Source organism: Jaculus jaculus, chromosome 2, assembly GCF_020740685.1.
Source record: "Jaculus jaculus isolate mJacJac1 chromosome 2, mJacJac1.mat.Y.cur, whole genome shotgun sequence".
NCBI lineage: Eukaryota > Metazoa > Chordata > Mammalia > Rodentia > Dipodidae > Jaculus > Jaculus jaculus.
This window is the reverse complement of record NC_059103.1, coordinates 97,023,888-97,168,066: the sequence shown is the minus strand read 5'-3', so window position 1 is coordinate 97,168,066 and position 144,179 is coordinate 97,023,888. Positions and strand designations below refer to the sequence as shown.

General features: G+C 38.4%; 1 pseudogene; it reads left to right on the top strand.

Annotated features, from left to right (window-relative positions):
* Positions 1-36,874: 36,874 nt before the first annotated feature.
* Positions 36,875-37,237, top strand: LOC105944986 (annotated as a pseudogene).
* The last annotated feature ends 106,942 nt before the right edge of the window (positions 37,238-144,179 follow it).

The window sequence follows — 144,179 nt, the reverse complement described above, 5'->3', positions numbered from 1 at the left end:
TGGGCATCACAACAAGTTATTTGCTCCTAAGTAGGTTAGATGCTTGAACACATATTGGTCATTTTCCCCCAGTTGCCCATGCAGCACCTTCTGGACATGCTGACTGTCTGGGGACTGACTCTTTTCTAGCTTCCAGCCATGCCATTCCATTTTATGTTTCGACCACATTCAGTGTCTTCAGCAGTAGGGTCTTATCACTAACCTTTGGTGGGTCATCAAGTACTCAGACAGAAATCTGTCTTTCTTTTAGGAAATCTTGTAGGTCTCTCTGATAAAAAGCTCATTGTGGATGATAGCCACATGCTGGTACTGGGAGTTATAGGTCAGTGCCCACTAAGAAAAAGAAGGAAAAGATTACTAATATACAAGAATTAGAGAGAAGAGAGAGAGAGAGAGAGAAAGGGGGGGGCTGTAGAAGATTGAGGTTGGTCTTCATCATACCCTCTCCAGTGTCTTGTGGCTCAGGTGTTCCCCTTAAGGGCCTGGTGAAGGTTTAGCCATTTGGTCTGCCTTTTAGGGAGTATAATTTTATGGTACCATTGCCAATTGGGTATAGATTTGTGTTTCTTACCCCTCCACTGCCCTCCCTCCCTCCCCACCCATCCTGTTGTCTAGCCCACGAGATGCATCCTGGGTATGTAAGGCATCTTGGGTAGATTCAGGTTAGGGGCTGTAGATGAGTGAGACTATATGGCAATTTTTTTTTTTCTGTGATTGGGTAAGTTCACTGAGAATGATCTGGTGCACGTTCAAGCATTTCTCCTCAAATTTAATTGTATTATTTTTTCTTACTTCTGTATAGAATTCCATTGTGTAGATATACCACATCTTAGTTACCCATTCTTCTAGTGATGGACATCTGGGTTGACTCCAGCTCTTAGCTATTACAAATTGAGCCGCTAAAAACATGGGTGAGCAAATCTCTCTGGCCTGTGGTTTGAAGGTTTTAGGGTAGATGCCCAGTAAGGGAATAACTGGGCCTATTGGTATCTCTATAGTTAGCTTTTTAAGGAGTCGCCATATTGCTTTCCAAAGTGGTTGTACCATCTTACATTCCCACCAACAGTGGATGAGTGCTCCTACTTCTCCACATCCTTGCCAGCATTTATTCTCATTTGATTTTTTTTCTTTTTAATTTTTATTAACATTTTCCATGATTATAAAAAAAAATCCCATGGTTATTCCCTCCCTACTCCCCCACAATTTCCCCTTTAAAATTCCATTCTCCATCATATTCATTTGATTTTTTGATGTTTGCTATCCTTATTTTGGGGTAAGGTGGAATCTCATAGTTGTTTTAATTTGCATTTATCTGATGATTAGGGATGATGAACATTTTCTTAAATATGTGTTTGCTGTTTTTATTTCTTCCTCTGTAAACTGCCTGTTAAGCTTTTTGCCCCATTTTGTGAGTGGGGTGTTTGACTTCACCAGGCCCTTTTTTTTCTGTTTAGATTTTTGAGTCCTTTGTAGATTCTAGAGATTAGGCCTCTGTCAGTTGGTTAACGCACACATATTTTCTCCCATTCTGTGGGTAATCTATTGGCTTTGCTTATTGTATGCTTGTTGTAAAGAAACTCTTCAGCTTCATGAGATCCCATTGGTTGAGTGACTGTTTAAGATCATGAGTTACTGGGGTTTTGTTCAGGAAGTCTTTTTCTGTTCCTATATCATGGAAAGTACTTCCTAAATTTTCTTCCAGTACTAGTTGAGTTTCTGGTCTTATATTGAGGTCTTTGATCCATTTGAACTTGAGTGTAGTGCATGGCAAAATGTGTGGATCACGTTTCAGTTTCCTGCATATGGTTATCCAGATTGTCCAGCACCATTTGTTGAAGATACTGTCTTTTTTTCCAACCTATATTGTTAGGGCCTTTGTAGAATATCAAGTAGCTATAGTTGCTTGGCCCAAAGTCCGAGTCTTCAAGTCTATTCCATTGGTCTACTCTCCTGTTTTTATGCCAGTACCATGCTGTTTTTATTACTATGGCTTTGTAATATAGCTTTAGATCAGGTATGGTGATGCCTCCAGAGGTATTTCTTTTGCTGAGGATATGTTTAGATATGCGAGGCCTTCTGCCTTTCCATATGAAATTTGAGATTATTTTTTCTATCTCTGTGAAGAACACTGTAGGGATTTTATTTGGAATTGCATTAAATCTATATATTGTCTTTGGTAGGATTGTCATTTTTACAATGTTAATTCTGCCTATCCAGGAGCATGGGAGGTCTTTCCATTTCCTCAAGTCTTCCTCTATTACTTTTTTGAGTTTTTTTATGTTTTCGTTTTATAGATCTTTCATTTCCTTGGTTAACATTATTCCAAGGTATTTTATTTTACTTTTGTTGCTATTGAAAATGGGACTATGTCCCTTTTTTCTTTCTCTGTATCTTTGTCATTTGCATATAGAAAGGCTACTGATTTTTGTGCATTGATTTTGAATCCTGCTACTTTGCTATAGGAGTTAATCACCCTCAGGAGTTTTGGGATGGAGTCTCTCGGGTCTCTTACATATACAATCATGTCATTGGTGAATAGAGCTGACTTAACTTCTTCCTTTCCAAATTGTATCCCTTTTATTTCCTTCTCCTGTCTTATTGCTTGTGCTAGGACTTCCAGTACTATATTGAAAAGCAGAGGTCAGAGCGGACATTCCTGTCTTGTTCCTGATCTTAATGGGAATTCCTCTAATCTCTCTCCATTAAGTATTATTTGGGCCTTAGAAGCTTTGTATACTGCTCTTTTTATGTTAAGATATGAACCAACCGTGCCAATTCTCTCCAATGTTTTGACCATGAAGTGATGTTGTATCTTGTCAAAGGCCTTTTCTACATCTATCGAAATGATCATGTGTTTTTTTTTATGTTTAACTTTGTTTATGTGGTGTATTACATTGACATATTTCCATATGTTGAACCACCCCTGTGTTCCTGGGATGAATCCCACTTGGTCAAGGTAGATACTGCTTTTGATGTGTTGTTGGATTCAGTTTGTGAGGATTTTGTTCTGGATCTTTGCATTTAAGTTCATCAGGGAAATAGGCCGGTAGTTTTTTTTTCTTGTGGCATCTCTGCCTGGTTTTCGAATTAGGCTGATACTAGCTTCATAAAAGGAGTTGGGTAGCTTTCCCTGTTCTCCAATTGTGTGTCACAGTTTGAGGAAGATTGGTTTGAGTTCTTCCATGAAGGTTTGATAGAATTCAGCTGAGATGCCATCTGGTCCTGGACTCTTCTTTTTGGGGAGGTTTTTAATTAAATTTTCAATCTCCATGAGTGTGATGGGTTCATTAAGGTGATTAATCTGCTCTGAGTTTAGCTTAGATAGATGGTATGCATCCAGGAATTTATCCATCTCCTCCATATTATCCAGTTTTGTGGAGTAGAGGTTTTGAAATAAGTCCTGATGATTCTCCCCATTTCACTTATGTCTGTTGTGATCTCTCTTTTTTCATTTTGTTAATTTGAAGCTTCTCTCTTTTTTGCTTGACCAAATTGGCCAGGGGTTTGTCAATCTTGTTTATTTTTTCAAAGTACCAGTTCTTTGTTTTGTCAATTGTCTTAATTGTTTCCTTGGTTTCTAATTCATTAATTTCTGCTCTGATTTTAATTATTTCTTTCCTTCTGGAGCTCTTTGGGTTGGATTTTTCTTGCTTTTCCAGTGCCTTTAGGTGGATGGTTAGGTTAATGATTTGGGATCTCTCTGGTTTTTTTTTTTTTTTAATATACTCTTTTTTAAAAGATATTTTTTTGTCATTTTTATTTCTTTATTTGAGAGTGACAGAGAGAGAGGGAGAGAAAGAGAGAGGTAGAGAGGGAATGGGCGTGCCAGGTCTTCCAGCCACTGCAAACGAACTCCAGATGCATGCTCCCCCCCGCCTTGTGCCTCTGGCTAACGTGGGTCCTGGGGAATCAAGCCTCAAACCAGAGTCCTTTAGGTTTCACAGGTAAGCACTTAACCACTAAGCCATCTCTCCAGCCCATCTCTGTCTTTTTTATGAAGGCATTTAGTGCTATGAATTTTCCCCTGTGTACTGCCTGCATTGTGTCTCCATAAATTTTGGTATTATGTATTCTCATCGTAATTCATTTCTAGAAATTTTACAATTTTATTTTTTATTTTGTCCAGTACCCATTTATTGTTTAAAAATGTGTTGCTCAGTTTCTAGGAGCTAATGGGGTTCTTGATGGGTCTTTTGTTGTTAACTTCTAGCATATAGCATTGTGATGTGATATTATGCAGGGAATTATATCAGTCTTCCTAAATATAGACTTCAAAGTTCAATTTCATTCACATGTCTAAATCTGAACTTAGCTTCTCTTTATCTGTTGTAACCATCAGTATTGTGTATTGAAAATATACTAAGCATCATTTTTCATCATTTTCTTCATATTTCCTCTCATATGTCTTCCTTTTATTAATCCTCCAATTTTTCTGAGTAGCTACCAAATTCCAATCTTTCAGCTAGGCAATAGCTTCAAAAAACAAGTCTCCTACACCAATCTTAGGAAGTCTGTACTGTATACTATGAGTGTGTGCTTTTCAGTTTCCAGGTGCCGTTGTGATTCTTGATGGGTCTTTTGTTGTTGATTTCTAGCAATATAGCATTGTGATCTGATATCATGCAGGGAATTATGTCAATCTTCCTAAATATGTCGAGGCAGTCTTTGTGACCCAGTATATTCTCTATTTTAAAGAATGTTCCATGGGCTGCTGAAAAGAATGTGTGGTCTGTGGATTTGGGATGGAAAGTTCTGTAGATGTCCATTAGGTCTAAGTGATCTATGGTTTTGTTGAGCTCTCTTACTTCCCTGTTGAGTTCCTGTTTGGATGATCTGTCTATTACTGACAATAGTATATTGAAGTCCCCAGTTTTGATGGTGTTGTTGGTTATTTCTGTTTTATTGTCATGTAGGTTTTGTTTTATGAACTGTGGTGCCCCTGAGTTTGGTGCATACAGATTTATGATTGTAATATCCTCCTGATGGATCATTCCCTTGATAAGTACGAAGTGGCCTTCTTTGTCTTTTTTGATTATTTTTGGTTTGAAGTCTATTTTATCTGATATTAATATAGCTACACCTACTTGTTTCTTATTCACATTTCCTTGGAATATTGTTTTCCACCTTTTCACCCTGAGGAGGTGTCTGTCTTTAGTGGTGAGGTGGGTTTCTTGAAGACCACAGATTCAGGGGTCTAAGATTTTGATCTATCCTGTTATCCTGTGCTTCCTGATGGTTGAAATTAGGCCATTAATATTTAGGGCAATGACTGTGGGATTTGATTTGATCCCTGACATATTATGATGGTATATGTGGGTTGGTATTTTCATGGACTTTGAAGTTTTTTTTGCCTGCTCTGAATTTGGCTATTATCTGCTTCTTGTAGGCATTTGAGATTGATTATTTGTTTCTTCTCTGTGGAGAATTTCCTGAAATACTCTGTGTAGGTATGGTTTTGTGTTCATATAATTGTAAAGCTGAGTTTTGTCATGGAAAGTTTTTCTTTCACCATCTGAGGGGTACTTTTGCTGGGTAGAGTAGTTTGGGTTGGAAGATATGGGTTCTTAGACTTTGCAGTGTTTCATTCCAGGCTTTTATAGCTTTCAGGGTTTCCATTGAGAAGTCTGAAGTAATTCTGATGGGGTTGCCTTTGAAAGTGGTGTGTTGTTTCTCCCTAGCTGCTTTTAGGATTTTCTCTTTGGTGTCAATGTTTAGAGTCTTAATGCCAATATGTATTGGAGAGTTTCTCCTTTGGTCCAGTCTGGCATTCTGTTGGCTTCTTGTATCTTGATGGGCTTTTCTTTTAAGAGACTGGGGAAGTTTTCTTCAATTATTTTGTTAAATAAGTTCTCCATGCCTTTGGTCTGAATTTCTTCTTCTGGTATTCCAAAGATCCTGATATTAGGATGTTAAAGTGTATCCCACAATTCCCTAATGTTCTGTTCACAGAAATGTTTGAACTTACTGAAATTTTTGAACTCTCGAACTGTTTCTTCCATCTTGTCTTCCAGATTAGTTTCTATCCTCCACATGGCTGACTCTATTCTTGAGAGCTTCTAGAGAGTTTTAGACTTGTTCAATTAGGTTTGCATTTTCTATTACTTTTCTACGTATAATTTCCATCCCTCTGTCAAGCTCCCTTTTCACATAATTTTATTATTTTCTTGATGATTCCTAGAATTCATCCTTGCATTTCTTTATGTCTTCATTTAGCATGGCCAGCTGATTTTTGAGGTCTTCTTTTTTTTCAGTCTCCCACAAATCTCTTAACTCTCTTGGAACTCCATCCATTTTCTCATCTATAAATTCTAGTTTAGTGATGGCAGCATCCACATGATTATTGGTCCTTTGTTGCTTTTCTGCAAGTTCTACCAGTAGCTTGGTCAAGGTTGCTTTGCTCATAGCTTTATTTTGGTGTTCTGATCATAGTGACTCTTCTATGTTTTGATTAGAGATGTTCATTATAGGACTGGGTAATATAAGTGGATTTTCTTGCATTTGATTTTTCATGTTACTTCTTTTGCACTGTGTTCTGCCCATCACAGTGTATGGGCACTTAGGTGGGTGGATCAGCCTGGACTCAAGCACAATGGGTATCTGAGGCATCCTGAGGCAGTAGCCAAGCAGCCTGGGCTTTGGCTCTCACTTGCCAAAGCTGCCTGATCTACTGCCTTGCCGGGGCGCCAAAGTTGCTCATTCTCTCAAATGGTAAATCTGCCTTTGTTCAAGCTAGGAGGGACACTGAGGCACCAAGCACTAAAGCATCCCAATCTCTGGCATGGGAGCTCTGGGAACCGGAAGCAGTCTGTGCTCCCCCCCCCACACACACACACAAGACAATGGCAAATGGCTGGTGTGTCAGACAGGTAGGGGATGGCACCTGAGCTGGTGCAAGCAACAGACACAGTCTGAGCTTACATGGCAGTTGCTGTGGGTCTAGACCTGCTGAACCCCCACATGCAGGGATCTATCAGCACATGGCCATGCTGTGGATATGGCAGCTGCTTGGGGGGGAGGGGTGGGATACCTGCCCATCAGGGAATAAGTGATTCCCTGTTTATGCCTGGACCCACTGAACATGTGCAGTCCTGAGCAGAGCAGTAAGTGGGCAAGTTGGTGGAGCAGTCTAAGCTTCCACACACAGAGGTCAATTGATGTGCTGTGGTGCCATGGATATGGCAGCTACTTGGGGGGAAGGGTGGGCTACCCGCCAGCGAGGGAATCAGTGATTCTCTGATTTTCCCCCCTCTGTGCCCTCCCATTGGCAATCTATTGGAGATTGCTCTCCCCTAAAATACCCAGTGAACCCTTAATATCTTGCCTTTCTTTCCCTGGGATCTGCAGCACAGCTAGCTGGTCACCACCTTGGCCTCCATGTTGTTTTTGTCACTATGGCTTTGTAATATAGGTTTAGATTGGGTATGGTGATACTGCCAGATTTTGTATTTTTTGGAGAGGATGTGTTTGGATATCTGAGGCCTTCTGCCATTCCATATGAATTGTGAGATCATTTATTTTTTCAATCTCTGGGAAGAATGATGCTGGTATTTTTATTGGTATTGCATTAAATCTGTATATTGCTTTAGGTAGAATTGCCATTTTCACAATATTAATTCTACCTATTCATAAGCATGGAGGGCTTTCCATCAAGTCCTCCACTATTTATTTCTTGAGTGCTTTTATGTTTTCATTATATAGGTCTTTCACATCATTGGTGTTGCAGTCAGGTTCGCATTGTTGGTAGAAATAACCTGACCAAGAGCAGCTTGTGGGATAAAAGTGGTTTATTTTGGCTTACAGGCTTGAGGAGAAGCTCCATGATGGCAGAGAAAATAATGCCATGAGCAGAGAGAGGACATCACCCCCTGGCCAACATAAGGTGGACAATAGCAACAGGGGAATGTGCCAAACACTGGCATGGGGAAACTAGCTATAACACCCATAAGCTCACCCCAAACAATACACCACTTCTAGGAGGCTTTAATTCCCAAATATCTATCAGCTGGGAACCTAGCATTCAGAACATCTATGTTTATGTGGACACCTGAATCAAACCACCCCACTTGGTCAGTGCGATTACAAGGTATTTAATTTTTTTATATTTATTTGAGTGAGATAAAGAGGCAGAATGAGAGAGAAAGAGAGTGGGAGAGAAAGAAAGAATGGGAACACCAGGGCTTCTAGCCATGCAATCAATTCCAGATGCATGTGCCACCTTGTGCATCTGGCTTGTGTGGGTACTGGGGAATCGAACCAAGGTCCTTTGGCTTTGCAAGCAAGTGCTTAACCACTAAGCCATCTCTACAGCCCAAGGTACTTAATTTTTTTGTTGCTATTTAAAATGGGACAGCCTCACTAATTTCTTCCCCCACTTATTTGTCCTTTGCATATAGAAAAGCTACTGGTTTTTGTGCATTGATTTTTGTATTCTGCCACTTCGCTAAAGGAATTTATCACCATTAGAAATCTTGAGATGGAGACTTTTGGTCACTTACATATAGGACCATGTCATCTGCAGATGGGGCTAACTTGACTTCTTCCATTCTAATTTGAATCTCTTTTATTTCTCCTGTCTTCTTGCTTGGGTTAGGATTCTAGTACTATGTTGAAGAGCAGTGGTGAAAGTGGCACTTGTCTTGTTCCTAATCTCAGTGGGAACTCCTTGAGTCTTTCCTCATTAAGAATTATTTGGGCTTTAGGTGTTTTATATATAGTCTTTATTGTGTTGAGATATAATCCCTCCATGCCTATTCTTCCCAGTTTGATCATGAAGTGGTGGTGTATTTTGTCAAAGGCCTTGTCTGCAACCATTAGGATAATTATGCGGTTCTTATGGTTAGTTTAATTATATGTTGCTTTATGTTTATTGACTTCCATATCTTAAACCATTCCTGCATCCCTGGGATGAAGCCTACTTGATCAAGGTGGATAAATCTTTTGATTTGTTGTGGAATTTGGTTTGCAACGATTTGCTCAGGATCTTTGCATCGAAGTTCATTAGGGATATAGGCCTACAGTTTTCTTTCCTTGTTGCATCTCTGTCTGGTTTTGGTATTAGGGTAATTCTAGCATCATAAAAGGAATCAGTGAGGATTCCCTGGTCTCCAATTATGAAGAATAATTTGAGAAAAAATGGTTTCTGTTCCTCTATGAAGGTTTGATAAAATTCAGCCAAGAAGCCATCTGGTCCTGAACTTTTCTTTTGGGAGAGGTTTTTGATGACCTTTTCAATCTCAATGGATGTGATAGGTTAGTTTAGGAGATTAATCGGCTCTGAGTTTAGTTTTGGTAGGTAATATGTGTCTAACAATTCATCTATGGAAGACCAGATTATTTAATTTTGTGGGGTAGAGGTTTTAGAAGTATGACCTGATGATTCTTCCAATTTATTGATATTTGTTGTGTTCTCTCCTTTTTCATTTCTGCTTTTGTTAATGTGAGACTTCTCTTTTTATTGCTTGATCAATTGGCCAGGGGTTTGTCATTCTTGCTTATTTTTTCAAAGCTCTTTGTTTCATCAATTTTTAAAAATTGCTTTCTTAGTTTCCAATTCATTAATTTCTGCTCTAATCATGATTATTTCTTTCTTTCTTAGGCTCTTTGGGTTTGTTTCTTCTTGTGTTTCCAGTGCCGTTAGGTGGACAGTTAAGTTATTAATTTGGGCATGATCTGCCTTTGTAATGAACACATTTAGGGCTATGAATTTTCCCCTTATGACATTGTTGTACCCCATAAGTTTTTGTAGGTTGTGTTTTCATTATCATTCAATTCTAGGAATTTTTCAAGTTCATTTTTGATTTATTCTATATTCATTGTTTTAAAGTGTGTTGTTTAATCTGTAGGAGTTGGTAGAGTTCTTGAGGTGTCTCTTGTTAATTTATAGCTTTAAAGCATTGTGATTTGACATGATACAGGAAGTTACTTCAGTTTTCCTGACTTTATGGTGGCATACTTTTTGGTTTAAAATATGGCCAATTTTGGAGAAGATTCCATGGGCTGCTGAGAAAAATGTGTATTCTGTAGACTTGGGGTGGAAAGTTCTGTAGATGTCTATTAGTTCTAGTTTATCTAAGATATTGTTTAGTTCTATTATTTCCCTATTGATTTTCTTCTTGGATGCTCTGTCTATTGATGATAGTATTGAAGTCTCCGACTATGAGGGTGTTGGTGTTATTTCTTTTTTTTATTAATAATGTATCTAGTGTGCATATAGCCATGATGGTATCATCTTTAGCCATCTTCCTGTCAGCCCCCCTGAGGATTATGGGTTTTGCACTGTGGGGGTGGCCATCAGTTATGGGGGAGAGTCAATACTTATGTGCATAACAACTCAATTTATGGCTCTAACAGTCTTTCCACCCCCTCTTCTGAGAATTTCCCTGAGCCATGTTGGGTTCATTTTAGGTCTATTTCAGTGATGAGGTCTTGGGTATCTCTGTGTCTCTGGATATCTGATTTGGTTGGAGTTGAGTGTTCTCTGTGTCTGTCTTCTTCACCCTTGTGCTGATACCAGGTTCACTGAGAAAGCATCTCTTGCTCACTTACCCATTAACTCTATGGGTTCAGCTGGTGCCCTGGTGGGGTGAGATGGGCTGATTCTCTCCTCAGGTTCTGTGATCATCTGAAAAAGAGAAGCAAATTCCCCAACAGAGAGTGAGGTCAGTGCAAGATACATGGATACCCATTATTATTTTAGAGAAATGTTAATAGGTGTAGGCCCTCTTGTAGCCCACTGCTGGTAGGAGCTTGATATTGGAGAGCAGGCTCATCATTTAATATGGTTATGCCTTGTTCTGAGTGGATCTGTTAGCCAAATCAAGAGCAGCTGGTAACCCACCATGGCTGTGTGCCACTATTGCTCTTGTGTGAACATCATATCAGGTTGATCACTATTGAGTGGCTTAGTCCACAAGTTGCTTAGACAGATGTTGGTCATTTTTCCCAGTCAATCATATAGCACCTTCTGGCACTAGACATGCTAGCTATCTGGGGATTTACTGTCTTCCAGTTTCCAGCCAGGTTGTTCCAGGTTTCATCCCAACAGTATAGGGTGTTTTTAGCAGTAGGGTCTTACCATTAACCTTTGGTGGGTCATCAAGTACTCTGACAAAATTCTGTCTTCTTTTGGGAAACCTTGTAGGTCTCTCTGATCAACAGCTCATTGTGGATGTTACCTACATGCTGGTACTGGGAGTTACAGGTCAGTGCCAAAGGAGAAGGAAAATATATATAGGTAATATAAAAGAGAAGAGAGAGAGAGAGAGAGAGAGAGAGAGAGAGAGAGAAACAGGAGAAGATTTAGGATAGTCTTTATCCTATACTTTCCATACCCCTGTGATTCAGGTATTCTAAGCATCTGATGGAGGTTCAAATTTTTAGTTTGTTTTTCAGGATGTAGGATTGTACAGCACCATTTCCATTTGTGTCCAGATTTTTGTCACCCCCACCCTTAGACTCCCCTCCCACCCCACCATTCCTATTGTCCAGTCCTCAAGATGCTTATTAAGTATGTCAGCATTACAGGCATATTCAGGTTAGGAGCCACAGATGAGTGAGACCATGCAATAATTGTCTTTCTGTAATAGGGTGAGTTCACTGAAAATGATCTGTTCCAAGATGGAGCATTTTTCTTCAAGTTTCATTGTGTCATTTTTCCTTACTTCTGTGTAGAATTTCATTGTGTAGATATACCATATCTTAGTTATCTATTCATCTAATGATGGACATCTGGGTTGAACCCAGCTCTTAGCTATTATTAATTGAACAGCTATAAACATGGTTGAGCAAATTTCTCTGAGCTGAGGTTTGGAGCTTTTAGGGTAAATGCCAGTAAGGGAATAACTGGGTCTGTTGGTACCTCTATAGTCATCCTTTTAAGGAGCTTCCATATTTCTTTCCATAGTGGTTGTACCAGCTTGCATGCCCACCAACAGTGAATGAGAGTTCTTATTTCTTCATAACCTTGCTAGCACTTATCATTAGATTATTTAATTTTTAATGTTTGCTATCCTTACTGAAGTAAGGTGGAATCCCATAATTGGTTTAATTTGCATTTCCCTGGTGATCAGGGATGTTGAACATTTCTTAAGTGTGTGTTTGCCTTTTGTATTCCTTCCTTTGAGAACTCCATGTGAAGTTCTCTGCCCAATTCTGTGAGTGGGTTGTTTGACTTTTTATTGTTTAGGTTGTTGAGTTATTTGTAGATTCTAGAAATTAGGCCTCTGTCCAATGTGTATCCAGCAAAGCTTTTCTCCCATTCAGTGGGAAATCTATTCCCTCGGCTTATTGTTTGTTTGTCTGTGAAAAAGCTTCCTGATATCCCAGTGGTTGTGTGTTTAATTTCCTGAGCTACTGGGGTTTTGTTCAGGAAGTTTTTTCCCATTCCTATATCATGGAAAGTTCTTCCTATTTTTTCTTCCAGTTGTAGCAGAGTTTCTGGTCTTATGTAGAGGTCTTTGATCCATTTAGACTTGATTTTTGTGCATGGTGAAATGTGTGGATTGAGTTTCATTTTTCTACATATGGTTATCTAGTTTGTCCAGAACCATTTGTTGAAATGCTGAATTTTTTTTTTCCAGTCTACATTGTTAGGGCCTTTGTCAAATATCAAGTAGCTGTAGTTACTTGACCCAAAGTCTGGGTCCTCAATTCTCTTCCATCAGTCTATGTTCCTGTTTTTATGCCAGAACCATGTTGTTTTTTGTACTATGGCTTTGTAGTATAGCTTTATATCGGGTATGGTGGTGCCTTCAGAGGTGTTTCTTTTGCTGAGGATATGCTTGGATAACCAAAGGCTTCTGCCACTCTATATCAATTTTGAGAACAGTTTTTCTATCGCTGTGAAGAAAGATGTTGGGATTTTTGTTGGTATTACATAAAATCTATATATTACTTTTGGTAAGATTGTCATTTTCACTAATTGTCATTTCATTAATTCTGCCTATCCAGCATGGGAGGTCTTTCCATTTTCTCAAGTCCTTCTCAATTTATTTCTTGAGTGTTTTTATGTTTCCACTGTATAGGTCTTTTACCTCCTTGATTAATGATATTTCAAAGTGGGTGGGTTTTTTTTTTTTGATGCTATTGAAAATGGGACAATGTCACTTATTTCTTTATCTGTATCTCTGTATCTTTGTCTTCTGCAAATAGAAAGGCTACTGCTTTTTTGTGCACTGATTTAGTATCTAGCTACTTTTAAGAGTTTTGAGATGGAGGTTTTCAAGTCACTTATGTATAGAATCATGTCATCTGCAAATAGGGCTAACTTAATTTCTTCCTTTCCAATTTGTATCCCTTTTATTTCTTTCTCTTGTCTTATTATTTGAGCTAGTACATCCAGTACTATGTTGAAGAGCAGAGGTGAGAGTGGACACCCCTCTTATTCCTGATCTCAATAGAAATTCCTTCACTCTTTCTCCAAGTATTATTTGGGTTTTAGGATCTTTATATATACCCTTTATTATGTTGAGATATAAAGCATCCTTGACTATTCTCTCCAATGTTTTGATCATAAAATGATGTTGTATTTTTGTCAAAGGCCTTTTCTACATCTATTGAGATGGTCATGTGGTTTTTGTGTTGAACCATCTCTGTGTTCTGTGATGCAGCCTACTTGATCAAGGTGGATAATGCTTTTGATGTGCTATTGAATTTGGTTTGTGAGGATTTTGTTCAGGATCTTTGCATCTAAGTTCATCAGGGAATTAGGCCTTTAGTTTTCTTTTCTTGTGGTGTCTCTGCCTGGTTTTAGGTATTAGGATGGTAGTAGCTTCATAAAAGGAGTTAGGGAGCTTTCCCTATTCTCTGATTGTGTGGCACAATTTGAGAAAAATTGTTTTCAGTTCTTCCATAAAGGTTTGATAGAATTCAGCTAAGAAGCCATCTGGCCCTGGACTCTCTTTTTAGGGAAGTTTTGATTACATTTTCAATCTTGGTGTTTGTGATTGGTTTGTTTAGGAGATTAATCTGCTCTGAGTTTAGCTTTGGTAGGTGGTATGTCACCAGCAATTCATCCATTTCATCCATATTATCCTATTTTGTGGAGTAGAGGTTTTTGAAGTAAGTCCTGATGATTCTCTCAATTTTCCTTGTGTCTGTTGTGATCTCTCCTTTTTCATCTCTAATTTTGTTAATTTGAAGCATTTCTTTGTTTTTCTTTTTTTTTTCACTTGATCAAATTGGCCAGGGGTTAATCAATCTTGTTTATTTTTTCAAAGAACCAGCTCTTTGTTTCATCAATTTTCTTAATTGTGTTCTTGGTTTCCAATTCATTAATTTCTGCCCTGATCTTAATTATTTTGTTCCATCTGGAGATTTTTGGGTTGGATTTTTCTTGTTTTTCCAATGCCTTTAGGTAGATTACTAGGCTATTGATTTTGGATCTCTCTGTCTTTGTTATGAATGCATTTAGTATTAGGAATTTTCCCTAAAAACTACCTTCATTGTGTCCCATAAGATTTGGTACATTGTATTCTCATTGTCATTCATTTGTATAAATTTTGCAATTTAATTTTTTATTTTGTACATTACCCACTTAATTTTTAAGAGTGTGTTGTTCAGTTTCCAGGAGTTTGTTGGGTTCCTAGCACATCCTTTTTTTTTTTAACATTATTTATTTATTTATTTTTATTTGATGGAGAAAGAGGGAGAGGGAGAGAGAGAGAAAGAAAGAAAGAGATAATGGGTGAGCCAGGGCATCCAGCCGCCGCACACAAACTCCAGATTCTGGTGCCTCCTTGTGCATCTGGCTAACGTGGGTCCTGGGGAATTGAACCTGGGTCCTTTGGCTTTGCAGGCAAGTGCCTTAACTGATAAACCATCCCTCCATCCCTCTCCCTATGGAGCATCTTTTGTTGTTAATTTCTAATAATACAGCCTTGTGATCTGATATCAAGCAGGAAATTATGTCTATCTTCCTAAATATATGGAAGCAGGCTTTATGACCCAGTATATGATCTATTTTAGAGAAGGTTTCATGGGCTGCTGAGATGAATGTGTAATCTGTGGATTTTGCATAGAATGTTCTGTAGATGTATGTTAGGTCTAATTGTCTATGGTGTTGTTGAACTCTCTTACTTACCTGTTAATTTTCTGATTGGATGATCTATTGCCAATAGTGGAGGATTGACATACCCAACTTTGATGGTGTTGGTGGTCATTTCTCTTATATTGTCAAGTAGGTTTTGTTTTTGAATTGTGGTGCACCTGTATTTGGTGTATTAAGATTAATGATAGTGACATCCTCTTGTTGGCTCATTCCCTTGATAAGTAAGAAGCGGCCTTCTTTGTCTTTTGATTACTTTTGGTTTGAAGTCTATTTTATGTTATAGAAGGATAGCTACACCTGCTTGCTTTTTATTTCTGCTTGCTTGGAATCCATTTTCTGCCCTTTCACCCTGAAAAGGTGTCTGTCTTTATTAGTAAGGTGGGTTTCTTGAAGACAAAAGACTGATGGGTCTCATTTTCTGATCCACTATGTTAGCTTATGTCTCTTGATGGATGAATTAAAGCCATTAATATTTAGGGTAATAACTGTGAGGTTTGATTTAATACCTGTTATACTGTGGTAGTTTATGTGTTTTGGTGTTTTCTTGGCCTTCGTAGTTTTTGTGTCTTCTTAAAGTTTGGTTATTGTGATCTGCTTCTCATAGGCACTTGATTTGAATCTTCTGTGTGGAGCATCCCCTGAAGTGCTCTCTGTAGGTTTAGCTTTGTGTTCATATAGTTGTAAAGGTGTGGTTTATTGTGGAAAGTTTTTCTTTCACCATCTATTATGAGGGATACTTTTTCTGGGTAGACTAATTTGGGTTGAAAACCATAAGTTCTTAGAGTTTGCAGTGTTCCTTTCCAGGCCCTTCTAGCTTTCAGGGTTTCCATTGAGAAGTCTGAAGTAATTCTGATGGGGTTTTCTTTACATGTAATGTGTTGTCTTTCCCTTCCTGCTTTTAGGCCTTTCTCTTTTGTATCAATGTTTAGAGTCTTAATGATAATTAATATATATTGGAGATTTTCTCCTTTGGTCCAGTCTGTTTGGAGTTCTGCTGGCTTCTTGTAACTTGATGCGACTTTCTTTTGAAAGAGTGAGAAAATTTTCCTCGATAATTTTGTTGAATAATTTCCCATGCCTTTGGTGTGTATTTCTTCCCCTTCTGGTATTCCCATGATCTGAATTTTGGGACACTTAAGGTATCCGACAGTTTCATCATCTTCTGCCCATGGAAATGTTTTCAATTGTTGAAACTTTTGGACTCACAAACAAAACATTTCTTCTGTTTTGTCTTCCAGTCCTGAATTCTATCCTCCACATGGCTGACTCTTTTTGAGAGCTTCTACAGAGTTTTAGGGTTGTTCAATTTTGTTCATATTTTCTACTACTTTTTTAAGTATAGTTTCCAGCCCTCTGTCAATTTCCCTTTTCATGTCATTTTCTGATTTTCTTAATGCTTCTTGGCGTTTATCCTTGTATTTTTTTTAAATGTCTTCATTGAGCTTAGCCTTCTTGTTATTGAGGTCCTCTTTTTTTGTTGTTATTGTTCTTCTTCAGATCATTTAACTGTCTTAGGAACCCTTCCTGGTTCTTTTCTAGTAGGTATAATCTAGTGAGCATACTATTCATACGATTATTGTTCCTTTGTTGAGTTTCTGCAAGTTCTGCTATTTGCTTAGCCAGGCTTTCACATTTTGTTTCTTCATTTTGGGGTTCTGATCCTATTTCTTCTTTGTTTTGATTAGAGACATCTATTATGGGACTGTGCAATCTAGCTGGATTTACTTGCATCTGATTTTTCAGGCTATTCCTTTTTTGCTGTGATCTGCCCATCACAATGTTTCAGAAAGCCTAGGGTGTGGGATGCTAGTCTGCTACCTAGGAGTTGGAGAACAGCAGTGAGCAATCACCCACTGAGTTCAGAGAGGCTAGGGTGGAGACACTAGCCTGTGTCTCTGTTAGCGGGTGGGAGGGGGAGATGGCAAGTGGGATGGCAATTGGGTGTGTGGCTCAATGGGGCTGGGCGGGAACAGCAACTGGGAGGGCAATCGCACACAGGAGTCTGCAAGACTTGGTTGGACCCACTGTTGCATGCAGGGTCAGCAAGACCAGGTGGGAGTAGTGATCGTGCATGTGTGTGGGGGTCTGCATGTCTGGGCAGGAACAGCAATCATTCATGCCTGCAGGGGGTCCTCAAGGCTGGGTGGGAGCAGTGGTTGTGTGCAGGTGTCAGCAAGTCTAGGCTGGAATGGTGATCGCGTGCGTGTGCAGGGGTCAGCAAGGCAGGGTGGGAATAGCAATCTTGTGGTCAGCAAGGCTGGGTGAGAACAGCAACTGAGATACTGATTGCACTTGTAGAGCTCTGCCCAGTGGTGGAAAAGCCTAGGTGGCAGGACCTAGCCTGCTAGCTTGGGTGCACTTGGCCTACAATGAGTGCAGGAGGGACTGCCTAGTGAGACTGCAGTTACAATGGCTGCATGAGGTGACTTGGGATACTGGTGGGCTACCCAAGAGTGTGGGAATCTGCATATTCCCTATTTTGCTCGTCCACACCCTCCCACTGGAAGGCTACTAGAATCAACAAACCCCTAAACAAAATATACCAATATACCCCTCCTGAACCTTAATGGTTTTTCCTTTTCTTCCCCATGAAGTTAGGCAGACACTATCTTGACTGGAAGCTATTTTTGTTTTATTGTCAAGTAGATTTTGTTTTATAAACTGTGGTGCCCCTGTGTTTGGTGCATATACATTTATGATTGTGATGAGCTAATTTTGCATCATTCCATTAATGAGTAAGAAGTGGCTTTCTTTGTCCGTTTTGATTTCTTTTGGCTTGAAGTCTATTTTATCAAATATTAATATTAGCAACACCTGCTTGTTTTTTATTTCCATTTGCTTGGAATATCACTCTGAGGAGGTGTCTCTATTTAGTGGTGAGGTGGGTTTCTTGAAATCAGCAGGTAGAAGGGTCCAGTTTTTTTGATCCATCCTGATAACCTGTGTCTTCTGATGGATGAGTTAAGATCATTAAGTTAAGGTTATTACTGTGAGGTTTGAATTAGTCCCTGCCATGATGTGGTGTTTTATGGGGATTGGTGCTTTCTTGTATTATGCACTGTTTTGAGCCTGGTCTATTTTGGTTATTGTGACCTTCTTGTTGGCTCTTGAGATTGGTTGTTTGACTGTTCTGTGTGGAGTATTTTCTCAAGTATTCTTTGTAGGTTTGGCTTTGTATTCATAAAATCATAGAGTTGACATTTTTCATGGAAAGTTTTTCTTTTACCATCTATTATGAAGGATACTTTTGCTGGGTAGAGTAGCTTGGGATGGAAGCCATAGTTTTTCAGACATTGAAGTGTTCCATTCCAGGCCCTTGTGGCTTTAGGCTTTCCATTGAGAAATTTGATGTTATTCTAATGGGATAGGCTTTGTATGTTGTGAATTACTTTTCTCTTGCTGCTTTTAACACTCTCTGTTTTCACTGTTAATAATTTTATCTATGGGGCTGGAAGGATGGCTTAGCACTCAAGGCACTTGCCTACAAACCCAAAGGACCCAGGTTCAATTCCCCAGGACCCAAGTTAGGCAGATGCACAAGGGGTTGCACAGGTCTGTAGTTTATGGTGGAAGCCCTGGCACACCCATTCTCTCCCTCTCTCTCTGTATCCTTCTCTCTCTCTGACTCTGATAAATAAATAAAAATAAGTAAAAATTAAAAAAATGAATTTTAACTTTGATGTGCCTTGGAGAGTTTCTTATTTGGTCTTGTCTGTTTTGTGTTCTGTGGGCTTCTTTTGAGTTAGAATATTTTCTTCAATAATTTTGTTGCATAAGGTCTTTATGCCTCTGACCTGGATTTTCTCTTTTTCTGGTATATCCATGATCCAGATGTTTGGTCATTTCATGGTGCACTACAGTTCCCTCATATTATATTTTCTTGAGTTTTTGAACTTAACAAAGTTTTTTGCCTCCTGATCAATTTCTTCTGTCTTATCTTCTAGGTCAGAGGTTCTGTCTTCCACATGAGTAACTGTTGTGGATGGGTTCTAGAGAAGTTTTTTTACAATTTCTATTCAATTTTTGTTTTCTGATATGTTATTTTTCATCATGTCCATCTCATTTTTTGAGGTACAATTTCAATTCAAGTTCTTTTTTTGATGATTCCTGGAGTTCACTCTTGCATTTGATCAAGTTTTCATTAAGTTTAATCAACTGGTTGTTAAGATCTTCCACTTCTTGACTTTCCTTAAATTTATTCATATCTCCTTGGAGGATTCTAATGTTTTCTTCAATCAAGTTAAGACTACTGTCAAAAGCTGAACACTCTAGGAGATGATTCTGTTCAATTTCATTGATACAATTGTTGGTTCTTTTATGGTTTGCTTCTAGTTCAGCATTTTTCATCAGTGTCTCACGGGTTGTTGTGTTTTCATTTTGGGAATGAATTTCTGTTGATTTCTGTATGATTTTATTGGAGACTTCCATTGTAGGACTACATGTCCTTGGTGGACATCTCTCAGTTTTCTGACTTTTGTTGGACTTTTCCCATTGTTGTATACCCATTTTAGGAAGACTCTTTATTTTATTGAGGAGGAAGCAAAGTTTTGTCCTTTGGCTTGTGTACCCTCTGACTCAGGTGAGCCAGTCAGGATACCAGAGCAAAAGGCCTGATTCCACAGCTCACACAGTGGCCAGAACTCACCAAGCAATGCACATTGAGAACCACCAGGACCAGGGGACTGGGAGGAGCCAGGGAGTAGGGATCTGGCTTTCTTACTCTTTGCTGCCCCCTACAGCATACAGACTGGCTCAGGGAACCTGCACCAGGTAACTGGAGGTGCCAGGAAGGAGGAGTCTGGCCTAGTCACTCCACACAGCTTTGCCTGCCTGCACACTGTCAGTCCAGGGAACCTAGATGGGGATGTGGGAAGAGCCAGAAACAGGAGTCTGGCCTGTTCACTCCAAACTGCCACACCTGTCCTCACACTGTCTGTGCAGGGAACCCAGACCAGGGAGGTGGAAGGAGCCTGGAAACAGGGTTCTGTAGGGTTCTGGCCTACTCACTCCAGACCACTGCCCACACCTACACACTGTCAGCACAGGGAACCTAGACAGGGGAGGTGGCTTTTTTTTTTTTTTTTTGTGAGACAGGTTTTCACTGTGTTGCCCATGCTGACCTCAAATTCACAATGATATTCCTGCCTCAGCCTCTAGAGTGCTGGGATTATGGGTATGTGCCACCACGCCCAGCAGAAAATTCTTACATGTGTGTTTAAAACTTCCTGTCACCTGTTAGGTAGTTCAAGCATTCCAAAATAGAGTTAAGATGAAGGAGGAGAATGACAGCAGCCTGATTGAGGCAACTTTAAATGTTTACATCACCTAACCCTTACTCCCCTGACCTAACAATGCCCTTGGTCACAGTTTCCTGCTGATCTTATTTTAGAGACAATTTGGCTCCTTTTCTGTGGGCAATCCATTCTCTGATAGATTATATCCTTGGTTTGGTCCCTGTCCCCTCTCCCCTGACTAATTAGTTTCTCTGTTTGTTCACTGTTCTCCCTTGAAATTTTCAGTCCTTTTGTCTTCTGTATCCCCTCTCTCCCAAAAGAAAAACAGTACTCTATAAAATCCCAAACCATCCAGACTCACACTAGTTGCTCTTTCTCCCTCCTCCAGCCAGACAGCCTGGCAACATGGGCCCCAGTAAAAAGCTCTTTTCCCATTAGGGAAATGCAAGTTAAAACTCCCTTGAAATTTCATCTTACTCCTTTCAGAATGGCTGTCATCAAGAAAACAAATGACAATAAATATTGGTGAGGTTGTGTAAAATGGAGAACACTTCTACACTGTTGGTGGGAATGCAATCTGGTATAACCATTGTGTAACCCTGTGTGGAGGTTCCTGAGACAGCTAAAAATAGATCTACCATATGACCCAGCACTCCTAGGCATATATCCTAAGTAGTCTTCTCACTGCCTTAGAGATACTTACACAACAATGTTTATTGGTGCTCTATTCACAATAGCTAGGAAATGAAACCAGCCTAGATGTCCCTCAACAGATGAATGGATAATAAAGATGTGGTACACTTACACAATGGAGTTCTATTCATTGACAGAGAAAAATGAAATTACATAATTTGTAGGGAAATGATGGATCTGGAAAGGATTATACTAAGTGAGGTAACCCAGGCCCAGAAAGCTAAACATTGAGTTTTCTCTCATATGTGGCTCCTGGTCACAAATATTCAGATTTGTGTGTGAGTTGGAGTAAAACTTGATAGCAGAGGCTGGTAAGCTAGAAAAGGGCTATAAGGGAAGGAGGAGAGAGGTGGACTTAAGGGGATGGTACTGTATATATGTAAGTAGATGGACAGATTACTGTGGGCAGAATGGGCTAAGTGAGTTTAGGGGAAGAGATTGAGTAAAAGGAGTGTGGGGGAAGGGCAATTAATCAGAATATTGTAAATAAGCCATATGATAATGTACTGTTTTGGATAATGGCACATCCAGAATCAAAAAACTCTTACTAGAAAAATTTCAGTGCCAGAGATAGTATATCTTTGAGTGAGTTGTTGGCCAGGGAGATCCCTGATGCCTCCAAAACATTACAGGCTATTGCCAAGGCTCTTGGTTTCCCACCAGGAATAGATATTAACACTCTATTGCTGAATATTTCACATGCCTGGGCTGAAAGGTCACTGAGAATTCAAACTGGGGCTGAACCAAAAACCTTCTTCCTGTAAACCAGCTGACAGAAAGCTGGAAAATGCTGTACTGCATGTAGTCTTATGGAAAAGCCATCAGTGGTGAAAACAGCGGACATGAAGGCCCAAGTTTGGCCAGACAGGCCAAATGACTGAATGAATGCAATAGTGGAATGTCTGTTATGGGGGAAACCAACTGCCCTCTAATTGGACTGGAGGCCCATTCTATAGTAGGGAATACATGCCTGATACTGAAAACCCAACAAAAAGCCTATGGTGGGGTGGTCATGAGCATTAGGAGTGTAATGCCTGTTCTTGTCTGCCTAAACACATATATTATGGTTATCAAAATTTTCTGCAAGCACTTTACTTAAAGTTCATACCTACATATTAATGCTACTCTTACTTTTCATTAGAGAAGCTTCTCTTTTCAGATGGTGCCAATCACTGGTATGACCCAAAAGGCACCATAGTGTTGAGAAGATGTTATGGAGGAATTTTCACCACTAAAACATCCCTATTGCACCTTCCAAGGCTCAGGGTCCAATGTGGAAGAGGTGGCAGAAAGAATGTAATAGCTAAAGGAAGGGTAGGACTGGTTACAATGCAATTGACCAGACAGAAATAGGCCTTGATATCCATGACCTCGCAGTGCCTAGCACTATATTCATGAGACTCTCATAATATGAGGAAAAGATGATGACATCAAAATAAAAGAGAGACTAATGGAGAGAGGGAGAGGATATGATGGAGTGTACACTTGGGAAAGGGAAAGTGGGGTAGGTGAGGGAATTATGGTTTATTATGAAAGTTGTCAATACAAAGAAAAGAGAAAAGCTCTTTTCCTGCCTCAGAGTGATTTTGCCTGGTATAGTCATTCATGACCCTCACATTTGGTGCCTTAAATAGGTAGTTCCTGGTTGCCCTCTTGGGTGGCCAGATCTCCTTCCCACAATTACACTGCTGATCTGCCAATGACCCTCTGAATTCCTCAGACTGTTATGCCCAGTGACCACCAAGGAGAACCAAACACATATGCAAGGGCAAGGAGCTTTAATTCGGGCTTACGCTCGGTCTCTTGACTTCACCAATGCAGTGGATCCATGCAAGAGCCCCGAGTAGTGGGAGGGTAGGGATTTTATAGGGATTTGAACATAGAAGAAGGGGATGGGTACATAACTGGTTGATTTAAACAGTAACTGCACTTGTACTCTTATGATTGGCTTGGGATTTTGGTGGGCAAAGTTGGGGGCAGGAGCTAGGGGAACTCCAGGCAGATGAGGTATTCTCCATTGCTATTGGCTAAGCAAGTAGCGGTAACATTTGTATGCTTTCAATTGGCTGAAGCCTAAAGGAAGAAGATACAGTCCTCAGGCATGTCCTGGGCATGTCTAGGGGTGAATCAGGCCCTTGGGCAGATATCTTTCCTTACCATATGTCTGGGTGATTGCCTTCTGCTTAAGCAGGAACCTGAAATTTGGGCCTAGCCAGGGCAGCACCCTACTGAATCCCTTCATGGCCTCAGTTTAGTTTCTGGGTCTTTCAAGACCATCTACATGGTGCCAGCTCTCCCATCCCCCATGATTTGGCTTCACTCCTTTTCTTTTTCTTGTCCTCTTCTCCTTGGTAAGTATCCCTCATTGGTTGGCCTGCTCTCAGATACACTATCTCTCTCTTGAGAGGCACAGGTGGCACTGAGCCACTCTGATCTGCATGTCAGCTTGGTCTCCTGAGGTGCTCTGATCTTCATGTCCCTGGCCTGGACTTGGCCACTGCCAACACTGAGGCCATTAAGAGAACCAAACCAACCAACCAACCAACAAGCAAAAAATGACTGCCTTTCTTATCTCCCTCTTCACTCCTTGAGGAGTACAGACACCTGCCTTGCCCACTAAGGGGCTAAACAGCTGTCATCCTGACCTGAATGGCCTTTTCCTATGTGGAAGGCATAGGTTCTGTTGACCTTCATGAACCAGGGGTAATATTGGTGCTTTTCTGTGTAAACCCAGCTTGAGCTGTGGTTATTTCTTCTCATTCTCAGTTCCCTCCTTTCCTCCTTATAAGAGCCTCCTCCTATATCCTCTCCTTACCCTTCTCATCTGGAATGGGAAATTTGACAGAGAAAGAGGGAGGGAGAGAGAGAGAGAGAGAGAGAGAGAGAGAGAGAGAGAGAGAGAAAGAGAATGGGCACACCAGGGCCTCCAGCCACTGCAAATGAACTCCAGACATGTGCGCCCCCTTGTGCATCTGGCTAATGTGGGACCTGAAGAATCAAACCTGGGTTCTTTGGCTTTGCAGGCAAATGCTTTAACTCCTAAGCAATCCCTCTAGCCCAATTTCCAAATTCTTACTAATTTAGATAACTTCTGTCACTGCACAGGTACATGGTCTGAGACGCCCCATATTCAAACATTTTTTACTGTAGGCACCCATCCTTTTCTCTGTTCTGCTTGCCCTACTCACCAGATTTTTCTATCCAAGGCCTTAGGTACAAAATCAAATTCAACACACCCTTCATATCCCCCCCACTTTCAGCTCTCGATCCGACACCATCAATGACCTGTCCCCTACTACTCCTCCTGCTCCTTTTCAACTTTCCAACCCACCTCCATCTGATCCATCCTTCTCACCTCCACCATCTACTTCCCCTCCCCTCTCTCTTCCTGCTCAATGCACCTGCTCATGCACAGGTGGAGTTTTCCCTCTAGGAGAGGTGGTGTGGATGGAGGAAATTGTACATGTCCATGCTCGTTTTTCTATGTCTGACCTGCCTCAAATTGAATTATGCTTAGGATCCTTTTCTTCTGACCCTGCCCACTGTGCAAACAAATTCGGCTACCTTACTGAGACCTATTACTTTATCTGCCATGATCTCTATATTGCCCTGTCTACCATTCTCATACTGACCCTTGATTTGGCAGGAAAGGGGGTATAGTTAAACCTCAAAAGGTTTCTGAGGTGAGACTGGCCCCACTTAGATAACATAGAAAGTAATGGGAATAACTAGGGAGCAATAAACTCTGAATGACTGTGTGCGAATGTGAGATTGAACATTAACCTGAATTTCAGATACAAATGCCCAGTGCTAGTCTTTGGGAAATGCAGATTCTGGCTGGGCTGGTTTGTGTCTGCAGCAGTGCTGTGAGACACAGATTCAAACAGCATGCACAGTGGCACTGTCAAGACTCCATATGGAACTCTACACATGGGGATAAGGTATGTATGAGATGCACAAACACAGCAAGGCTGTGTCCCATGCTAGATGACAAACAGAAGCAGGATGGCAGCAGAGACCCCATGCTGCAGCCAGACATAGAGGCTCAAATAACAAGTTAGGTCCTAAAGTCTGTGAGGTAAAGGCTGAAAGCCAGGCTCTTCGGGACCACGTTTGTTCAATGTTTAGAGATACTTGTTAATGATTGCTTCTATTTCACCATAAGGTATATTATATTAATTGTGATATGGTATTTCATGGTAAGCTGGATTCTGAGAAATGGGTTGGCCTCTCTAACTCAGATCCCAAGAATTTTTAAAAACATGTGTCATCCACACCTTGTCTTAGGCAAATTGGCTTGTTACCTCTGGGTAAGAAAAGGGGAAATGAAATGTAGAATATAATTTTGGTTCTCTCTCAATTTCTCTCTTGTCTAAGATCACTAAAGCCTTTTAAAAATACAGTTCTCAGACTTAAACATAAACAAGCAACAACCAGATCTAACTAGGCTTTACAACAAGTTAGAATTTTGTGACTTAACAATATATGGACAGGTAATCATAGTTTATTTTATCATAATTATAGCTCAGATTTGTCATTACTAATGAAACTATTTCCAGCAGTGTTATATTATTTCCAGGGCAGTTATCAAGTTTTACCTGCATTTACAAATCTATGTCTTTAAAAAGTATTTTATAGGATTATAAAAATAAAAGTCCCTTGGGCTGGAGAGATGGCTTAGCGGTTAAGCGCTTGCCTGTGAAGCCTAAGGACCCCAGTTCGAGGCTCGGTTCCCCAGGTCCCACATTAGCCAGATGCACAAGGGGGCGCACGCGTCTGGAGTTCGTTTGCAGAGGCTGGAAGCCCTGGCGCGCCCATTCTCTCTCTCCCCCTCTATCTGTCTTTCTCTCTGTGTCTGTCTCTCTCAAATAAATAAAATAAAAATTAAAAATAAAAAAATAAAAAAAAAAGTCCCAAATCAACAGGTTATAGAGTTTACAGTTCAATTCACTGCTATCGTTTTGTCATAATGACAGTGATATAAACTGCCTTCAAATGTTTAATTAAGTTGGCAATGCTTCTATGTTAAACTTTTAACTACTAGAAAAACTGAGTCTTAATAAGATTGATTTATTTCTTAATTACTAATTTTTTATAGCACTCATTTTACTACATAGTCATTGTGTTTATAACTCAGGGTTTTTTTTTTTTTGTTGTTGTTGTTGTTTTTGGTTTTTTTGTGACCTGGAATTAACTATGTAGTCTCAGGGTGGCCTCAACTCTCAGTGATCCTCCTACCTCTGTCTCCCAAGTGCTGGGATTAAAGGCGTGTGCCACCATGTCCAGCTTTAACTCAGGTTTTATAAAAGATATAATGTAACTTCATTCATTGTAACTTTTGCACTTACAGAGATAAGGAAGTCTCCCCATTTTCTGATAACTATGTGAATTGTGTGTTTCTAAAGTTTTGAGGTACTCCAATCACAATTCTTGGGCCAAGATGAGTTAGAATGCTAGAATCAGTTATTAATAAACAATATAATTTAAGCATAAACTATCAGATATCTGGTCAAAGCTTCAGTTAATAGTCATTGATAACAGGAATAATGAGATATAAAATTGGTTTATGTTAATCAAAGTAATGCTGAACAAGGTGCATCAGATTGATTTTTATAGACTTCCCTATCAAGATTAAGTTTGTGTCTAGTACAGTTTAGACAAATAGATTAAAGTCAGTAAAATGTGCACAGGTACATAGATATATTTAAAGGTGATTCTAAGTTACTAAGGACAGATTTCTAAGTTTTCAACTTTAAGACCAAAAGTGCTTCTTTATATCTGCTACAGCAGTAGCCAGAGGTTTTTAAGTACAATAAAAGTCCAAAATTCAAATCTGATTTTAGATTGCCTTACAGACTCAATTAAAAGGTCATCCCATTTATCTGGTGCTGATTTACTCTCCGTTGGAGAATTTGCTTCTCTTTTTCAGATGGATGCAGAACCTGAGGAGAGAATCAGCCCATTACACCTGACTAGGGCTCCAGCTAAAACCAAGAGTAATTTGGGAAATGGACAGGAGTGCTGCTTTGTTGGTGAACTTGGTACCAGCAGAAGGGTGAAGGAAATAGAGAACACTCGACTCCTACCAAACCAGATATCCAGAGATGCAGAGGTTCCCAAGACCTCATCACTGAAGTAGAACTAACATGAACCCATCGCGGCTCAGGAAAATTTGTGGAAGAGGGGGCAGAAAGATTATTAGAGCCACATGTTGGGACATTATGCACAGAGACATTGCCTCTTCCCCATAACTGATGGCCACCCCCACAATGCACGACCCACATTCCCCAACTAGGAGGGTCCCTGGGGGGGAGGAGGACAGGAAGAAGGCTAATGATGGTACCAACATGGCTGTATACACACTGTGTACATAACTAATAAAAATAAAATAAAATAAAAGTAAAAATCATCCATCAAAACAAAAAATAAATAAAGGGTCAAAATTTATGTGGTTTATTGTTTATTGGTTTCTGATAGATTGCTTGATTTGAGTTTGTTGATAGAGCAATATAAAATCATTATAAAAATTAGTCTGAAGCTGGGCTTGGTGGCACATGCTTTTAATCCTAGCACTCAGGAGGCAGAGGTAGGTGGACTGCTGTGAGTTCAAGGCCACCCTGAGAACACATAGTGACTTCCAGGTCAGTCTGAGCTAGAGTGAGACTCTGCCTCGAACAACAAGACAAAACGAAAAATTACTCTGATAGAAGTTTGCAGTTAATGACAAAAGCCATTGTTATTTGTGTCATATTCAAGTCCAGATCCTCCAATGTAGTAACAAACTGGTGGCTCTCACCAGGGCACCAAAACTGAGTGAAAGTTTATATTTTTATTAATAAAAATCATTTCCAGGATGGTTAACACATTTTGTTTGTTACCTTTCTCGACAACCCAAACATTGCTTTAGACTTCTAGCCCCCACTTGACCCACCAACTCTTCGACCTCTACCTAAGCCACTTACACATTCCTGACTAGAGACTTTAGAAGAGCTTACCAGCCACAACCCCAGAATTTCACTGTCCCTCTTTCCTGCCCACACATTGTATATATAGATAGAAGCTCTTCTACCATCCCTCAGGATAAGCTGTTGTTTCAGATGACCAGATAATAAAGACTGTCCCATTGCCTAAGGAAGGCACAGCCCAGAAGGCTGAGCTTGTCACAGTTCATCTACCTCTATGAAGAAAAATGAGCGTTGACTCCTCTGTAAAGCTACAGGGCTGGCTGCAGGTGAGCTGGGCCACAGGCTAATGTCTTATCAACAGCTTCCCACAGAACTGAGCAGTCATTCAGGACTCTGTTCTGGCTCTTCACCTGCTATAGCAACAGCTCTCTTCACTGACATCGGCAATCCTTCAGAACCATCAAGCCCTCAACCTCATCATGCCAAAACCAGAGGAACCTGTCTCTTCCTAAGTGAGAAATGTTGTTATTAAATAAACCAATCTGGTAAAGTAAAATTAGAGATTAAAAAGCTCCAATATTTGCTGACAGACTATTCTGGTGCTCCACTGTCCTCAGGACCATGGGGCATCTTTGGAACTATTTGGCCTTGGGTACTACCATTACTTGGGCCATTTATGGGGATATTTCTTTTACTCTTGATCGCATCCAAAACCAGGTACCTAATTTTAAACATTACTTGCTCAACCAACTTCTACTAACATCCTTCTTCCACTCGTACTAATTCTTAGCCTCCTCAGACTCGACTCTCCATCACCTGCTCTGAGGGACTCACCAGTTGCTGGTACCAGCACCCCCTGAAGCCCCTGACTGGTTTTGTACCCTCACAACAAGAAGCAGCAATGAGAAATGAGCACCACCGTCTATCCTTAACATTCTGGAATGTTAGGTAAGACAAGAGTCCCAAAATGGAGTCAAAATGAAAGAAGAGATGAATAGAAAACTGACTGATGCAACTTTAGATATTCACATTGCCTAATCCTTACTCCCCTGACCTAACAATGCCCTTGGCCACAGTTTCCTGCTGCTCTTATTTTAGAGACAATGTCGTTGCTGTTCTGATGGCAATTCATTCGTTGATCGATTACCTCCTTGGTTTGGTCCCTGTCCCCCCTGATTACTTAGTTTCTCCATTTGGTCCCTATTCTCCCTTGAATTCTTCAGTCCTTTTGTCATTTGTACCCCCCTCCCAAACAACAACAACAACAAAACTATATAAACTCAAACCATCCAAACTCACATTGGCTGTCTCTCTGTCTCTCCCTGAGAGACAACCTGGCAGTTTAGGCCCTAAAAAAAGGCTTTTTTTCTGCCTCAGAATGATCTTGAGTCATTCACAAAGCTTACCTTACAATACCCTATTTCAGTATGATAATTTGATATAGATATCACAAATTGATATAAACTTTATTTTTATTCTTTGCTTAATAAATCTTGGGAGATGTGAGTAAGCAGTGGAATGGAATCCCTGAATAATCTTTACTCTGGGTGATCAGCTGTTTATACATTAAGTTGGGTTGGGGAGATGGCTCAGTGTTGAAGACAGTTGCTTTCTAACCCTGCTGTCCTGGGTTCTGTTCTCTGGTACACATGAAAAGCCAGTGACATATTCATCAGGAGTTCATTTAAAGTGGCAAGAGGCCCTGATGTTCCCATTTTCTCTGTGACCCTCTCTCTTGCTGGTATTTCCATAATGACTACTTGATATATAGAATGGAACTCTATAAAGGCTACAAGCATTTGCATTCCATTCTTTGGGGCCTTTATGCCTCAATCCCCAAAGCAATAGTCTAACCTCACAAAAATACAGATGGGACTTCCGGTTAAGATGGCAGCATAGGTACCACGCCAAAGCAGCCTGGGGGGAAAAAGACCAAAAAACCTCAGCAAAATACACACTTTTACTAAAAGGTGAGGTGTATAGGAAACTGAAGTGGCAGCAGAGAAGTAGGAGACATACAGAGCATCCAGAGCCCGCACAGGCCGGCAAAAGTGGCCCCGGCAGCTCCGCCAACCGCGGCGGCGGGGCTCAACAGAAAGCCGCAAGACTTGGCTCCAGCCGCAGGAAAAGCCAGGTGCGAGAGCTTCCCCTCACACTGCGCTCTCCACAACTCAGGACACGTGAAGGGAGAGCCGCAGTGAGCAACGGAGGAGCAGACTGCGAGGTAGAAGAACACATGGAGCAGGGAGACAACCAGAGCAGCTGCGGCTCTCTCCCCTCCCCCACCGCCTGAGCCCAGCTCCAGCGAACAGAGCAGTGTTCCAGGACCCGGCCACGCCAACTTGAGCCAACAGCGGGACCCAAGCAGGAGCAGAGTTCGGCAGCAACATGGGCAGCTCTGGAACCGGTACCAGCGGCCCCAGCAGCGGCAGACCCAGGAGTGGCAACAACAGCAGACCCAGAAGCAGCAGCAGTTCCAGCAGCGGGGGTGCTGATCTGCAGGGCCACAGTTGCCAGGCTTGGTTTGCCCCGCAGGAAAAGCCAGTGCCCAGCTCCAGAAATCAGAACAGCAGCCCGATGACCCAGGCAGCAACTTGACTGAGACCAAAGTCATCCAAGGTAACAGGGTTTGCACCAGGGAAGGGTCTCACTTGGTCACAAGCTGACTGGGATCCCTCAACAGACCATAAATCTTAACCTCTGTGTTGATAGAGGATCTGGTTGTTATAATAACTACTCTGGCATACATACTTGGGGCTGTTTTTGACTGAATGGGTACAGTGTTTAGTTAACTTTTAGAACCTACCGGTGTTTTATTCCACTCAGCCTACTTGAATACTCCCATAGCAGGGAAACTCAACCCCTAGGAGCACCTTTGTAGATACTCTCAGAGCCTTAAGAGCCACATCTAACACCTTAAGCTCCTGAAAATATATAACATCAAATCAATTGATACAGCTAAGAATACCCAGCTAGCTAGAAAATCTAAGCATTAACTTAATCCAAGATGCAAAAATATATACATTATAACACAAGAAACACTAAAAAGCAAGATGATATAAATCCACCTAAAAATATTAATGCATCAGAAATGACCTCCAGTGAGAACGAGTTAGAGGAAATGCCTGAGAAAGAGTTCAAAAGAATGATTGTAAATATGTTCAAAGAAGTCAGAGAACAAATCAAAGGAGTCAAAGAGGAACTTAAAGAGGAAATCAAAGGAATCAAAGAAGATGCAGGACACCAATTTCATGAAATAAAGAAGGCAATACAAGACATAAATAAGGAAATAGAAATAATAAAGAAAAACCAGTCAGAATTACTAGCAATGAAGAACACAGTTAATGAAATAAAAAACTCTGTAGAAAATCTCACCAGTAGAATGGATGAAGGAGAGGACAGAATATCTAAGCTAGAAGATCAGGTGGCAGATCTAATACAGTCCAACAAAGAGAAAGACAAACTTATAGAAAAGTATGAGTGGGAATTTTAAGATATTTGGGACACTATGAAAAGATCAAATATTAGAATTCAAGGCATAGTAGAAGGAGAAGAATTTCACTCAAAAGGCATAGTAGGTGTCTTCAACAAAATCATAGAAGAAAATTTCCCCCAAATTGGGAAAGAGGTGCCAATACAGATACAGGAAGCCTTTAGAACCCCAGCCAGACAAAACCTGGAAAGAACCTCTCCTCACCATATTATAATCAAACTTCCAAACACACACAACAAGGAAAAAATATTGAAAGCAGTTAGAGAGAAAAATCAAGTTACCTACAAAAGTAAGCCCATCAGGATTACAGCAGATTATTCAACACAAACTTTTAAAGCCAGAAGGGCTTGGGGTGATATATTCCAAGTTCTGAAAGATAACAACTGTCAACCAAGGTTACTTTATCCTGCAAAGTGATCCATTCAAATAGACGGAGAAATAAGGACATTCTGTGACAAAAGCAGGTTAAAGGAGTATTTGAAGACAAAAATACAGATGGAAGAGATTTCTGGGGAGATCCAAGATCCATCAATGTAAGAAAAGACAGCCAAATATTTGCAATGAGACATACTACCTCTACCACATTTACCAAGGTCCAGAAGAAATTGAAGAGGAAGCAGCAACATGAATACTGCTCCCAACAGTAACCCAACAATAGAAACAAACACTGTGGTGAACCAAAACATATAACAGAAATATAGAGGCTGCAGAGAGGTCAACACCAACCAATAACACACCTGTCAAGGCTCAGGTCCTATTACAGAATGGGGGTGGGAAGATTTTCAGAGCCACAAGGCAGGTATAAACACCCCAAGGCACAGCTACTCCCATAGACAAAGGTTATAATTACGACACAGGGAACAACAATAATTCTACTGAGGAAGGCCCTCAGGGAAATTGGGGAGGGAACATACATCAACCTATTTTTAAAAATTACTTAATAAAAAAATCGCAGATCTCCCCATTCTCTCTAATCTATTCCACTGTGTTGCTCTAGCAATACTCCTCTTCTTCATTGTCACATGTCCCCCCTCTACTGAATTATCATTAGGAACACATACAAGCCTAATTTTCCCTCATCTTAAAAGTATTTTTCTTGATGCAGGAGAGATGGCTTAACAGTTAAGGCACTTGCCTGGGAAACCTGAGGATCCAGGCTCTACTTCCCAGAACCCATGTAAGCCAGTTACACGTGGTGGCACATGAATCTAGAGTTAGTTTGCAGTGGCTGGAGGCCTTGAGGTACCCATTCTCTCTCTCTTTATCTCATAAATAAATAAATAAATAAACAAATTCAAGTACAATGTTAAAAATATTTTTTGGTTTGGAGAGATGACCTAGCAGTTAAGGTGCTTGCCTACAAAGCCAAAGGACCTAGGTTCAATTCCCTAGGATCCATGTAAAGATATGCAAACTGGCCTATGTCTGTGGAGTTCATTTGTAGCAGCTGAAAGCCTGGAAATAAATTAAATAATAATAGTAATAATAATAATAACAATAATAATAATTATTATTATTATTGGTTTATCTAGGTAGGGTCTCACTGTAGCCCATTCCAGGCTGACCTGGAATTCACCATGTCATCTCAGGATAGCCTCAAACTCATGGTGATCCTCCTACCTCTGCCTCCCAAGTGCTGGGATAAATTTTATTTTTCTTCCCTATTTTCCACAGCATCTTCACCTTGATTTCTTGGCTCTTCTTTGAAGCACCAGAGTTATCTGTGCTCCTCTAATTCTTTTCTCTTCTTCCTTCAGTAGTCCAAAAACAAAACCAAAGCAAACACAAATAAGTTAATAAACACACAAGTCTTCTCCACACATCTAATAAACCTCTGGTGGTCATTTTCAATATTTGTCTTCCCTGACCTGTGTGCATCTTTAGTCACCCTCTCTTTCTTAACCTTCCTTTACTTTGTCCCGTCCCGCAGGACCTAGTTATTCATGGGGGCGAGGAGGACCCTAACCTGAAATAAGATGGGCGAGAGAGAGGAAGAGACTCAAGCAAATGTACACTTGTCAAGAGTCCAATTTTATTGAGCCACAGCGGCCTTTTTAAGGGTTAGGGTAAGGGTTTTGGGTGAGGGGGTGCTGGAGGAGGCAGGTGGTGGAAAGTTACAGAATCTTCTTGGCCTTTGGCCTAGGACAGTTTGCGGTTATTCCGAGAATTCACAGTACAGTTCTCACGTATCTGCAGTTGCCAGGCAGGGTGTTAATTAGTTAGGTGTGGCAGGGTGGGGGGATGGAATCAGTTAGGTATGGCGGGGTAGGGGGATGAGGAAAGGTCAGAAGTTGCTCAGGGCAGAAGTTGCTCAGGACAGAGGTTATCTCAGGGCAAAGGTCTGTTCAGGGCTCATCTCCTCATCTCCAACATTACTTGGTTTCCAGGATTTGCACAATCCTTCTATCTTTCTAGTTGTATTTTATCAGACTTTGGGGTAGATTTTCTTCTATATGACTTCTTAGTATTGGAATATTAATCTTTTCTTTACACTCACAGATTTAAATACCACCTATTTGCTAACTACTCCCAAATTGCTGTGTCTAGAGCCAACTATTTTTTAAAAATCATTTTTTAAAATTTATTTGAGAGAAAGAGACAGAGAGAAAGCAGCAGATAGAGAGAGAATGGACACACCAGGGCCTCTAGCCAATGCAAACGAATTCTACAAATGCACCACCTTTTTGCATCTGGCTTACATGGGTCCTGGGGAATTAAATATGGGCCATTTGCCTTTGCAGGCAAGCACCTTAACCACCAAGCCATCTCTCCAGCCTCCACCTATCTTCAAAATTTAACATTCATTGATTCATTGTCATTCATTCATCCTTTTTAAAAAATTTTTTTTTGTTTATTTTTATTTATTTATTTGAGAGCAACAGAGAGAAGGAGGCAGAGAGAGAGAGAGAGAGAGAGAGAGAGAGAGAGAGAGAGAGAGAGAATAGGCACACCAGGGCTTTCAGCCTCTGCAAACGAACTTCAGATGTATGCGCCCCTTTGTGCATCTGGCTAATGTGGGTCCTGGGGAATTGAGCTTCAAACTGGGGTCCTTAGGCTTCACAGGCAAGCGCTTAACCATTAAACCATCTCTCCAGCCCTCATTCATCCTTTGATGTCCCACACTGAACTCCTAATCTTTCTCACCCATCACTAGTCTGACATAACTGATCACCACCAACTTCATCTTTATAATGCTCATGACAACTAGAAAATAATCTTTAAGTACTTCTCTTCTTCAAAATTTTATATTCAGTCTTTCAGAAAATCCTTTAATTTCAAAATATACCCCATATCTGGCTATCTTAACTGCATCTGTACAATTTTTAGTTAGATCTTCCATTCTTTTTATTTTTCTTTTTTTGTTTTTCAAGATAGAGTGTCATCTATCCCAGGCTGACCTGGAATTCACTATGTAGTTTCAGGACAGCTTCAAACTCACATGATTTTTCTACTTCTGTCTCCTAAGTGATGGGATTAAAAGTGTGCACCACCATGCCCAGTGTTCTTCCATCCTTATGCTCTGTAGTCTACTGTTAACAAATCAGCCATTACAATAAGTCTTTTAAAACCTGTTCCATTTATAGACCTCTGTTTAAATTCTCCCAAAAGCTCCCATTTCCTCAAGTTAAGAGCTGAAATCTGTATGATGACTCCATGGCTAAGACCTATTTTCTCCTCTGCACTTCCTACTCTCTTAATACTCTCTCCTTTGTGGTTGATCCTGGAGCCACAGCAAACCAGCAGCTCCTCACATATGATGAGACCCCCTCATCTTTGCTTTGGATATCGAAATTCTTCTCCCATGATGGATAATGCTTTCATCTTCTCTGAGGCTTTTCCTAACTCATCCTTTTTAAGCGAATCTTTTGGTTTTCAATATAGGAATATTATCTTGCTTCCCTATGCCACATCTTAGGAGTTGCTGCTGAAACCATTTTCACTTCATGACCCACTTCCATGGTTATTTTTTCTTCTTCTTCTTCTTCTTCTCCTTCTTCTTCTTTTTTTTTTTTTTTTTTTTTTAGTTTTTCTGAGTTAGGGTTTTGCTCTAACCCAAGCTGACCTGGAATTCACTGTGTTGTCTCAGGGTGGCCTCAAATTCATGGAAATCCTCCTACCTCTGTCTGTATTGGTATTAAAGGTGTGTACCACCATGCCCAGCTAACCATGGTATTTTTAATATCAGGAATGCAGCAACAGAGCCATTTTATTAATCCAGGGAGGAAATATATCTTGTCCTTGAGCCTTCAGAATGCTTCCTTTCAGTCATCTCTTTTCAAAAGAGCTTGCATTCCTACTCATTCAGCCTTTCCTGGGAAGACATTACTCCCAGCATCTTTTCCTTTGTCCTGATGTAAAGTAGTTGCCATATCTTTAATGGTAGTAATCTGTTTAACAATAGTAGCTTTAGCAACCTAAGACCAGTCTCCATGCCTGTAACTTTAAACTTGCTTGGATTTTTCCATATTTAAGTTATATATCCTTTAGTTCTATACCTTTTACCAACCATACCTGTTCATTACTTTTGTTTGTTTGTTTGTTTTTTTTTTGAGGTAGGGTTTCACTTTAGCCCAGGCTGACCTGGAATTCACTATGGCATCTCAGGGTGGCCTCGAACTCACGACAATCCTCCTACCTCTGCCTCCCAAATTCTGGGATTAAAGGCATGTGCCACCATGCCCGGCCTGTTCATTTCTTTTAAATTCAACCTTAATCAAACTATTTGGGCATGGACAGCATAAGACAGCCAGTCTTTATGCCACTATCCCAGTTTCAAGAACACTCTCTTTAGTCCTTTCTTTCCCTTTGAAAGTTCATAAGCCAACACAATTCTCTCTGTATTTAGTATTTTCAAACTCTCACCAGAATAGCCCATAAAAGTTGGCTTACCACTCTGTAAGGCTTCTGTAGTCACATGTACCACACCCATACACATTCCTCCAGCACACACTTTCCAAAAGAACAAAGTCCACATGGTCAGACTCATCACAGCAAGACCCCACTCTCAGTCCCAAATTCCGTTGTAGATAGCTCCTTGCTGCTGTGATGAAGTTCCATCAGTGGTAGAAGAAGCTGGCTTCATTTCATAAGCCCAAACTGAGAGAAAAGACAAAAAATAGCAGCTAAAGAACAAACAACACAGCAACAAACACTAACCACCAGAACTCAAATGCCTCTATGTAATCAGACCCTCCCCCCATTCCCTATCCCCACACCAGCAGGTTGCTGGAGACTTAAATAGGATGTTTAACCTTAATTAAAAAAAAAAAAAAAAAAAAAAAAACCTGAGAGGATCATTACCTGCAGTACTGTGGCCCTTCCCCTGTCTCCCTGGCCCAGTTTTACTTTTCAAACACTGGTGGTATAGGATCCTGGGGCTATCCCCATTCCCACAGTGTATTTCTGTAGACTCAGAACCCTGGGTAGGAACCCATTCTGCTCCCCATCTGCCCTGCCACGGTAGGTGGAAGGCTAGAGGTTTTCTCCCTTTGCTACCCCAACCATGGCCCAGAAGTCCAGGGTAGACCCCCATGTAGGGAGGCTACGGTAATTGCAGGTGCTGGTCATGGAATTATAGGAGACCCAGAACGAAGGTAAGAGGTGCGGAGTGGGCTCCAGGGGCCCTGGCAGGGCTCCAACCTAGGCAGCTGCATAGACTGGTCCAAGAGTGATTTCCCACTGCAGACACCAAGGAGGAACTCCTCACTAACCTTGTCAACTTTGCCTATGATCCAAACAACTACCAGTCTCTGTAGCAGCTGTAAGTCCTAGATCTACTCCTCAATTTGCTATCAATGAAACCCTAGGGGAGTTTGCTATTGGTAAGGCTGGCCAGATACCTGATCAGCTGGGACAAGATGAGTGAATTAGAAATGAGTCCTTAAGTAGAGCATGACAGCACACACTTGTAATCTCAATATTTGCAAGGCTGAGGCAGGAGGATTGCCCTGAATTTGGGGCATCTTGGGCGACCTAGTGAGAACTTGTCTCAAAAGAAAACAAGACGTGGGCTGGAAGGATGGCTTTGCGGTTAATGCATTTGCTTACAATGTCAAAGGACCCAGATTCAAGTCTCTGGGTCCCAGTTAGTCAGATGCACAAGGGGACACACACATCTGAAGTTCGTTGGCAGTGGCTGGAGGCCCTGGCATGCCCATTCTCTCTCTTTCCCTCTCCCTCTTTTTCTGTTAAATAAGTAAATAAGTAAAACAAACAAACAAACAAACAAACAAACAAAAAAAACCAAGAAGCCTAGCTCTGATGGTACACACCTTTCTTTAATCCTAGCATAGGCCAAACTGAGACTACCAAGTGAATTCCAGATCAGCTTGGGCTAGAGTGAGACTCTATCTTGAAAAACTAAAGAGAAAGAGAGAGAGAGACAGAGAGAGAACACTAGTGCAGGCTAACTTGGAACTCTGTAACAACAGGCTAGCCTCAAACTCACAGCAATCCTCTTACTTCAGCCTCCCAAGTGTTGGGATGGAAGACATGCACCACTATGTTAGGTCATGATAAAATGGAGTCACTGAAGACAGCAGGAGGGCCAGACACAAGAAAGTGGGTCATCCACATTCCTCAAGAAACTGTCCAGCCATTATCCCTTTATCCCTTCCTTGCCTAACAATGCCCCAGGTCTAGGTTTGCTTCCTCCTTATCTCCTACGTGGTCACTTCTGGTCTCACAGCCTATGGCTCATGTAAAGAACAAAGGAGTTCTTTTCCCTCCCCCCAGCTGAAGAGCTCTATACAGCTCACTGTGTGTCATCTCAAAATTGGCTATGCCCCACTCTTGAGAGTTAGTCCTGACAGCTGGTGCTTTTCCGGAATAAAAGCTTCCATCTTTGCCTCAGCGTGGCCTCCTTGTTCTTTGTCACTCCTTACATACTCCACCTGGCTTATTTCTATTGGATTTATTTTTGAAAAAAAGAAGTATTCTTTAAGGGGGATTTTTATTTGTTTACTTGCTTGCTTGTTTTGACATAGGGTTTTACTATAGCCCAGGCTGGCCTCAAACTTCCCATGTTCCTTCTACTTCAGCCTTCTGTGTGCTGGGTATGATTAAAGATATGTGCTGCCACACTTGGCTCTAAACCTCTTGTTTAGAGCAGTTTTAGAAAAATTATTAAGACATGGGGCTGGAGAGATGGCTCAGTGGATAAAGCACTTAAGATAGAGTACCTGGGTTGGATTATAAAAAGCCAGAAGCCATGTTGGGCTTCTGTAATCCCAGAGTGCTGACAGTGGTGGAGAGATAGGAAGTGGAGACAGGAGAGTTTCCTGGAAGCTGGAGGGGAGCCCAACCAAGAACAGCAGGAGAATCCAGAGCAAGACAGCCTGCCTCAAGTGAGGTGAGCAGGCCAAGACCAAGCCTCTGAATGTCACACTGTGATGTACATGCACTTGCACATACTTACATAATACATGTATACATAAACCTGGGTGTGGAGGTGCACACCTTTAATCCCAGCACTCAGGAGGCCTAGAGGTAGGAGGATCACAGTGAGTTTGAGTCTACCCTGAGACTACATAGTGAATTCCAGGTCATCCTAGACTATACTGGGACCCTACCTCAAAAAACAAATAAATAAAGAAACAAACAACAAAACAACCTAAGGCTATAGGGCACATTCATTCACATTCAAGTCCAAATAGTACAAAGTATATTCATTGAACTTAGGGAGATCAGGAGCTCAAGGTTCTCCTCAACTATGTAAGGAATTCAAACCCAGTCTAGGCAAGAGATCCCCCTGTTTCAACAATAGCAAAAATGGTTTGGGAAAACAAAAATGAGGCAGAAGTTATAAACAGCATGCTTGAATATTGATTCAGATAAATAATTATTGGCATTAAGCTGCAAAATATTTGTATCATTGGCCCTTACTATTAGTGCTTCTGAAATTTCTCATCAGCTGTAAATGATTACCAACTAAAAGTGCCAATGTTTTGTTCAAAAGTATCAAAAGCTAATCAAGGGCTTTGAAATAGCAAGTTAACCGAGGCCTCTGTAAGAATAGAAGATATAGGGCTGGAGAGATGTCTCAGCAGTTAAGGCACTTGCCTGCAAAGCCAGAGGACCCAGGCTCAATTCCCCAGGACCCACATAAGCCAGATGCACAAGGGGGCACACACATCTGGAGTTCATTTATAGTGGCTGGAGGCTCTAGTGTGCTCATTCTCTCTCTCTCTCTCTCTCTTTCTTTCCCTGCCTATTTCTCTCATAAATAAATAAATAAATAAATAAATAAATAAATAAATAAATAAAATAAAGAATACAGCATATATAAAGCTGCAAAATTTGGCTAGGCATAAAAAGAAAATGCTTCTCAGAATTTTATTCAATTAGCTCACTTTGTTCTGCTTAATAGTATGATAGACCTCATTGGAAAGAAGTGAACATTTCCCTGGGGAGCAATAGCATGTCACACCCACATTAAGTTGTGGTGAAGACTCTATCTAGGTACTTAGGTCAACTGGTTTGGATGCCAATTATTTCCTACAAAAATAATTTTTTGGGAAAATTACTTTTGAAATATTATTTAATATCAATATTTGATTAGGCAGTTTATGGTTGCAAGTAAGAAACCATAAGGCATGTTAACTTAAATGTTGGCTATAAAACAACAGAAAATACTCAGGGGGAGAGAAAGAAAATGAGAAATTATTGAATCTTAAACTATAAGTAGTTTTGAATGCCATCTGTTGGAGCTTCAGGGACATCAAATAGGAGATGTTATATTACCTTGCAGATCAAGATGGAGATCAGAATACCCACTTCATTGCGAATCAGAGTCTGGATGCAAACACAAATAAGATGGGCAGCTACAGTTCTCTTTTCCTTAGCTCCCCGTACACCTAGCCATTTGACATGAGCAATGGATGACACCTGCAGGGTTTTCTTCCTGTCTGCACGTTTACATATGGCACGGAGAGATCTGAAGAGAAGGAACCTTAGATAGATGGCTCCACAGAGGGAGAAAGACCAGAAAGCTTGATTTTTCTTTCATAGAGAGGTAAGTAGGAGCATAAAGATAAGATGCAAGGTTTCTTTCTAGCTAAAGCTTCTGTTATGGAAACAAAGAATAGTTCTGCCCACCCAAGAACATGCTTTGTTTTCATTATACATGAGTGATCTGCTCTGTTAATTCCAAATAAGTCTTGTGTTCCCCAGTGTATGTGTTACTGGGAAGGAAGGAGATGGGATAATTATATTTCTAATTTCCACCTCTATTTTTTTATAAAGTTGCAGAGACATGCAAACCAGAGAACCTCATATATATTTTTGGCATGTTTGAGAATTAATGTTCAGGAGCTCAGACTTAAACCTGGACGGAGCAGAGAGAACAAAGTGCAGGGTGCCTTTGTAAATGAATGAGGGTAGCATGTTAACATCTGCTAACACCGCGCCCCACCCCTCTGGGGAAGGTTGACACTGCTGCCACCTGGTGGTTGTGGCTCGTAGAAACCCAGAAGTTGGCAGTCAAGTTCATTGAGGCACTTCCCTTCTGCCTTCTAAGAGGTGCCGTCGCTGAACTGAACCGGTCCTCTGTCCGCATGAGGCTGGTGACTAAACAGGACAGAGAGAGCTCATTCAGAAGACTTTAGTGAATCTAGCCCTAAAAGGAAGGGCATGCGAAGGTGGGAGAGTTTACAGAAGAGATCAAAGTCTATATTGGAATCAATAGAGAGAGGGAGAGGGAGAGGAAGGCTATAATTTCAAGAAAGGACTACTCCACTAATACATACAAGTTATTTGTAAATTTAATATATTAAGAGCCTAAAGTTTCCATTATTTTTGAAGTGATATTTTAGGTTTATTTCTCTTTTATTAGTTTCTCCCAAGTTTATAATTGCTCTTATTTATTGACAAGATTTTTGATGACTCTTGTGAGAAAGGTCTTAACCAGTGGAAGCCATGGCTATGGAATTGCCATTTGTGTCCCTCCCCCACAGAGCCAGGGGTGTCTATCTTCTATGCTTTGCTCTGAAGAATGAGAAGACACTTAACTTTAGTGAGCTTCATTGGTCTCTGGTTTACTATAGCATATGTTTATGAGGCTGAGCTCTACTGATTCTCTTTTAATCAGGTGTTTTGTTGTCTTGAATACAACACATAAAGCTTTCACTGAGTTAGAAACTACCTGTAACTTACACATGTGACTTGGTTTGAAATGTTGGTGAGAATTCATACCATTCCTGTTCAACACTTATAATTTTATATGTAATGCTTCTATAACCTGAATAGTGATCGCAACTGGATATTTTCTGGTTATGAGCTAGAGTGTATTAAGGATTCAGCAACTTAAAAAAGAATAACTTTAGATTTGACAGTAGTATAATAAAATGTGGCTAACTGAAACTGGCCAACATGAACTCTGACATGTGGTGGACAGGACTTCCATGTTGCAGGTATGAGGAGCTGCCTTGTGTGAATTTCATTGAACTTTCCTGTGATTGTTGACATGGGTTTCTTTCTACCTCCATGCCTGTGGAGGTTGAGTTGTATGGGAACTTAGTGATAAGCCTTTCATATACCACACAGTTTGTGACTCCATTGGGTTCTACCATAAAAGTCAGTTTTAAAGCCTGCAAATCTGGAGAAATTGTCTGATTCTGGAGCTAGGAGTTATTGCATAGATTTGGATGGTGCTTGTGCACATGTTTTAAAAGCCTCTTGTTTCAAATATGTTTGTATTTAAAACTCCTTCAGCAAAGGATTTGTAACAGTAAATAAACACAATGGAAAACAAATTTAAACAAAGATTTAAATTTATTTATTCACCATTGTTTGAAATACTCTATCCTTCACGAAAAGCTGCATTCTCATACACCACAAATTTTTCTTTTTAAATTCCAATGTTCTTAACATTGATTTTGAAAGTACATCAAGGCAGACCAAAGGAGATGAAACAGAAACTATAAAGCCCGGTTAGAAAGTCCAAGGAGGCTCAGTCTCATTGGAAACACAGCCACCAGCCAGGACAGCTTGGAATGAATAGACAAAGAACACCCCACTTTGGAGATGGAACAGAGTAAAAGCTATGACATTGCCCTGTATGAAGCCACAAAGAGGCTGAATAGAATGTTGGGCTTGGGTAGCTCATAGGTTTAGTTTCTTTTTATTTCCTCAGAAATATTGCCGATTCAGATTCGATAAGTGATACTCTAAGATGTCAGAGCTGGGCTAATGAGGGATATGCAGCAAATGGACAATATCCACAGCTAACGTCACATGACTGGAACCAAATTATAAAGAAGTTGGCATTTAATTTGAGTCTTTGCCTAGCTTTTATTTTTAAATTATAAAATATTTAAGTGGTAATTACAAGGCGAATAGTGCAAATACCATCTATCTTATGATAACTAACATTGCTTAAACATTGAGCATTAGTTACTGTGTGCTTTATATGCATTATTTTACTCCGTCATTGCAAGTTTCCTATAAGTTAAATTCAGCTCTTCCCCAAGTAACAGATGAGACATGATCAGAAAAGTTAAACCAGATGGCCAGGGTCATATAGCTTCCAAACCCAAAATAAAATCAAATTTCAACTTCAACTCTACCATACAGTTATTGTTCATTTATAGCTAGTAAGTAAATGTCTGGACTTAGTAATAAGACAATGAATGTGATGGACCTCAGAATTTTATTCCTAGCATGAAATGTGTTGGTTTAGAATGGAATTTCCCAAATGGTAACTGTGAAAATTATTTATCAAACATAGAAATATAGTTATTATATAATATTATGTATAAAAAGAATAATGCAATGAAAATGTACATTTTAGTCATATAATTATACACAAGTAAACAATAGCCTGTACTCATAAACAGAAAAAATTTTGAATTAGAAATTTAAGAGGAAAATGTTTGTAGACTAGTAAGGGTCATAGTTAAATTTTCTTTAAAATTTTCTTTCAAGGCCAAGGAAATGGCTCAGTAGATACAGCCCTTGACACTTAAGTTTAAGTACTAGACTTCAGTCCAAAGATCTCACCTACAAAGCTGGAAGCCATGGAGGGCTTCTGTAATCTCAGTACTGAAAGGAGGTCGAGGCAGAAAAATTTCCTGAAGTTCTTGGTGAGTGCAGCAAAAGAATAGCAAAGTGACAGCCAGAGAAGTCCTGCTTCAAATGAGGCGAGGTGGTGAGGATGGACTTAAAAGCTTTCCCCTGGTGTCCCCATGTGTGTTGTGGCATGCTCATGCCTGTATGTATGTATATGCATGCGCACACACATATGCACACACTAAACAAATAAATAAATAAATAAGTGAATATTTCTTTTAGTGTCACATAGTATTCATATTCATATTCAGCTAAGTATTTTGACATTCAATACTTAAAAGTTGGTATTGGACAGAAGTGATTTTCAAATAAAAATTATATCTTATGGGCTGGGAAGTTTGCTAAATGATTAGAGGCACTCACTTGCAAAGCCCGATGGCCTGGATTTGATTCCCCAGCACTTCTGTGAAGCCAGATGCACAAACTGGTGTCTGCATATGGACTTTGTTTGTAGCTGCTGTAGGCTCTGCCATACCCATCCCCGTCCACAATAAATAAATTAAATAAACAAATTGCTTTAAAAAAGAGAAAATTACATCTTGTTTTAAAGCATGAATGAATTTGGGAAATCAGGAAATAATGTAAATTCTCCAGTAGAAAAATTTCAGTTTACTAACATGATTGTTTTTACTGTTTTACTGAAAATTTTGTTTCCTCTCAAGAAATTTCCATCATAGTTGTTACTTTAGAAGAGAAGAAGGTATATAAAGTAGTCTGTTCTCTTCCTTTTCTCTTCTTACACTTGGTTCTGTACACACTCCATTTGTAGAACGAGGAAACTTTCATTCTTCTGGAATTCTCCCTCCTATCTTTTTTCTGAGAATCTCTACTTGACATGGAGGAATCCCAGCTAGACAGGTTTTCTCTGGAAGAGGGGGGATTACACATTGAGTGAATTTAATTTTATTCAGGCCTTTTCATTTCTAGAGTTTGAGAACTGACTGATGGACCTTCATGTGCAGAGAAGTGAAACCAACAGACCTTAATAATGCTGGAGATAAGTTTGAGGTCAGCGTAAGTTACAGGAGACCTTGTTTCAAAAATAAAGGTAAAAAATGCAAGCTGAAAACATTTTTATAAACACTATTTTCCTTCTGTCATTTTAATTCTTTGTTCTGTTGCTCCAAGGAAGTGGATATGGGTAATTTACTAGGTACCACAGTTTGTGGTTATGTTTCTGATTTGCAGTTCTAAACATAGGGTCTACCCATGCCAGGCAAGCACTCTACTAAAGAGTTACACGTCTAACCCTTGGCTTTTTGAGCTGGGCTTTGTGATGTAGCTTAGGCTGACCTTTGAACATCCTTGACCTCCAAAATGCTGAGATTACATGCATGTGCCAGACTTTGGTGTGTGGTTTTCTTTTCTTTCTTTCTTTTTTTTTTTTTTTTTCGAGGTAGGGTCTCACTCTGGTCCAGTCTGACCTGGAATTAACTCTGTAGTCTCAGGGTGGCCTTGAACTCACGGCGATTCTCCTACCTCTGCCTCCCGAGTGCTAGGAGTAAAGGTGTGAGCCACCACGCCCGGCAAGTGTGCGTTTTTGTGATGATGTTTACAACAATCTGTTTTCAGTGAGGAAGCTTTTAAAAACTGTCAAAGAAATCTACAAGGACCGACTGTTCTGCAGGACTCTCAGAGGGCTTGGCATTTCAGAAACATATCAAGAGCTCGGGTGTAAGTTCACTGGCCCTAGGGTGGATCCTTTGCACAGTTAAAACTGGCCATGAAGCCACACACCTGCCTCAGCCTCCCAAGTGATGGGATTATAGGTGTGTGCCATGTCTGACTTAAAAAAACAAACAAACAAAAAAAAAACAAACAAAAAAACCCAATTCTTTCGTTGTTGTTTGTGAATAGGGAGAAAGAGAGAGAGATTGGATATACCAGGGCCTCTTACCACTGCAAATGAACTCTGGACACATGAGCCACTTTGTACATTTAGCACCTTTAACTGCTGAGCCATCTCCCCAGCTCTGAATTTTCAGTTGTTTTGAAGGACATGGTCAAAACAGCTTGAGTTTGACATAGACATTGAGGAGGACATAACATAAGGTCTGTTAGAGGAGTGCGCAGTTGCTACAGAAAGTATTGTATCTCATGACATCTCTGTTGCCACTAGCAGCAGGCCAGGGCTCTTGAAGAACTTGGTGTATCTATTTTTAAAAAGTTGATATTTCCAGGTGTGGTGGTGCACACCTTTAATCCCAGCACTTGGGGGAAGAGGTAGGAGGATCGCTCTGAGTTCAATGCCAGCCTGGGACTACAGTGTAAATTAAAAGTCAGCTGGGCTAGAATGAGACCCTACCTTGAGAAGAAAAAAAAATAAAAGATATGGATATACCAGGGCTTTTTGCCACTGCAAATGAACTCCAGACACATGAATCACTTTGTTCATCTGGCTTTAGAAAGGTTCAGAGGAATTGAACCTGGGCCAGCAGGCCTTGCAACAATTTTGTTTATCTGTTGAACCATCTCTCCAGCCCTCAATTTTTTTTTTTCTCCAGTGTTTCTATCATGAAGTATGTTGTATTTTGCTGAAGGTCCTTTCTGCATCTATTGAGATGATCAAATGATTTCTGCCCTTATGTCTACTTATATTATTTGTTGATTTTTGTATGGGGCACCACCCCTGCATCTCTGGAGTAAAACCTACTTGGTGGAAAAAATAAAAACTAAAAAATAAATAAATAAATAAAAGAAAGAAAGAAAGTTGATTTTAACTAAAAGTTAATGTCAGGTTTTGCTTAGAGCTTTTGACTACTTACTGACAGCGATGTTAACTCCACTTGGGACTCTCAACTGATTCAGTTTATGAAGTAAAAATACATGTATGGGGAAAAAATAATGCTGGAGATTAAGTATATAGCTAGAGATACAATTCACTGGTTTGGTTTGTATGCTTTTGAGAGAAGATCGCGCCCTCGTTCAAGGTGGACTCAAGGTCTTGCTGCCTGAGCCAACTGTGGGCTGAGATTGCCCCTGTGTCTCTATGCCCAGCTTTGCTTTATTTCCTTTAGTGTGTCTGTATGTGCAATGGAAAACCTCAACTTCTTTCTTTCCCACTCCTTTTAATATACCCACCAAAAGGTGCACTCTGGCCCCACTGCAAACATCCTGACTTTCAAATGTTGCACCCAGCATGCCCAACATGGTGTGTATTTTACTGCACCTCTATTCACTTCTTCCTCATTAATCAAAAGCGAAGTTTCTACATACAAAGAGTCCTCATTGTTGGGGCTGTATAGTTCAGTAAATTACATAACTTGAAGAAACAATGCAAAAAAGAAACAAAAGCTGTAGTGGTATGAGCTAAGCTGAATATTTTGAAAAGCATAGAGTTATGTGGATAAAAGGGGAGGAAATGAATTCACCACCAGAGAGAGGATAGAATCAATCAGAGCCTTTAGAAGGATTATATGATTGGATTGCACTCAGGAAGTTCCCTTCAGCTTCTTTCTATTGCATTACTCTGTGTGCAACTTTAACAGTTCAGCACATTCAGTGGTAAAGTTAGGACAGTCTGATTTCCCAAAAGGTCCCAAAGAGTTTTTGGACTTCTTTAGAAGCTGTATTCATTAATTTTGCTTCTATCTTATTTAATTCTAGAACTATTAAACATACTTTTGTTCTCTTACTTTGTTCAAATATCTCTTCCCTTTTATGGTGAAGACTATGTGTTGAACAAGTATATCTTCTCCCTATTCTCTTTTCATGCAAATTGACTTAGAGTTATCAGCTGCATATGTTGCCACATACAGGGAAGAGTATACATCCTGACCACCACTGTGCTTGATATGAGCAGATGTATAAGTTTGATTTGACTGCGTAACTTGGAAGTTTTGTGGTTGTATAGGTCAGAAGTTTTGGATAACTTCTCTATTCTGGTTTTCAAATGGCCAAACTTCAGGTACCTAATAGCAAGGTTATTATTGGAAGGCACACACTTTCAAGTCTATTCAAGGTATTGGTAGAATTTAATTGTTTGAATGTAGGACTGACTTTTATGTTCTTGACTGGCTATGGGCATAGAGTCTCCCTGGGCCCTGGAGAAGCCTCTTCAAGGTACCTGTGTGGGTCTTTATGGTGAAAACCAAGCAAGATGCAGGTGTTGAATCCTGGTTGGACTATTAATTACTTCCTTCAACTGTTAGGCGGAGGTAATTTTTGGCTTTAAAAATTCATTGCCCTTGTAGACAGTCCAATATATTCTCCCTACTTACAGGCTTGTGACAATTAATTAAAGCTGCAAAGGTTTTTTTTGTTGTTGTTGTCACATAATACACTCAGAAGTTCTAGTGACTGATGGAAGCCTTTTGGAGGAGGCAGTCTACTTACTCATCTGGTAATTATGCAATTCTGGATCATTAATGGAACTCAAGATGTTGTATAGGACTTATGAGAAGCTCTTTTACAGGACAGGGCAGGGCAGAAGTGTTTTCTCTTGCTGCTCTAATTCTGCTGCCTTGGCTGCTGGAGCATTCATTGTTGGATCATGAGTCAAGGACTCCAAAGATGATCAGGGAAAGCTGGAAGGACCTGAGTCCTTTCCAGTGAAAAAGTGATGAGGCTTAGGTTGATGGCTTCTCTGGGTTTCCTTTGCATAAGAGAAAACAAGCTTCTTATTTAAGTCCCTGACATTTTTAGTTTTCTATAATATAATCTGACCTTATCACTGAAAACCTTGCTATAATCTTTATAAGGTTTTTCACAGGTCAGTAAAATAAGATGGATCAATTAAATATAATATATAGTTTTCTAGTTCATTGCATTTAGTATGATCAGCTATTATCCACAGTTATAAAATTATACACACACACACTCATACACACATTCATTTCTCTCAGTAATCTCTGATTTTTCTCCCTGTGTTCCAAAATGCCCTCTGTGCATTCCAGTTTAATAATTTTTCCATTAGGATGAAAAATAGAGGAAAATTTGACTCTAAGTCTCAAGCTGAAAGAGACAGGAAATGCCCTATTTTGAGTTTAGAGGACACATTTGAAGTTTAAGGAAAGAAGACTAAGACTTTAATGAAATACACATTATCATAAATCCCATTCATTTAATCAGCTGCTTTCCATATTGTCTTAAAACATTTTCTTCTTAGGTAAACACTGGAAGAATGTGAATTATCCCCAATTAAACAGTATCTACTATTCACATACCTTGTTTATTTTGGAAACTTTCACAACTCTTTGAAATTCAAGCGTTCTTTAAAATAAATTATATAGGACATCCATGACGACATTTTGATAGCCCCACATGGATATGAATGTATAGATGACAGATAAAAACCAAGAACTTTTCCTTAACTTTGGACCTCATTTTAACAAACCTGCTGGCATAGAATTTCTAAAGACACACTAGAGCACACATGCTTGGTCATTTCTATGGAATGTTATTTTTAATATTAAGTAGCTCATAAGCAGCATTTTACATGTTTTCTGTTTCCAGAACCTTCTTTGATAGTCAGATGAATGCTACAGCCCATCTTCCTAGGAAAAACATGCCCATGAATTTTTAAACACACACACACACACACACACACACACACACACACACACACACACTCATGCAATTTAATGAGCTATATGCCTATCACTACTTGAGGACTGAATATTTTACTGTTATTATCTAAGAACAATCTTTTCCTCAACTTCTTAATTATAGAAACTGGTGAGTAATAGAAATAACCTACATTTCTTAACTATTGATATACAGATTCTTCTCATGCTGCATTTAAATTAAGCACTATTTAACACTTAATATTTATGAGTATATGTTAAGGTAAAACAAAAAAGAACTTTATAGATTTTCTAAAGCTTTGTCTTTAAGCTTTTGATTACAATGACTACATGAGGCATATTTTTGGAAACTGCACGGGGAATGTGTAATACAGCACTTTCCACAAAGATTTTTCTATCTGTCATCACAAGTAAGTGGCTTTTCCAAACCTTGCTTGGAAAGCTCTGTTCTACTCTAGTAAATATATGGAATCTATATTCAAGGGAAACATATTATCATGCATTCCACGTTCGGGAAGTGGTTAGCAAAATTGCCAAGCAATTCACAGAGTTCACAAGAGAATTTAATAATGCCATTCCACTGAAACAATTAACATAAGGTATTTTAAAAAGGTGTTTTAGGGCTGGAGAGATGGCTTAGCGGTTAAGCGCTGGCCTGTGAAGCCTAAGGACCCCGGTTCGAGGCTCGGTTCCCCAGGTCCCACGTTAGCCAGATGCACAAGGGGGCACACCCGTCTGGAGTTCGTTTGCAGAGGCTGGAAGCCCTGGCGCGCCCATTCTCTCTCTCTCCCTCTATCTGTCTTTCTCTCTGTGTCTGTCGCTCTCAAATAAATAAATAAATAAATAAAATTTTAAAAAAGGTGTTTTAAAACTATTTCTACTTTTATGTTAATATATAAGTAGAAAATATACATAGAATTTTAAGACAAATTCTTAAAAGTAAAATGGCTACTTTCAAAACTATTTATACTCTGAAGTCTTTTCATTCATATCCCAAAAGAACCTTGAGGATAAAAACGAATGCACATTTTCACCAGCCACTTATGCACTTGCTTTTACAAAGTAAATGGTCTTATTCTTTTCATGCAAATGGTATCTCCTTGGTCATATTTTATATGCTATCTTAAGAATATATTCTTTGTTAACTTTCTTTTATTTTTATTTTTTGCTTTTTGAACTTCAGAGAGACTGTATTAAATTAAGAGAAGGAATGAGGAGAGTATAAAGAGCTCCCACCCATGAGAACTTGGGATGGGTAAAGCCCTTGAGATGCAACTTGGGGTCATTTACAGGTTCTGAATGGGGGTGAGCTAACTAGCCAAGGTGACACATTTGGGGCTGACTTTGACCAACTACAATACCAGAATCAGGAGGTTTAATCCTTCCAGAAATCTTAATTCTAGGAAAGGGGAACTCCTGCCTAGGGAGGGACTCAAGTTGTTTGTGGATAAACAGATCGAGGGGATTCTTATGCAAGAGCTGAGGTCTGTACCCTTCTCTGCCCTCCAGCAATGTGAAGACAGCAAGGGCAAGTCACGTATGCTTCCTGCGTCAACTTTCAGGGGCTCAGTCATGCTAAGCTGCCTAAACTTCCACCTTGAAGAAACAACTCCAATTGCCATTAGGGAACTAGGACAGTGATCAGTTGGTTTCTTTGAGCTCAGTGGGGTTGTCAGGTGTTGCAGTTGAGAAACTTCTCTAGAGGTTCTATCAAAGGACCCCAAAAGTACATGATAAATTATGAGGAGACAGGGCTGGAGAGATGGCTTAGCGGTTAAGCGCTTGCCTGTGAAGCCTAAGGACCCCGGTTCAAGGCTCGGTTCCCCAGGTCCCACATTAGCCAGAAGCACAAGGGGGCACATGCGTCTGGAGTTCGTTTGCAGAGGCTGGAAGCCCTGGCGCGCCCATTCTCTCTCTCTCCCTCTCTCTGTCTTTCTCTCTGTGTCTATCGCTCTCAAATAAATAAATAAAAATTTTAAAAAAAAATAAATAAATTATGAGGAGACAGTCCTGGAAGAAAATGTTGGGAAGAAAGAATGAAAGCAAGGAAAGCCAGGTGTTCATGGGATTCAGGCATTGAGAAACCTGGGACTTTTTGTGGTTCTTACTGTTGTTGTCTTTCAGGTGTTGAAGAGAGATCAAGGGGATCCAGGTAGATGGATTTAGATTGTCACAGAACCATCTGAATGTGAGCTGACTCTAAGCAGGAGAAGATAAAGTTAAAACACAAGGTCTAAAAATGAGCAGAGTGACTATTACCAGACATTATAGTCATAACTATTTTTTACCATGAAGGTACAGAAATTTCTAAAGCTGTTCTCCAAATGGCATGGTAATATCCAGCATGGTTTGAATCGATTCTTGTAGATTTTGTAAAGCAGATGAGGCATTACCAGAACTGTCAATAATACATAATCTTGGTAATGGCACAGTTGTTACCTTGAATAAGTGCTTTCCTTCCTAGCCATTCTTTCCTTTTTAATATTAATTTTATTTTATATTAATTATAGCAGGTTATTCTCTTTTATGCCCTTGCTCCAGTGCCTATTACCCTGGAGTGCCATCCTTAGTGGAGTTCTGGTATTCACTGTAGGGTCATGAAGGCTTCAGTCAGTCATTGTGGGGTATCTGGTGATTGTGGCTCAGGATGTTCCTATCTACTCTGTGGCTGTTACAATCTATTTATTTATTTAAGAGAGACTGAAATAGGTAGATATAGATAATGGGCCTCTAGCCACTGTAGATGAACTCCCAATGCATACACCCCAGTGTGCATCTGCCTTACATGGGTTCTATAGAATAAATCCTGGGTCCTTAGCTTTGTAGGCAAGCACCTTAACTGCTAAGGCATCTTTCTAGCCTGGCCCTTACAATCTTTATGCTCCTCTTCTTCAATGTTCCCTGAGCCATGGGCCAGTTTGCTGACTGTCTGATTTAATGTTGACTTCTCTGTAGTCTCTAGATTTCTGTTTTGATGTTTTGTCAACATCAACCTGAGGTTGGTTGTCAGGCTAGCAGTAAGAGTAGTATTCATGTAATCACTTCCCCTGTGATTTCTCCTGGGCCCTGGCAGATGTGGTAGAGGTACCCATCTCATGGTGGACAGTTGGCTAACTTCTTGTCTTATCTATGGATTTGGGGTATGTAAATTCAAAAGCTAGTTTGCTTGCTTGCCTGCCTGCTTGCTTCCTTCCTTCCTTCCTTCTTTCCTTCCTTCCTTCCTTCCTTCCTTCCTTCCTTCCTTCCTTCCTTCCTTCCTTCCTTCCTTCCTTCCTTTCTTTCTTTCTTTCCTTCTTTCTTTCATTCTCTCCCTCTCCCCCCCCCCCCGCCTCTCTCTCTTTCTTTCTTTCTTGTGTGCAAGTCTTTGTCTGCAGAGAGCAGCAGGGGTTTCTCTCTGAAGTCTATGAGTTTCCTGACAATGGGATTCTGACCTGGTTTCCAGTACCAGATATGAGTTCTACTGAGCAGCCCTCATATCCAATCAGAGAAGTTCCACTATTGCACAAGTGTGTGCTTCTTGACAGGCTGGTTGATTTCCAGTCTGTAGGGTTTCCTGTTACTGGTTTTTTTCCAGGCTCTCAGAAGGCTTTCTAGCATTATGAGGGCTAGCCAGGTGGAGCTAGTTTTCCCTTCAGTTCTAGCAAGATATTCCAAAGTACTGTGACCCCAGCCAGTGGTGACATGAGAATAGGGTCTTACCTTTTAGCTGTAGCAGGTAACCAAGCATTTTGGCAATGGATTGCATTGTTTGGGGGACCTCATGGGTCCCCTTGGCAACCAGCTCACAGTGGAGGGCAAACCATTTCTGGGCCTGAGGATCTACCAGTCAGTCTGGACTTCCCCCTCCTCCTTTATTGGTGGTTATATCTTGTAGAATACTAGCAAAAATGACTGCATCTTACTTTTTATTTATTTATGGGGTTGGGGGAGAAAGAGAGGGAGAGAATGGAAGTGTCAGGGCCTCTAGCCATTACAAATGAATTCCAGACTCATGGGCCACCTTGTATATCTGGCTTACATGGGTACAAGGCTATCGAACCTGGGTCCTTAGGCTTCACAGGCAAGTGCCTTAACCACTAACCCATCTCTCCAGTCCAGAATGAGGGCTTCTATGGAACTGATTTGTTGCAGTCCAGTTCACATTGCTGGTAGAAATCACCTAACCAAGAGCAGCTTCTGGGAAAAAGAGTTTTATTTTGGCTTACAGGCTCGAGGGGAAGCTTCACGATGGCAGGGGAAAACGATGGCATGAGCAGAAGGTGGACATCACCCCCTGGCCAACATAAGATGGACCACAGCAACAGGAGGGTGTGCCAAACACTGGCAAGGGGAAACTGGCTATAAAGCCCATAAGCCCGCCCCCAACAATACACTCCCTCCAGGAGGCGTTAATTCCCAAATCTTCATCAGCTGGGAACCTAGCATTCAGAACACCTACGTTTATGGGGGACACCTGAATCAAACCACCACATGATTCATGTTGTTTCAACATGTACTGATGGATCCTGAATCTCCCTGGCATTCACAGCCAACTGTAAAGAGCAGATTCCTAGCAAAGACTGAGAAGAACATCATGGATCAGAGGGGATAAACAGCCACTTAGAAGAATTTTTTTAATCTCTATTTTTATTCTCAATTTTGTTTTGAAAACTCCCTGAGTAAAAAAGAAATAAAGAAGTATACTAACATTGTAGGTGAGATGAGCTAGGTCTTCAGCATCCCTATACTATTGAAGCCAGCAGAGAGCTGGCTACCCTCTCAGTTATAGCCTGATTTCTGAAGGTCCTGTGACTACAGTCTATAGTGCCTTCAGAAATAGGGTCTTACCATTTAGTTCTGGTATGTCACCATGTTCTTTGGCAATAGCCTGCATTGTTTTGGGGGCATCGGGGGCCTCTGATGCTCCCCATAAGCTTAAGTGTTCTGAATGAATGCTCCCCAGCTAGTGGCAGTTTTGGAGGCAGAACCTTGCTGGAGGAGGGTTGTTGCTGAGGATGAAACTTGAGGTTTATTAGGTTCTACTTTGACAGTATCTGTTGTTTCACGTTCCTGCTGCTGTTTTCTCCCTGTGTGGCAGTGGTGATTTCCAGCCTCTGCTCATGCCTCCTTTCTCCTGCCATAATGAAGCTTCCCCTTGAGACTGTATGCCAAAATAAATCCCTTCCTCCCATCATCTGTTTTTTGTTGGGTGTTTTGTTAATATTTTAAATATTTTATTTATTTATTTATTTGAGAGAGAGGGAGGGAAAGGAAGATGAAGAGGGAGATAGAGCAGACTGGGCACACCATGGCCTCTGGCCACTGCAAACGAACTCCTATGCATGAGTCACCTCTTGCATCTGCCTTACAAGTCCAGTTTGGAGAATGAATTGATTGGGGTTATTTACAGGAGCATGACTAAGAGGTTACCTGTAAGTTATATGTGCAATTTATGAGCAACTATACTATTGACGAGCCTTGTCTTACTAGCAAATGTTTACTGCTGACATATCCTCCTTGGGAGGACAGTGGCCCCATGGAACTTCCTTCTCCTTTCATATTAGAATGTAAAGACTCAGTCTTATGAGGGCTTCATGTGAGTGATCATAGCTATTGTGATTCAAGATGGCAATAATCACACCTATTCTGGAGGAAATAGCTACACAACATTTCACTCTTCCTCCAGTACTTACACTTACATTATTTACACTTCTTCAATGTTCCTTGGGCCTTGGAGAGGGTTACAATGATATATTATTGTTGTGTTGGGCACCATACCACAGCAACAGTATAGACCATAGAAACAGAAACTTCTTTCCAACAGTTTGAGTCACTGCCAGTGATCACTATCTACTGCAACAGGAAGTTTTCTTTCACTAAAGCAGACAGTGCAGTAATCTATATGAAGAAGCAATGATGTATAAGAGATAACTTGACTGACATGTAATAGAGCAGAAGTAGCTTTCCCATTGGGATCTATAATTTCTCTAAGCACAAGTTTTTCACTTGGCTTACAGTAATGATCATGAATTCTTTTTTTGTGGAGTGACCCTTAAATCCAATAGGAAACATTGTTGGTTGTACCCATCTCATAACAGTTGTGCCACCGTTGCACCAGTAAGAATATTTCACCGGGTGTGAACATTGCATTCTTAATATACAATGTCTACAACCAAGCAGAATAATCTGTGACAATTCTCCCCCTGCGGCCTTCACAGACACAACACTACACATGCTAACTTAGCTTTCTTTTACTATTTTGTTTTATTAAGTCAGAAACCCACCCATGCAAGTTACATTGGGTCCTCCCAACTCAATTAATTCAATCTAGAAACTTCCTCATAGATAAACTCAGATTTTTTTTTCATGGTTATTTTGAATCATGATAATTGCAAACCAGAGATTAACTAACATACTCTCGATTAACCAACAGACTCTCAATTAACCAACACTCTGTCGATTAACCAAAACACTCTCGACTATCAGCCACATTTGGCTGCTGAAAGGGCTTTGGGCTGATCAACTTTCACTCCCCGTATACTTTCTTGAAGTGACAAAATTACACAGAATACTCTGGAGAAGGGGTAACTGCCCATCCATATACAAACTTAATGTTTTGAACTGCATGGTCCTATCATTTATGCCTCCAGTGAACTGTTGCTTAGACTTAAAGTTTTCCAGAGGTTTATATTATGAATTTGGCTTCTTGTTAATTTTTACCTTAGAAATCTGGATCAACATAAATCTTGCCATATTTTCCTTTGAGTAAGTGAGATAGGCCCTGCTGTCTGCTTCCTTTTATTAAAAAAAAAGTCCCTTCCTCAGCACTTCAGTATCTCATTAACCCAATTTATATGGCAGTCTAACTCATTCCGATCTGCCAGAGATGTCCCTAGGTCATAAAGATCACACTCTATTATCAAACTTAGAAGGACTACTAGAGTTCCATGCCAATTCTGAGGTTCCTTGTGAATTGACTTCTGCAAACACAGTCGTATTTGGCTCAATGAACTGAACATAAAATACTACCTCTTTCATGCCATGTTCTCTTGCTAATGCCTCAGTCCTTCTTCTACTGCCTTTCAGTCCCTCATATTTTGGAGGATCTTGGGTGATAAGGAAATAATCCTAGTGGTTCATATGACCTAGTCTGTTATGGATAAATTTCCCTTGTGCTGCCTCATATTTTGCAGCCTTTGTCTAGAGAAGGAATAAGAAGTTATATTACTCAGTTATCTCCATATCCAAGAGCTTTACAAACCAGGCTATTAGAGGCTCTTTCATTGCATGTTGAAAACTCTTTCTCAATTAAAACATTTCAAAGGCATAATATTCCATGAGTACCGTAGTTTACCATTTTGAGTTATTACTAAGTATTAGATATGTATGCTAAGTCATGGATTTCCTCTTACTCTGTATCAAATGTTGGATTTATGGGCTATCCTCAATCATTTCTGACTCTGTCTTTTCCTCCTCACTGTCTCATTCTTTCTCTGGGTTCCAAGTTATTGGATCCTTGGAAGGGCCCTTACAGTACTGATCTAATTTATACTCTCGTTCCCTAATGTCCTATGAGCTGTAAAAACATGTAGCAAACTAACACCTCCATCTCATACCTAACACTGACACCTTTTCTATTTTTCTTGCAAAATCAGAGTTGTGGAGGTTAATTTTGATTTCCAACTTGTTTGGATCCAAAATGAGTTACAATACACAACTCTGGACAGATCTGTTAGAGAATTTCTAGATTAGGTTAGTTGAGGTGAGAAGGCTCACCATAACTATGGACACCACCATTGTTTACTGAAGTGACTTTCAGGGACATGAGCAAGGAGTTACTTAGAGGAACAAGGCATTGCATTGGCAGCTACCCTCCTTTCTTTGCACCCTAACTGTTGGTTTATTGTTTATATATTCTCAGGGAGACCTTCCACCCCCATCCATGTTGGAACTTTAATAAGCTCAATCTCATGAGGACTTCATGTGGGTAATCTCAGCTGCTCAAGATGACAATAATCATGTCCTACTTAGAAGCAATGGCAACATAATAGTATGATGATAAGTGGATGTACTGGTTAAAACCTATTTGTTGCTTTCGAGTTTTCTGGATTAACCAGTCTCTAAAGCTCTTGACTTATTGCTTAAGTCAGAAAATTCCAGATAAGACCCATGCCTTATGGGAACTCCCCATGTATGAACACTGACTAGTGGAAGATGATAGTAACACAAATTCACTTTCTGGGCTGGAGAGATGGCTTAGCAGTTAAACACTTGCCTGTGAAGCCTAAGGACCCTGGTTCGAGGCTCGATTCCCCAGCACCCACGTTAGCCAGATGCACAAGGGGGCGCATGCGTCTGGAGTTCGTTTGCAGTGGCTGGAGGCCCTGGCGCGCCCATTCTCTGTTTATCTGCCTCTTTCTCTCTCTGTCTGTCACTCTTAAATAAATAAATAAACAAAACAATTTAAACAAAAACAAAAACAAATTCCCTTTCCATTTTTCCTCAGATGTCCATTCTGGGGTGTGTTATTTCTTTACCACCTGTCCAAAGATGTTGGAAGTCATTGAAGCAAAGCTTGCATGGCTTCCTCAAACAAGAACCTTTCAGCAATGGACCCTATAATAGAGTCCTATTATTTCTTGCTCTGTATTTCTTTTGCTACTCTCATAAGTCCCATTTAATCATCATTAGTGACCCTTTGCCTCAGATTTTATTTTCCAGGAAGCCTGATCTAAGCAGAGTGTCCAAAGTTAATTTCTAAAGCTGGACAATGAGTCAGGCTTGTGTTTTACTCATTTTCTCAAGATGTCACTTATGTTCAACAGTATAAAGGGAAAAGATCATGACAGAACCAATGCTAAGATAGCATTATCTCTAGACTAGATACACTGCTGTTTCATATCAATATTTAAATACCTGCAATAAGCATAGTGTATGTAACCTCATTCCTATTTTTCTGATGAAGAAACAAAACGTTTTATATAGGAATGTGATAGAACACTTGTGTAGGATGCTTGAGGTCCCAAGTCTGATCTCCAGCATTTCAAAGGCAGACAGACAATTAAAATGAAAATTATATGTTTAAATCCATAGTTGTAAGTAAAGGCATTGGGATTAAGAGTCAGATTTATCTCCAGAAGTGTATAATAAGTGATAGCGACCTATTAACATGGTGAATTTATAAGACAAACATGATTATCTTCTGAATGCCACTCTTCATAATTGTGTGCCTGTCTAAGATGAAGAAATCCTTGCTAAGAGTTATGCAATTGAATTAATATGACTTTAAATTATTATAGTTGGTGTACACACTTTGTATATTTAAGGTTCAACGTGGACCTTAGCTGGCACAGTCTTTTCATTTGCCATACAGCTATTTCTTCCATGGTGACTTGTCAATAGTAATACTTATAAGTTTATCTGTCATTTTTGATGACATTGTTTGGGTCTTATTTCTCAAAAGGACAATAAAGAAAATTTTAATATTCTTCCTTGGTGAGAAGTCACTTCATATTACTTTACCTGTCATTTTTAGTATTAACACTTGATGCAAGATGTCTTTTGCTGTGTAAGAGATGATGGGCACTGAGTAAGAGTGGGGCTAGGCATCATAGAGGTTGCCCCATTCAATGCTTTTCTGGCTGATCTTTGAAGGTTACTTTGACTCCTTGCATGTGTTTGGTCATGTTGGCTCCATAGTTTTATTCTGTAGCATTATAAAAGTGACGTCCATAGGATGTTTCTTTCTGATTAAACAACTCTGCTTATACTAATTATTGACTTTTCTATTCAATCAATGAGAATCTAGTCATTAGTTGAAAAAATGCATATTGCTTATAACTTTTTCTGGAATACTTTATTTATGAGCTTACATTCAAAATAGTAAGTATTCCTAGAAGAATTTCCTCCCAATAGTTTTTCTGGAAGGTGCGAAGTCATAAATTAACAATGATCATGCTCTAGAGAACTGCCAGAATCATGTAGGGAATTGCCATGTTATATTATCTGTCCTTCCCTAGCCAACACTTATACAATCTGTCATTGTGAGAAGGATTAACAGATGTAGTTGAACAATTCTCCTCTTGGAATAGTAAGAGATTAGGATCAGTTCTTCCATTTATAATGTTTTGTGTACCATTTTCTTTCTTTGGGAAGTGAAATAACGTATTGATTTCACACTTACAATGATACATTATCCTCTTATAAATTTATGGATGTTAGAAGCTGTAAATTACTCAGAAAATTTGAGAAAGGGGAAACAAACATTGTGAATTTGAGGGCAGTAGAATGTAGAAATATTCTTCAGAAAGGGTGATAACAAGAAGAAATATCAGTAAGATATTTCTACCACTCAGACACTGCTGAACTATTGACTCATTATTATGTTTCATATTACTGATTGAATTTTCATTTAATCCTTCAGTGCCAATTTTAAAATAGAAAGTCAAAAGACTTAACTTTAATGTGTCCTCTGGGACCAAAAAATGTAAGAAGATTATATGTGGAATATATAAAACAAATCAATCCCTTTCCTCTCCTCTTGGTTTTGCTGTGTAACTAATGAAGCTATTTTTCCATTTTTAACTGCACCCCAGTGGTACAGGTGTCAGATCCCATTCTACATTAGATATTCCTGGACTGAATCTTTACCATTTTACTTGTTTCCTGTCAAAACTCATTCATAGCCCCTCACTTGACTCTGTGTCCCCTATAAAACATGTGCCATGTAATTACTTTAAATAAGATTTCTGCTCTTACCATATAAGGAAATATGTGAAAGTAGCTCTAGAAGGATATTTGAGAAAGTATCAAGTGTGTTTGGCTTGAAAATCTCTGTTCTTTTGTTTACCTCTACCACTTACACTTTGCCCATATCTTCCAAAGCATGTGTCTCAGGTTCAAAAAATATGGAGAAAAGTGAAAGAAAAAAATTACAAAGTTTGCAGCGTTAAGTAATTCATAAAATATAAGACACATAATGTATTATAAATGAAAATATTTTTATATAACTGAAAAAAAAATTTCAGGACAAGACAAAGAACTGTAGAAAATACAACATTTTATTCAGATGAATTCTATAGAAAAGATTCTGGTATATGCCAAAGGTAAAAGAGGGATATTAAAAATAGACAAATAAGAGTATCTTGGAACAAAAAGATCCTAGGTGACCAACTTCCCTACTCTCTTCCAGAACATGTGAGAAGAACAGATCATGTGGAGAGTTGCTGCACAGATTTTTGTGAGTACATTTCCAGATTTTCTTGAGGCCGTAGGCTATTGGAAACAGAAGAATATTCTTCATACAGCAAAATGGCCAATAGTGACCTAAGTGAGTTAGTGACAGGTTAAAAAAAAATGAAACAGTACTCCTTAGCAAAATGAGTATATGACATCATCACTGACCAAATCTGCGACCCCTCTAGGATACTCTCTTGTGTAACTCTTAGGAGATGGCGATGAAGGCTAAGAATATGTACTTAGAATTTGGTAAAATGAGGCACACAAAGAAAGCTTAAGTTCATTTGAAAATAAAAAATGACATTTTTTACTAGTATTTTTATCTTTGCTCTGTCTAACTTTCCACCCCTCAGTTTAGAGAAATAAACAGTAAGTCATTACAAGTGGTGTGCTAGTGAATGCTTAACAACTGGCTATCAAGACAATGCAAAATCAAAGCAAAGCAAAACAAATAGAAAAACAAAAGCCAGAAACATAATTTCAGTTTTTTCCAATGATTGTTGTATGATATCAAGTTGTCAACTTGAGATACAGGTAGTCAATATAGACCTAGATCTCGATGTATATGGATGCAAGTATGGGCTGTTAGATGGGAAGACACATGGTTTATGGTTTAATACATGTAGGGTGATTACTTCAGTGGGTGAGAAAGTGTATGTATTGACATAAAAGGATTGGTGAGAGGATGGACAGATAATTGTAGTTTGCTGAAGCAAGAGTCCCTGGAAAATGGTCGTAAAGAATCAATGAATTTGTTAAACTTAGACACTCACCATTGAATCTGAAAATGGGTAGATATGAATAAAATCATTTCTTGCAAATTGGAATAAGTTAACTCCAGACCATCATTAACTACTGCCCATAGGTATATGAAAGTAATATTTCTTGACTTGAAAATCCAAGCTTTTCTAGTAGGTATAGGCTGTTGCTAGTTTCTCTTATAGGTATAGACTACTTCTGACATAGTTGAAGAATCCAATAGATTGGCTATTTTTTAAAAAATGGGTCAATATCATGGTATATTGGCACATCTGATTGACTGTATTCTGGAGATTAACTATGAACTTTATTTTTCTTTGCCTTTGTTATTCCAAGCTACATTCAATAATACCATTACACTGGTATATTTCAAGAAGCAAAAAGAAGGAAATTAACTCCAACAGAGTCTACATTTATAGTGGACTTGGACTATATGCAGAATAGAAAACAGGGGTAGATCAAGAAGATGTTGCTGTGATGTTTAAAGGAAAAGTGATATCAATTCTCTTCTAAGATATTACAGGTCTAAATTTACCTGTATTTTATATTCACTATGATGTTTATTTATAAGCTGCAGATAATAAGATATATTTACACTCTGCCTCTCATACTAGTTAAGAAATTATCATAACATTATATGAGACAGATAGTATTTTTATTGTCCATATGTTACATATGTTACAAATAAATAAATTCATGTTTAGAGAGGTCAAGTAACTTTCCCAGGGATCACATGGATTGCATCTTTTTGTGTCTTAATGATGAATGATATGGGGAATTCATCAGCAGTGGAAACAATTTTGTTACCCAGTGTGCTTTGGAGAACTGTTTCTCATAACTTCATGCTTATCTACTTACTGATAGAAGATAAGGATAGTGACTAATAAATAATTGTGGAGTAAGTGACCTTATCTATTTATTTTGGCTTGGCCCATTTTGTTTATTTGAAACAATTGTTATAGTTGATTACTTACTTGCTGATCTACTGGTCAACAGAAGTTTTATCAATGCTTATAACAACTTCATAAGCACATTTGAAGAAGTAAAAACAGGTACAATTTATTTTAAACCTCTTCTGTGTAAATAAATTATATTGATAATTTCATACAAATTTAGTTTTTACTTAATACAACTTTAAAGTGTGGCATTATTGCAAGAAACCAAACAGCTTGAAGATTCTAAAAGTGAATGAATTGAGAAAAGGTAAACTAATTCTGAGGGTTTGCTACCACCTTTATGCTTAAGGATGCCAAAATACAGTGTAAAAATGTACATTTTCATATCCAAAATTTCCTTTACTTCCTTAATAGTTACTGTATTAAGTATATTTATTTTCACCTGTGAAGTTATCCTTAAAGGGGAAAATAAACAAAGGAGAAAGAATTGGTTTCAAATTGCTTAGAAATGGAATTATGCACAGATAAGCAGAGAGAGAGACCCCCATATCTTGAAGTCATAGTGACCCATCCATACATAACAGCAGTGTCATAGAGCCTTCTCCAAGAGCTTGCTGGATATGTCCATATTAGGATACCATTGAAACCACTGTCAGAGTCATGATCCTCCAGCCAAACTGTGTCCCTAATTCTATCACTATTGTGTCCTTTTCATGATGTAATGGTGCAGAAACCAGTTAAAAGAAATTTCTTAAGTTCTTTCTAGTTGATTTTCCAAAATAAAACCACATTTTTATTTCAAAATTTTAGGGCATATGAAGTCAAAATGTTAATAAACACCACAGTTTCTAATGATTTTATTTCTCATCAGTTAGAAAGATCATTGTCTCCAGCAAAAGAGAGCTCTCTTTTTTACTGTTCTTACCCTTTTTTCCTTTCCAGGTGTAACTGGGATTAGGTAATGATGTTAAGTAAAGGATGCATTGTTTCAGTCATTGTCTAGAACTTTCTGTGAGCATTGTGAAAAAGTTCAGTCCTTTAGTGATCCAACTTCATGCTAATTTTAGATATAAAGAATACAAGTTTTAGATGTTGCATATGATTAACTATGGAATTCTATTTGTAGGAAACTGAATTTGCGCTGACATGTCTTGTCACCATGGTGAAAGCCCAAGCTATTCTAATGACAAAATTACTACAGAAATAAATATCTGCGAGACTAATTTAAGCAATGCCATCAACAGATCTTTAATTATGTTCAAATGGGAAAAACCCATCATAATTTTGACTGGTTTATGAAAGTCACATTACACCATTAATGATTTATTTCTTGGTAGCTGATGCCAAGGTAACTGGATCATGCAGTCTTATTCTTGTCGCCCTCTCTTCCAGAGAGTTGTTAGCCTAATTCATTCATGTTACTTATCCACTTTAGCAAAAGACATGGAACTGATACTTTTTAGGTTATCTTAGTGCCACTGTAGCAAACTGGGCTCAAATTTTATGGCAAATGACTATTTCCCACATTGGCCTGAAAAGTTGATTATTCCTTCAACTTTTAAAAGTGTTATTTACTTATTTTTCTTCAAATTTTATTTTATTTACTTATTTATTTATTTTTGTCTTTTTGAAATAGGGTCTCACTCTAGCCCAGGCTGACCTGGAATTTACTATCTAGTCTCAGGGTGGCCTCAAACTCACAGCGATCCTCCTACCTCTGCTTCCCAAGTACTGGGATTAAAGGTGTGTGCCACCACACCTGGCTATTTTTCTTTAAATTTTATTTGTTAGAGACAGAGAGCAAGAGAGTGAGTATGGGCACTCAGACCCTCCTGCCACTGAAAATAAACTTTTATTGTTGAATAGATTTTGTTTTATAAACTGTGGTGCCCCTGTGTTTGGAGCCTATATATTTATAACTGTGATGTGCTCATGTTGGATCATTCCCTTGATGATTAAGAAGTGGCCTTCTTTGTCCTTTTTGATTATGTTTGGTTTGAAGTCTACTTTATCATATATTAGTATAGCAACACCTGCTTGTTTTTTTTATTTCCATTTGCTTGGAATATTAATTTCCATCCTTTCACCCTGAGGAGATATTTATCTTTGGCTGTGAGGTGGGTTTCTTGAAGACAGCAGGTAGAAGGGTCTAGGTTTTTGATTCATCCTGATAACCTGTGTATTTTGATGGGTGAGTTAAGACCATTAATATTTAAGGTCACTACTGTGAGGTTTGAATTAAGCCCTGCCGTGTTTTATAGGGTTTGTTGCTTTCTTGTGTTTTGTACTATTTTAAGCCTGGTCTATTTTGGTTATTATGATCTTGCTGGCTCTTGAGATTGATTGTTTGACTCTCCTGTGTGGAGTATTCCTTGAAGTATCCTCTGTAGACTTGGCTTTGTGTTCATATAATTATAGAGTTGACTTCTTTTCATGTGAAGTTTTCCTTTCACCATCTGTTATGAGGGATACTTTTGCTGGGTAGAGTAGCTTGGGTTGGAAGCCATAGGTTTTCAGACATTGAAGTGTTCCATTCCAGGCCCTTCTGCCTTTTAGGGTTTCCATTGAGAAGTCTGATGGAATTCTGATGGGATTGCCTTCTTATGTTATGAATTGATTCTCTCCTGCTGCTTTTACCTCTCTGTATTTGTTTTCTTTGTTAAGAGTTTTTTTTTTGTTGTTGTTGTTATTGTTTTTGAGTTAGGGTCTCTCTGGCCCAGTCTGACCTGGAATTTACTTTGTAGTCTCAGGGTGGTCTTGAACTGTTGGCAATCTTCCTACCTCTGCCTCCTGAGGCTGGGATTAAAGGCATGTGCCACCACACCTGGCAAGAGTTTAATTATGATGTGTCTTGGAGAGTTTCTTCTTTGGTCCTGTCTCTTTTGTGTTCTATGGGCTTGAATGTAAATGGGCCTCTCTTTTGAGAGATTCAGAATATTTTCTTCTTTAATTTTGTTGAATATGGTCTCTGCCTCTGGCCTGGATTTCCTCTCCTTCTTGTATACCCATGACCTGTATGTTTGATCATTTTAGGGTATCCCACAGTTCCTTCATATTCTGTTCACTTGAATTTTTTGAACTTAGTTTTCTCCTGTCTTTTCTACCAGATCAGATGTTCTGTCTCCCACATGAGTAACTCTGTGGGTGAGGGGTTCTAGAGAGGTTTATATAATTTCTATTTGATTTTTGTTTTCTATAGTGTTATTTTGCATTGTGCCCAATTCTTTTTTGAGGTACAGTTTCAAGTTCTGATTTTCATGATGCTTCCTGGAGTTCATTCTTGCATTTTATCAAGTCTTCAATAAGTTTAATCAATTGATTGATGAGATATTCCATTTCTTAACTTACTTTCAATTTACTCATATCTCTTTGGAGGGTTCTAACATTTTCTTCAATCAAGTTAAGCCTACTGCCAAAAGCTAAATGTTCTAGTAGATTATTCTGTTCAATTTCATTGATATGATTGTTGGTTCTTTGATAGTTTGCTTCAAGATCAGTGATTTTTTTTTTTTTTTTTTGATCAGGGTCTCATTGGTTGTTGTGTTTTCATTTTGGGAATGAATTTCTGTTGATTTCTCTATGATTTCCTTGGAGCTTTCACTGTAGGACTAGGCATCCTTGGTGGAGATCTCTCAGTTTTCTGACTTTCATTGATTATTTTTTTTGGGGGGGGGTTGTTGTCTAACCACTTTAGAAAGACTCTTTATTTTATTGAGGATAAAGCAAGTTTTTGTCCTTTGGCCCATGAACCCTATGACTCAGGTGAACAGGCATGTTGGTACCCAGTGGCCAGTCAGGGTACCAGAGCAAAAGGCCTGGTTCCACAACTCATATGTGGAGCAGGCCTTCCCAAGCAAGGCACAATGGGACCTACTAGGACCATTGAACATTGGAACATGGGATCAAGAATCTGGCCTACTTACTCTGTACTGCACCCTGCAGCACACAGACTGGTGCAGGGAACCCAGACCAGGAAGGTGGGAGGAACTGGAAAACAGGAGTCTGGTCTACTCACTCCAGACCCTGAGTCAGTCCACACAGACTGAGGCAGGGAACACAGACTGGGGAGGTGGGAGGAGCATGAAAACAGGGGTATGGCCTACTCCAGACCACAGTGCTGCCCACAACACCTATTTATTTTTATGTGATAGAGAAAAAGAGAGACAGAGGTAGAGGGAGAGAGGAGAATGGGTACACTAGGACCTTGAGCCTCTGAAAATGGATTCCAGATGTATGCACCACATTGTGCATCTGGTTTAAGTGGGTCTTGGGGAAACAAACCTGGTTCCTTTGGCTTTGCAGGCTGGAGCCTTAACTGAAAAGCCATGTATGTATGTATGTATGTATGTATGTATGTATGTATGTATGTGTATATATATATATATATATATATATATATATATATATATATATATATATATAATGTATCTCCACACACACACATTTGTTTGTATATTGATTTTACAGATAGTAAGTTTACAGCCTTACTAATCTCCTTTATTAATTCTAGTACATTTTAAAATATTTTATAGGATTCTGTATAGGTAAATCATGTTTTCTTCTCATAGAAACAGATTTATTCCTTTCATTCAAACCTAGATATTAATCTTTTTATTACTTTTTGGCATTGAAAAAAATCTCCTTCACCCCAGCACTTATGACTTGAACAAATCACAAGTCAGAGACCAGCCTGGAACTCAGGGAGTTCAAAGTCAGCCTGGGCTTACATAGGAAGATCTATTCAGCAACTAAACAACCAACTGAGAACTGAGCATCTAAGTTACCTAGCAACCACCCAAACAGCCAGAATCTCTTATTTTATTTTTTATTTTTATTTAATTTTTAAAAATTATTTATTTATTTGAAAGCGACAGATACAGAAAGAAAGACAGATAGAGGGAGAGAGAGAGAATGGGCGCGCCAGGGCTTCCAGCCTCTGCAAACGAACTCCAGACACATGCGCCCCCTTGTGCTTCTGGCTAACGTAGGACCTGGGGAACTGAGCCTCGAACTGGGGTCCTTAGGCTTCACAGGCAAGCGCTTAACTGCTAAGCCATCTCTCCAGCCCTTTATTATTTATTTGACAGAGAAAGAGAGAGAGAGAGAGAGAGAGAGAGAGAGAGAGAGAGAGAGAGAGAGGGAGGGAGGGGGGAGGGGGATATGAATGGGCATATCAGGGCCTCCAGCCACTGCAAACAAACTCCAAATGCATGCACCCCCTTGTGCATCTGGCTAATGTGGGAACTGGGGAATTGAACCTGGGTCCTTTGGCTTTGCAGGCAAACACCTTAACCACTAAGCCATCCCTCCAGCCCCAGTCAGACTCTCTTTATCAAGCTCTCTACAGGCTTCTGTAAAACCACTTTTCTACTAGGCTTTATCCTTGAACCCTATCCTTGGAATAAGCTGAATAGGTTCTTCAGGAATCCCTCCCACTCTTTGTACAAGATCAAATTCCCTTTCTATCTTTAATGTGTAGGTCCTTGTTATACCATTGCATACTAGAATTGCCCACACAATGTTGCATGGAAATAGTGAAAGGAGACTTTTTTAGCTTGTTTATAATTTATGAGGAAAGCATTCTTTTATTTTTATTTTTTGTTCTTTTGAGGTAGGGTCTCACCCTGGTCCAGGCTGACCTGGAATTAACTATGTAGTCATAGGGTGGCCTCAAACTCTCGGCAATCCTCCTACCTCTGCCTCCTGAGTGCTGGGATTAAAGGTGTGCACCACCACACCTGGCAAAAAAAGCATTCTTTTATATACTGTTAAATAAATGGCTAGTTACAGTATTTTCATAGATGGATATTATTAGGCTTAGAAAATTCCATTATATTGCTAGTTTACATAGAGTTTTTTCTCTTTTTATCAAGAATGAATGTTGGATTTTCATCCAATTCTTATCCTGTGTTAATTCATATGAGTGTGTGATTTGTTGATGTGATGGATTATAACATTTGATTTTCAAATGTTAAAACCAGCCATACGTATTTGGAATAAATCTCTTGTGGAATAGTATATGTTTCTTTTTACACATTCTTGGCTTTAATTTTCTAACATTTTATTGAGGATACTTGCATAGTATCATGAGAGATATTAGTGTGTAGTTTACTCTTTTTGTAATATCTTTGCCTTGTTTTGGTAGTAAATTCTAGGCTGTTATGACTTCGAAATAATCTATGTGATTTTGTCTTCTGGAAGATGTGATAAAAAACTGGAATACTTTTTTCCTTACATACTTGGCATAATTCACCAGTAAACTAATCTGGGGTTTGGTGCTTTGTAGTCTTGACATATTATTATTTCATGATTAGATTTCGTTAATCACTATATATTGGAATTATGAAATTATGAATTTATTCCTGTATGAGTTTAGACAGACTTTTTTCAAGAAATTGATCCATTTCACTTATGTTAATTTATGGATCTAGAGTTCAGTCTATTCCTATATTATCCTGTCAATTTCAGGGAAATTTTTCATGATGTAGCCTCTTTCCTTTTTAGACTACTTATCTAAGTTTCTCTCTCTCTTTTTTCCTTAACCTGGGTAGAAGCTTTTCAAGGATCCAGCTTTTGTTTTCTTTATTGTTATGAGAGAAAACATGCAGAATTTGTCTTTCTCTGTTTGAAGAAAACATTCATTTGAATTTTGTTTTTGATCTACTCTGAGCATCTCCATCTTGTGGATTGTGTAGTTAAACAACATTCAACAAAGTTCTTGCAAGTGCATTAGGAATTATTGTATGTTACTGCTTGTGGTGGTTTGACTCAGGTGCCCCCAATAAACTTAGGTGTTCTGAATGCTAGATTCCTAGCTGATAGAGATTTGGGAATTAACACCTCCTGGAGTAAGGTTTATGGGTGTTATAGCCAGTTTCTCTTTGTCAGTATTTGGCACACTCTTTTGTTGCTATGGTCCTCCTTATGTGGGCCAGGAGGTGATGTTTACCCTCTGCTCATACCACCATTTTCCCCTGCCATCGTGAAGCTTCCCTTTGAGCCTGTAAGCCAAAATAAACCTCTTTTTCCCAGAAGCTGGTTGGGTGACCTCTACCAGCAATGCAAACTGGACTGCATGCAACACTGCTATTCTTTGCTCTTGTTCTTATTTGTATTATCTATTCTTTTTCTGAAACTTATTGTGGTTTTCATTATAACTTATCATTGTAGCAATTGAGCATTGTATATGTCTTCATTTCCTCTTCTTTATTTGTATTGCATTAGTATTTTTAAAACTTTGCTTTCTTGTGGTTGTTCTAGAGGTTTTTTTTTTTGTTGTTGTTGTTGTTTTTTTTTTTTTGCTTTTCAAAGTAGGGTCTCACTGTAGCCCAGGTTGACCTGGATTCATTCTGTATTTTCAGGGTGGCCTCAAACTCACAATGATCCTCCTACCTCTGCCTCCCAAGTGCTGGGGCTAAAGGCATGGGCAACCATGCCCAGCTTGTCCTAGAGTTTGTAACACATATTTACAATGAAAACAAGTTCATTTTAAGGTGGCCTCAGACACAGTTAACTTGAGATGGCCATAGAATGAAGTCTATGCCATTTCATGGTTATACAAATTTTTTCTAATAATACCAGCCAAACTTTTCCATGTTAAGCATCATTGTTCTCTTTTATTTTAGTCATAGATAATTATAATAACCATGCACATGTAGACATATACACACATCTATGCATAAGCATATTTTGTGAGATTTTGGTATCATTTTCAATAAAGCATCATCTATTAGAGTTACTAAGAATAAGAAAAACAATGTTTCTTACTTTTGACTATGAATTTTCTGATCTTTACATAAATCCAAATTATTTTATTTCTATTCTCTTTAAGGGATGTGTGCTGTTCTGATTTAGGTGTCCCCCATGAACTAATGTGTTTTGAGTGCTCGATTCCCAGCTTTTCAGCTCATCCAGCATTTATATGGATACTGGGTTGTGAATTCTGATCCTAATGCTTATGTGACAAGTGCTTTATCCACTCAGCCATCTCTCCAGTTCCTAGGAGTTAAGTGGAAATCTTTTCTTTCATGTTTCATGTCCTACTTACATTGTCAACATTTTGTCAAGCATCTTGAATGTGTAGATATAATTATATCCAGTTTGGATATCCTTTCCTTTTAATTCAACCATCTATGTCAATACTTGCTAGTTTTTTATTTTCTTTTCATTACTGGTAGTACTTACTTTACTTACCCTCATGGTAAGGATAACACTGTGCATTTCAATGCCTAAGTAACTTATAGTGGGTATGAACATAAACATTTAGAAGGCAATTTGACAGGCATATCATGTCCATTTATCAAAACAACAATAGCTTCTCCAGTAGGAGGGTATTCCCATGCCAATCATGTTTTTTTTTTTTTTTAAGCCAAGTTTATAGTACCAGACATTGATTCCTCTCTGTGGAGTGGGTCTCAATACCAATAAAAATTCACACCACTATTGCATCAGTGGGGACATTACCTGGCTGGTTGATAATGTAGTACGCAGCATCAACAGCCAAGTAAGACTGTCAATGACAATTCTCTCTCAGCAAACTGCATGGCATCTTCCTGACCTATGAAAGCTAGCCAGAAGAATAGGAGCTTTCAATAATGTTCCAACTTGATTTCTCTCCATCCTGCAACAAAAGTGTGTAGTATTTTTAGCAGTAGGGTCCACCTGGTTCTAGTGGACAAATAACAGCAGTGCCAATAGTCTACATTGGTTTTGGAGGCCTCCCAGACTTACCTGGCTAACAATTCATAGGATGGTAGCCCACCCTTGGTATTGAGTTTATTTTTTACTAAATGTGGCTTCTGGGTTCAGCTTTATATACACCCATGCAGAATCAGCTTTAAAACTCTTACCCACGAGACAGTTTCTATAAAACAAGGAGTAGGTGTATGCTGAGAAAAGTCTCAGTTGGAGATGAGTAAACATATGCATTTATTAAACAAAGGATAATGTGGGCCACAAAAATCCCAAAACATTGACTTGAAAGAAAAGTTAAATGAAAAGTTGAAGCCAGGCTTGATGGCACGCCTTTAATCCCAGCACTCTGGAGGCAGAGATAGGAGGATCACTGTGGGTTCAAGGCAACCCTGAGACTACATAATGACTTCCAGGTCAGCCTGGGCCAGAGTGAGACCCTACCTCAAAAACAAGAACCCCCACAAAAATTGAATTCATTAAAAAAAAGATACTAGAGATAACATTTACAAACAGAATACAAAACCTCATATAGAGATACCTACTTTCCATTAAGTGAGTTATATTAGAGACCCTTTGCTAAAAGTGTCACATATGTCTTACAGAAATTGTAACAGAGAAACAACAGGATTTACAGAATCTTTTCAAAATAAACACTACCAACCTAATGGAAAAACATCTGCACTATTTAGCTTATTACATTAGTCTCTCATGATGGTTAAGAGATAAGTGTGCATTCTTTCTCAGATTTACTGTTGGAAACTTCTACTTATAAGTCTGTGGTTTAAGACAGGAAACATGCTTTGATTGATTGTTTTGAAATAAAGTGAATAGTCCAAATGTTCAAATCAAGGAAACATCTAAAAGATAAAGATGACAGTTCAAACACTCCACTGTAAAAATAGTAATGTTTGCACCTTTAAAGTGCATGATTTTTATTGATGTCAATAGAACAAGTTCAGTCAAACTAGTCACAAAGATGAACATTCCCATTGTACAAATAAATGAACCATAAACATTTGAGCAATTTTAATCTTAAATCTCCAAAGGAAAGAATTCCTCCAAAAGAAGGAGATATCAGCTAAACCACCCAAGAAATGAGAAATACATCATGATCTCAAGGACAATGCATGTAGAGTTCCTGATGTACCAACTTAAAACCAACATGGAGAGGCAAGCACACATCACATCAAAACTCACAAGTCTGTACTGTAGAATGCCTTTTAAGAAAAAGCTGTCTTGGCTTGAGTAAGTAAAAATAGTGAGATTCTCAGAGCATGGGTTTTTAAAACACCCAAATCCATCTTTGTCCCTCATAGACTCATGATCAACTCGTAGTGCAAATTGCCTTTAGTCCAACTTCAAAGGGCCCATAGTTTTTATTAACTTTAAAATTGTTCAAAAGTCCCAAGTCTCATCTGAGATTTAAGTCTCTCTCTTAACTGTGATTCCTATATAAATCACACTGTAAATTACATATTTCTAACATATAATGACACAAAGTAAACATTCCCATTGTAAAAAGGCATAACAAGGAGAGACTGGACCAATGTAAAATACATAATGAGTAAGTAAACATCAAACATCAGAGGTTTGAATCCAACCATAACCATAACATCCATAACTTATAGCTCAGTTGAGAAGCCCAAGGAAAATTCCATCCACAGTCAGCAGCACTCCAAGTTTGTCCTTTCACAGTCTGAATATATATAAAACATATTCAGGTAAAAACTTCAAACCACAATTCATCTTAATAGCTCCATAAAATAGTCTTACTTGGCTCCACAAAGGGATTTCAAACTGATTTCTGATTGCCACACTTCACTAGTTGCTGGAACCAGCTTGCCTTCATGCAGTGGCCTTACTGAGACTCCATACAGGGAATTGTGCTTTGCTTTACATGTAATATATTATCAGCAGCTTCTGGAACCTTGTGCAATTCAGGACCCACTTCCTTGCATTTAAATTATTTTATTATTTATTCATTTTTTTGGTTTTTTGAGGTAGGGTCTCACCCCGGTCCAGACTGACCTGGAATTAACTATGTAGTCTCAGGGTGGCCTCAATCTCATGGTGACCCTCCTACCTCTGCCTCCCAAATGCTGGGATTCATGTGCCACCACGCCCAGCTTCCTTGCATTTTTTTTAATGCTTCCCAAACCAGTATCAGGTGTATGGCATAGCCAAACTTGTAAATCCAAAGATGACTTGAAGAGAAGATTTCTTCTCTATAATTTTTTTCCAGCCTTCTTCCTGGGTGGGTTTCGTCCTTAGACATCTTTTCTAGGGTTCCTATGCAAAGCTGTTGGCCCACACTTAATGGTAGCACTCAACAATTGCAACTTGTCACCTAAAACCAGTTGCTGCCTATAAGTTCAAACTTCCTTGAATTTTTCTTGTGATAAGCCATATACCTATCATCTCTTTTTGTTATATGTCTTCCACTAAGCACACTAGTCAATTACTTTCAAGTTCAACTTGCTCAAATTCTTAGGGTGTGGGTAGAAGAATGAAACCACCTTCTATATCTGTAGCCCAGTTCCAATAAAGTTCTCTTCTTCCTCTTTGAATGTCCATAAGCCAAGACTTCACCATCCACAATTCCCTCTGAATTTAGCCTTTTCAAAATCTCACCAGAATAGTCCATAAAGTTCTTCTTACAGTACTTCTAGGCTTCTTCAGTCCAAAGTATGAAATCCTTCTACATTCCTTCTGCAAACATATCTCAAAAGACTAAAACACATATTGTCAGATTCATTGCAGCTATTGCCTCACTTCTCATACCAATTTTCTGTTGCAGTTACTTTCTCACTGCTGTAACAAATATTCCACCACAAGCAGATTATGGAAGGAAAGTGTTTATTTCAGGCTTATAGATTCAAGGGAAACTGCATAAATGACTGAGAAATGGGCTTACTTCACATCCATAGCAGAGAGAATCAAAACAATACCACCCAGGACCAACAATCAGAACTCAATCTGGCTCTGAACACATCTTAGGGCTAGATTAAATATTTTTCCCTATGACATATCTCTTCCCCAGTAGGGTTTTACCCTCTGTAGGCTCAAGTTGCAACCTCAATCTTAATCAAAACTTTCTGAGGATACGGGGGACACATATTCACATTCAAACTATTACAAGTAGAAAATAGTTACAGAGAGATGAAAAGAGACACATTAAGAGCTTAGCCTACCTGTTTATATTCTGATTTCTTTGTGTCTGTTCAACACAGACAAATGAGTAAAATCTCTGAGGAGATATGCCTGCCCCATCTACTTTCTGACTGCAGTTGCATGAAAAATTCAAATGAGAACTACATAGCTGAACTCAATTCATCAGGAAAATAAATAGCTGTTACTAAGTAACTACTGCTCAAGACAGAACCAATTGAAAGAGTTAATACTACATCCATGTCAATTTGTACTAAATTAATGCCTGTATTCAAGGCAATATCAATAAAATCCTGGTAGCAGATGTTGAGAAATATTGATAAAGTGATTATATAAAATCTCTTGTGGTAACACAGAAGATCAAGAATAATCAAGACAGTCTTGAACTCAAAGAAAAAAAATTGAAACTTAATTTCTTGATCTCAAAGTTGGTCTTCAACTAATGACAATCAAATTTTGTGTAATCAATAAGTGCAGAGAGAAATAGAGCTGAAATGAGAAACAAACTCATCTGTGTGGTTTTTTTTTTTTGCAACAGCGGCTAGACCAAGGCAAACTTTAATTAAATTCCTCACAGGGTACATGAATATATGTGTGGCAAAACAACAAATTAGACTGCTAATATAGGAGAACATTAGCCAGACTTTAGTGATGAACAAAAAGTTTTCAAGTATTATATTTTAAAAGCTAAGGAAACAAGACAATAAGGGAAAGTGATATATCTGCACTAAAACTTTTGTTCACCAAAGACAATATAAAGAGTATTAAAAGGTAATGGAACTGAGAGAATATGTGCATATGTTTGGTCAAAAATAATTACCTTTCCGCATATAAATTATTCCATAAATAAATACAGATGATTAAGTTGTAAAAAATGTGTTAAAAAGTCTGAATAGGTATCTCACAAAGCCATATGTAAGACACACATACAAATACACAATGTATGGCTTCTTTAGTCATCCTTAAAATGCAAATTGTAATATACTGTGACGTTATGGTTCTACCAGAATGGTGAGAATTAAAATCATATATGCTTCTGGGGCTGAGGAGATGGCTCAGTGGATAAAGTACTTGCCATGTAAGTGTGAGGACCTGAGGCTGGATCCACGGTATCCACATAAAAGCAGATTCTGTAGCACAGTTGTCTACAATCACAGCACACCCGCAGCAAGATGTAATGTAGAGACAGGAGAATCTTGAAGAAGCTTGTGGGCCAGTCAGCTAGACAAATACAGCAGTGAGCAATAAGAGACCCTGCCTCAACCAAGGAAGAAGAAGAGGACTGACACCTGGAGTTATGTGACGTCCACACATGCACCATGGTGCTTGTGAACCCATACATTTGCACACATGAACATTCGCATACATAATGCACACATCATGCACACATGCACATACACATCAAAAAAGAATAAAAATCTATCAGGTATTACAATAGTGTATAATACTTGCAAAGTTTGTGCAATACTGTAAGCACTTGGGAAAACAGTTCTGAAGTAGGTGGTAAATCTGAATTTATATACACTCTCTTACCAGTTTTACTCTAGAGGTGCATCTGGCAGAGATGACAATATGATTCAAAATGGCCAACTAGAAATGACTCAAATGTTCATAAAAATTATAATTGATATATGAACGATAATATATTTTCATGGTACCATATAATACCACAATGAAAAATAATTTTTGGACATAGAACAAAAATTATAACTTTCACTAATATGGCTTAAAATAAAATCCAAATTAATTACCTCAGTCATGGTCATTATGACTGGAATGGGAATGTTTTGTATTTTGATCTGGATGGTGGTTACACAGGTGTGATTACTTTGTTAAATTTTGTACAGCTATATATTTAAAACTTGGATATTTTAAAGTATATATGTGTATTATGTTTCAGTAAAAATGTAAAATGTGGAAAATATATTTCTGAGACCTGCCAAAGGAGTCCTTTTGGAAATAAACTTTACATTTTTAAAGCTGGATAATGAAAAAAACTTCCATATCTAGTTCTTCCAGAGAAGGAGCTTTTTATATGCTCTGCTTATGTTTGTGCTACTTGAGATATCATTTTGAAGAATGCTAGAGATTTATAGTTAAATAAGTGATTAATCATATAAATGAGTCTATTTTAGCTTTGCAGTGGAAAAATAAATCACATTTTGTGTTTAAGAAAACCATACAGAAATCTCAAGTGATGTGGTAACTACTAAATGGTGGCTTCTTAATTAGTGCATCCCCGGACTCTGACTTTATAGCCTAGAGAAATATTAGTCATCCAAGATTCTTTTAGAATCCCACTAGGATAATTAGATTGTAGTTATGGGATCATTGTTTTCTCAGTCTTTTATAAAACACTTTCTTGAAATAAATCTACATGTAATAGTAGCCAAGTATCATTACTATATTCACTGCAATTATTTTGGGTGTTAAGGAGTTCCATCCAGGAAGAATTTATCAAGATTCCATAAATATAATTTACAAAAGGTATAACTTAGTACTATAAGTTCAGAGTCTAAAATAGACAATTATGAAATATAAACTAAAAACTAAGTTTCTCATCCTATATAGATATCAAAGTTCAGGTCCATGTGTATTTTGTGTGTGTGTGTGTGTGTGTGTGTGTGTATGTGTGCATGTGTGTTTTAATTTCTATGTTCTTACACAGTCTCTAAAGTTCCTTTTGTTGATTTCTACTTTTATCCTATATAGTCAGAAAACATACATGATATGATTTTTTAAAATTTATTTATTATTTTTTATTAACAATTTCCATGATTGTAAACAATATATCCCATGGTAATGAACCCCCCCCCCCACTTTCCCCTTTGAAACTCCACCATAAACCCTCCCCCTCTCAATCAGTCTCTCTTTTATTTTGATGTCATGATCTTTTCCTCTTATTATGAATGTCTTGTGTAGGTAGTGTCAGGCACTGTGAGGTCATGGGTATCCAGGCCATTTTGTGTTTGGAGGAGCACGTTGTAAGGAGTCCCACTCTTCTTTTGATTCTTACATTCTTTCCGACACGTCTTCCACAATGGACCCTGAACCTTAAAAGGTGTGATAGAGATATAGTAGTGCTGAACACTCCTCTGTCACTTCTTCCCAGCACCATGATGCCTTCTGAGTCATCTCAAGGTCACTGCCATCTGAAAAGAGAAGGTTCTCTACCAAAAGTGAGAGTAGCATTAATATATGGGTATGAACATTAAGAGAAGTGCTTACTGGGCAGTTTGATGAGCATCGTATATACATTTAGCCAGAAAGCAGCAGACATTACTCTCCTAAGGCTCATGACTCCCCCTGTTATAGGTTTTCAGTATCAGCAACCTACTCCCTCCCATGGAGTAGGCCTCCAGTTCAGTTAGAAGGCAGCTGGTTTCCACCGTGACATGCCACTATTGCACCTGTTGGCTCATTTGGCCTGGCTGGCAAAATATAAGGCTTGCAGTGTACACTGTTGAGCATCTTCATGGAGAAGTTTAAGAAGCATTGGTGTTAGTTCTTCCCTGAAGGTTTGGTAAAATCCAGCAGTGAATCCATCTGGGTCTGGACTTTTTTTAGTTGGGAGATTTTTTTTTTTTTTTTTTTTTTGATTTTTCAAGGTAGTGTTTCACTCTAGCCCAAGCTGACCTGTAATTCACTATGTAGTCTCAGGGTGGCCCTGAACTCACAGTGATCCTCCTACCTCTGCCTCCCAAGTCCTGGAATTAAAGGCGTGCATCACCATTCTTCGCTTAGTTGGGAGGTTTTTGATAATTGCTTAGATCGCCATACTTGTTATAGGTCTTTTTAAGTGATTAATCTCATCTTGATTTAATTTAGGTAGGTCATATAAGTTGAGGAAATCATCCATTTCTTTCAGATTTCCATACTTTATGGAGTATTTGTTTTTATAATATGTCCCTGTGATTTTTTGAATTTCTCTGGTATCTGTTGTGATGCTGCCTTTTTCATCTCTAATTTTATTAATTTTTGTCTCTTCTCTTTTTCTTTTGGTCAGATTTGCTAAGGGTTTATCAATCTCGTTTATCCTTTCATAGAACCAACTCTTTGTTTCATTGATTCTTTGGATTTTTGTTTGTTTGTTTCTATTTCATTAATTTTTGCCCTAATATTTATTTCTTCCCATCTACTGATTTTCAGTTTGCCTTGTTTTTCTTTTTCCAAGGCTTTAAGGTGAAGCATTAGGTCATTTGCTTGAGACCTTTCTAATTTCTTAATATAGGCACTTAAAGCTATAAGTTTCCCTTAGGACGGCCTTCATTGTGTTCCAGAGGTTTTGGTATGTTGTGTTCTCATTATCATTTTACTCTATGAATTTTTTAATTTCCTTCTTGATTTCTTCATTGACCCATTTATCATTTAGTAGTGCATTGTTTAGTTTCCATGATATTGTGTATGCTCTATAGCCTTTCTTGCTACTGATTTGTAGTTTGATTCCATTGTTATCAGATAGAATGTAAGGAACTATTTCAATTTTCCTGTATTTGTTAAGATTTGCTTTGTGTCCTAATATATGATCTATTTTATAAAATGTTCCATGTGCTGCTGAAAAAGAATGTATATTCTGCAGCATTTGGATGAAATGTCCTGTATATATCTGTTAGGGTCATTTGTTCTATGATCTCACTTAATCCAGATGCCTCTTTGTTTATTTTTTGCTGGGATGACCTGTCAACTGATGAGAATGAGGTGTTGAAGTCACCCACCACCACTGTTTGGTGTTATCTGTGTCCTTAGTTCTAATAGCATTTGTTTGATGAAGTTGGGAGCCCCCATGTTAAGTGAATATATGTTTAAGATTGTAATTTCCTCCTTTAATCAATATAAAGTGACCTTCCTTATCTTTCCCAACTAATGTTGGACTGAAGTGTATCTTGTCATATATTAGGATAGCAACCCCTGTTTGTTTTCTAGGCCCATTTGCTTGAAACACCATTTTCCAACCTTCACCCTAAGATAGTGTTCATCCTTTCTAGAAAGGTGAGTTTCTTGGAGGCAACAAATTGAAGGATCTGGCTGTTTATCCCAGTCTGCAAACCTATGTCTTTTTGGGGGCCATCGAGGCCATTGGCATTAAGAGATATTACTGAAAGGTGTGTATTTATTTTTGCCATTTGCACTCGGGAGGCAGAGGTAGGAAGATCTCTGAGAGTTCGAAGCCACCCTGAGACTACATAGTGAATTCCAGGTCAGCCTGAGCCAGAGTGAGACACTACCTCGAAACACCAAAAAAAAAAAAAAAAAAAAAAAAAAAATTACCAAAATTTTAAATAATGATAATATCTGTGGATGTGGACATAAGCACAGTGACCCTGGGGGTAGGACAGTCTTCTTTCATCTTTTAGCATAATATTGTAGGGGTGTGGAGATTTTTCAGCAGTTCAAATGCTTGCCTACAAAACATGCCCAACTGTGTTTAATTTTCCAGAACCCTTGTAAAGCCAGATGTACAAAGTAGAACATGCATCTGGAGGTCCTTTGCAGTGGCAAAAGACCCTGGTGTGCTCATACTCTCTCTCTCTTTCAAAATAAATAAATGAATAATAAAATAAGGATGAGATTCTGATTGAAATCATTCAGCTTCTAATTCACATGTTTTCTACAATTCCCATGTTATCTTCTAAAGATTACTTTAAAGATAGGTTTTCCATAATATTTCACTTGGTAAGCAAGGGAACATCCTCGTATATATTATAAGTTGAAAGCATAATTAGAGAATGATCTGTTTTGATGTGGTGGTTTCTGTGTGGATGATAAATAAGTGGCAGAAATAACTCTCCCCATTAAGGGAGTTAAGTAGTGGAAAGTCCAAAATCCATTGGAGTCAATGACAGTGTTGTATTTTTTCTATGGTGATTTCTTTAGGTATAGTATAGCATGAAGTTCAAAATGAGATCCTTTGAACTGCTGGTGTGATGGCCTGAGTCTTGTATTTCAAATGCTAATTTTAGAAGTTTGTAAATTAAAAAATATATTTACATATGAGGGAGAACATGTGGTGCTTGGCTTTCTGGGCCTGGGTTACCTCACTTAGTATAATCCTTTCCAGATCCATTCATTTTTCTGCAAGGGTATTACCATGGGATATTTTTTATAATAATGGAAAATGTTAATAAAAATTGTGAAAAGAAAAAAAAAATTTACCTCTTTGACTTCCAAAGATAAAGTAAGACATTTAAAATTTAATTTCACTGAGTAAATGTGCTTTATGAAGTGATATAATTACTGTATGGATCTGAGCAAAGGAGGGCAGGAGGAATAATGGTGGACAGTGGGAGAAAGGGAGAAACAGGAACAAACTGTAATGTCATGTATGCATGAAAAATGCCATAGCAAAACATTTCTTTGTATGCTAACTTAAACAAATTAATTAGAAAAACAAAATAAGGTTTGAAATATAAATGATAAAAAAGCATGTGTGGGAATATGCCTGTAGGGGAAGAAATGGGAGACAAGGAGGAAGTGGGTCCTTGTTCTGTGACAGATTTGTCTCCATTTAGAAAGGCCTATTCACTAAGTTGAAGCAAAGAGTTGTGTGTGTAACTCTGAGATTTCAGCTAGTATTTAGTTGTATTTAGTTTTTACTGCTGTTAGGGATCCTTCCTCTTTTTTGTTGCTTAAGTTTAATCATTATCAATTACTTACCGGTGAGGATATTTACTAAATGATATCCAAAGTTCATGGAAGAAAGAGACTCCCATGCTTGTTGTCAAAGGCCATTAACAAACTGATGTCTAACAAAAGAATTCTCCACATTGATATAAACCAAATTTCTGTTTCTCATGAAAGACATTCAATTCATTTGTGATTGTTTATTTACTTGTCTTACAGCTTCACATTTAGTAGGAAGTGAAATATATACTGAAATGATATGAAAAGTTACCAGAACGCAGTGTCTCCACTTAATTTGTCCTTCTACCCTGCAGCCTGGGCCCAGTGAACAGCACATGTGACAGCCTGTGTCTTCCTATGTGCTCTTAGGTCACAGGAGATGCCATTTCAAATGTTAATTTGTAAGTAGGTTTTTAGCAATCTGATTATTAGATTTCAAGGCTGGCGTATAAAAGGCGGATTTACCCTTTGTCTGAAATACTTCTGATTACAAAGAAAAAGTAAAAAAAATAGCACAAACAACAACAACAAAAACAATACTAGTGTAAAAGCCATGATGAAAGTGTGGAACAAAACAAATTTAATAAGAAACTGTTTAATGGTAAGCAGTTATATTTGAGAAATTTTATATTTAATCTGTGAAAAATGAAAACCAAAGGAGACTAAGAAATTCTCCGTGTTATGTTTGTCAAGATTCATGAAACTGCCCCTTTATAGGGTCTAATTTGACATCAAAGTTTAGAGATTTTCTTTTGTTATTTTTTTTTTTTTACAGTGAATTCTTATTGTTTTGGTTTTGTTCTAACAATTCCCAGCTGTGTGAAATTGGACTTAATATTTAATCTAGTGCCTCATCTTAAAAAAAATGGAGATAATAGTAACACCTCAGTGGCATATTGCCTTAAATGAAGTGAAAGCAGTTGAAATAGCATTATATTGAAGGCTTATATTGAAGTTCTTTAAATGTGTATAGTTTTGTAATTTCTGTCTCTGTGACTCTACTGAATATATTCTATCTTGTTTTCTAGTTACATATGTGTTGCAGTCAGGTTCACATTGCTGGCAGAAAACACCCAACCAAGAGCAGCTTGTGGGAAGAAAGCGCTTATTTTGGCTTATTGGCTCAAGGGAAGCTCCATGACGGCAGGGGCAAATGATGGCATGAGCAGAGGGTGGACATCACCTCCTGACCAACAGCACATGGACAACAGCAACAGGAGAGTGTGCCAAATATTGGCAAGAGGAAGCTGGCTATAACACACATAAGTCCACCCCCAACAATGCACTGCCTCCCAGAGGCATTATTGCCCAACAGCCATCAGCTGGGAACCTAGTATTCAGAATACCTAAGTTTATTGGGGAAAACTGAATCAAACCACTACATTCCACCCCTGACCCCCATAAACTGATAACCATACATGATATACAATGCAATTCACTCATCCAACTTTAAAAGTCCTCACTGTTTTAAAAAATATTTTATTTTTATTTATTTATTTGTGAAAGAGAGAGAGATACAGAAATAGGCAGGGAGAGAGAGAGAGAGAGAGAGAGAGAGAGAGAGAGAGAGAGAGAGAATGGGCATGCCAAAGAACTGCAAACAAACTCCAGATGCTTGCGTCCCCTTGTGCATCTGGCATGAGTCCTGGGGAGTCGAACCTGGGTGCCTTGGCTTTGCATGCAGGTGCCTTAACCACTAAGCTATCTCTCCAGCCCATTCATAGTTTTTTTTTTTTTTTTTAAATCAATCTCAATGATGTTCAAACATCCTCATAGTCCAAGGTCTTTTAACTGAGTTGCATTACCAAAAAAAAAAAAAAAAAAAATCCAAAACAAGCAAATAAACAAACCCATAATGGCACAGAATAAACATTAACACTTCAAAGGATAGCACTGGGCATAGCAAAGAAATATGTAACCAATACAAGATTTAAACAGGGCAAACATCAACCTCTGTACCTCCAAGTCCAGCAACTCTAGTCAGTGGCAAGTCTCTAAGCCCCATAATTCTAACCAGTGACAAGTCTCTGGAGTTCCAATTTCATCCCTCCAGATAAGCTACCCACAGTCCCAGAAAACTTCATCTGCTGGCAACTCTTTGCAGCCATCCCATAACCCTGGCATCTCTACTGGGTCTTTGTAGCAACACACACAGTTTATCCTCATGGCTCCATTGGGTCTCCATGGAGGTAATCCAACAAGCCTGCTTCACACTGACCATGGCCACTTCCAAAATACAAAACCGTGTTGCAAATTCAATGACTGTCTCTTTCCTGCATTTGTTATGCTCCATAATACTAGTTGGGCTGCAAACTTGTTAATCCAAGGGGGAATAAAGCCAACTTTGAAGAATAGGACACTCCTTCAACATTCAGACCCCATCTGAAGAGTCTACATTCTTCCTGTTGTCCCAATGCAGCCCAGTCTCAATGGTTATAATCTCTCAAACAATTTCAGCTGAGTGGGCAGCAGTTTCAGCCCAAAGATTTCATTTTTTCTGTCCCATATCCCTCTGTTCACCCATCCATTTCTACATAATGCAACCCTGCCCAAGTTCTCAGGAGATGGGCATAACAGCAAGCTTTTCACACACACTGCTTTTATCGCAGTCTAGACAAAGCTCTTTCTCACTCTCATAAGCCAAGATTTAGACCATAGTTCTTACTGCATTCAGGTATTTCAACTCTGACCAGAAGAATTTATCATGCTATACTCACAGCACATTCAGGGATCTCTTAGGCCAGGAATTGAAATTCAACTATATTCTTTCCAAAAATTATCTCCAAACGGCCAAAAGCCACACAGTTTTGTAGCAACAATGACACCGCTTCTTAGCACCAACTTTACTGTTGTAGTCAGGTTCACATTGCTGACAGAAAATGCCCAACCAAGAGCAGGTTAGGGGAGAAAAAGTTTATTTTGGGTTACAGACTCAAGGGGAAGCTCCATGATGGCAGGGAAAAGTGTTGTCATGAGCAGAGGGTGGATATCACCTCCTCACCAACACCATGTGGAAAACAGCAACAGAAGAGTGTGCCAAACACTGGAAAGAGGAAGCTCTAACATCCATAAGCCCACCCCCAACAATACACTGCCTCCTGCAGGTGTTAATTCCCAAATTGCCATCAGCTGGAGACCTCCCATTCTGAACACCTAAGTTTATGGGGGACACCTGACTCAAACCACCACAATATTCAATATTCTATACATTTCATGTATTTCATGAGCTTTCCATCTTCCTAAAGACAGAGGATAATTTATATACTTTGTGAAGCATCATATAGCATTTGTAGTCAAAATATTTATTTTAACTTTTTTGTTGTCATTTTGAAGTAAAAAAATAAAGCATAGAAGAGAAACAACAAGTTTCATTGGGTGAACTTTCTCTTATACCCATCACTTTAATGAGTATTGGGTCCCCTCAGTGTTCATAGCTGTTTGTAAAAAGAAGATTCCCAAACTAAAGTGAGAAGACAATTAATCAGGAGCAGGAACACATTTATCAGGCAATTTTAATGGTCTCAACATATCCATTTAGCCAAAGAACAATGGTAGCTTCTCTATATGACCTATAACCACCCAAAGCATATAGTTTTGACAAGTGACCTAAGGAGAAAACTCTGTGGGGAATCTTGCCTTTGAACATATGGAGCCTGGAAATAATGATGCACTTTATGTGAGGAGGTATCTAGACTGGAGGAGAGGTGGTTGACTGCTAGCCAAATAACCTACCTACTTGCTCCTTCTGCAGCATGCAACAAAAACACTCTGCATTTAGCAAAGGGTGTTTTTATGTCATTACAGTATTATTTAAAAGTAGCACAAATAGACTACAGTAGGCCTTCTCTATTAACACTTGTATTTAAATGTTCTCTTGTACACTAAGTGTCAGGCAGTTAAGGTACTTTGTTATACATATCATAGGGAACTCCTTGCTCCTAGCCAAGCCACTATTAATGGTTACATTATAATAGTTTAGAAGACAGACATGAAAGTATTTTCCATGAAATTATTTCATTATCTGGTTAAGATCATTTTAAGTAATGATCATTATCATCATAATAATGTAAGATCTGTATTTTATCTGGCAATTTCTAAGTGGTAGTAATGTTGCTTGAATTATCTTAGTGATGTTGGCATAACTTAAGGTCAATATCAATAGCATGCAATTTTGGATGGGGAAGACAAAAAGAGTCTTGCCTGTTGTCAACTTGTTTGAATAGGACTCGGGCATACTTTCTGTCAAACATTTAATACATTTCTTTTTAGATCCAATATACTTGAAGGAGAATATAAAAATTACAACTATTTCTTACTTGAAAACTGGGGTATAGGATTCACATTTTGAGATGATCTAAAAGAAAGGAGTCATTTGTATAAGTGAGTTAATAGTGCATTGTGGACAATGGAGATTTTGCTATGTCCTTAAGAATATTGATGTCCTCTTGCTTAGGCAGAAACTTAGCATGCCTGTACTCAGACTCTTTAAGTGCAGCTCCTCTGTCAGCAGTTTAAATCTCTAAGATTTAAACTGGTTGGCTTGAAGTCTCATGATACATACGTAGTTTAGGATCTTGGAAGAGAATTTTTACACAAGATTGGAAGCTCTCTGCTTTTTCCACCAGCTTTGATGTCACTCTCCAATTCTGTCTTCTGATTTGTCTCTGATTCCTTCCCTCCCTCCCTTCCTCCCCCCCTCTCTTTCTCTCTTTCTTTCCTTCCTCTTTCTTTCTTTCTTTCTTTCTTTCTTTCTTTCTTTCTTTCTTTCTTTCTTTCTTTCTTTCTTTCTTTCTTCTTTTTTGAGACAGTGTCTGAGTATGCAATCCTAACTGGCTGGTTTCTAACTCACATTCTGCAGGCTACATCTTCATTTGGATTACATGCATAGTTTGCCAAGCTGTGCTATCTTCTGAATTGTCATTGTAAATTGTATATAAATTGTATTCACCTTTGTGACACTGCAGTACTGCAGAAGAAAGTATAGTAAGTGAATTGAGCAACTTATGGCCCGAAATGTCAATATATGAGAGCAAGTTCTGTTAGTTTGCACTAATAGCAAACAAATAGAAAATTTTAAGATGAACAATGTGGCATATGTCTCTAGTCCCAGCACTCTGGAGGCAGAGGCAGGGGGATTTCTGAGCATTAGAGGCCAGTCTGGTGTATACACACAATAAGCTTTTGGCTAGCTATGGCTACATAGTGAGACTTTTTTCTCTCTCTTCATGCATGTATACATACACAGTATACACACATGTGATATAAACATAAAAACAAAATACTTGAAATAAAATCCTAAAGCATAAAATGATGACAAAGTTTTTGAATAACAAAAGACTTATATTATACAAATAAAATTATAAACTTTTTAAAACATTTTATTGAGATATAATTTGATTTTACTCTCTTCCTATTACCCTCTTTTGTCCCCCTTCCCTCATCTATATTTCACTGAGCACCCTTCTCTTGCCAAGAACTCCTTACATTTGATGGCTCATTCTTTTTTATCCTTTTCTGTTCTCTATGCCAAAGTGTGGATGGATTTGGAGTTGTGAAGGCCTTGTAGGAATAACTACTACTGTGAGGTCAGGAATGTACCAGTCAGTTCATGTCTGGACGGTTGTGTTACAAGGTACTCCTCCACTCTCTGTGTCTCTTACTTTCTTTCCAATTCCTCTTCTGCAGTGTCACCCAAGACTTAGAAAGCACATAGAAATGTCTCTGTTAGTGTTGAGCTCTCAACAGCTTCTTATTTTCATCTTGGATAAGTCTTGAATCTCCTCAGTGTCTATTGCCATCACTATAGAGAAGCTTCTCTGGCAAGCAAGAAAGCAGCTCTAAATATTCTTTGGGCTGCCTCCTCAGTAAAATTCCCTGAGCCCTGATAGGTGTGATAGAGATGACCCATCCAGTGCTAAGCACTTAACTTTCTCTTATTATACCCATCACTTTGATGCATCTTGGGTCTCCACAGTAATTATAGCTGTCTGGGAAAAGAAAATTCTCTAACTAAAGTGAGACCAACAATCAATGTGAAGAAACATATGTAGAAGGCAATTTGATAGTCTCAACATAGCCATTTAGTCAAAGAACAGTGGTAGTTTCTCTCTATGGTGTATAACCATCCAAGACATAGAGTTTTGGGAAAGTTATAAGTACCAGACATGAATTCCCACCCACAGAGTGGGCCCCAAATCCAATCAGAGTGAGTAACAAACTCCTATGTCTTACATGCCACTAGTGCACCAGTGGGAACATCCCATTTGTCAAGACTACTGATGACTTTGCTCCTCCAGCCGCTTACATAGCACTTTACAACACTTTGGCAGCTGGCTAATAATGAGGTGGCATCCAGATAATGTTCCAGCTTGATTCCTCAGTGTCCTGAGACTACAGCAAGTGGTGTCCTCAACAATAGGGACTTACAGTATAGTATGGTGGATAACCAAGAGAATTGGTAATAAACTGAATTGTTTGGTAGGAAAAGGGTCCTGGGTCTCCTTGACAAACAGCTCATTGGGGAAGGGAGAGAAGGTGACTCATCCCTGGCTCTGGTATTTGTCTACATCAACCTATGGCTTTAGGGAACAGCTCTTTTCACCCCAACAAAGTACTACTGTCCAAACACACACACACACATATACACCACACACACACACACACACACACACACACACACACACACACACACACACTTTCTCAGTATCTCTCCCTTAGATTATTTTTAAAATTAACTAACAAAGAAGTAAGTTTCTATATGCATTACTCATAATGTTCTTAGGTTTGTGTATTATTCCCCTCCCCTCTTTCTCCTCTCTTCCTTCCAATTTCCCTGGCTCCACTTAGACCTTGTATTCTATCCTTTTTTTAAAAAAAATTAATTTATTAGTTTTCTTTTCAGAAAATACAGGAAGTTTGGTACCATTGTTTAGGCTCATCCATGATCTACCCCCTCCCAATGGCCCCTCCTTGTTGATGTAAATGGGTCGTGCATTGTGGAGTTAGCCCACAGTTATTGGTACGATAAATGTCTCTGCATATCATGACCCAACATGTGACTCTGACATTCTTTCCGCCTCCTCTTCCGCAAAATTTCCCTGAGCCATGTTGGGTTCATTTTTGAGCTGCTTCAGTGCTGAGGTGTTGGGGGTCTCTGAGGCTCTGGCTCTCTGATTTGGTAGGAGTTGATTTTTCTGTGTTGGTCTCCTTCCCCTTTGTGCTGGTATCTGGTTCATCAGGAAAACATCACCCTTGCTTGTTTTGCCAATTGTCCTTAGTTTCAGTTGGGCCCCTTTTGAGGCATGTTGGGGCAGCTCTCTCCTTAGGATCTGTATCTATCTGAAAAAGAGAAGCAGATTCTCCAATGGAAAGTAAGTTAGCACCCGGAAAATTGAGATAACACTTACTTTTTTGATAGAGAGTTTGATAGGTGTGGGCCCTCTTGTACCCCATGATTGATGGTAGCTTGATATTGGAGAGTGGGCTTATGTTTGGGTATGGTTCTGACTTGTTTCCCAGTTCCAGTTATGGGTCTCCTACCACTGAGGGGATCAGTTAGCCAAATCAAGAGCAGTTGGTTCCCCACCATGGCTGTGTGCCACTATTGCACTTGTGTGGGCATCACATCAGGTATTTGTTGCTAAGTAGGTTAGACCATGAGTTTCTTGGACAGATATTGGTCATTTCCTCCAGTTGCCCATGTAGCACCTTCTGGCACTAGACACGCTAACTGTCTGGGGACTGACTCTCTCCTGGCCTCCAGCCACGCCATTCCATTTTACCTGTCAGCTGTGTATGGAGTCTTCAGCAATAGGGTCTTACCACTGGCCTTTGGTGGGTCATCAAGTACTCTGACAGAAGTCTGTCATTGTTTTGGGAAACCTTGTAGGTTTCTCTGATCAAAAGCTCATTGTGGATGGTAGCCCCAAGCTGGTAGTGGGGGTTACAGGTCAGTGCCTACTAAGAAATTGAGGAAAAACATAACTAATATACAAGAGTTAGAGAGGAGAGAGAGAGATGGGGAGGAGAGGGAGAGAGAGGGAGGGAGGGAAGATGTAGAAGATTTATGTTGGTCTTGATCCTACCCTCTCCAGTGTCTTGTGGTTCAGGTGTTTCCTGTAAGGGTCTAGTGAAGGTTCAGCCATTTGGTCTGTCTTTTAGGAAGTAGAATTTTATGGTACCATTGCCATTTGGGTCCAGATTACTGTATTCCACCCCTTCAATGCCCTCCCCGCCCTCCCCATCCATTCTATTGTCTAGTCCATGAGGTACTTGCTGGGTATGTAAGGTATCTTGGGTAGATTCAGGTTAGGTGTTGTAGATGAGTGAGACTATGTGTCAATTTTTTTTCTGTGATTGGGTAAGTTCACTGAGAATGATCTGTTCCAGGTTCAACCATTTTTCCTCAAATTTCTTTGTGTCATTTTTTCTTACTGCTGTATAGAATTCCATTGTGTAGATATACCACATTTTAGTTATCCATTCTTCTAATGATGGACATCTGGGTTGATTCCAGCTTTTAGCTATTGTGAATTGAGCTGCTACAAACATGGTTGAGCAAAATCTCTCTGGCCTGTTATTTTGCCTGTCTGCTACCCCCCTCCCCCAGGCTTTCCATCTGGACTCTTTCTAGGTTCCTGGCCTCTACTATAGATTCTTACTCCAACTTACATCCAAAACTAAATATTACAAACTAGGATCTGCATGTGGTGTCTTTACTGAGCATTTGTTATCTCACAGTATAATTTTTCTTACTGCATACATTTTTCCTATAAATTCCAGGATTTAAATTTTCCTTACATCTGAGTAAAACTCTGTTGGGTATATACATCACATCATCATTATTCTTTCATCAGCTGTTAGGCACCTAGGCTGACTCCTTTTCTAGTTATTGTGACTAGAGCAGCAAGAAGCATGGCTGAGCAAGTGCCTCTATAGATAAGTATAAAGTCCATAGAGCTTATGCTCAGGAGTGTTATAGCTTGTTCTTATGGTATTTTTAGTTCTCAAGAATCCACCATATTGATTTCAGTGGTGGCTGTACCAGTTTACATGTCTGCCAACAGTGAAGTAAGGTTCTTCTTTCCCCATGTCCTGGATAGCATTTGCTGTCAATTGATTTCTTGATGATGGCATTGAATCTTAAATTGCTTTTGGTACGATGGTCACTTTCATAATATTAATTCTTCTAATCCATGAGCATGGAAGATATTTCCATGGTTTGGTATTTTCCTAAATTATTTTCTTCAGTGTTTTAAAGTTTTATTGTGGCAGATTTTCAGTTCCTTGGTTATGGATAGTCTGAGATATTTAACTTTGGGGCTGTTATGAATAGGACTGTTTCCCTGATATTTTTCTCAATATGACTCTCATCATTATATACGAAAGCTACTGATTTTTGTTAATTTTATGTCCTGTCACTTTCTGAAAGTATTTAATCAGCTTTAGGAGTTTTCTGGTAGGATCTAGACTCTTTTAAATGAGGAGTCATATTATGTACAAATAAGGATACTTTGACTTCTTCCTTTCTAATTTGTACCTTTTATTTATTTCTCTTGGTTTATCACTGTATTAAGATTTCATAGTTTATGTTAACTGTCATTGGGTAAAGGTACATTCTTTTTTTTATTCCAGATCTTACTGAAATTTTTTCTCCATATAGTATCATATTGACTTTAGGTTTATTATATATGGCTTTTATTATGTTGAGAAATGATTCCTCCATTCTTACTCTCTCCAAAGTTTCTTTCTTTCTTTTTTTTTTTGGTTTTTCAAGGTAGGGTCTCATTCTAGCCCAAGCTGACTTGGAATTAAAATCTTGCTACCTCTGCCTCCTGAGTAATGGGATTAAAGGCATGCACCATCACACCCAGCTCTCTCTCCAAAGTTTTTATCATGAAAGAATGTTGGATCTTTTTAAAAGGACTTATCTGCATCTACTGAGGTAATCATTAACTTTATGTCCTTAAGTCTGTTTATGTGATTTCTTATGGCCATTGAATTTCATATGTTGAACCATACCTGCATCTGTGGGATAAAACCTACTTGAAAAAGTTGGGTGATTCTTAATATGTTTCTGAATTTGATTTGACAGCATTTAGAATTGTTGTGCCTATTTTCATCAGAGATATTGGTCTGTAGCTTTCTTTTTTTGTTTGTCCCTTTCTAGTCTTGTTATTAACATAATATTGATTTTATATAAATGGTTAGGGAGAATTCTCTACTTTTAAATTTTATGAAATAACTTGAGAATCAGAATCCTATGTTTTACAAAGGTGTGGTTGAATTATGCAAGTAACAAGATAAAAGTACTTATTAAAAATCTCCCAAATCCGGGCTGGAGAGATGGCTTAGTGGTTAAGCGCTTGCCTGTGAAGCGTAAGGACCCCGGTTTGAGGCTCAGTTCCCCAGGACCCACGTTAACCAGATGCACAAGGGGGCGCATGTGTCTGGAGTTTGTTCGCAGTGGCTGGAGGCCCTGGTGTGCCCATTCTCTCTCTTCTCTCCCTATCTGCCTCTTTCTCTCTCTGTCACTATCAAATAAATAAAAATAAAGAAAAAAATTAAAAAAATCTCCCAAATCCATATATTAGGACACAAATCAAATCTTAACAAATTCAGGATAATTGAAATAATTCCTTGCCTTCTATCTGACCACAATAGAATTAAACCACAAATCAGTTGCAAGAAAGGCTATAGAGCATACACAAAATCATGGAAAATAAACAATACACTACTAAATTATGAATGGGTCAATGAATAAATCAAAAAGGAAATCAAAAAGTTTATAGAGTCAAATGATAATGAGAACACAACATACCAAAATCTCTGGGACACAATGAAGGCAGTTCTAAGAGGTAAATTTATAGCCTTAAGTGCCTATATTAAGAAATTAGAAAGGTCACAAGTAAATGACCTAATGTTTCACCTTAAAGCCTTGGAAAAAGAAGAACAAGGCAAACCAAAAATCAGTAGACAGGAAGAAATAATAAAGATTAGGGCAGAAATTAATGAAATAGAAACAAAAAGAACAATCCAAAGAATTAATGAAACAATGAGTTGGTTCTTTGAAAGGATAAACAAGATTGATAAACCCTTAGCAAATCTGACCAAAAGAAAGAGAGAAGAGACACAAATTAATAAAATCAGAGATGAAAAAGGTAACATCACAACAGATTCCAGAGAAATTCAAAAAATCATAGGGACATACTATAAAAGCATGTACTCCACAAAGTATGAAAATCTGAAAGAAATGGATGATTTCCTTGATTTCTATGAGTTACCTAAATTAAATCAAGATGAGATTAATCACTTAAATAGACCTATAACAGGCATGGAGATATGAACAGTTATCATTAATCTCTCAACTAAGAAAGCCCAGGCCCAAATGGATTCACTGCTGAATTTTACCAGACCTTTAAGGAAGAACTAACACCATTGCTTCTTAAGCTTTTCCAGGAAATAGAAAAAGGAAGAATTCTACCAACTCCTTCTATGAAGCCAGCATAATCGTGACACCAAAACCAGGCAAAGATAGAACAAAAAAAGAAAATTATAGACCAATCTTCCTCATGAAGATAGATGCAAAACTTCTCAACAAAATATTGGCAAACAGAATACAAGAGTATATCAAAAATATCATTCACCGTGACCAAGTAGGTTTTATCCCAGAGATGCAGGGATGGTTCTATATATGCAAATCTATAAATGTAATGCATTATATAAATGGGCTGAAGGACAAAATTCACATGATCATCTCTTTAGACACAGAGAAAGCATTTGAAAAAATCCAACATCTCTTCATGATAAAAGTCCTATAGAGACAGGGAATAGAAGGAACATATCTCAACATAATAAAAGCTATGTAGGACAAGCCTATAGCCAACATATTACTAAATGGGTAAAAACTGGAAGCTTTTCCACTAAAATCAGGAACAAGACAAGGGTGTCCACTGTCCCCACTTTTACTTAGTATAATTTTGGAAGTCTTACCCATAGCAATAAGGCAAGAGACACACATAAAAGGGATACAAATTGGAAAGGAAGAGATCAAGTTATCATTATTTGCAGATGACATGATTCTGTATATAAAGGACCCTAAAGACTCTACCAGGAAACTTTTAGAGCTGATAAACACCTACAGCCATGTAGCAGGATACAAAATAAATACACAGAAATCAGTAGCCTTCATATATGCTAACAACAAACACACAGAGGATGAAATCAGAGAATCACTCCCATTCACAATTTCATCAAAAAATAAAGTACCTTGGAATAGACCTAACCAGGGAAGTAAAGAATCTCTACAATGAGATCTTTAAAACACTCAAGCGAGAAATTGCAGAAGACACTAGAAAGTGGAGAAACATCCCTTGTTCCTGGATTGGAAGAATCAATATTGTGAAAATGGAAATCTTACCAAAAGCAATCTACACATTTAATGCAATACTTATCAAAATTCCTAAGGCATTCTTCATGGAAATAGAAAAAACAATCCAAAGATTCATCTGTAATCACAAAAAACCTCGAATATCTAAAATAATACTGAGCAACAAAAATAAGGCTGGTGGTATCACCATACCTGATTGTAGCCTATACTACAGAGCCATAGTAACAGAAACAGCATGGTACTGGCACAAAAACAGACATGTAGATCAGTGGAACAGAATAGAGGACCCAGATGTAAGTACAGGTAGCTATAGCCACCTGATATTTGATAAAAATGCCAAAAATACTCATTGGAGAAAAGATAGCCTCTTCAGCAAATGGTGTTGGGAAAACTGGATATATATCTGCAGAAGGATGAAAATAGATTCTTCTCTCTCTCCATGGACAAGAATTAAATCCAGATGGATTAAAGATTTTAACATCAGACCTGAATCTCTGAAACTGCTGGAGGAAAAACTAGGGGAAACACTTCAACATATTGGTGTTGGCAAAGACTTTGTGAATATAACCCCAGTTGCTCAGGCAATAAAACCACAGATTAATCACTGGGACCTCATGAAATTAGAAAGATTTTGCACTGCAAAGGACACAGTGATAAAAGCAAAGAGGCAACCTACAGAATGGGCAAAAAACCTCTCCAGCTATATATCTGGTAAAGGATTAATATCTAGGATATACAAAGAACTCAGAAAGTTAAATAATAAGGAATCAAACAAGCCAATCAAAAAATGGACTATGGAGCTAAATTGCACATTCTCAAAGGAAGAAACAGGAATTACATATAAGCATCTAAAAAAAATGTTCTACGTCACTAGTCATCAGGGAAATGCAGATTAAAACTACATTGAGATTCCATCTCACTCCTGTCAGATTGGCTACCATCATGAAAACAAATGATCATAAATGTTGGTGGGGATGTGGAAAAAGAGGAACCCTTCTACACTGCTTGTGGGAATGCAATCTGGTCCAGCCATTGTGGAAATCAATGTGGAGGTTCCTAAAAAAGCTAAAGATTGATCTACCATATGACCCAGATATAGCACTCCTAGGCATTTATCTTAAGGACTCATCCCATTTCCTTAACAGTACATGCTCAACCATGTTTATTGCTGCTCAATTTATAATAGCTGGGAAATGGAACCAGCCTAGATGTCCCTCAACTGATGAGTGGATAATGAAGATGTGGCACATTTATACAATGGAGTTCTACTCAGTGGTAAAGAAAAATAAAGTTATGAAATTTGCAGAAAAATGGGTGGATCGGGAACGGATTATACTACATGAGGTAACCCAGGCCCAGAAAGCCAAGCGCCACATGTTCTCCTTCATATGTGGATCCTAGCTATAGATGATTGGGCTTCTGTGTGAGAAGGAAAAAACTCAGTAGCAGAGGCCAGTAAGTTAAAATGGTGATATAAAGGGAAGAGAAAGGAAGGGAGTGTACTTAATAGGTTGGTATTGTATATATGTAAGTAGAATGATTGAGATGGGGAGGTAATATGATGGAGAATGGAATTTCAAAGGGAAAGTGAGGGGGGGAGGGTATTACCATGGTATATTTTTTATAATCATGGAAAATGTTAATAAAAATTGTGAAAATATAAAAAATTAAATTAAATTAAATTTTAAAATAGGCTATCAAAAAGAAAATTCTCCCAACCAAAAAGGGTTCTGCTGTTTTCTAGTTCCATTTGCTTGGAATGGTTTTTTAAAATTTCTTTCAGCATAAGATAGACTCCATCTTTTGACAGTGAGATGAGTTTCTTGAAGGCAGAAAAGTATCCATTCTGTTAGTCTATGTCTTTGGGTAGTTGAGACCATTAACATTTAGTTATTACTTAAAAGTATGTATCATACCTGTTATATTGATGATTTGTGGAGCTTGTTTTTTTTTTTTTTTTTCTTGGTTCTTCCTTTGCTTAACAAGTGTTCTAACTTTGGCTACTGTTTTTCCCTCTTACACCTTAAGTTTTTTAATTTTTATTTATTTATTTGAGAGTGACATGGAGAGAGAGAGAGAGAGAGAGAGAGAGAGAGAGAGAGAGAGAGAGAGAGAGAGAATGGGCATGCCAGGGTCTCCAGCCACTGTAAACGAACTCCAGATGTGTGTGCCCCCTTGTGTATCTGGCTAACATAGGTCCTGGAGAACTGAGCCTTGAACTAGGGTTCTTAGGCTTCAAAAGTAAGCTCTTAACCACTAAGCCATTTCTCCAGCCCTTTCTTCAAATTTTTATTAACAAATTCCATGATTAGAAAAAATATCTCATGGTAATACCCTCCCTCCCTCCACTTTCCCCTTTGAAACTCCATCATATCCCCTCCCCATCTTAATCATTCTCTCTTTTATTTTGATGTCATGATCTTTTCCTCCTCTTATGATGATCTTACAGCTTATAAAATATGTCCTTCTCTTCCATATATAGTATTCCATTTAGTACCATTGTAGGGCTATCTTAGCCCTCATAAATTCCTTAAGCTTGTTCTTATAATTAAAGATTTGCATTTCTTCTATTTAGAAGAGATAATTTTGCAGGGTATAGTAGTTTGGGTTGGCAGATGTGGTGTTTTAATACTTGAAATATATCATTCCATGCTTTTCTGGCTTCTAGTGTTTCCTTTGAGAAATCAGCTGTTATTCAGATGTGTCTGCCTTTTATGTAATGAGATGTTTCTCTCTTGTGGCCTTTGAATTAGCCTTTTTTTTTTTTTTTTGGTATGTGTATTTAGTGTCTTGACTGTATAATATGACAGTGAAAACTTCTTTTCTTACCCAGTCTATTTGGTGTTCTATATACCTCTTATACCTGGATAAGCATCTCTTTCCTTAGATTTGAGACAGTATTTTATATGCCATTGGCCTGATGTTCTTCTCCTTCTTACATTCCCACAGTTCAGATATTTGTCTTTCAATATATTATACATTTTCTCACATCAATAAATAGATTCATCACAACTGAAATCAAAACTACAACTATTTTTGTCTGCATATAGATACATTGATTCCAAAATTTCCATGTTAATGTAAAGGACATAGATTGGTCAAAACAATTTTAGAAAAAATCTTGTAAGGTTTGACTTGGTGCCTAAGAGATTGCTTAATGGTTTAGGTGTTTGCCTGTGAAGTTTCAGGACCTAGGTTCTACTCCCCAGAACCCATGTAAGCCAAATGCACATGGTGGCACATGTGTCTGGAGTTTGCAGTGGCTAAATGCTCTGGAGCACCCTTTCTCTTTCTTGTTATCAGCCTCTTTCTCTTTTCTCACAGTTTGAATGGTAAGATCTACCCTGACATATACTATAACAGAGTACAAAAGTGTTTTGTGGACAATAAGCTTAATGATCCATACAGATGAGGAATCTACCTTGGATTTGGTGCATGAGTTTTATGGGAGATTCTTGTGGGGATATGACCAGTGACATGAGCTTTGACAAAAAAAGGTAAATATTTGGATTTCAAGAGATAAAAAATGAAGAGTAGTGACCAATATAAAGTCACTGTAATATCACAAAGCATGAGCAAACACCAAGAACACTGTTGGGTAGCAGTGAGGACTTTCACTGTGGCTGGAGCAGACGTTATTTGGAAGGGAAGTGATTAAAGCTAACAGTTAGTTTTGGGACATTGAAGGTATTGCATGCCATGCTAGAAAGCTTTGGTTTGATTCCTTAAAAGATGAATTTTTGAATCCAATAGCAGATATAATCTAATTTTTAAGGTTAATAACATGGAGAATAAGACATAATAATGTTAGGATATGCATGCAGGAATTGAATCCATGGAGATTTTCCAAGGAAGGAATGAAGAGGATCTGGGTGAGGGTAGCAATAGGAAAAATGGAGATGGGAGTCAATTCAGAGTTACTAGTGGGTAGAGGCAATGGAAGATCAGGATTCATTGACTGTGATTGATACACAGGATGGAGAGGGAAGTCACTTTTATATAGTCATGCCAATTAATAATAAAATAGGAGATTATAAGAAGAAAAATATTGTTTAAGTATTAATTTATTTATTTGAGAGGGAGATCAGGGGAGAGAGAAAAAGGGAATATGGGCATGCCAGGGCCTCCTACCTCTGCAGATGAACTCCAGACTTATGCTCCACTTTGTGCCTGTGACTTTACGTGGGTTTGGAGAACCTAACCCAGATTGTCAGGCTTTGCAAGCAAGTGACTTAACCACCAAACAATCTCTCCAGCCCAAGAAAAATACTTTAATAGAGGATTAGTTATTTTAATTTTAAGTTATTCAGTAATAGATGACCTGTAGATAGTAGTACAGTTTAATTTTAATAATTAACAAGCTGACATGGTATTAGCAAACAATATTTTTTTCTGTGCTTACTTCTGTCAACCTTAAAAGTGTTTTAATCTATTGTCATTAAAGGCTGAAAGCAGGATAGAGGGATACTGGCAAAGCCTAAGAACTCATGTTTGAATCTCCAAGTCCCACATAAGCCAGACATACACTGATGCAAGTGCTCAGTGCCACACATGGGCACAAGGGGGCACATGCATCTAAAGTTCATTTTCAGTGGCTGAAGGCTCTGGTGTGCCCATTCTCTTTCTCTCTCTTAAATAAACAAACAAACAAACAAGCAAACAAATAAATAAATAAAATTATTAAGGAAAGGCTAAAGCCAGGTGTGGTGGCTTACACCTTTAATCCCAGAACTTGGGAGGCAGAGGTAGGAGGATAACTGACAGTTCAAGGTCAACCTGAGACTACAGAGTGAATTCCAGGTTAGCCTGGGCCAGAGTGAGACCCTACCTTGAAAAAAAATAAAAAGGCTCACAGGGACCCCAGAGATGATTTCAAAATCTCCTTGTTAAGTGCCAAGGTTTTGGAAAACATGTAGTTATCTGAACATTTAGAAAATTTTCTCTCTTGCAGGCTCTTCTACATAAAATTTCAGTTCAGTTCCTCACAGGCTCTTTTCTTTAAACTTAGAATCTTTTCTTTTGATTTTCTTTCATTTCTCTCTAACTTTAATTATCCATCTTCAGTTTCTGGACTTCAAACTTGATATAGTACTCTAATGAATGTCTGACCCCCCGTCCATGGGTCTCTCATGTTCCCTTCTTCTTTTAATATTTATTTGAGAGAGAGAGAGAGAGAGAGAGAGAGAGAGAGAGAGGCGCAGGTAGAAAGACAGAATTGGCACACCAGGGCCTTTACCTGCTGCAAATGAACTCCAGAAGCATGTGCCACCTTGTGCACCTGGCTTTATGTGGGTCCTGGGCAATCAAACCTGGGTTTTTTGGCTTTTCCAGCAGGTGCCTTAACCACTAAGCTATCTCTTCAGATCCTTAATTTCTGTTTTTGCAAATTTTATTAACTCCTTACTTGTGTACATTGATTTTTAAAAATTTTATGTATTAACAATTTAAAAGACATTAATTTGCCAGTGCCTTCTTTGCTAAACCATACAAAATTGTAACAAATAAGTATGTTTTAAAATTACAATAATCACATATTATATATAGTTGCTACAATGGCACTCCAGAGTTTCTTTTCTTTTTTCTTTTAGTTAAGTAAAAATTTTGTATGGATATCTGACAACCTGTGCCAGGGTGATGGAGACACACACTGAGGATACTCAAAATGCACCAAAACAAAAATGGAGAAGCTTCTGACAGCTCAACACTAACGTAGACTTAAAGTACACCCACCAAGGTTCAGTGAATTTTGCCAAAAAGGCCATGAAAGAATGTGAGAGCCACAGAGTGGAAGGGAATATTCAAAGGCATTGCCTTCACCACCAAAAAGACTGACTGATGCTTTTACAACTAATTACCTACAACTCCATGGTGAATACCAGCAACCCCACTAAGGAATATCCTCAGTAGAGTAGGGGCAGGGAGGAGGGGAATGATGGCACCAACATGTTCCCTTCCTGTTCATGCATTCCTCCATCTCTGACTCACACAGTTCATCACTCACAATGGCACTGCTCAGCCTCTGTGGCAACCCTATCCCTCCACACTTTGTTTTTCCCTTTTTACTACCTTCCATACCAAGTACTTGCTATTGTTTTAATTCACCAAAACCATTTTGGGTTTCAATTTTGCCTTCAAAGAATCAAGATTTTCTCAATTTTATGTGTAAATAAAATTTCAAAATGTAGTAAAGTGTGATGGGGGGGGGTAGGATGATTTAGTTTCCACAATTATATGTTTAGTAATAATCTTTGAGAGAGTAAGTTATGATTCCAATGAATAAGACTAAAGGATGTATTAGACTTATTGAATAATAACTTTCTAGTATGCTTTTAAGCACATGATTAATTAGTATGTACACTAATATATTTCAGGTGAGTACTTCATAATTAAATACCTTTTCCATGAAACCTTCTCATAGCAGATACTGAAGTGATTCGTACAGCAAGCTTATTGCACATCTTCTGTGTTTTACTTCCCTCTTCTTACTTTCACATCCAAATTTTAGTCATTAAATGGAAACTCTTTTAAAATTGTTGCTATATGGTTTCCACATGGAGCAATGACTAAGGTCTCAACAACTCAACCCTAGATAGTATGTTGGCAGCCCTCTACAAATTTTCTCTGGAACATCTTTCAGGTATGTTCCAAGAAGCACTGTCAACTTTGCTCATCCATACCAGTGCTGATTTCTTAGTTCTAGAGCTTAGAAAGATGGAAAGACACAATCAACTAATTCCAGAATGTAATTAGACATCAAAAATACTCAGCATTATTTATTAGCTTTCCTTCACTTTACATAAAGTAGATAGATTGTTTTAATCCAGACTCCCATTAGCACCATAAATTGAGTGTGAGTAAAAGTCTATGTAGACATATTCTGAGTTTAAGATGGTTTGCACTCTCGTGGTACTTTTATGATAATATTCTATGCTGTCTCTACTGTCAGATAAATCAATTAATTAAATCTATTTTTAAATTACTTATTTCTTTCCTTCATTTAATACCATGATTTCTGCCCTTCTAATTTCCCTATTTAGGCCAGTAATTTTCTTGTATTAAGGGTTAAGTTTTGAGGGTTTTGCATAGCATACATCTATTGATTTAAGTTAGTTTATTTTGAAGTATGCTATACTTCAACCAATGAATGTACTTCACTGAGCCCTGACTCAGCTGCTGGGAACTGCTTACAAAGATAGACTCAATCTTATTGGCTTCAGTCAGGACAGGGCATCTTCTTGTCGTTCATGGTTCTAAGTGCAAAATAATTACATCAAAAGGAGGCTTTGAAGCTCCAAAATGCTCTGTAGCTATTAATTGTTTAATTATATCTTCAACCTTAAGGGCTCTGAGCAATTTAAAGTTTAATTTTTGTTTTGTAGTTTTTGGTGTTCATTATAGCACTATTTTGAGCTCCTGATCTTGGTTTTATTTGGATATGTTTCTCTTGGAAGTGTTTGTAGTTATTTTTTCCCTAATTTTGTTAGACTGCCCATGGGGCTTGGGACAAGGCTGCTTGTAAATTAATATAAAAATGAACTACATTTATATTCTTTGTCATTTGCAAGAATGCCATTTGGAATCCATTCTTGGAATATGAATCTCCCAAATACGGACTGCAGTGGAATTCAGGTGCGAAGTAAACTCAGCAGGTCTGGTGTCAATATCCACTTAGCTAGGGGAAGCGAGTATTTTTATGGCTTTTAGCATTACAAACAGATTGTCACTGTGTGCTCTGTGAAATGGAGAGAGGGTAACTTATGTATTGTGTTTTCAGTAATTAAGTAATGTGCACTTACTTTAGCTTCTTCAAGATTGTGAAATCACAGTAGAAACAGGAATGCTATCTTTACTATGTTCAAAAGTAATTTAAGGGCTGGAGAGATGGCTTAGCGGGTAAGCGCTTGCCTGTGAAGTCTAAGGACCCCGGTTCGAGGCTCGGTTCCCCAGGAACCACTTTAGCCAGATGCACAAGGGGGCGCACGCGTCTGGAGTTCGTTTGCAGAGGCTGGAGGCCCTGGCGCACCCATTCTCTCTCTCCCTCTATCTGTCTTTCTCTCTGTGTCTGTCGCTCTCAAATAAATAAATAAAAAACGTTTTAGAAAAACTAATTTAAATGGAAAAAGATGGTTTTCTGCTTTTTGTTTTTTTATGAGAGAGTATGTGAGAGCCAGTGAGCAGGAGAGAATTGGTATGCCAGGGCCTCCAGCCACTGCAATTGAACTCCAGGTGCAAGCGCCACCTTGTGCGCATTGTGTGACCTTGTGCAGTTGCATCACTTTATGTGTCTGGCTTACTTGGGATCTAGAGAGACAAACATGGTTCATTAGGCTTTGCAGGCAAGCACCTTAACCACTAAGCCATCTCTCCAGCCCCAGTTTTCTGCTTGTTAACTCATCAAGATATTTTTCTTGTGATTTCCACCTGCACAAAAATTGTGAGTAAGCTCTTGGTGGCTGTTTGGGCAGTGATGTGGCCACTTAAGATGAAAACAAAACAAAACTCCTACTTTGTCACTCCAAATGACAATGAGTTGATCACTAACTTGTGGTTCAGAGATGAGAAGAGAAGATGAACTCTGCATCTCTCAGCACAACTGGCCACAGTGAGCTCTCAAGACCTTTCAACTTGCACCATGGTTCTGCCTTAACTGCATTTCTACATCTGCTACATTCACACACGATACATGTTCAACAAAGAGCTCCTCTATATTTGAGCCTGGATTTTAAATGTGTGTGTTAACTCAGGAAGGCTTTTCTCCAGCTGGCAGTAGTGGTGGATTTCCACTGCAGAATTTCATCCGAATTGCAACTAACATGATCTGAAGCACATTTATGTTGGTGCAGGAGGACTGGAGTCACAACAGATAAATTAAAAAATCATTTAATGATGGATTATACAAGACAGTGTTTTTCCAAAAAATGTTTTCTATCACACAAAGGCCAGAGATCACATAACTCCTGTTCAGGACCATCCATCAAGGGGACTTACTCTCACCAAAAGGCTAAGTTGCCAAAAAATAGAGTGTCGGAAGGATTTCAGTATTTGAGATTGTATGTGTTACTTACATAATCCAATGACTCAGGATGGCTGGGTGCCCTGTAACTCAGGCAGAGATCTTATTTTATTGAAATCAAATATAAGACATCAGAGTGAACTGCCAAAATTCAATATTTGTTTCATTTCCATCTCAGACTAAAAAATGCCTTTTATGTGATTTTCATATAAAAAAGAGACAATCTACATCTAATATATTTACATTTAGTTGAATGAAGATATCAACATTGGAACTTCACTTACATGTTCATTAATAAACTCAGTACTTTGTGGAACCTGGGGAGAAGAAAAACTTTTAACAAAGTTTGTCTTAACATTGCACTAGATGCTGAAGGAGGACAGTCAGTAATTTTTGGAGTTCATTATAAGCAGGATTTAAGTAACTGAAACAATTTTGAAAGAAAGAAACAATAAAGTTATTTCAGTTATAAAACTGATTTTATGTGACCCTTAGATTTAATTTATGCTTAAAATTATGAAAACATGCTTCTTCCATACAATCTATATTATGTCAAAGACTCTTTAGAGTACTTTAAAAATTTTACACATGCACACAGACATTTTACACACACACACATACACACACACACACACATATATATATATACACACACATATATATTATATACACATTTAAGTATGCTTTTAATATGGAGTTTATTTGCTAAAATTATGCAAGGCATATTTTAAGAGAAGGTTATTTGCTTGCTAAGGTGGCAGTTTGTCTTGTTAAATAGATGAAATTGGGAAGCAGAAAACATACATTTTTAAAACATGGGCTGGAGAGATGGCTTAGCTGTTAAACACTTGCCTGTGAAGTCTATAGACCCCGGTTCAAGGCTCGATTCTCCAGGACCCACATTAGCCAGATGCACAAGGGGGCATACGCGTCTGGAGTTCGTTTGTAGTGGCTGGAAGCCCTAGTGCACCCATTCTCTCTCTCTCTCTCTCTCTCTCTCTGCCTCTTTCTCTCTGTGTCACTCTCAAAGAAATAAAAATGAACAACAAGAAAAGTTTAAAAAACAACATATAATCCAGGTGTGGTGGTGCATGCCTTTAATCCCAGCACTTGGGAGGCAGAGGTAGGAGGACCACTATGAGTTCAAGGCCACCCTGAAGCTCCATTGTGAATTCCAGGTAAGCCTGGCCTAGAGTGAGACCCTACTTCTGAAAACAAAAAACAAAAAACAAAAAAAATACACACAGATATATATATATATGCTTTTCAAGGTAGGGTCTCACTCTAGCCCAGGCTGACCTGGAATTCACTATGGAGTCTCAGTGTGGCCTCGAACTCACGGCGATCCTCCTACCTCTGCATTAAAGATGCACACCATCACGCCTGGCCCACATATGAATTTTTGCAGTCTAATCAGCCCCAGTAAATTACATAAATAAAGTGGTCTAACTCATTTGACCAAAGCTATGTTAGTCAGCTTTCCATTCTGATAACAAATAGCTGAGATAATAAACCCTTAAAGAGAAAAGATTTATTTTGGCTTATTGCTTTGATGGTTTTAGTCTATGGTTAGTTGGCCATATTGTTTTGAGACCTGGAACATGGTAGCAGAAATGTATATGGACCAAAATGTTTACCTTAAAGAACGTGGCTGCTAGCATCCCACTCTAACCCCTCTAAGACATGCCCTCATTGACCTAATGACCTCTCATTTAGGTTCCAGCTTTTCAAGCTTCCATCATCTCCCAGGAGTGCCAGTGTTTATGAAGCCTTAAAAAATCCAAATAATAGCAAGCACCTTCTTTAATAGTCCAAACATTCCAAATCAGCAAGAGTTTCCCATTTTATAAATATACATTCAAGCACGGAATGTCAGAAATATTTTCTCTAAGGAAAGATAATTATTAGATCTATAGAGCCTCATTTGGTTTGATTTTGTAGTACATTTAGTTTGCATTTGGATAACAATAATTTCTTTCTGATTCTTGCCACTGATGTTTAATGTTAGATTTAGTGAATAAGAAGTTAATTCTTTTAAGTAAGCAACTAATGTCTTCAGGAAAGTTCATTTATGTTACTTTATTTTATTTTTGAGGCAAGCCCAACAAACTGGCTTTTTTTTTTTTTTTATGAGAGAGAGAGAGAAAGTGCTAGGGAGAATTGGCATACCTGGGCCTCAGCCACAACAAGCAAACTTCAGATGCTTGTGCCACCTAGTGTGCATGTGAGACCTTGTGCTTGCCTTACCTTTGTGTATCTGGCTAATGTGGGATTTGGAGAGTTGAACATGGGTCCTTAGGCTCTGCAGTCAAGAGCCTTAACTGCTAAGCCACCTCTCTAACCCTCATATTTTTTAATTGAAAGTATTTTAAAAATATTTTTAAATTTTTATTTCTTTATTTGAGGGGGGAGGGGAGAGAATGGGCATGCCAGGGCCTCTAGGTACTGCAAGCAAATTCCAGATGCAAGCACCACCTTGTACATCTGGTTACGTGAGTCCAGGGGAATCAACCCTGGGTCCATTGGCTTTGCAAGCAAGTGCCTTAACTGCTAAGCAATCTCTTCAGCCTTAATTGAAAGTTATTAATAGTAGGCACCAGATTATCCCCAGGGACTATTAAACCTTTAGAACTCTTGTTGTTTCAACAGCAGGTAAGGCCTCATCTCATTTCCATATTCTAGTTCCCATTCTCAAAGGAAGATCTTGTTTCATATCCTGGGACATTCTGCATGATTCAACCTGGGGGACTTCAGACAAGATAAAGAGAGTCCAGAAATTATAAAATAAAACAGTAATGGATTTATTGGGTCACAAAACAATTTATTAACAGGTTTTACAAATTGTAGTCTCATAAATTTCAAACTTCTTTATATATATATATTTTTTTTCTTTAAATATTTATTTATTTGAGAGAGAGAGACAGAGAGAGAATGGCCATGCTAGGGCCTCTAGACACTGCAAACAAACTTAGACACATGTGCCACCTTGTGCGTCTGGTTTACATGTGTTCTGGTGAATTAAACTTGGGTTCTTAGGCTTTGCAGGCAAGTGCCTTAATCACCAAGTCATCTGAGGCCCAAATTTCAAACTTCTTAATTAAACCACTGTGACTTTTATATTTTTGTGTAGAGACTGTGTGACTTAGGATGCAGGTGTGACACAATAAAACAACACCAGACTAAATATGGAAGATGTGAGTTCTAAGTCAGGTCCCTTTTCTGAAAAACTATTTGTTGTTGCTAAGGCTTTTGACTCTCTCTGAGACTCAACTTTGTCATATAATGAGAGTATCAGTCCAGACACAGTGAGATATCATAAGTATTAATTGCATTGCATGTTTAAAATGAAGTATCAAACAAATTATAAATATCATTTGTCTTGTATAATGAATGACAAACAAAATAATAAACTCTAAATTAAAGCAGTGGTTTCTTTGGCATCTATTATATACTAGTTTCTACTGAGTTTTGGTTTTAGTATGCTGAGTCATTTCTGAACTTGAATCTGCACACATTTAGATAGGATATCTTATGATGTCAGATATTTTAATATCTGAAATATTCCCACATACCCAGGGATAAAATAGTGAATTATGTAGAAAATACAGCAAAAACATTTGCCTATGACTTTAAATCTACCCATTACAGTGGATTTGGTAACAATAGGCCCATTGGAAAGAAACCACAACCAACTCTATTTGACTGAGGTGCTTGTACTCAGTTACTTGAGTCTGGAGTTTACTAAATCTGAATGAGAACTAACAGGGATATGGAACAACTACAGCTTTTTTTTTTTAACCTGTAAATAATAGTGTAAGACAATAGTGTAATAGTGTCAAAATAATGTAAAAATAGTTTTCTGAGTTTCTTAACCACTTGTTAATTCTTGGTGGAGCTTTTTATTGTAGAAAGTAAACCTCTCATAAGTGAGGTCATGGAATTGTTTCTTAGGTATTGGTGTGGACCAAATTTGACAGACAAGTAAATGAGATAGAGGTCACAATATCCCGTGTAAACACAAGTTGTCTCCTTCTTAGCAAAGGTGCCCCTGGTATCAGATTATGCACTCTTGATGTTACCTTTGTGAGCATATGTACAGCACCCTTCTGTTTAACATACCTGTCCAGGTGAAATTCAAGATCTTTGTCTTTCACATACATCTTTAAAAGAATGAGCTTTGAAACAGGAACTTTACACTTACTTTCCCATCTTGTACTTCCACTGTCTTGCAGATGACCCATAAGTATGAAGCTCTGTGGTCCATTCCAGGAACATCCAGGGAATATGTGTACCATCACATTACACTTGCTTGAGCCAACATGTTTAACTGAATACACAAAAAGTATCAGAGATTTCGTTGGTAAGATACTATTATTTTCTGTAATCCTATACTTTTTTATATACAAGCCATACAGAGAAACAACAGACATGTTGATTCTGTCATTTCAATATATAGCAAAGTGCTTCCATGAAAACCAGCTGCTGGCTGAGTTGCAACTTATCAGCTTATAGGCAATAACCTTAGCCTTTTCTCTTTGCATGTGTGAATGAATATGGCTTGTGGATTCCTCTGGGCACATTGTAGTTTGCCAAAAAAAATTTTAATATGGACGAAAATGTGCTTTCTCTCTTTTGGAACCTTGTGGAGACATAAAATTCTAAATGAGAATAGTAAGCCTGACATTTGCGGGTCATGGTTATACTGTTCTAAAGATATTATTTAAGTTTTCTTCCATGTTTTGGCATCAGGAAGGCATGAAGATGAAAATTTCCCCTAAAGGCTTCCAAATCCTTTGTCTTCTGGCTGTATTCTTATTATTCTCAGGTCTGCCTTCAGCTAACAGGGCAGGGCCTTGAAATGCTTCAGTGGTTTTGTACCCCATCACATACAGTTTAAAAATATGCAAGTTATTGTATAGTGATTTTAACTCCCCTGACTTTATTCACTAACTCTTTACCAGTTCTCATCAATAAATCCTTTTTATCTTTCAAAAACCCGAAGAAAGCTGAGTCCACAGTTGTTATTGCTTCCTGACACTTGGTAATCTTTCAGAGGGATGTTGCATGGCTCACCCTCACACTGCTCTTGTTCATTGTCTGATACAGATTTTTAAACAAGAAGAAGGAGGAAGAAGAAAAAGAGGAGAAAGAATACAGAAAGGAATGTTTCTCTGTGATTTACTCCCATATATACTTCATAGGATACATGTCATAGTTTGTCTAATACATATCACATTGCAAAACCATTGATTCTTCAATCTTTACCATTTCCTAAGAGAAATTTTCAAGATGTATTGCTAAATTCAAAGTAAATCTGAGAGAAAGCAGGCCATTGTTGTGTGGACTAAGTGATTTAGAATTGATGAAAGTTCTTGACATGTCTCATAATAAAGGTTATATGAATTTTAATTGCTATTTGTATCATATACTATAAAGTCATCCCCTCCCCCTGCAAAACCATACATTGAAACATGATCACTCAAGGTTTTTATCAGGTAGGGCCTTTTGAGATGTGATTAGGTCATGAGAGAGAAGTTCTAATAAAGAGGATTAATGGGATTAAGGGATTTTGATTTGTGCCTTTTATAAAAGAAATTCTAGAAATCTGCTTTATTCCTACTAGCATGAGAGGACACAGTAAGAAGATGCCATTTGTGAATGAGGAAATAGAGCCTCCATAGACATGATATCTACCAGCATCTTGACCTTGAATTCCCAGCCCCACAAACTGTGAAAATTAAGTTTCTGTTGCTCATAAGCATCTTCATCTATGGCCTTTTGTTATGATGACCTGAATGAACTAAGGCATTATCTATATCTAAAAGTGAAATGTTTTCGGAGGATTACCTGGTCATAACTGTTGTTTCAGAGAAGGTGACTCTCTAATTTTATCAGCACATATTACTTTTTATTGTATCTGCGTGAAAAGAATTGACAAAATAGCAAATAAATTACAGTTCATTATCTATATTTTACTTTTGGTAATGGTACCTTTCTGTATTTTTTTTTAACCAATTGACCCAATGGGAGGGTAAAAAGTCAATAAAACTCTGTCCTCAGATAATGTTAGCAAAAGCCACCCCAAGGGGCTGCTGTGTCAAGCAGGTTACTGCTGCTTTCTCCCTCAGTCTTGAGGTTTCTGCTATTTTCATTTTTAACTAGGAATGTTGGGCTTATCCCTGTATACATTTGAGCAAACAGGGTTCTAAAGTCTGAGAGGACATGTGAGTAATGATTTTCAGACTATGGAGAGCTAGATTAGGCTGGAAACCCAGACCTGCTATGGGAATAGCCTGCTTAGAAACCCTGTTTGAAATGTGATGAAAGAAATTACCTTTGATCTAATGTTAATGAGTCACAGATGTTGAAACTCTTTTAAGTAATTTGATGATTTTGAATATTAATCTTTACTATATATGTATTTATGTTATATCTTATTATATTCATATATATTATGCATCCATTACTTAAAATTCTTATTTTCCATTTTAACCAACTGGAAAGCTAAGTTATTAGAAGATAATTAGGTAATCTTAAGTGAAAGCTGGACTATATATTGTTTTTACATTGTTTTTGTTCATCTATTTGTGGAACTTTTCATTTATTTGCATGTCTTTTCCTAGGTTAGGCAGCCTAGTGAACCAAGTAGTATAGAACAGGAAACCAAATGATTTTCTTATTTTCTGCACTTAAATTTGTGGACATCTTTAGAAGGCTTGAACCAAACAAATAATCCTTATTTCTAGATTCAGCCCTATAAAGTTTGCCTGTGTTTGGGAATTGTAGCATATTCGGAATGAGCTGAAAACATTCTGTTGGAGTAGGAGTTTTAACGTTTCTGACTTGGCTGAGGTTAATATTCATTACATTTCAGTTTATAGATGGTGGGAAAAGCCAGCTGAGAAGAAACTGAGTTGAGAAGGAAAAGGTGAAATAGTTTCCAGTTAATGTCTTCTTTAAAAATGCGTAGCATATAAATAAGCCTCATTTAATGATGCACTGAACAGATGTCTGTGAACACCAGCTTGAGCCATTTTTAAGTGATTTGGTATTTTTATTAAGGCCTTGACTGCATTTAAGCTATTGAGGAAGTAAGTCTGGTTGTGAGTTAGTAATCAACAAATCCATGTGACTGACTTCTAAGTTTATGGGAAGGTTTTGGAATAGTAAGGGTCAGAGTTAACAACATAGGCTGACTTTATGACTGTCTCTGATTTATTGATGCATTTGTGAATTCATGGGAATCTTTCAATTTAAAGACAACTCATGATTTTATAGGTAATCATTTCCTTTAACAACATAAAATAAATTTTAAGTTAATGACATGATGTGTTTATTCTATTCATACTAGTGAAGGATTGCATACAATGTAACAGACTGTCAAAACTCAAAAAGATGTGTTTTGTACAGATTCACATCTAGGGCAGATTTGGTTGAAATGTAAGCTCCTTCATTTGACCTGTGTGTAACCCTGACTTAGGGGGACAGTGTGTCCCTAGGGGTGGAAGATAATTTAATTTCCATGCATGTCAAGTCCTCCATTTCTTCTGTGTGGAGGCTGCAGAGAAGTGTCAAATTCTGCAGAATCAGGTGTTCTATGTTGGAGACATGGAATACATTCTCCAGGGTTTAGAGTTGAGACCACCGAGTAGACTTCATTTTAAGGCCTTAAGGGAGCCCTGAAACCATAGATTGTGAAGATGGAAAATATTTCTTTACCCTGTAAATTATTCATCTTCCATTTCACTTTTAATATGTGTCCTCATGATAGCATCAACAAAGAAAGTTCCAAAGGCCACACTCAGAACATCTAAGTTTATTATTTTATACTTTTGCCGTTAAAAACAATGGTTGAGGATTCCAGTATGTCAAACAAGGCTTAAATTTCTAATGAGTTCCCTGTGTTTTTTTAATCCCTAAAGAATTGTAGCATACTACTTCCAGGGGTTAAATGTAGGAAACTATGTAACAGCTACAAGATAAGCTAATTCTACTTGGCTACTTGAATTTCTTTATTTTCCCACATATCTCCAGATTGTAGATTTGCTTATTATTATGCAGAGTATTGAAAAATTCTATAAAGACCAAAGGCAATGGCCTAATATGATTTAACACTTCTGTGATTATGAAATCATAGTTTTATGTAATTTCCACATAAAATGATCTCATCTCTATTCCATACTGTTAGCCTCTCTGTGGAACTGCAAGGTCATTGTTCTACTGTAAGACCTTCTTCATTCTTATGGGTGAATTGTAAACAACAAAGAAGGAAATAGTTTAGTCATCATCGGATGAGTCATGAGTGGGAAAATACAAAGAACAACTCCAGCTGAGAGACACTTGATAAAATGTAAAGCTTCTACTGGCTTGGCTAGAGTAGACTTCCTCCATAAATGAAAATATTTTTAGAAGTCCCAATGAGTAACTGGTAACTTGACTGTAATTTCACTTGCCTGGGACAAAACTTTAGGTACTTAAGTGACAATGAAACTACTGAGGATATTTTATCACTTAATAGGTAATATTTTATGTTCTCTTATTCAGTTTCCCAGTGCCTAATCTTGACTTCTGTTTGGTATTGCTTAGGAATTTGGTACATGCACTTCTGCTTACACAACTACTATCCCATCGCTTAAGCCATGCCCTTTTACTTCCCTCCTGGTTCATTTCTAGCTTCTTGGCCTCTGCTGACTCTGACTTGTACAGAGATCTAAACATTTGATGTTAGGATCCACATATGATAGAGAACATGAGATACTTATTTTTCTGAGCCTGTGTTACCTCACTTTAATATAATATTTTCCAGATCCATTATTATCCTGTGAATTTCATTTTTCTTTATATCTGAATAAAACTCTATTGTCTATATGTACTATGTCTTCATTATCCATTCATCAGTTGATGGGCATCTATGCTGATTCCATTTCTTAACTATTGTGACCAGAACAGTAATAATCATGGATGAGCAAGTATCTGTAAAGCATAGAATTATCAGGATATATTCCCAGGAGTTGTATAGCTAGGTTATATGGTAAATTTATTTTTAACTTTTTGAGGAATCTTCACACTGATTTCCATAGTGGTTCATCAGTTTATACTTCCACCAATAGTGAATAAGGGTTCCTCTTTCCTTATGCCCTTGTCAACATTTATTGTCATCTTATTTCTTTGTTTGTCTTTTTAAAAAATATTTTATTTATTTGAGAGAGAGAGAGAGAGAGAGAGAGAGAGAGAGAGAGAGAGAGAGAGAATAGGTGCACCAGGGCCTCTAGCCACTGTAAATGAACACCAGATAGGAAAAATAGCAAAAACCTGTGCATCTGGCCTTGCATGGGTATTGGGGAATCAAACCCACACCATCAAGCTTTTCAAGCAAGCCTGTTAACTGCTGAGCCATCTGTCTCAGTCCCCTTCATTTCATTTCTTAATAATATCCAGAATGACTGGAATTAGATGGATTCTCAAAGTATTTTTGATTTATATTTCTCTGATGGCTAAAAATGTTGAACATTCAAAAAAATTTTTTTTGGTGATTTGTGTTTCTTCTTTTGGGAACTCTTGCATTCCATAGTGTATGTTTAGATTGGGTTGTTTGTTTTTTGACTATTTAAATTTTTATGCTCTTTGTATTCATTTATATTATGTTTATCCCCATAGATCAGTGTTGATCACACCTTTGGTCTTAGAAGTTTCTTTTATCAGGTAGCAGTGACTACTGGGAAGACTGGAAACTCACCAAAGTGGGAATGAGTGACGAATGAGTACTCATAACATTTATAATCAAGACATCTATAACAACCTTCACAATGCTTAGGGAACATGGTGGGATGAGGGATGGGATAGAAAGAATATACAAACAGAGGCAGGGGAGGAGCGTTTGGGGACACTATCTTTTAGACATGACCTAACAGACTTCATAGTAGCAGTTGCTATCTCCACAAAACCTCCAAAGAAAACGAGCTCATCAACATTTAAACATGGATGATAGAAGAGTGTGAAAAAGTCATCAAAATAGAAAAGGGTCTTATTGGAAAGTAGGAGTTTAATCAAGGGGAATGGACAATGCTGAGAATAAAAGAAGGTATTGAGAAGGGAATATGATCAACTCATTATCTTCTTGTACGAATTAAAATTGCCAAAATATTTTTAAAAAGGAGCTAGGAAAAAAATAAAAGAAATTTTGTTTGTGGTGAAAGAAAATAGAACCAAAAGGAAATAGAAGTAATTTACTAACACTCTACAAATGCTTTAACAAACAACCTGAGACAAGAAAGCCTTAACACACACTACTTTTTGCTAATGTCAATGTTGAATGCAAGTTACAGAGACTGAGAATATACCACGAGTCACTCAGGAACCTAAGTCCTTCCACTGTGAGTCTGTATCTGTGTGGCTTGATGGCTTGGCCTCCTGAATTTATAGTTAAAGAGAAGAGGCACCAAGGAGGTACACATGCCTTCCCAGCTTCATTGAAGAAATGAAAAACAAAAACAGAAACAAAAGCTGATACAAGTCTAGAAAACGTACCATAGCTTTGTGCCTTGAAACTGAGAAACTAATGCATGAGCATTATCATTTGTAACATAGGAAGTCAAGTTGGTTGGGAAATATGGTAGGTTGGGAAATGTGCTTAGTATCTAAAATGGTCCTATTGGCTATGTGCTGAAGGGTTGGTTGCCAGTTGATGACATTAATATGAGGTGGCAGAGTCTTTTAGAGGTGGAGCCTGGCTGGAGAAAGTAGTGCACTGGAAGCATCCATAGTTCACAGGAGGCCTGTGTAGCAAGCATGTGCCTTGTCCCCAACTCTATCCTCGGTCTCTTTGCTTGCTGGATGTTGTCAGGTGAGCAGCCTTCTTAAGCATAGGATCTATCCTATCTCAGCCCTCAGGCAGTGATTCCAGCCCATTATCTACTGAGGCTGTGAGGCAAAATAGATATCCTCTACTTTTATTTGTTCTCAGGTATTTATCACAGAGCAAAAATAAGACTAACACAGGAAGAATTAACTTCTCTCTGTCTCTGTCTCTGTGTGTGTGTATGTGTGTGTATGAGTGGCTACTATGGGGAGATATATGGAAAATATTGTGCTGCTCTCATTCCTCTCAAACAAGGTTAGCAGTGCAAGTATTATCTCTGTATTAATTTTTTTCCAATTTTGAGATGTCAGAGCTTTTAAGGGGTGGGGCTTAAGTATGTAATTATTTCAAATTGTGTAAAAATATTTTCTCTGTAGGTTCATGTAAACTCATCCCCACGTTTGTGGTCCCTAGATTAATGTTAAAGATTTTGCCATGCGTTTGGCAGAACTTTCCCTCGAAATATCCCAAAGGTACTGATTTCTAAGGCTGAGATCCAGTATTGGCTGGAAAGCAAGCCTTGATGTGGTTAGCAGTACAAGTTTCCTCGGAATGTCATTTACAAGGTAAGCCCCAGGTTGAACTGAGGCCCTTCCAAGAAGGAGACCTTGAAAAAGGGGAAAAAAAAAATTTGCTTTTGGCCTTAAACTCAAAATGACAACATCCCCAGGTGAATGGAGCTGGATCTAGACCTGGCACTCTCCAAGACGCCTGGAGTCATTTTAACTTCAAGAAAGGAAAATGTTACAATGTATTGTTATTTTGCAGAGAAAATAGTAGTTTGGGGCTGGGGCTGAGGGTCAGTTGGTAGAACTTTTGCATAGCATGTCCAAAGCCCTTGGTTTGATCCCCAGCTCCTTGTGGTGGCCGACTCCTGTAATTCCAGCACTTGGGAGCCTAGACAGGTAGAATAGGAGCTCAGTTCATCCTTGGCTGTACAGTGAGTTTGAGGTCAGCCTGGGATACATGAAACTATCATTAATAAATAATACTAGTTTTCTCATTTCTTTATAGAAATTATCCTCTTCGTTAACTTTAAATTTGAAATCACATATATGAGTTCTCTCAGTATTTCTTGATTTTATAGAAATTTTTTATAGAAAATTCTTAGTTACATGTGCCACTGGGGAGACACTTTAATTCTTTGTTTCTGCTTGCCAGAAATTATTGCATTTGATTCTAGAAATTAAAGATTTGACATTCTCTTGTAAAATGCAGGAGGCATTAGGAACTGCTTAGAGGTACCAGAATGTCAGCTTGCTTTAATTGCACGTAAGCACAAGGCTAAGTTGTTTCTCTGATGAAAGTTACCTTTGGGACAAACTCATAGTTTAGAAAACGAATCTGGTGGCTATATTTTTGTCAGCATGTGATTTAGTCGGCATTTATATGTTTCATGTGGTTTCTGGGCCATGGTTTTCTGGGTATACCTTTCCTTTTGTACATGTTACTGGCAAGTCTCTACTGAATATTATGTTAAAGCACTGCTTTTAAAGCATTGCTTCTCAGCCACAGCATCCTGGAACCACATGTATTACAACTTTGACAAGAAATGTATTTTTAGTGATGCTCAGGATCAAACATTTTCTAAAGTGATTCACAATCAGAGAAGGTTGATAATTATTTCTATTCCAATTTCACTTACCAGATCATGATAGTCTTCTGGTGAGTGCAGAGGCAAGATAACTTAATTATTGTGCATCACAAAGAGTAAATAATTCAGATACTAGTTGGCGTATTTTTATAGCTGTGAAAACAATTTGCATTTGACAGCAAGTGACAATTTTTGATTGAATTATTAAACTTGGTATATGAATGTTAGCAGTGAAAATTTTGTCTTTGACAGTATGATTATTTTCAATTTGATTGAAAATTTTAAATGGCTAATACAGTAATCATCATGTGTGGCATTTAAGAAAATAGATCTTGATGTGTAGTTGTGAAAATAGCTCTTAGATGTCCGGCAGTGATTTCAAGAAATGGAGCTGGCCTTTTTGTTTGTCTTTTTGTATGCATGCACGTATATGTGTGTGTCAGTGTGGGTATGTGCATGCCAGTGTGTGTGTGTGTGCAGGTCGGAGGACAACTTTGGATTGGTCATTGCCTTCCCATCTCATTTGTGGCAGGGTTTCTCTCCTGGATCTCACTCTGTGATTGTTCTTTTGCTGTGTTTGCCTTGAGCTCTGGGAAGTTCTACTGTCTCCACCTCTCATCTGGCAGTCAATATGCTAGGATTACAGAAGCCCACCATAGGTTCTGGCTTTTACATGGAGTCTGAGAACTGAACTCAAGCACTCAGGGTTGAGCAGTGAGTGTCCTATGTACTGAACCATCCTGCCAGCCCAGAGTTGGACATTTAAGTAATAACACTCTAAGGAATTTTCTTAATTTGCATTTAAATTGCATTCCTTAATAAAAATTAGCTGCATATTATTTTCCTTGCCCTTTTCGTCCTTGTCATTGATTATAAATGAAAATATTTAAATTTTTGTGGAACTTGTGTCAGAGAAAGAATAATAGATATTTTATCAATTACCCTTATAATATTTTAACAGTAATGTTTCTTTCTTATTAACCCTTAGAAGTATACCTCTTCCTCAATAGAAATATATAACATCTTTTAAACAATGAGAAACATTTGTACTTAAATTGAAAATGTAAAAATTCAAAGTAAAAGACAATGAAAGGATTAACTATCTGACAAATTCCTTATATGTAACATATTTTAAATGATAATTTGATCATTAAAAAGCACAAGATTTGGGGCCAGAGAGATGGGTCAATGGTTAGGGTGCTTGCCTGTACCCTAACCCTGGGTTCAACTCCCTGGTTCCCATGTAAAACCAGATGAACAAAAGTTTGCAGCAGCGGGAGAACCTGGGTGCCCTTATTATCTGTCTGTCTCTCTTTTCTCTCTCTCTCTCTGCTTGCAAATAAATAAAATATTTTAAAAAGCACAACATTTATAAAGGCAAAACCAATAAGGTAAAAATACTATGATGCAGGAAAGTTATTCATAAAATCAAAGAATAAAAAATAACTAAAGATATATTAAACATTTTTGTGATTTTGTCTTTTTTTTCTTTGGTGCTGAGGACCAAACCCTGAGCCTTACGCTTGCTAGGCAAGCGCTCATTCACTGAGCTAAATCCCCAACCCCATATATTAAACATTTTTGTAAAAAATGTCATTATATACAGAGACACAGAGGCTCCCAAGACCTCATTACTGAAGTAGACCTCAAAGGAACCCAACATGGCTCAGGGAAATTGGTGGAAGAGGGGGTGGAAAGATAGTTAGAGCCATAAGTTAGGACATTATGCATAGAAACATTGCCTCTTCCCCATAACTGATGGCTACCCTACAATGTACAACCCACATTCCCCAATGAGGAGGGTCTCTTCAGAGGGGGGAGGGTAGAGAGGAGGCTATGTACATAACTAATAAAAAAAGTCATTGTTTAATTTTGGTCCATTCCCCAGCATTAATCATTTAGGTGTATAAATAAAAAATATTTCCAGTATTTTCATATTTTTAATAATCTCTCACAATTGCCATAATTTCATAAATTATATGAAATGCACAGTTTGAATAGAAGATAGGAAACTAGTCAATTGCTGAGTTATTACATGGCAAAGAGAAGTAAAACTCCCCCCGTGATGGATTTGAGGCTCCAGTTCAACACAACCTCTACACTGCATAGTCCATACACTTAATTCAATATGTCTGTGAACAATATTTTGATAAAAAGTTTTCCATCACTGTCAGCCACTATAAAGTGAAATCATAATGACACCCAGAGGGGCGAAGTATGCCAAGGAACATGGGGTTACGAAAACTCTGTAAACTTCATAGCAACATTCTGTTTCTTATGATCGCTGTGTGGGACAGCGAGAAGCTGCTGCCAACAGCCATATTCTAAACAGCAAGATGGGACTTTGATTTACACGGTGTAACTTCCTCCGTTTCGTGTGCTGTCTTTTGGTATGCCTCCTGACACTCTTCTGGCAAATGTTTCATCCCAGGTTTCCAGGCTTTCTTCCTGAGGCAGATACCTTGTAAAAATGTGTGACTCATTCTCTGTGTGAAAAATCCTGTGAAGTGCTCATCCAAACACTTACGATTTTTACAACTACCATCCAGAGGCCCAGAAGTGCAAGTAACGTTACTAGCCTCTTAACAAGCCTTGGGGTGAAGTAACTGGTTCACATTACTTGGAGTATAGAAAGGAAAGACCTCTTGTCCCTGCGATATTCATTAGAATTCAACCGTCTATTATCTTTTGATATGTATAACAGCATTGTCTAGGTAAATTATTCTATTATCTAAAGCTATGTGAAAAGTATGTTCCTTTGACATGTATATTTCAAGCATTTCCTATTTCTTTGGGGGGCGGGGCTGTGGGAGGGTTTCAAGGTAGAGTTTCACTCTATCCCAGGCTGACATGGAACTCACTATGTAGTATCTGGCTGGCCTCAAACTCACTGTGATCCTTCTAGCTCTGCCTCCCAAGTTCTGGGATGAAAGGTGTACACTACCACACCTGACTCCTTATTTTTTAAATGAGCCATTTTTGTTGCTTTTCTTTAAAGGCAGGACTTATATTGAACCTAGGGCTAGTCTGGAACTTAGTATGTAGCACAGGCTAGGACTGAACACCTAGCCATCCTCCTCAGACCACTGCTGAAACTGGACTTTCAGAACTGGGCAGTTTCAGACACCCCGGCGGAGCTCGTTTCTCCCGTGGTTTCTGTTTGATTTAAGCCAGATGACTTCAGTGCTTTCCCAGACCACTCTGAATTTTAACTGAATCAGATGCTTGCCCCTAACTCAGTGCTATGCAGTCTTCAGTCTGTATGCCACAGAAGCAAGGACAGAGTGATCATCTTGCCCCAGGAATAATTTTTTTTTCCCCCAGTACCAAAAGGTAGTACTTACAAAACCAGAAATAAAGTACTGATTTTAAGTATTTTTCTGTATTTTAAAAATATTGCAGTTTGGCTTTTATTATGTCTGTTGATGAAAGCACTCAGAGTTTGGCAGTTAGGGCATGCTCTTCTGAAGACATTCAAAAGTGCTGTCTTCTTTCTGTATATATTCTGTTTCATACATACTTTCCATTATGCTGTGTAAAAGAAGTTTAGAATCTATAAGTCTTTAACCAGATAATCCAGAAAATATTTCTTAGCAGTCATTATGTAAACTAAGCACTATAGGGTGCATACTGAAAAATGGACAATGTATTCCTGTTTCCTTAACCTTACTGCTTAAAAGGGAGATCAAATGCTAAGAGACTAGTGTAGAACTCAGTGGTAGACTACTGGCTGAATATGCATGCATTCAGTTCCCACAGTACTTCTACCAATAACCACCACCATTAAAACAGCAAGAGTTGGGCTGGAGAGATGGCTTAGCAGTTAAGGTGCTTGCCTGTGAAGCCTAAGGACTCAGGTTCAATTCTTCAGGTCCCACATAAGCCAGATGTGTCTGGAGTTCATTTGCAGCGCCTAGAGGCCCTGATGCATCCATTCTCTCTCTCTCTCCTTTCTCTCTCTTTCTCTTTAAAAAAAAAGCAACAGTTATCCATAATCTTCCCCTCCCTGCCCCCACACCTTAGCACTCCTTCTCCCCTCCTCCTCTTGTCTCTGCCTCCGTCTCCCTCTGCACAGTTGAACGCTTGTACCAGTGCTCTGTGCTGGTGATGGAGGGCTGCAGAGCGATGCATACAAACATTAGGTGATCGTAGATTTATAACCAGCCTCCTGGAAGGTATTGATTCTTGCTTTGAGAGGAATTTCTGAGCCCTGCAATTGTTCTGTGGATCCCAGACGATCTAGATTAACAGGAGGCACTCATGATATTTTGCACTCTGGTCCTGAAGTGGAATAACAAGCCTCCTCTGTGGAACCACTACCTGACTTGGTCACACTCTGTCAGCTTTCTACCCCTAGTAAATGATTTAGTTCGAAGATTTGATTTTCATTTTCTCCTCTCACTTTAGCTGTAGATTGATAGTCTTCCTCTCCCGACATCTGTTTTGCCTCACAGAGAGTCTGTCCAAATCTAGCAAGTTACAGTGTTTCTTTATTATCTTTCTAGAACAACAGGGTGTAGATCTGTGATCATAATTCAAGAAGCTTGCTGTCGGGTGCAAGGAACTTGCTGAGAGAAAGTACAGTGATGCAAAGTCTCTGGAAAGCACATAGACAAAGATAATACAGCATGTTTAGCTCACATTTCCAAGCCTACCTCTCTAATTGTGTGACCTCACTAATATGGAGAAGTTTCTGAGTCTTTGTTTTTCCAGCAAAGGGAAAAGTAGTTTGCCTTATCCATGCTGGGTACATCCCATAGCAGAGATCAGGAGTTTTTCCAGACACGTCCCCTTTGGTCAACAAAATTGCTCTTTAGCTATGATGACTTATTTTTGTTTGGTAGCTGACTCTTAAGTTATTTGTTAATGTGGTAGGGAATACTGTCATCTCATTCTTTTTTTTAAAGATTTATTTTTATTTATTTTTTAGACACACAGAGAGGGAGAGAGAGAGATAGAGGGAGAATAGGTGCACCAGGGCCTCTAGCCACTGCAAATGAACTCCAGCCACATGTGCCACTATGTGCATCTGGCTTAGGTGGGACCTAGAGAATTTAACATGTGTACTTAGGCTTTGCAGACATGCACCTTAACTGCTAAACCATCTCTTTAGCCCTGTCATCTCATTCTTAATGAATAATTTTATAGCTCTTTTGAATTCTTTCTTTTTTTTTTTTAAGTTTAGGAGTGATTATACCTTAGAGTTGTAACACACATTTGTCAAGATGGTAGCTAAGCACACCATATACTTGCAATAATATTAGGTCCTTGATTAGCAGGCCTCAGGGAAGCATGTGTGAAGATGCCATTCACAGTCACACTGGGAGTGCTGCAAATTATGAAAGGCAATTACAAAAGTATTTCTATGTTAGACTTTTAAAAATCCAACTTTCTTCTAAGAATAAATTTTGAGTGGATTTAGAATCATAGATTATGTTATATTAAAAACAATTACTGTGTTTTGTAATGTAACCATTTTGAAAATTGAGCCAGGTTTAATATGTGTGTATATAAATATATGTACTGCCCAAATATAGATGCAAAATAAACAACTATAAATATACAATATAGATTCATAATTTATAAGTACATAACTATTTCCTTTTACTTGATTATGAGCAGTAAGTTACAGTATAACTTAATAGTCATAATTTTAACATTCTCAGTTTCTATGATTTATGTGGTATCCCAAAGTTCATAGTCATCATGGATTTTCTTGAAGTATTCATTAAATTATATATTTAGGCTTCCTATATAGAATGAGCTTTTAGCTTTATTACATTATGACATTATGTTATCTCTATTCAATCTATATGAAATAACCTAAATAAACCAAAATGAGAAAAATATCATAGATTTATAGTAGTGTATGTGTGTGTGTGTGTATGTGTGTAAATATAGCCCTGGGGCTGGGAGGACCCAATTACTAGTCCTCATAATGGACAAAAAGAAAAAAGACTAGACTTATGCTTTTTTTCTTGACCCAAAGATAGAAATCTGGAGGTTAAAAATTAGTCATGCAATTTGGAAGTAGCTCTAATCTATGCTAAGAAAAGTGAAGAATATGTTACTTGATGGAAAAACTGATGCATTATTTTTCTTTTTTTAATTTTAGTAAATTGAGGGACTTTTGGAAGCCTTCAGATCTATCCATGTAAATTTCAATTGAATTTGAATTTAAATTGATAAAAATTGATTTAATTATTGTAATTCCAAATGTAATATGACTATTATGGTTTCATAGGCACATGTACCTAGTCATTGAAAATAGACCAGCAAACTAATATATAAGCCATTTGTAGATTGTAAGAAGTGGCTAGAGGTATGTTTCTCTTCTCCATTCCTGCTTATGTACCTTATGCAACTTTTGGGCTAGTCTTATGACTCATCAAATTAGAGTTGAACAGATATCATGTTGGCAGGAATTTGAGAAGGGCTTGCATACTGAAAAGTTCCTTCCTGTTATCTTGGAAGTACATGGCTACCAACCTGGTACAAATCTATGCTAGCCTGCCAGATGCCAGGCTAGATATTTCTTTGTTACCTCATTGATTCATACAGAAACAGCTAGCTTTAGGCAACTTATCACTGGTCTACAAATTCAGGGATGAACACAGGTAAGGCAAATAAGAAAGAACCCAATAAGGCCATCTGGAGTTGGTAGATGGAAGATGGTTTTATGCTCTCAAGTTGTTTGGTAGATTGTTACACAGTAATAGATAACTGATACTGGAATAGTCAAGTACATAACTTTAAAAGTAATACTATGAATACTTTTTAAAAATATGCAACAGTAATATTTTTCAAACAAGTCCTGTTTGGTTTGTGTCACATAGGCACAGTTGCAAATTAGATTTACACAGTTAATATTACACTTGGTTCTGAAGCTTTACAAAAAAAAGCAAACAGATAAAAAGTGTCTTTATATACTTTACCTTGACAACAGCCCTAGAGGGGAGATAACACCTTTTCTTCATCTCCTTTTTTTTTTTTTTATTAGTTACATACACAATGTGTATTCAGCCATGTTGGTACCATCATTAGCTTCATTCTTGTCCTTCCTCCTCTGATAGAACCCTCCTCATTGGGGAATGTGGATCTTGTATTGTGGGGTTAGCCATCAGTTATGGGTAAGAGGCATTGTCTGTGTGCATAATATCCCAATTGTGGCTCTAAAAACCCTTTCCACCCCTTCTTCCACAACTTTCCCTCAGCCATGTGGCATTCATTTTAGGTCTACTTAAGTGATGAGATCTTGGGAGCCTCTGTATCTCTGGATATCTGGTTTTGTAGGAGTTGGAGAGTTCTCTGTGTATATCTCCTTCACCCCTGTGATGGTACCAGGTTTACCAAGAAAGCTGCACTCTTGCTCATTTCCCCAATTACTCTATGGTTTCAGCTGGGGCCCTGGTGAGGTGCACTTGGCTGAATCTCTCCTCAAGTTCTGCAACCATCTGAAAAAGACAGCCAAATTCTCCAACAGAGAATGAAGTCAGCATCAGATAAATGGAATAACCATTATTATTTTAGGGAGAATTTAATAGGTGTAGGCCCTGTTGTAGCCCATAATTGGTGAGAGCTTTATATTGGAGAGCAGGCTCATTTTCTGGATTTTGGTTCTGACTTGTTTCCCAGTTCCAGTTAGGAGTTCTGTTCCTTTGAGCAGATCTGTTAGCCAAATTAAGAGCAGTTGGTTACCCACCATTGCCGTGCACCACTATTGCACTTGTGTGAACATCACATCAGGTTGTTTGCTGATAAGTAGCTTAGACCACGGGTTGCTTAGACCATGAGTTGTTGAACAAATGTTGATCATTTTCCCCCAGTCAGTCATGTAGCACCTTCTGGCACTAGACAGCTACCTGTATGGAGATTGACTCTCTTCCAGATTCTAGCCAGGTCACTTCATATGCCATACCAACAGCATATGGTGTCTTTGGCAGTAGGGTCTTACCATTAACCTTTTGTGGGTCATCAAGTACTCTGACAGAAATCTGTCTTCTTTTGGTAAACCTTGTAGGTCTCTCTGATCAACAGCTCATTGAGGATGTTAACCACATGCTGGTACTGGGAGCTATAGGCCAGTACCAAAAAAAAGAAGGAAATAAAAATATGTGATATAAAAGAGAAAGAGAGAAAAGAGAGAGAGAGAGAGAAACAGGAGAAGATTAAGGTCAGTCTTCATCATATCTTCTCCAGGGCCTGTGATTCAGGTGTTCCCTCTAAGGACCTGAAGAAGGTTCAGCCTGTTAGTCTGTCTTTCAGGATATAGGATTTTACCATTTCCATTTTGTTCCAGTTTTGTGTCCTCTCACTCTTACTATTCCCTTCTACCACACCCTCCCTATTATCCAGTCCTAGAGATGCTTATTATGTATGTGAGCATCTTGAACAGATTCAGGTTAGGAGCCACAGATGAGTAAGACCATGTGACAGTTATCTTTCTGTGGTTGGGAGAGTTCACTGAGAATGATGTGCTCTAAGTCTGACCATTTTTCTTCAAATTTTATTGTGTCATTTTTCCTTACTGTTGTGTAGAATTCTATCGTGTAGATATACTGCATCTTGGTTATCCATTCATCTAATAATGAACATCTGGGTTGATTACGGCTCTTAGCTATTATGAATTGAGCAGCTATAAGCATGGTTGAGCAAATATCTCTGAAGTAAGGCATGGAACTTTTAGGGTAAATGCCCAGTAAGGGAATAACTGGGTCTGTTGGTAACTCTATAGTCAACCATTTTAGGAGTCTCCATATTGCCTTCCACAGTGGTTGTACCATCTTACATTCCCACTAACAGTAAATGAGGGTTTCCATTTCTCCACATCCTTGCCAGCATTTGCATAAATAGTATAAGGAAAATGAAAATATATTAAAAAAATTAGGAATGCATTATAAACATCCTATATATATGCCAGACCCAGAGCTTTTACAGTACCTTCAGTCTGTGGGTTCCAAGTCTCATGAGCAAATTTCAGCCTAAAAACACTTAAGCAGAAGAAATACTTCTGAGTTGTCTCAAGGCATGGAGGTTTCATACTAGGGCTTTTGATTTTTTTTAATGCAGTGTTTTTATTTTTCTGAATTTAAGTGACACCAATCTGGACCTATGTTAGCTCCAATAGATGAACAGTAACTTCAAATTAGAAAACTTGGTTTCTTATTCTGGTTCTGACATTTACAAGTTGCATAACTGAGGAATAATTTGACCTCTGTAAACTTGAGCATTTACAGACTGCCCATAGAATGGGAGAAAATCATCACCAGCTATACTACTGACAGAGGCCTAATATCTAGAATCTACATAGAACTAAAAAAAAAAAAAAAAAAATAGAAATAAAAAAAAATCAAGCCATCTACTCAAAATTGAGGCTGAGAACTGAATAGGGAATGCTCAAAGGAAGAAATAGAAATGGCTAAGTCTCACCTAAAAAAATGCTCAACATCTTTAACCATTTGGAAAATGCAAATTAAAGCAAGTATGAGATTCTACCCTTATTCCAATAAGGATGGAAATCATAAAAAAATCAAATGACAATAAATGTTGATGAGGATGAGGGAAGAGGAACCTTTATTCCCTGCTAGTGGGAGTGCAAACTTGTATAACCACTATGGAAAGCAATATGGATACTCATGAAAAAGATGAAAATAGAGTTACCAACTGACCCAACCATCCTTCTACTGGGCATCTACCCTAAAGGCTTCACACTTCACTACAGAAATATTTGCTCACCGATGTTTATAGTTGTTCAATTCAGTATAGCTAAGAACTGGAATCAACCCAGATGCCCATCATTTTACAAATGGATAATGAAGATGTGGTATATATACACCATGACATTCTCCTTGGCAGTAAGGAAAAATGATATAATGAAATTTGTAGGAAAATGGACAAACTTGGAACAGATCATAGTAAGCAAACTCACACAAGCACAGAAAGACAAACACTGCATGTTCTCCCTCATCTGTGTTTCCTAAATTTGAACAGCTTGAGTTGCAGGCATACTGGACAAGCAACTCAAGGGACAGATAGGAGAGATGGATGTGTTTGGGGAAGGGAACAGAAATGTGGGGGAGAGGTGGGAGATGTACACAAAATCAAATCCAAAATGAACTGGTACCATGGAAACCTTCCTCCTAGATAGCAGAGTAAAAGATAATCCTCAATAGGGACATGGAGAGATCATCTGGTAAGAAGGACACTGGAGAAGGTGGGATGAAGCTGAATCCTAAAATATCTGGCCCTGTCTTATAAGTCCCAGTACCAGAAATTTGTTACAACCCACATTGAGCTGTTGATCAGAGAGACCTAAGAGGTATCCAAAACAAGATTGGCTTCTGTTAAAGCACTTGTTTACCCACCTGAGGTGTAAGGTAAGAGCCTATTTCTAAAAACACCACAAGCTGCCAACACGTTGAGTGATTTGGCTGAATCTGGAAGGAATCTAGTTCTCAGCTGGTAAGCCAGTATAGTGCTGAAAAACATTACATGAGCTACTGGTAGAAAATGGCCAACAATGTTGTGAGCAAGCGGAGAACCCTGCTATAGGACAGCAACTAGCCTGATAAGAAGTACACACCTGTGCAATAATGGCACACAACCTAGGTGGGTGACCAATGGCAATCTGGTTGGCTAAGCGATCCAATAAATAGAAAGGAACCCATAGCTGGAACTGGGAACCAAGTCAGAATTCTATGGAGACCAACATTATGGACTACAATGAGAAGCTCCCACTAGTCTTTGGGCAAAAGTGAGGCTGTACCCATCAAAATCTCTCTAAATTAACACGCTCATCCCCTTTACCCTATTCTAATCTCACTTTTCCTTGGAGAATCTGTTTTTCATTTTCAGAAAGCAGTGAGAACCAAGGACAACCAGTCTATCAACAAGATAAGAGTAAATAGCTGATTCCCTGTCATCTGAACCACCAGAGCAGCTAGGGTCCAGGTGAAACTACCGAGGAATTGGCCAGATGAGCAAAAGTGCTGCATCCATGACGAGGCTGACAAGTTGCACCAAGGTGATGGAGACAGACACTGAGGATGCTAAAAATGCACCAAATCAGAAATCCAGAAGCCGCTGAGAGACCAATGCTAAAGTAGACTTAAAGCATACCCAACGAGGCTCAGGAGATTTTGTGCAAGAGGGAGTGGAGAGAGCTGAAGGGTGGGAGGGAGTATTCAGAGCTATTCCACCCCGCTCCCCATTGATTGACTGTTGCTTTCACAATTCCTAACTCACAACTTCATGGTGAATACCAGCAGTCCCACTGTGGGCCCTCAGTGGAGTGGGGGCAGAGAGGATGATATATCCATACAAAGTTTCCATTTAATGAAAAAATAAATAAACCTTGAGAGTTTTCTTGCATGTGTGACATTAGCCACAGTATAAATTATCCATTGAAAAGTTTCTTATGCAATAACAAGCATCATAAAATACATTATTATAGGTGTTATTACAATGCCTGTTGACTGAACAAAATTTAATATTTATAGCATATTCTATTTAAAGTGAGATGGTATCACCACATGTAAGAAAAATCAGAAGAGGTTTTCTAATATAAAAGTTGCATATAGCATGCAAAAGAAATAGATACAGAAAATGTATGTTCCAGATGAACTACATATTTGCTCATGTGTTTCTATACCTTGTTCAGATAGGCCATAGTTACCAAAACTCAGGAAAATTGCTCATTCGAATGCATGTGGGCCACACAGTGCCAAAATCTGTAGCATTCAGAGTGATACTCATAAGTGACATACAACTTCATTTCTACTATTGCATATTGTGCTTGCTGGTGTTCTTTGGAACTTAAGTTGAAAAAATTTTAAAGAAATTATGGGAAGCTTATGAGTTAGTTCAGGAATCTAGAAAATTGTTTAAAACAAGTCCTTAGAACAGATAGAATCCAAGTAAATACCTTTCACTGGGAGAAAATTGAGAAATATGATTTATTACTTTAACAAAACCATTTGAATTGACAGAAAGTTCTATAAAGGTGTAGTGTTGATTCAGCCAGAAATAAGAGGAAGTAGGCAAAAATCTATACTTCCCAAGCTTAGTAAGGAAGGCTTTCAAATGTTTTCTTATGAGAATCGCATCAGTTAGTTAAGTCATCATGTGATATTTATTTCTAAAATTTTGAAATTGGCATTGAATTCTCCCAAGTTATTTTCTGAAGGGACAAGAACTTTTTTGAGGGGGTTCTAAACATATCCGCATTTTAAAAAATGGCTTCTAAATAGGTAAACATGGTAATCAGCTTGTGTTTAATAATAGATCTAATTTTAGACTCCAATGTAATAAAGGCTTTGTGTAAACTCCAAAAGCATGGTGAATAAGAGCATTCAAGTCGTACCTGTTACTGAAAAAGGAAAATGTGCCTTTTTCTTTTGTTTACAATGGAGAACCTTCAAAAGATTTCATGTTATTCAGAGTTGTCCACATATGATTGTGTAAATTATATAGAAGACTAAATACTTATCTCTTATGTAAATTATTTTCTTTGAAATCACTTTCAAAAGTCTTCAAGGCACATGCTGTTATCTCATCTTCCTCTCATCTGGGCTGAGTCTTCTCAGCCTGTCAAGGTCCCTAAGTCCTTCCTTCTCCCTCACTTTATGCTTTTAACTCTGCCCTCCCATATTATTCTCTCAAACGCTTACATGCTCTTTCCTTCGGCAAGCCTATCTTTCTCTATTTCTTTACCTGATTTATTTTTCTTTGCAATATTTATTAACACTCCAAATTAGTTTTGATTTAAGGGGTTTATTTGACTTGTGTCCTCTCAACTCTATAGCAAATGACAAACTCATGGAACAGAACATAGTAGGGCGTCAATGAACACTTCTTAGAGGATATATGCTCTTGATGTTGGAAACACATTGGGAATAGGGCAATGTTTTCTGCTTCTTATACTTAGTGGGAAGTGAGAACCACTTCAAGCTGTATCTGAACTCAAAGGACGAGCATTTTCTCTCATCTGGTAGAACATATAGAAGCAAGTAATTTCTTGAGGATGACTGTCATATTTTATTTTTGGCTTTGGCACAATAAGTTTTTATGATTTAAGTATATCATGCTACATATTGTATAGCAACTTAGAGTCAACAAGATATGCACAATCTTATAACCAAATTCAATTCTGAGCCCTTTTAACAATAGCAAAAAGGAAGAAATCATTAACCTATAAATTCTTCTACAAGCCATGATAACTGTGATGCCCAGTACCCTGACTGAACATGTGTGGTGTGTTGGCGTGGGCTAGTACAGATCTCTGGAAAATATGAGCAGCATACATTAGTCATTTATCATTAAGTCAAGGAGGCGTTATATTAGTTTCATCTGTGTTGCTGTTAATAGTGTTTGACATGTATATACCCCAGGGCTCTCTCTGTTGTAAGTGACAGGAACCCAATTTAAACTAGCTTGAACTAAGTACAGTATTTATTGGCTGGTGTAAGTGGCAGGTCAAAGCTGGAATTTGGGCTCATATGGTATGTTTGTGGTCTGAGTTGTCTTTTTCTTGGTTCTGCTTCTCACTCCTTACACATGTGGGCTAGAGTTTTCAATGTAGATAGCCTCTCATTGCATAACAGAAAAGTGATCCCAGGTCTAGGTCATTAGAACTTGTGAGCCAAATAGAATAGGCAGCCACTGGTAACAAATGCTTGAGGAGATTCTCGTTGGCTAATCTTAAGCCAAGGACCTGTAGTATGCTTGTGTTAGGTGGTGGGATGTTGTATCATAATTGAATCAGACTTGGTCATCTGCCCTCTCCTTTGGTCAAAGGAGTACATGATTGGGAGCTACTCCTGGAACCATCAAGAGTGGGAGTGGTGCCCCTCAGCAACCAAAATAGAATGAGAGACCCTGTTGACAAGAGAAAACCCAATACGTTATTACTACTCTCACACCGATGTTGCTGTACTCTTTAGACCAAAGAAATGTTATCAGTGTTATGAAAGCAGAAACTCAAGAGTTAGATTTTATTATTCTTTTTAAAAATTTTTATTAACAATTTTCATACATGTACATAATGTGGTTTTTAAAAATTATTTTACTTTTTTATTTGAGAGAAAGAGGCAGAGAAAAAGAGAGGTTGAGCACACCAGGGCCTCTAGCCACTGCAAACAAACTCCAGAGGTATGTGCCCCTTGTGCATATGGCTTATGTGGATCATGGGGAACCTAACTAGGGTTTTCAGGCTTTGCAGGCAAATGCCTCAACCTCTAAGCCATTTCCCTAGCCCACATAATGTATTTTGATCATAATTCCCTCCCATTACCTTCTGTGGTCTTGAAATTATTTTAGTAATTAGAAATAACATACTAGAAATGTTCACTATGTGGCACTGGGTAAATCTTGAATTATAGCATTCAAAAAAATACTATCTGGAATTAGGACCACATAGAAAGAAGAAAAAGTGGCTATGTAAGATGACCAAAATAATGAGATGGAAAATCAGTACAAATTGAAGGAATGAATTAGAGAAAGAGAAACATTTCTGAATATAGCAGCAAGAAGAAACAAAAATTGGGGCCAGAGAGATGACTCAGTAGTTATGGAGCTTGCCTGCAAAGCCTAATAATTGGAGTACAGTTCCCTAGTACCCATGTAAAGCCTAATACACATGCATCTGGAGTTTGTTTGCAGTGGCTAGAGTCCCTGGTGTGCCCATCTCATCTCTCTCTCTCTCAACCTCTCTCCCTCTCTTTCAAATAAATAAATAAAAATAAAATTAAGGGGTGCTGTAAAGTAGAAATTAAATGTTCTCATACATATAAATTATGATACAAATGATTTGCCAAATTTAATAACTATAAAGTTTTTCATCACCTAGATTCATAATTTTTGTTTCCTTTTTTTGTTTGTTGGTTTATTTTGAAGTAGTGTCTTGCATAGCCCAGACTGACCTAGAACTCACTCTGTAAAGGCTGGCCCTGAACTCATAGCAGTCCTCCTTCCTCTGCTTTCCAAGTGCTGGAATTAAAACCATGTGCCACCATGCCAAGGAGAGAGAGGGGGGGGAGAAATAGAGAGAGAGAGAGAGAGAGAGAGAGAGAGGGAGAGAGGGAGAGAGAAAGAGAGAGAGAGAGAGGGAGATTGAGAGAGAGAGAAAGAAAGAGGAAGAGAGGGAAAAAAGAACAGGAGAAGTGAGCAAGAGAAAGAATGGGCAAACCAGGGTTTCCAGCTGCTGTAAATGAACTCCAGACACACGTGCCACAATGTGCATCTGGCTTACATGGGATTTGGGGAATCGAACCTGGGTCCTCAGGATTCACAGGCAAGTGCCTTAATGGCTAACTCATTTCTCCAGCCCAACCCCTTCTTATGATAGACTTATTAGTACCTTTATTTTTTTTTTAATTTCTAACAAAATGTTGTCATGGCATTATGAACAAGTTTTATGTTTTCATTTTCAATGTGGTTGAGATAGATTGAGAACACAAAATTTTCCTACAGTTATCCACATATGTTTTAACACAAATCAATTAAAAAATAGAGATACAGGACTGGAGAGATGGCTTAGCGGTTAAGTGCTTGCCTGTGAAGCCTAAGGACCCCGGTTCGAGGCTCGGTTCCCCAGGACCCACGTTAGCCAGATGCACTAGGGGGCGCAGGCGTCTGGAGTTCGTTTGCAGTGGCTGGAAGCTCTGGTGCGCCCATTCTCTCTCCCTCTCTCTCTCTCTCTCTCTCTCTTTCTCTCTCTCTCTCTCTCTCTGTCTCTTTCTCTGTCTCTGTCACTCTCAAATAAATAAATAAATAATGAACAAAAATTTAAAAAAAAAAACCATTGTGGTATTTTAAAAAAACACAGATACAAAATTAAAAGTCATCATTGTTTTGACACAAATATACAGGATATAATGTACCACTTCCAATAACTTGGATGTTCAAGTGACAAAGAAATCAATGGGTAATGATTAAAAGTTAAACCATTGTTAGGATGATTATAAAATGGTGTTTACAAACACCTTTATTATTAATTTTTTTTTTTGTTTTTGTTTTTGTTTTTTCAAGGTAGGGTCTCACTCTGGCTCAGGCTGACCTGGAATTCACTATGTAGTCTCAGGGTGGCCTCGAACTCACGGCGATCCTCCTACCTCTGCCTCCCGAGTGCTGGGATTAAAGGCGTGCGCCACCACGCCCGGCTTATTATTAATTTTTAATGTGTAGTCCATTTGGTCACCTTGTGTTGTCTATTGTCATATGTCCCTATAAAACTTATGCTTTGCCCTGTACCTCAAATAGAGTAAGGGAGCCTGTATTTCACCTGTTTGTATGCCTAGCCTACATCTTGCATCTTATTTTTCTCTCACTTTCTACTATTCCTGTTCCCATTCTCCTGAGAAAAGACAAATCATATTAACTAATGATAGCTTAGATGGTTCCTTAAATAACCTTTTGTTTTTGGTCATGTCATGGCACCAAAGATATTTTGAACCTGCCTTGGCTGACCTGGCTTGCTCATAAGAACCATCTCTGGAGCTGATTGTTTTTTCCCTGGAGGACAAATGTTTGTAAATAGTGGTAGTGTTAATCTTTGGGACATTAAACAATATGGAGCTAGTTTCGGCTGACTGCAGGGCGATTCTTAAAGGTTCCCATATATTCTTACCTAAAACCATCCAATTTTAGTTCACTCAATTTTTCTTTTGGTCATTTCTTTTTCTTCTTTGCCCCTTGGCAGTATCTGCAAAAGTTCAGAATACTTTGCAAGCTAACATGGTCACTATTGATTAACCCTAAACCTTTTCATTTTCTGGGAAAAAGAATTCATCTTGTTTCCATTTGATGAAAATGTCTCCTGACTTGGGGGGCAAAGTGTGCTTAGAGCAGAGTGTGCGGGAGCACCATCAGGCATGCTGCTCACCACAGATACCAAGAAAATAAACTCAGCGCAACCCCCACTGATGGCTTTTTCTGGAACACGTTTGGCTTTCTTTGCTCTGGCTTGTTCAGCTAGTGAATGGCAAGTCTTGGAATGAGAATGACTCCTTAAAGGGTGGATTTAGGTCCACCTTGTATCTTTCCAAACTTCTCTTATTTCAGAATAAGTTTGGGAAAAAAATGCTGACTTTTGGCATGTTTCTATTTGTTTACTTTTTAAGAGGTACACAAAACATCTTATTACGTAAGTCATGACAAAGCTCAATGCTGGGACAATTAATCAAAAATATGTCCTCTAAGTCAAATGTTTTCCACATCAGGGCCTGAGTTCATTCCTCTTTTCTCTATTTGTGGAGAGTCCTCCTTGGTTACACATTACTGTAGCTAGCCTTTCTAGATATAGTACCTACAGTTTTCTCAGCATTTTGAAGGTAGTTTATAGTGTTATGATTCTGATAGCTCTGAATAGATGGGGGTAAAGGGCAGACTGGATTTACCTCTCCTCAGGAGACTGGAAACATAACATGTGTTGGATAAGATTTTGAAAATCCCCCCTCAGGGCAAATTCAACAGACAAGTGGTAATGAGGCATGACTGAATACAGACAACACAGTCCATAGTTAATCTGATATAGGCAGCATGCAGTTGGAACTTAGGACTCTTGGTTCTAACATCTCACATGCCTCTAATTGTTTAGGTCTCCAAATGCATCACTTTGAATGGGAGAAGCCTTCTTTATTTCTACATAGTCTATTTCATTTTTTTTTTAAGTTTAGAGGGGTTTAATTACAGATTATAGAACTTAACATGCTTAAGAGAAGGGAAGAGGTAAAAACAAAAAGTGTTCCTACCTACGAGAACGCAGGAGTGGGATACCAGCAAATGGTAAGCCTCCTTATGGATCCAGACTGGGGTATTTGAGAGATAATAGTGTTTAAAAGAAGGAAAGAGGAAAAAGTAAAGATCTTCTGCCCAGTAGGAGGCAGGGGCATGTTTCCTAGAAATGAGAACTCCTTCTCCCCCACAATCTATTTCTTCCTTCAAGGCAAATAACTGGGAAAATGGTTTCTGATAGAAATCACCTTTCTGGTGAAGACACAAAATAAGACTGCCACAAGAACCTTTTTATAAAAATCCATATGTGACCCACATACAACTTTCAATAGTCAAGTTATAATTACAGTCCTATTTTCCATTGTGAAGATTTTATTTTGTATTTCTGGTTTCTTTAAAAAAAATTTTTAAATTAGTTTTCTATTCAGCAAATACAGACAGTTTGGTACCATAATTAGGCTCATCCATGACCTACCCCCTCCCCAATGGCCCCTCCTTGTTGAGGTATATGGGTCATGCATTGTGAAGTTAGACAACAGTTATTGGTATGATAAATGTCTCTGCATATCATGACCCAACATGTGGCTCTGACATACTTTCTGCCCCCTCTTCCACAAAATTTCCCTGAGCTATGTTGGGTTCATTTTTGGTCTGCTTCAGTGATGAAGTATTGGGGGCCTCTGAGGCTGTGGCTCTCTGATTTGGTAGGAGTTGATTTTTCTCTGTGTTGGTCTCCTTCCCCCTTGTGCTGGTATCTGTTTCATCAGGAAAACAGAGCCTTTGCTTATTTTGCCAATTGTCCTTAGTTTCAGTCGGGGCCTTTTTGAGGTATGATGGGGTATCTCTCTCCTTAGGATCTGCATCTATCTGAAAAAGAGAAGCAGATTCTCCAATGGAGAGTAATTTAGCACCTGTAAAATTGAGATAACACTTGCTTTTTTGATAGAGAGTTTAATAGGTGTAGGCCCTCTTGTACCCCATGATTAATGATAGCTTGATATTGGAGAGTGGGCTTATGTTTGGATATGGTTCTGACTTGTTTCCCAGCTCTAGCTATGGGTCTCCCACTACTGAGGGGATCAGTTAGCCAAATCAAGAGCAGTTGGTTCCCCATCATGGCTGTGTGCCACTATTGCACTTGTGCGGGCATCACAACAGGTTATTTGTTGCTAAGTAGGTTAGACCATGAGTTGCTTGGACAGATATTGGTCATTTCCCCCAGTCACCCATGTAGCACCTTCAGGCGCTAGACATGCTGACTGTCTGGGGACTGACTCTTTCCTGGCCTCCAGCCATGCCATTCCATTTTATGTGTCAGCTGCATATGGAGTCTTCAGCAGTAGGGTCTTACTTTGGTGGGTCATCAAGTACCCTGACAGAAATCTGTCATTCTTTTAGGAAACCTTGTAGGTTTCTCTGATCAAAAGCTCATTGTGGATGATAGCCCCATGGTGGTAATGAAAATTACAGGTCAGTGCCCACTAAGAAAATGAGGAAAAAGATAACTAATATACAAGAGCTAGGGAGGAGGCGGGGAGAGGGAGGGAGGGAAGATGTAGAAGACTTAGGTTAGTCTTGATCCTACCCTCTCCAGTGTCTTGTGGTTTAGGTGTTTCCTATAAGGGCCTGGTGAAGGTTCAGCCATTTGGTCTGCCTTTTAGGAAGTATAATTTTATGGTACCATTGCCGTTTGGGTCTAGATTAGTGTTTCCCACCCCTTCGATGCCCTCCCCTCCCTCCCCCTCCATCCTAGTTTCTAGGCCATGAGATGCTTGGTGGGTATGTAAGGTATCTTGGGTAGATTAAGGTTAGGTGCTGTAGATGAGTGAGACTATGTGGCAATTTTTTTTTTTTTTTCTGTGATTGGGTAAGCTTACTGAGAATGATCTGTTCTAGGCTCAACCATTTTTCCTCAAATTTCTTTGTGTCATTTGTTCTTACTTCTGTATAGAATTCCATTGTGTAGATATACCACATCTTAGTTATCCATTTTTCTAGTGATGGACATCTGGATTGATTCCAGCTCTTTAGCTATTACGAATTGAGCTGCTACAAACATGGTTGAGCAAATCTCTCTGGCCTGTGGTTTGAAGGTTTTTGGGTAGATGCCAAGTAGGGGCCTATTGATATCTCTATAGTCATCTTTTTCAGGAGTCTCTATATTGCTTTCCATCCAAAGTGGTTGAACCATCTTACATTCCTACCAACAGTGGGTGAGTGTTCCTACTTCTCCACATCCTCGCCAGCATTTATTTTCATTTGATTTTTTGATGTTTGCTGTCCTTATTGGGGTAAGGTGGAATCTCATAGTTGTTTTAATTTGCATTTCTCTGATGATTAGGGATGATGAACATTTTCTTAAGTGTGTGTTTGCCATTTGTGTTTCTTCCTCTGTGAACTGCCTGTTCAGCTCTTTGCCCCATTTTGTGAGTGGGGTGTTTGACTTCTTACTGTTTAGATTTTTGAGTTCTTTGTAGAGTCTAGAAATTAGGCTCTATCAATTGGATAACCCCCAAATATTTTCTCCCATTCTGTGGGTAATCTATTGGCTTTGCTTATTGTATGCTTGTCTGTAAAGAAACTCTTCAGCTTCATGTGATCCCGTTGGTTGAGTGACTGTTTAAGATCCTGAGCTACTGGGGTTTTGTTCAGGAAGTTTTTTTCCATTCCTATATCATGGAAAGTACTTCCTAAATTTTCTTTCAGTAGTATTTGAGTTTATGGTCTTATATTGAGGTCTTTGATCCATTTGGATTTGAGTGTAGTGTATGGGGAAATGTGTGGATCAAGTTCCAGTTTCCTGCATATGGTTGTCCAGTTTGTCCAGCACCATTTGATGAAGATGCTGTCGTTTTTCCAGCCTACACTTTTCAGGTCTTTGTTGAATAGAGTATATAGTTGCTTGACCCAAAGTCCGGGTCTATACTCCTGTTTTTATGCCAGTACCATGCTGTTTTTATTACTATGGCTTTGTAATATAGCTTTAGATCAGGTATGGTGCTGCCACCAGAGGTAATTCTTTTGCTGAGGATATGTTTGGATATGCGAGGCCTTCTGCCTTTCCATATGAAATTTGAGATCATTTTTTCTACCTCTGTGAAGAACACTGAGGCCCTCAAGAATAGAATCAGTGAAGTGGAGGATAGAAACTCTGATCTGGCAGACAAGACTGAAGAGACATTTAGAGAGTTCAAAAATTTCAGTAAGTTCAAAAGTTCCTGTGAAGAGAACATGAGGGAATTGTGGGATACACTTAAACGTCCTAATATCAGAATCATTGGAATACCTGAAAGAGAAGAATTTCAGACCAAAGGCATGGAGAACTTATTTAACAAAATAATTGAAGAAAACATCCCCAGTCTCTTAAAAGAAAGGCCCATCAAGATACAAGAAGCCAACAAAACTCCAAACAAAACTGGACCAAAGGAGAAACTCTCCAAGACACATTATCATTATGACTCTAAACACTGACACCAAAGAGAAAATCCTAAAAACAGCTAGGGAAAAACAGCGCACTACTTTCAAAGGAAACCCCATCAGAATTACTTCAGACTTCTCAATGGAAACTATGAAAGCTAGAAGGGCCTGGAATGAAACCCTCCCAAGTCTAAGAACCTATGGCTTCCAACCCAAACTACTCTACCCAGCAATAGTATCCCTCATAATAGATGGTGAAAGTAAAATTTTCCATGACAAAACTCAGGTTTACAATTATATGAACACAAAACCAAACCTACAGGGAGTATATCAGGAAATTCTCAACAGAGAAGAAACAAATAACCAAACTCAAAAGCCTACAAGAAGCAGATCACAACAACCAAACCCAGAGTAGGCACAAAAAACTTCAAAGCCCATGAAAACACCAACACACATCTACCACGACAACATGGCAGGGATCAAGTCAAATCTCACAATAATTACCCTAAATATTAATGGCCTTAATTCACCCATCAAGAGGCACAAGCTAACAGGATGGAACAAAAAATTAGAAACCTCAATCTTCTGTCTTCAAGAAACCCACCTTACCACTAAAGACAGACACCTCCTCAGGTGAAAGGGAGGAAAATAATATTACAAGCAAGTGGGAATAGGAAACAAGCATGTGTAGCTATATTAATATTGGATAAAATAGACTTCAAACCAAAAATAACCAAAAAAGACAAAGAAGGCTATTTCCTACTTATCAAGGGAATGATCAAGCAAGAGGATATTACAATCACAAATCTGTATGCACCAAACACAGGGGCACCACAGTTCATAAAACAAAACCTACTTGACAATAAAACAGAAATAACCACTAACACAATCATAACTGGGGACTTCAATACCCCGTTATCAGTAATAGACAGATCATCCAAACAGAAACTCAACAGGGAAGTAAGAGAGCTCAACAAAACCATAGATCACTTAGACCTAATGGACATCTACAGAACTTTCCATCCCAAATCCACAGACAACACGTTCTTCTCAGCAGCCCATGGAACATTCTCCAAATTAGACGATATATTGGGTCACAAAGACTGCCCCCACATATTTAGGAAGATTGACATAATTCCCTGCATGATATCAGATCACAATGCTATATTGCTAGAAATCAACAACAAAAGACCCACCAAGAGTCCCAATGGCACCTGGAAACTGAACAGCACACTTTTAAACAATAAATGGAAAGTGGATGAAATAAAAAATGAAATTGAAAAATTCCTGGAATTGAATGACAATGAGAACACATCATACCAAAACTTATGGGACACAATGAAGGCGGTCCTCAGGGGAAAATTTCATAGCACTCAATGCCTTCATAAAAAAGACAGAAAGATCCCAAATCAATAACCTAACCATCCACTTAAAGGCACTGGAAAAACAAGAAAAATCCAACCGAAAGAGCTCCAGAAGGAGAGAAATAATTAAAATCAGAGCAGAAATTAATGAATTGGGAACCAAGGAAACAAGACAGTTGACAAAACAAAAAGCTGGTTCTTTGAAAAAAAATTAACAGGACTGACAAACCCCTGGCCAATTTGATCAAGCAAAAGAAGGAGTAGCTTCAAATTAACAAAATTCAAAATGAAAAAGGAGAGCTCACAACAGACATAAGTGAAATTGGGAGAATCATCAGCACTTATTTCAAAAACCTCTACTCCACAATACTGGATAATGTGAAGGAGATGGATCAATTCCTGGATGCATACCATCTATCAAAGCTAAACTCAGAGCAGATTAATCACCTCAATGAACCCATCACACTCACAGAGATTGAAAAAGTAATAAAATCCTCCCCCAGAATAAGAGTCCAGGACCAGATGGCTTCTCAGCTGAATTCTATCAAACCTTCATGGAGGAACTCAAACCAATCTTCCTAAAACTGTGCCACACAATTGAAGAACAGGGAAAGCTTCCCAACTCCTCTTATGAAGCTAGTATCACCCTAATTGTAAAACCAGGCAGAGATGCCACAAGAAAAGAAAACTACTGGCCTATTTCCCTAATGAACTTAGATGGAAAGATCCTGGACAAAATACTCACAAACCAAATCCAACAATACATCAAAAGCATCATCCACCTGGACCAAGTGGGATTCATCCCAGGAACACAAGGGTGGTTCAACATATGGAAATCTGTCAATGTAATACACCACATAAATAAGCTTAAACATAAAAACCACATGATCATTTCGATAGATGCACAAAAGGCCATTGACAAGATACATCACTTCATGATCAAAACATTAGAGAGAATTGGCATAGTTGGTACATATCTTAACATAATAAAGGCAATATACAAAGCTCCAAAGGCCAAAATAATACTTAATGGAGAGAGTATGGAGGAATTCCCATTAAGATCAGGAACAAGACTGGTTGTCCACTCTCACCTCTGATTTTCAATATAGTACTGGAAGTCCTAGCTCAAGCAATTAGACAGGAGAAGGAAATAAAAGGGATACAATTTGGAAAGGAAGATGTTAAGTTAGCTCTATTTGCTGATGACATGATTCAATATGTAAGAGACCCGAGAGACTCCATCCCAAAACTCTTGAAGGTGATTAACTCCTATAGCAAAGTAGCAGGATACAAAATCAATGCACAAAAGTTGGTAGCATTTCTATATGCAAATGACAAAGATACAGAGAAAGAAATAAGAGACATAGTCTCATTTTCAATAGCAACAAAAAAATAAAATACCTTGGAATAACGTTAACCAAGGAAGTGAAAGAGCTATACAATGAAAACATAGAAACACTCAAAAAAGAAATTGAGGAGGGCTTGAGAAAATGGAAAGACCTCCCATGCTCCTGGATAGTCAGAATTAACATTGTGAAGATGACAATCCTACCAAAGGCAATATATAGATTTAACGCAATTCCAATTTCTGGTTTCTTTTTATTCTTTTCCCAACCTGTTGACCTGAACTGGTTAAAAGAAAGTATAGACAGTATAATAATGTGGTCAAAAATATCACTGAAGCCGGGCATAGTGGTGCATGCCTTTAATCCCAGCACTTGGGAGGCAGAGATAGCAAGATCACCCTGAGTTAGAGGCTACTTTAAGACTATATAGTCACTTCCAGGTCAGCCTGGGCCAGAGTGAGACCCTACCTCGAACAACCAACATATATATACATATACTTATAAAGGAATGTGAATATTAAAATCTCTTTGGAAGCTTTTCTGGGGGCATAAAATCAGATCATTTGGAGATGATTCTCTGTCTATATATGTCCTAGCAGCCTACATGGGAAAAATATTCAAAATTTTATAGAGCTAAACAACAGCCCATGTAAGTAATGGACATCAAATCCAAGAATTTACTTTGATTTTAACAGGTCAAGTAATGGATTTCAAAGACATTCTTTGCAGATGTTCTTGTGAAGTTTATGACATAATGTCTTTTTGCCATGGTCAGATAACTGAAAGTGACCAATACAAGGAGAGTGACATTAAGGGGGAGAGAGAGAATTCATGCATGCATATGATTTCATGAGAATAGTAATTGGAGCATCACATATTTCAGAGTTATGGCCAAGGAATACACAGTGGGCAGCATTGCTTTTTCATTTGCTCTTCCAAAAGAACCTGAGCGACAGATGTTAGTTACCCTTGAATTTACAATGAAGACAAAAAAAAACAAAGCAAAACAAAAAACCTCCTTCCTTCAAAATTAAATTAAGTTGGACCAGAGAGAACCATGAAGCTCATGTTCTTTGTGGCTCAATGTCTTTGAGCAATTTTTATAAACACTTCCTAAGCATTTTATGAGCTATGAAAACAATTGGGGAAAACTAGCCACTTAAAGGTTATACTGTAAGTACATTTCTGGAAAACATACAGCAAAAAATGAGGAGCCAGAAACAGTTCTTGGTTTGCTGTTCTCCTAAGGCATTTTTCTAGCCCCAAATCCATGTGTTGAGCAGCCAGAATGCTTTTGTTTCTTCTGTCCCTTGCAATAAAATCAATTTTAATCTGTAGGTACATAGGCAAAAGTTTTTCATTGCTATCATTCTGCTTTTTTGTCATTTTAACTTTAGAGGTAAGGAAGAAAGTTGTTTCAGAGAAGTGGTTTTATTTCAGCTTCTAAAATTATTGATCAAATCAATTTGATTTCACAGGTGGCCTTTTGGGAACAAATATTTAAAGAGCATCTTATTTCTTTTGTAATTGATGATTAACAGCCAGCAATGGCTTACATGGAGATTCATGATTGGTCTGCTTTTGAAGTACATTTTTTCCTTGAGCATCAATGGCTTTCTCCTCCTTTAATCTCCACATTAGTGGTTATCTTCTTAGGGTTCCGTTGTTCCCATTACCACAGACACAGGCAACAGCTTAGGCTTCAAGATTGTTTTATAGCATCATAATTATGCCAGATGATGTTTTTTTGACTTAGATGATAGGGGTCAGTTAAGTAGTAGTTTATTTTAAAATAATCTAGTTCAAGCCTCTAACATGATACCTATGATTGCATCATTTTCTAGAATCCAGGAATCCTAGGGGGAAATCTAGCAATTCAGTATACTTTTAATGTTGAAAGGAACTTTTTAAATAAGCCACGTCAAAGCTCTCATTTTTCAAAGACAAAGGAAGGTTGGAGAAGTCACAGACTTTCTCCAGAGCTACCTCTCAGGGAGAGTTTGAGGTCTAAGTACCCTTTTAAATGGACCTTATTTAAAATATTAAATATTATGTATGGGTTTTCATATTAACCAACTGCTTGTGTCTTTAAAATCAACTCGAATAGAAGAGTTCTGGAAAACAGAAGAAAAGTTCTGGACGAGCACTTTCCAAGTTGCTTTGTCATAGCTACTCAAGTAGATGCATAGGATGAGGTGAACCTGTGATGTAAAATGCCCCAATCCCTCCCATTTATCTAGTGATAACTTTACTCTCCATTGCAGAATCTGCTTCTCTTTTTCAGATAGACACCAATCCTAAGGAGAGAACCACCCCATCATACCTCAAAAGGGCCCCAGGTGAAACTAAGAATAACTGGGGAAACATGAAAGGATGCTGTTTTCTTGGTGAACCGATACACACAGAAAACAATCAACCTCTACCAAACCACATATCCAGAGACACAGAGAGAGGCTCCCAACACCGTATCACTGAAGCAGACCCAAAATGAACCCAAGATGGCTCAGGGAAATTTTGTCGAAGAGGGAGCAGAAAGAATGTCACAGCCACACATTGGGTCATGATACACAGAGACATTTCTCCTACCCATGACTGTGGGATAACTCCACAAAGCATGACCCATATACCGATAAGCCTAACAATGGTACCAACTTGACTATATTCACTGAGTACAAAACTAATTAATAACAAATAAATAATTAAATAAATAAATAAAATGCCCCCAACCATCTGTTTCTGAAATAGATAAGTACTAGTATTATTTCAAAGCTTAGGGTTCAGTCTATGTCTTTAAAAACTACCTTTGTTCTTCATTCCTTTAGCTTTACTATTTCAAAGAATTCTATAAGGAGAAAATAATAATTAATAAGAGAAAAAGGAAAATATGTAAATCTCATGAAAATAAGTGAACTTTCTATGGAAGAGCTGTAATAGGCTTTTAAAAAAAATAATCATTTAGAGAAAGCATAAAAAATCTAGTTTGTGTCCTTTGTGAGCTAAGGAGATCAAGGTATATATACATTTTATTAAAGAAAAGTCTGCCTTGTGGCTATGAAATGGTTGAAAATTTTAATCAGAAATTCAATCTATTCACTTTTGGTTTACAGTTTACAATACTGACAACTGGAGAAAAAGTTTAAAGTCACACATTGTACTGACTCTACAGTTATACTTACCCTAAAGAAAGGAAAATGAGCCCTCTGAGTTCTGTTAAGAAGAATACAGAGCCGTGAAACAGTGGCAGTGCTAGGACTGAATAGTGGCAATATTCTAACGTCACAGATGGGAGCATGCTGATGAAGAAACAATGACTGGAGGAAAGAAAGGGATGCTGAGAACACTTCCTTGGTTGTGTGACAAACTTCTCAGCCAACTACTGACATGAGTGTTCTGAAAAAAATATTAAATCAATTAAGGAGTGTTATTATGCATGTTTTGTTCAAGAAACTTCATGTGGAAGGCTCCCTTTGAGAAGTATACCAAAGGTTATAGAATGTAAAATATTTGGAAGCCAATGATCTTTTCAACCAGAAATTAAACCAAAAACCAAATCAAAACTCAGAGTATTTCTCAGATTATAGAAAAGCAGGAATTTTAATAACTGAAAAAGATGTATTTGGTTTTCCAATTTAAAATATTTTACTTATTTGATTTTGGTTTTATGAGACAGATGCTCATGTATGTGTCTATTATGGACTGGGATTCACTGTGTAGCTCAGGCTGGCCTTGAACATCCTGTCTCAACTTCCTTAGTGCTAGGTTTACAGGCATATGTTGCAAGTTTAGGGAGAAATAATCTTTATGTCACTTTGAGGGTATTCTATGGGCTTTAATGTAGTCCTAGGACAAGGAAATAAGTTCAATTTTACAAATCCTTTATTGTGAGACCTGTCACATCTTCACAAGCATTCTCCTACCAGTGACCTTGTGGCATTGTACATCTCTGCATCCAGGCTACTGCTGGTTCAAGATTGACTCTTCTGCTTAACATTAATTTAAGTATAAGAAAATGTTAAGAAAGAAAATTTTAATTTTGCTTATTTTTAAATTGAAATTATTTCATAAAAAATTTTCTCAGGCTGGAGAGTTGGCTTAGTGGTTAAGCACTTGCCTGTGATGCCTAAGGGCCCCGGTTCGAGGCTCGGTTCCCCAGGTCCCACGTTAGCCAGATGCACAAGGGGGCGCACGCGTCTGGAGTTCGTTTGCAGAGGCTGGAAGCCCTGGCGCGCCCATTCTCTCTCTCTTCCTCTATCTGTCTTTCTCTCTGTGTCTGTCGCTCTCAAATAAATAAATAAATAAAAATTTAAAAAAAAATTTTCTCAAGTGTATTTTAAGGTAAATATGATGTACTGATTCATGATTATGTTGAGTAACAATCAGCTCAGAATAATTATTATATTCACTACCTTAAAGTTCATTTCTTCAGGTAAGAACATTCAAAGAATTTTATTCTAAATAACTTGAGATGCATGATTATGAGCCATATCCACCCTGCTGTCCATGGAACACCACTCATCCCTCCTGCCAACTGTGCGTCATACCTGGTCATGAGAGGGGATAGTGACCACAGTACAGTATGTTCATGGATGAAAGTGCTTAATAAAGCACTGGGGAGATGGCTTAGAGGTTAAGGCACTTGCCTTAGGACCCAGGTTCAGCTCAGCAGATCTGACATAAACCAGATGCAAGAGGTGATGCATGTGCAGAAGGCCACGCATATGTTCAAGATGGTGCAAGTGCCTGGAGTTCCACTGTAATGGCTAGAGGTCCTAGAGTGTCAATTCTCTCTATCTCTCTCACTCTCTCTCTTTCTCTGTTTCATAAAGAAAAAAGATTCACAGTAAAAAGCACACCTGTTGACATACCCCTATCCTACTTTCACTATTTTCTCTGGCACCTGGTAGGCACCATTTTGCTCTCAATTTCTGAGATCAACTGTTTTAGATTCCACTGGTGAGATCATGTTTGTCTTTCTGCTAACCTAATAACCTCCCGGTCCACTTTGTTGTCATAGATGACAAGATACTGTACTTTTTCGTGGCTGAACAGTATCCTACTATATATGTGTATGAATCTTTTTTATTTATTTGGTTTTTCAAGGTAGGGTTTCACAATAGCCCAGGCTCACCTGAAATTCATTAAGTAGTCTTAGGCTAGCCTAGAACTCACAGCAGTCCTCCTATGTTTGCCTCCTGAGGGCTGGGATTAAAGGCATACACAACCATGCCTGGCAAATTTTCTTTCTTTTTTTAATATAGATGGTGGAGCTGGTCTCTCAAGCTTGGCTTCTTCAGTAAAAGGACTCCATTTAGAGGACACTGTTATAAATTGATTTTGAGTGTAAAGTGATTTTGTAGTGAGACAAGTGCTTGATAGAGTGACAAAGAACAGAATCTCACACTTCAATACTAGTAAAGTAAAAGTTTAGAAGGTCTCAGGAACAGTCATTTCAAGGGGTGATGAATACCTTGTAATAAGCAACTTTGCAAGTGATATTCAGGAATCAATGTTCTAGCCAGGGACAAGTAATGGGAAAATTGCAATTCCAGTGATGGTCAGGTCTTTGCCTTCACAACGCTACAGAAAGAAACACATATGAAAGCAAAAGTTGAAAGTTTTCCTCTTAGCAAACTTCCCTTCCATTTCCCCTCCCTTCAATCTCTGAAATGGACTTTACAAAGCAGGGGCACTTTTATATTCTCTCAGAAACAAGAAGGGAAAAGGGAGAAAGGAGAGAAAGAAGGAGAAGGATGAGGAGGAAGAGTGGAGAAATGTCTACACATGTCACATAGGTAGAATAAAAACAGGTTCTGCCACTTTTAGAAATAGATGATATTCCAATATTCTTCTTTGAAAGAAATGTCACAGAACAATATAGAATAAACATTAGGCACTTGTTACTCTAAGAGTTTTCAGGCCTGTAAAATCATTAGTACCATTTGCATAAGTTCTGGTATGGTAGTATCCATTTTCAACAAAATCAAGGCTCATTGTCCCATCATAAAATACTCAAACTTATGTACTTTAAGTTGGTACAAACATAAATAAATATCTTTGTCCTTTAGTTTATACCATACATTTTGTTCTTTCCCATAATGAGATGTGGAACTAATGCAATACCAGAGTTAAGGAATTAACTAACTTGTCCATCA